The 121,790-nt window shown below is 41.4% G+C and overlaps 1 protein-coding gene across 1 annotated transcript; it reads right to left on the minus strand.

Moving 5' to 3' along the window:
- Positions 1-14,683: 14,683 nt before the first annotated feature.
- On the minus strand, positions 14,684-116,673 carry slc45a2 (solute carrier family 45 member 2). The gene is made up of 7 exons (XM_061876586.1): positions 115,904-116,673; positions 106,289-106,465; positions 64,014-64,366; positions 47,991-48,134; positions 45,230-45,353; positions 24,368-24,573; positions 14,684-14,966 (listed from the first exon to the last, which is right to left on the minus strand). The coding sequence occupies exons 1-7, from the start codon at positions 116,373-116,375 to the stop codon at positions 14,745-14,747; spliced, it is 1,698 nt and encodes a 565-aa protein (XP_061732570.1). The 5' UTR covers positions 116,376-116,673; the 3' UTR covers positions 14,684-14,744.
- Between the last annotated feature and the right edge of the window lie 5,117 nt (positions 116,674-121,790).

Raw genomic sequence — 121,790 nt, forward strand, 5'->3', positions numbered from 1 at the left:
CCAATTTGCTCAATTTACCTTTAATAAATAAATACATCTATATATATAAAAAAGGGGTATTTCTGTCTGTCATTCCGTCTTACATTTTCTTTCCTTTTACGGAAGGTTTTTTGTAGAGAATAAATGACGAAAAAAAACACTTAATTGAACGATTTAAAAGAGGAGAAAACACGAAAAAAATGAAAATACAATTTTGAAACATAGTTTATCTTCAATTTAGACTCTTTAAAATTAAAAATTCAACCGAAAAAATTAAGAGAAAAACTATCTAATACGAATCTTTTTGAAAAAATTATAAAAAAAAAAGAATTTATGGAACATCATTAGTACTTTTTCCTGATCAAGATTAATTTTAGAATTTTGATGACATGTTTTAAATAGGTTAAAATCCAATCTGCACTTTCTTAGAATATATCACAAATTGGACCAAACTATATGTCTAACAAAGACAAATCATTATTTCTTCTAGATTTTCCAGACCCAAAATTTTAAAAGAAATTTAAAAAACTTTGAAATAAGATTCAAATTTGATACTACAGAGTTTCTAGATTTGCCAGAATAATATTTTTGAATTTTAATCAGAATAAGTTTGAAGAACTATTTCACAAATATTCTTCGTCAAAAAAACAAAAGCTAAAATTAACAATTAAATCAAAATGTATTTATTATTCTTTACAATAAAGAAATACATTTACTTGAACATTGATTTAAATTGTCAGGAAAGAAGAGGAAGGAATTTAAAAGGTAAAAAGGTATACGTGTTTAAAAATCCTAAAATCATTTTTAAGGTTGTATTTTTTCTCTAAAATTGTCTTTCTGAAAGTTATAAGAAGCAAAGTAAAACAATTAATGATTGTTTTTTAAATTTAAGTCTTTAAAATATTTTCTTGGATTTTCAAATTCCATTTGAGTTTTGTCTCTTAGAATTAAAAATGTCAAGCAAAGCGAGACCAGCTTGCTAGTAAATAAATACAATTTAAAAAGTAGAGGCAGTTCACTGGTAAGTGCTGTATTTGAACTATTTTTAGAACAGGCCAGCGGGCTACTCGTCTGGTCCTTATGGGCTACCTGGTGCCCGCGGGCACCGCGTTGGTGACCCCTGGCCTAGCACTACAGCCCGACGACCAAGAACCGGCTACTCACCCACAGCCAAGATGAAGTCCTGCTACATCGAGCCTCGCTGTGGAGTAACAGCAAGCCTGCCGTGGTCCAACCTTCGGAGCTTCGGCCGAGGAAAAGGGGAAGGCGTGGAGGCATCCGGAGCCGGGTAAGAAGAAGACGTCCCTATAAACCTCCTCTGCCCACCATCATCGTGTCCGACGTGGAATACAATGATTTGCAAATCATTTTCAACAAAGACAACATATTTGATGTTCAAACTGCTAAAGATTTTTTTTTTTGCAAATAATCATTAACTTTAGAATTTGATGCCAACAACACGTGACAAAGAAGTTGGGAAATGTTGCAATACATACTGATAAAGTTGAGGAATGCTCATCAAACACTTATTTGACCCCAGACTGTTGAACGACTGAAGCTCTACAACAAACAAGAATGGGAAAGAATTCCACTTTCAAAGCTTCAACAATTAGTTTCTTCAGCTCCCAAACGTTTATTGAGTGTTGTTAAAAGAATAGGTAATGTAACACAGTGGTGAACATGCCCTTTCCCAACTACTTTGGCACGTGTTGCAGCCATGAATTACTAAGTTAATTATTATTTGCAGAAAAAAAATAAAGTTTATGAGTTTGAACATCAAACATCTTATCTTTGTAGCGCAGTCAACTGAATATGAGTTGGAAATGATTTGCAAATCATTGTATTCCGTTTAGATTTACATCTAACACAATTTCCCAACTCATATGGAAACGGGTTTTGTACGATCACTCTGTAAGAAGATGGATCTACTACATGCAAAGTGCCGTTTTGAAAGGGCCTTCAGAGACATCTGTACCATCGCTCTCAGTGTGACCTGGCTGGACGAGTCGGTTCCAGACTCTGAGGGGAGCCTGGACACTTTCACCATCGTCAGGTCCGACAGGACAAAGCACTCGGGGGAGATAGAAGGGACATCAACGACAGGTGGTGTAACAACATCAAAAGTGCACCGTAAAGTGTACACACCCAACCTGGGGTTGTTGACCCTGTCCCTTCGTCCCTTCTATCTCCCCACTGTTGTGGTCAGCTTGTCTTTTATTAGTACGTAAACAAACAAAGGCTCCTAATTAGTCTGCTGACGTATGCAGTAACATATTGTGTCGTTTATCTACCTATTATTTTGTCAACATTATTAAGGACAAGTGGTAGGAAATTCATCATTAATCTACTTGTTCATTTACCGTTAATATCTGCTTACTTTCTCTTTTAACATGTTCTGTCTGCACTTCTGTGAAAATGTAATAATCACTTCTTCTTCTGTTGCTTGATACTTTACATTAGTTTTGGATGATACTACAAATTTAGGTATCAATCCAATACCAAATTGTTACAGGATCATACATCGGCATACTTGCAAACCTTAAGACCTCTGAATTCGGCAGCTCGGGGGGAGTATATTTATAGCTAGAATTTACTGACATTCAAGTATTTCTTTCTTATACATATATATATATATATATATAAAATAAATACTTGAGTTTCAGTGTTCATTTATTTACACATATACACAAACATAACACTCCTCTACTCATTGTTGTATTTGAAAGTGCAATGCTTCGCAGCCAGTAGCACAGCCTTTGAAGGAGCATAGTTATGGGCAGCATCTCTGAAATTTAAATCTCAGGAAAGGAGTGAGTTTAGGGTTGAATTGTATATCCTTGTTCTATTCTCTGTCACTATCTTTCAAACCATGCTGAACACCCTCTCTGATGATGCATTGCTGTGTTGGCATGCACTAAAGGGCCCTCATCAAATGCACCAGAGTCTGGAATCTTCCATCTCTCCCTGCAAGCGTATTTCTTCTTACTCGTCGTCGCCATGTCTCTTCTTCGTGTTTCTGCTTCGTTTGTGTTATGTTTTTGGACATTACTACTTGCCGTAGTTTTGAAGCTTTGCATGATGGGAATCCGGATGTTGTGTGTCAGTGTATTAACGTGCCGGCTGGAATAAACACACGCTGAGAAATAGCTCCGTGCCTGCCAACTTTATGGGTTATAGATATGGATAATGGAGACATATATAATAGTCTCCTTCTTGTTGTGTGTGTAGTTGTGCACTCTCCGAAAGCCGTAGATGTTAAAACGTGACTGGGCCGGCACGCTGTTTATATGGCGGACGTGACGACAGGCTGTCCTCACTCAGGTCCGGCTGGAAATCGTGAGAAATTCGTGAGAAAGGTTGTCTCGGGAGATTTTCGGGAGAGGCACTGATAATCTGGAGTCTCCCAGAAAAATCGGGAGGGTTGACAAGTATGCATTATAGTGTAGTTCTCTTTATAGCTTTGTGTCTCCTCTTTGTGAGCGATTTTTCTTTTGGTGCAGTTAATCGTAGATTGTTTTTGATAGATTTTTCTATACCCTGTTTTTTCCACCCTCGGAAGTGATTTTTCGTTTGTTTTTTGCCCTGTGCTACGTTTCCTTTTTTGCTCTAGTGTGTCAAGTCTAGAGTTTTTAGCCATTTGTTTATTGACTCCATCTTAGACTGACGTCCTCTTTTGTGGGGCTGTCCGGGCGGAGTTTCTTAAATGCCTCAAGTATTCTGCATTTAGAGTTAGTGTTGCATGTATTTTCAATTTACGTTCAGGGATGATCCATCCATCCATCCATTTTCTACCGCTTATTCCCTTTCGGGGTCGCTGGCGCCTATCTCAGCTACAATCGGGCGGAAGGCAGGGTATACCCTGGACAAGTCGCCACCTCATCGCAGGGCCAACACAGATAGACAGACAACATTCACACTCACATTCACACACTAGGGCCAATTTATTGTTGCCAATCAACCTATCCCCAGGTGCATGTCTTTGTTCAGGGATGAGAAGGGGTTAAAAAAAAATTAATAATTGTGAAGGTGTGCGCACGCAGCAGCATCCGTGGGGGAGGGGCAGAGACAGAGAGAGCGAGAGAGTTATGATAAACGCGCATGCGTTGCCAGGCTGTGCTTTTTACCCATAGATTTAACAGATTAAATTTTTTAGTATCTGTAGCAGGGGTGTCAAAAGTGTGCCCCGGAGGCCATTTGTAGCCAGCAGCTAATGTTCTAAAGGCCCACGGCACATTCTAAAAATACTATTAAAATAAACATAACAAAAGTGAAATAAAAAAGCTTAAAGGTGAAATGTAATTTAGAAAAAGTTGCAATGTTGACTAATACGACAAAGCTGTTTTTTCTTCTTTCAAACTGTCATTGCTCAAAACATATTTAATCAAAATCAATGTTGTTATGAATTATTGACTTATCCAAGGTTCCAATTACGTCACATCAAATATTCCATCCATCCATCCATCATCCATCATCTTCCGCTTATCCGAGGTCGGGTCGCGGGGGCAACAGCCTAAGCAGGGAAACCCAGACTTCCCTCTCCCCAGCCACTTCGTCTAGCTCTTCCCGGGGGATCCCGAGGCGTTCCCAGGCCAGCCGGGAGACATAGTCTTCCCAACGTGTCCTGGGTCTTCCCCGTGGCCTCCTACCGGTTGGACGTGCCCTAAACACCTCCCTGGGGAGGCGTTCGGGTGGCATCCTGACCAGATGCCCGAACCACCTCATCTGGCTCCTCTTGATGTGAAGGAGCAGCGGCTTTACTTTGAGCTCCTCCCGGATGGCAGAGCTTCTCACCCTATCTCTAAGGGAGAGCCCCGCCACACGGCGGAGGAAACTCATTTTGGCCGCTTGTACCCGTGATCTTATCCTTTCGGTCATGACCCAAAGCTCATGACCATATGTGAGGATGGGAACGTAGATCGACCGGTAAATTGAGAGCTTTGCCTTCCGGCTCAGCTCCTTCTTCACCACAACGGATCGGTACAACGTCCGCATTACTGAAGACGCCGCACCGATCCACCTGTCGATCTCACGATCCACTCTTCCCTCACTCGTGAACAAGACCCCTAGCTACTTGAACTCCTCCACTTGGGGCAGGGTCTCCTCCCCAACCCGGAGATGGCATTCCACCCTTTTCCGGGCGGGAACCATGGACTCGGACTTTGAAGTGCTGATTCTCATTCCGGTCGCTTCACACTCGGCTGCGAACCGATCCAGCGAGAGCTGAAGATCCCGGTCAGATGAAGCCATCAGGACCACATCATCTGCAAAAAGCAGAGACCTAATCCTGCGGTTACCAAACCGGAACCCCTCAACGCCTTGACTGCGCCTAGAAATTCTGTCCATAAAAGTTATAAACAGAATCGGTGACAAAGGACAGCCTTGGCGGAGTCCAACCCTCGCTGGAAATGTGTTCGACTTAATGCCGGCAATGCGGACCAAGCTCTGGCACTGATCGTACAGGGAACGGACCGCCACAATAAGGCATTCCGATACCCCATACTCTCTGAGCACTCCCCACAGGACTTCCCGAGGGACACGGTCGAATGCCTTCTCCAAGTCCACAAAGCACATGTAGACTGGTTGGGCAAACTCCCATGCACCCTCAAGAACCCTGCCGAGAGTATAGAGCTGGTCCACAGTTCCACGACCAGGACGAAAACCACACTGTTCCTCCTGAATCCGAGGTTCGACTATCCGGCGTAGCCTCCTCTCCAGTACACCTGAATAAACCTTACCGGGAAGGCTGAGGAGTGTGATCCCACGATAGTTGGAACACACCCTCCGGTCCCCCTTCTTAAAGAGAAGAACCACCACCCCGGTCTGCCAATCCAGAGGTACCGCCCCCGATGTCCACGCGATGCTGCAAAGTCTTGTCAACCAAGACAGCCCCACAGCATCCAGAGCCTTAAGGAACTCCGGGCGGGTCTCGTCCACCCCTGGGGCCTTGCCACCAAGGAGCTTTTTAACTACCTCAGCGACCTCAGCCCCAGAAATAGGAGAGTCCACCACAGATTCCCCAGGCACTGCTTCCTCATAGGAAGACGTGTTGGTGGGATTGAGGAGGTCTTCGAAGTATTCCTTCCACCTATCCACAACATCCACAGTTGAGGTCAGCAGAACACCACCTGCACCATACACGGTGTTGATAGTGCACTGCTTCCCCTTCCTGAGGCGGCGGACGGTGGTCCAGAAATGCTTCGAAGCCGTCCGGAAGTCGTTTTCCATGGCTTCCCCGAACTCCTCCCATGTCCGAGTTTTTGCCTCCGCGACCGCTGAAGCTGCACACCGCTTGGCCTGTCGGTACCTGTCCACTGCCTCCGGAGTCCTATGAGCCAAAAGGACCCGATAGGACTCCTTCTTCAGCTTGACGGCATCCCTCACCGCTGGTGTCCACCAAGGGGTTTTAGGATTGCCGCCCCGACAGGCACCAACTACCTTGCGGCCACAGCTCCGATCTGCCGCCTCGACAATAGAGGTGCGGAACATGGTCCACTCGGACTCAATGTCCAGCACCTCCCTCGTGACATGTTCAAAGTTCTTCCGGAGGTGGGAATTGAAACTTTGTCTGACAGGAGACTCTGCCAGACGTTCCCAGCAGACCCTCACAATGCGTTTGGGCCTCCCAGGTCTGTCCGGCATCCTCCCCCACCATCGCAGCCAACTCACCGCCAGGTGGTGATCGGTAGAAAGCTCCGCCCCTCTCTTCACCCGAGTGTCCAAAACATAAGGCCACAAATCCGATGACACAACTACAAAGTCGATCATGGAACTGCGGCCTAGGGTGTCCTGGTGCCAAGTGCACATATGGACACCCTTATGTTTGAACATGGTGTTTGTTATGGACAAACTGTGACGAGCACAAAAGTCCAATAACAAAACACCACTCGGGTTCAGATCCGGGTGGCCATTCTTCCCAATCACGCCTCTCCAGGTTTCACTGTCGTTGCCAACGTGAGCGTTGAAGTCCCCCAGTAGGACAAGGGAATCACCCGGGGGAGCACTTTCCAGTACTCCCTCGAGTGTTCCCAAAAAGGGTGGGTACTCTGAACTGCCGTTTGGTGCATAAGCACAAACAACAGTCAGGACCCGTCCCCCCACCCGAAGGCGGAGGGAGGCTACCCTTTCGTCCACCGGGTTGAACTCCAACGTACAGGCTTTGAGCCGGGGAGAAACAAGAATTGCCACCCCAGCCCGTCGCCTCTCACTGCCGGCAACGCCAGAGTGGAAGAGGGTCCAATCCCTCTCGAGAGAAGTGGTTCCAGAGCCCTTGCTGTGCGTCGAAGTGAGTCCGACTATATCCAGCCGGAATTTCTCGACTTCGCGCACTAGCTCAGGCTCTTTACCCCCCAGTGACGTGACGTTCCACGTCCCAAGAGCTAGCTTCTGTAGCCAAGGATCGGACCGCCAAGTGAAGTGAAGTGAATTGTGAATTATATTTATATAGCGCTTTTCTCAAGTGACTCAAAGCGCTTTACATGGTGAAACCCAATATCTAAGTTACATTTAAACCAGTGTGGGTGGCACTGGGAGCAGGTGGGTAAAGTGTCTTGCCCAAGGACACAACGGCAGTGACTAGGATGGCGGAAGCGGGAATCGAACCTGCAACCCTCAAGTTGCTGGCACGGCCACTCTACCAACCGAGCTATAAGTGCCCTGCCTTCGGCTGACGCCCAGCTCACATTGCACCCGACCTCTATGGCCCCTGCTATGGGTGGTGAGCCCATTGGAGGGGTGACCCACGTTGCCTCTTCGGGCTGTGCCCGGCCGGGTCCCATGGGATAAGGCCCGGCCACCAGGCGCTCGCCATCGTGCCCCACTTCCGGGCCTGGCTCCAGAGGGGGGCCCCGGTGACCCGCGTCCGGGCGAGGGAAATCTGGGTCCATGTTTTTTCTTCTTCATAAAGGTCTTCGAGCTGCTCTTTGTCTGATCCCTCACCTAGAACCTGTTTGCCTTTTGAGACCCTACCAGGGGGCTTTATGCCCCCGGACAACATAGCTCCTAGGATCATTGGGACACGCAAACTCCTCTACCACGATAAGGTTGCAGCTCAGAGAGGAGATCAAATATTCCACTTTGAAAAATATTTTGCATATTTTATGTGTTTGCCATTAAAAACAGTCTTGTGACAAAATAGGGCGGAAAACAAACAAAAAAAACAACATAAAAAAATAAAATATTTTGAAATGAGGAATAGATTATCAACATTTCATGACCGAAGCAAAACACTTTTTTCACTTTTATACTGAAATAAATACACATACAACTTATTAAATAAAAACATTGAAAAAACTTCCAGCAGCGGTAAGGTTTGGATCCATGAAGGAAAGAAGAAAATGAATTAGTGTTTATAACTAAATACATTTACATATGCAAACACATATGTCTTCTTTTTATATTATTTATTTTAATGAATTAAGTAACATTTATGACAATCTTTTTCCAAAACACAATATATAATGTGAGATATAACAGGACAATGCATACGTTTATCATTTGTTTTCAAAACGCTTACAAAAAATTGGCACCCAAAAAATTTATTGTGGGAACCCATTTTTATGACTTAATGGGGTCCATGGGACCCCATTAAGTCAACACTGCTGTCAACAAAGGATAAAAAATGCTTTATTTAAATAAATATATTATTAATAAAGCAAGTTCGAGAATCATTGGCAAATTTTCACCAAGTCCCGGCCAATAAGTCCTCTTTTTGGGATTTCACAATATGGTCAGCCTACTCTATCTGAAGAAGGATCTCAGAAACTGATGAATAAAAAGCCTGCGTCAATTATTTCCCGTCTGCAACTAAGTCCCTTGTTTTTGCCAAGGTCTAACACATATTTTGCGAGAATAAAGACGTGTTGTCAGGCGATGTCAAACGGTGCGTCGTGGAAAACGCAGGTGGTTGTCGTGATTTTAGGATGCAGACGAACGAGGTAACATTAAAAAAAATATATATTTATTGATAAATGAACAAAAAGCGAGAGCAACGGGAAAGTACTATGAAACGGGAAAGTACTATGAAAAAAAACAAAACCAACTCCTGAAACCCAGCAAAACACTCACAGGAATTATCCGTTGGGCCACCGTGTTCAATGGAGAAGTCTGATGTACAAAATTTGCGGGCAGCATACCCCTTCCCCTTCGAGCTGTCCTGGATGAACTGAAATGTTTTTTTCCAATAATTTTGGAACTTGCAAGCGTACTTCTTCTTCTTACTCGTCGTCGCCGTGTCTCTTCTTCCTTCTTCTGCTTCGTGTCTGTTATGTTTTTGGACATTACTACTTGCCGTAGTTTTGAAGCAATGCACGATGGGAATCCAGGTGTTTTGTGTCAGTGTATTAACGTGCCGGCTGGAATAAACACACGCTGAGAAATAGCTCCGTGCCTGCCTACTTTATGGGTTTTAGATAACGGAGACATATATAATAGTCTCCTTTTCAGGTTGTAGAGGACGCTAAAGGCAGTGCCTTTAAGGCACACCCCCCAATATTGTTGTCCAGGTGGAAATCGGGAGAAATTTGAGAGAGTGGTTGCACCGGGAGATTTTCGGGAGGGGGACTGAAATTCGGGAGTCTCTCGGGAAAATCGGGAGGGTTGGCAAGTATGGTGAAGCAGCCACGGGAAAACACTAACAAAACCAGAAAGGCCGTCAAAAATAAAGCACAGGACAGGAACCAAAGCACCAAATACCGAAGAACACTAACAAAACAAAATAAAACTGTGTAACCAGCCGTGACACGCAAGTGGTATTCAAGTCATAATTTTCAGAGAATAAAGTCATATTTAAATTGAAGTTGTAATTTTTTGAGAAATAAGTCGTATTTTATATGATAGTCATAATATTTGCAGGATACCATTAGATTAGAGCAGGGCTCGGGAACCTTTTTGGCTGAGAGAGCCATAAAAGCCAAATATTTTCAAATGTATTTCCGTGAGAGCCATATCATATTTTTTAACACTGAATACAACTAAATGCGTGTATTTTTTTAAGTAAAATCAACATTTTTAGAGTATAATTAGTCTCTAATTATTTTTAATAACATTTTTATTTCTTGAACAGGTGCAGTAGAAAAAGGATGGATGGATTAAAATGCATGAGAATGTTTTGTATTTTGAACGTTATTTTTAACATTGTGATTACTAGCGGAATTATTCATTAAAGCAATGTCAGCTAAGATTTATCTGAGAGCCAGATGCAGTCATCATAAAAGACACATCTGGCTCTAGAGCCATAGGTTTCCTACCCCTGCATTAGAGTGTCAATTTTATTGTGAACAAAGCCGTTCTTTCACATTAAAGTCGTAATTTTCTGGAAATAAAGTCGTATTTTTACATTTAAGTAGCACTTTTGTGAGAATAAAGTCTGATTTTACATGCAAGTCCTAATTTTTGGAGAAAGAAGTTATAATTTACATTCAAATCGTAACTTGCGGGAATAAAGCATTTTTTTTTGTTTCACATTAAAGTCGTAATTTTATGGGAATAAAGTTGGAGTTTAGATAAAAGTCGCACTACTCTAAAAGCAAAGGTGTTTTTTGTTTTGTTTTTACATCAGAGTCGTATTTTACAATAAAGTTGTCATTTTGCGAGAATAAAATCTTATTTCACAGCCAAGTTGTAACTTTCTAGAATAAAGCCTTTTTTTGCATCTACGTCATACTTTTCTGACAATAATGTCTTATTTTACATTAAAGTGGCACTTTTGCGAGAATAAAGTCTGATTTTATATGCAACTCCTAATTTTTGGAGAAAAAAGTCATATTTCAATATAATAAAATAACATAATAATTCACAGCATAACTTGCGGGAATCAAGATGTTTTTTGTTTTACATCAAAATCTTAATTTTATGGGAATAAAATAAAATTTTACATTAAAGTGGCACTTCTCATTAAAGTTGTACTTTTGCAAGAATAATTTCTTATTTTTGATCCAAGTTATAACTTTCTAGAATAAAGCCTTTTCTTGCATCTACGTCGGAATTTTCTGGCAATAAAGTTGTATTTTACATTAAAGTCAGACTTTTGCGAGGATAAAGTCCTATTTCACATGCAAGTCCTAATCAGGTGGAAAAAAGGCATATTTTATACTCAAGCGGTAACTTTCGAGAATAAAACTTTTTTTTTTTACATTAAAGTCGTAATTTCTGGGGAATAAAGTTGTATTTCACATTATAGAGGCATTTTTGTGAGACAGAAGTCAGATTTTACATGCAAGTCCTAATTTTCGGAGAAAAAAGTCGTAATTCAAAATAATAATGTAATATATTAATTCAAGGTGTAATTTGCAGGAATTAAGATGTTTTTTGTTTGACATTAAAGTTGTAATTTTTATGGGAATAAAATCATAGTTTAAATTAAGGTGGCACTTCTCTAAAAAGCAAAGCTGTTTTTTTTTTACATCAAAGTCATATATTAACAGTAAAGTTGTAATTTTGCGAGAATAATTTCTTATTTTTGATCCAAGTTGTAACTTTCTAGAATAAAGCCTTTTTTTGCATCTACGTCGGAAGTTTCGTATTTTAAATTAAAGTCAGACTTTTGCGAGAATAAAGTCCTGTTTTACATGCAAGTCCTAATCATCTAGAAAAAAGGCATATTTATACTCAAGCGGTAACTTTCGAGAATAAAGCATTTTTTTTTTTACATTAAACTCGTAATTTCTGGGGAATAAAGTCGTATTTCACATTAAAGTGGTACTATTGTGAGAATAAAGTCTGATTTTACATGCAAGTCCTAATTTTCAAAGAAAAAAGTCGTACTTCAATATAATTCAAGGCGTAACTTGCGGGAATTAGGATGTTTTTGTGTGACATGATTAAAGTTGTACTTTTAAGGGAATACAATCATAGTTTACATTAAAGAGGCACTTCTTTAAAAAACAAAGCTGTTTTTTTTTTTTTACATCAAAGTTGTATATTAACATTAAAGTTGTAATTTTGCGAGAATAATTTCTTATTTTTGATCCAAGTTGTAACTTTCTGGGGGAAAAAAAGCCTTCTTTTGCATGTACGTTGTAATTTTCTGGCAATAAAGTCGTATTTTACATTAGAGTCAGACTCTTGCAAAAATAAAGTCCTATTTTACATGAAAGTCCTAATTTTCAAGGGAAAAAAGGCATATTTTATAAATTGTAACTTTCTAGAATAAAGCCTTCTTTTGGACTGAACTCTCGCGGCTGAGTTGGATCCATTATGGATTGAACTTTCACAGTATCATGTTAGACCCGCTCGACATCCATTGCTTTCGTCCTCTCCAAGGTTCTCATACTCATCATTGTCACCGACGTCCCACTGGGTGTGAGTTTTCATTGCCCTTATGTGGGCCTACCGAGGATGTCGTAGTGGTTTGTGCAGCCCTTTGAGACACTAGTGATTTAGGGCTATATAAGTAAACATTGATTGATTTTGCATCTACGTCGTAATTTTCTGGCAAATAAAGTCGTGTTTTACATTAAAGTCAGACTTTTGCAAGAATTAAGTCCTATTTTACATGCAAGTCCAAATTATCTGGAAAAAAGGCGTATTTTATACTCAAGCGGTAACTTTTGAGAATAAAGCATTTTTTTTTTTTACATTAAAGTCGTCATGTCTGAGGAATAAAGTTGTATTCCACATTAAAGTAGCACTTTTGTGAGATTAAAGTCTGATTTTAAATGTAAGTCCTAATTTTCGGAGAAAAAAGTTGTACTTCAAAACAACAATATAATAATTCAAGGCGTAACTTGCGGTATTTAAGATGTTTTTTGTTTGACATGATTAAAGTTCTAATTTTATGGGAATAAAATCATAGTTTACATTAAAGTGGCACTTCTCTAAAAAACAAAGCTGTTTTTTACATCAAAAAGCTGTAATTTAAAGCTGTAGTTTTGCGAGAATAATTTCTTATTTTTGATCCAAGTTTTAACTTTCTGGAATAAAGCCTTTTTTTGCATGTACGTTGTACTTTTCTGGCAATAAAGTTGTTTTTTACATTTGTGAGACTTTTGCGAGAATAAAGTCCTATTTTACATGTGAGTCCTAATTATTGGGAAAAGGGGCATACTTTATACTCAAGCGGTAACTTTCAAGAATAAAGCATTTTTTTTACATTAAAGTCGTAATTTCTGGGGAATAAAGTCGTATTTCACATTAAAGTAGCACTTTTGTGAGAATAAAATCACATTTTACATGCAATTCCTAATTTTTGGAGAAAAAAGTCGTAACTTGCGGGAATAAAGACGTTTTTTGTTTTACATTAAAGTCCTAATTTCATGGGAATAAAGTCATAGTTTAAATTCAAGTGGCACTTCTCCTAAAACAAAACTGTTTTTATTTTTGTATTTTTTGACATCAAAGGTACAAAATGTGGCTGTTAGACTTTTGACAAGGACAATAAAGTTTGATCATATTATGCCTATACTGGCTCACCTGCATTTGCTTCCTGTGCACTTGAGATGCGACTAAGTTTTTACTACTTGCGTATAAAATACTAAACAGTCTAGCTCCATCCTATCTTGCAGATTGTGTTGTACCATATGTCCCGGCCTGAAATATGCGCTCTTAGAACTCCGACTAATTAGTGATTCTCAGAGCCCCAAAAATTTGTCTGGTAACAGTTAAGAGTTGCAACCTCAGTAAAAATTTAAGTCCCACCTTAAAACTAATTTATATGTCAATCCTTTACATAGACCCATTTTTAGACCAGTTGATCTGCCTCTCTCTTTTTTGCTCTGCTCCGGCCACGGATCAGTTTCTGCAGAGTAGGCGTTAGCGGTCCCTTCCAAAGTTTCTCGTAGTTCCTTCCTATTGGGTTGAGATTTTTCTTTCCCAGATGTGGGAATCTGATCCAAGGATGTCATTGTGGTTTGTGCAGCCCTTTGAGACATTTGTGATTAAGGGCTATATGAACAGTTTTTGATTGATTTGTTAGGTTTTGTGGCAGAATCCGAGTTAAAACAGCAATGCTTTTATTTTCAAGCTTACTTTGTCCTAAACAGGAAGTCACTGTGTGCAGCTGTGTAACTAGACAGTAGTTATCTTGCTGTTACTACCGTATTTCCTTGAATTGCCCGATTGTAGCTGAGATAGGCGCCAGCGCCCCCCGCGACCCCGAAAGGGAATAAGCAGATGGATGGATGGATGCCGCAGCGCTTATAGTATGGGCCTGCCTTGAATTACTGCCGGGTCAAACTCGCTTCCCAAAATAATTAGCGCATGCTTAGTATTACCGCCTGGTCAAACTCGTGACGTCACGAGTGACTTCCCCTATCATCATTTTCAAAATGGAGGAGGCTGATTTCAATATTGGTAATTTGAAATCGCATAAAGGGAAGAAGGTTAAGAGCTATTCAGTAGGATTTAAGGTCAAAGCTTACATCACACTCACATTTTTACTGCATGCCTTTGGTAAGTGCCGGAGTGAGAAAAAGTTTTAAAATCATTAACGCATGCTTACTTTTACCGCATGCCTATGGTAAGCGCAGGAGTGAGAAGAGGTTTTAAATTACTTAGCGCCCCGGCGGCAATTCAAGGAAATACGGTATGTAGAATGGAACAACACTACAACACTGTCGACATAAGCGGGCCAAACTTCGATAGAAATTACCCCTTTGGATCTCAAAGTTTATGTCGACAAAAGCCGTCGACCACGTATGCCGACATCGACCTAATAGGACACTTTTTAATAATACATACAAAAAGTTAAAAGTAGACTCGTAGGCGCCTCAAAGGATATAATAAAGACTCTCTTTATTTACGAATATTACAAATATTTGTGCAAGGAGCGTTCATTCCATATATCTTACAAAGAGGGCGATGAAGGCGCAGCCCAGCAGGGACACGGTGGAGGCGGACAGCACCACGACCACCACGCTACCCGCCGCGTTGACCAGGGCACCCAGGCCCGCGCCCACCAAGATCTGGGCCAGCTGCACCATGCAGGTGAGCGCGGCGCAGTCCACCCCCGTTCCTCGCGGAGTTTCGCCGCCTCCACGCCGCTCCATTTCCTCCTGATGGCGGGAAAAAAAATAAATCAGCGGAAAAGGTTTTCCAGAATATCCGCGAAGGGGAAAAAAACAATCAGTTCAGCTCTGGAAAATGTCGACGGGTGCTAAGGTTGCTGTAATACATCTCCAAACACTTCAGACGACCTCCTCTGATTAAGTGTGATGAAATATTGAGCGTCCATGGCGAAAGGTTGAGAGCATCAATTCAAGTCATGCTTTTATTGGTCTGAGGGGACGGTGGTTTGGGTGTGTTTTAATAGGGCAACTTATCAACACTGTCTTCTCTAAGTTCTAATCATTGTCCGAGCAGCATTACAAATCAACATTTAGCAGTGGGAAACTACAAAACCCAAAATCAGTGAAGTTGGCACATTGTGTAAATCGTAAATAAAAACAGAATACAATGATTTGCTAATCCTTTTCATCTTACAATCAATTGAATAGACTGCAAAGACAAGATACTTAATGTTCGAACTAAGAAACTTGGTTTTTTTTGCAAAAAATCATTAACTTAGTATTTAATGGCAGCAACACATTGTAAAAAAGTTGGCACAGGGGCATTTTTTACCACTGTGTTACATGAGCTTTCCTTTTAGCAACACTCATTTTGGGAACTGAGGAGACCAATTTTTGAAGCTTTTCAGGTGGAATTTCTTCCCATTCTTTCTTGATGTACAGCTTAAGTTGTTCAACAGTCCGGGGTCTCCATTGTGGTATTTTAAGCTTCATAATGTGACGCTTGGCGGGCATCGTGATGCGAGTGGTGCTCGGACACAGAGTACAGGTAAGAAATAATGATTTATTGGAACTAAAAACAGACTAGGAACAAAAACACTATTGCTAAGGAAGAAAAGGCAAACAAAGAGCTACTAGCATGTGAGCAAGAGAAACAAACAGAATACTTGTTCGAGACAAAACGCTAGCTAGGAAACAAAAAAGGCTAAGCACGGAAGCAAGCATGTCAGAAAACAGGTAGCCGAGTCGTCACTAGTGAAACACAAACTGTATGTACACCAAGCAACGGGGAGAGAACGAGTGAACGGAAAAGGCAGGCTTAAATAGAATCTCTGATCAAAAGCAGTCGTGCGAACAGGGCAGGTGAAAAATCAAATTGCCATGGTGACGAAAATAAACAAGGAAGTGCCACCAGGAAACTTAAGGCAAACGTTAGCAGAACATAATAACAAAAGGACTCAAAACCTGAACATAACATGATCAGGGCAGCGGATCATAACACATAATGCGCCACACATTTTCAATGGGAGACAGGTCTGGACTATGGGCAGGCCAGTCTAGTACCCGCACTCTTTTAATCCGAAGCCACGCTGTTATAACACGTGGCTTGGCATTGTCTTGCTGAAATAAGAAGGTATAATATTGTTGATAATGATAATGTTGCTGGGATGGCAATATATGTTGCTCCAAAACCTGTATGCACCTGTCAGCATTAATGGTGCCTTCACAGATGTGTAAGTTACCCATGCCTTGGGCACTAATACACCCCCATACCATCACAGATGCTGGCTTTTGAACTTTGCGCCTGTAACCATCCGGATGGTTCTTTTCCTCTTTGGTTTGGAGGACACAACGTCCACAGTTTCCAAAAACAATTTGAAATGTGGACTCGTCAGACCACAGAACACTTTTCCACTTTGCGTCAGTCCATCTTAGATGAGCTCGGGCCCAGCGAAGTCGACGGCGTTTCTGGGTGTTGTTGATAAATGGCTTTCGCTTTGCATAGTAGAGTTTTAACTTGCACTTACAGATGTAGTGATAAACTGTAGTTACTGACATTTTTTTTTTGAAGTGTTCCTGAGCTCGTGTGGTGATATCCTTCACACACTGATGTCGGTTTTTGATGGAGTACCGCCTGAGGAATCAAAGGTCTGTGATATTATCGCTTACGTGCAGTGATTTCTCCAGATTCTCTGAACCTTCTGATGATTCTACGGACCATGGATGGTAAAATCCCTAAGTTCCTTGCAATAGCTCGTTGAGGAATGTTGTTCTAAAACTGTTCGACAATTTGCCTACAAAGTGGTGACCCTCACCCCATCCTTGTTTGTGAATTACTTAGCATTTCATGGAAACTGTTTTTATACCCAATCATGGCACCCACCTGTTCCCAATTAGCTTGCACACCTGTGGGATTTTCCAAATAAGTGTTCGATGAGCATTCCTCAACTTTATCAGTATTTATTGCCACCTTTCCCAACTTCTTTGTCACGCGTTGCTGGCATCAAATTCTAAAGTTAATGATTATTTGCCCCAAAAAAATGTTTATCAGTTTTAAAACATCAAATATGTTGTCTTTATAGCATATTTAACTGAATATGGGTTGAAAATGATTTGCAAATCATTGTATTCCATTTATATTTACATCTAACACAATTTCTCATATGGAAACGGGGTTTGTAGATTACATTATGGCTTCAAAGGCATGGGTAACTTACACATCTGTGAAGGCACCATTAATGCTGAATGGTCCATACAGGTTTTGGAGCAACATATGTTGTCATCTAAGCAATGTTATCATGGACGCCCCTGCTTATTTCAGCAAAACAATGCGTGTTACAACAGCGTGGCTTTGTAGAAAAAGTGTGCGCGTACTTTCCTGGCCCTGGACTGTTGAACAACTTAAGCTGTACATCAAGCAAGAATGGTAAAGAATTCCACTTTCAAAGCTTCGACAAATAGTTTCCTCGGTTTCCAAATGTTTATTGAGTGTTGTTAAAAGAAAAGGTGATGTAACACAGTGGTGAACATGCCCTTTCCCAACTACTTTGGCACGTGTTGCAGCCATGAAATTCTAAGTTAATTATTATTTGCAAAGAATAATCAATTTTATGAGTTTGAACATCAAATATGTTGTCTTTATAGCGTATTAAATTGAATATGAGTTGAAAAGGATTTGCATATCATTGTATTCCGTTTATATTTACATCTAACACAATTTCCCAACTCATATGGAAACGAAGTTTGTATTTATATGCTTTCTGATAATGACCCCTACTTCACATGTAAACGGCATACACTAGTTCTCGCAGCGAATGTAAACACCGTAAACCTAACAATTGGAAAACTGACTTCCGAGGGAAAACTGAACAGCAGGGGACCAAAATTGTTTGGAAATATCCCATGTAACCGCAGTCATTGTCGTCTCCAAAGTGTCTGGCGGAGTGCGACGATAAAAACATCCAGATGTGCATTTGTTTATTCCTGCGTGGTCCCAGTCAATTTTGTATCCTATTTTTCATGTGTGAGCAAACGCCAAAATTCCTCGCGCATTCAGTGGCGCACATGTGAGCGACGGCAGACGTGCACACTGTTATGCGTTTATCTTTTTATTCGGTTGTGTGCGCGGCCTAGATTTGCCGTGCGCAGAAGACGCGTGAGCAGTGTGCAATTGCACAGGCGCGTACCTTAGAGGGAACGTTGGTCCCAGTGCTCCTGTACGGATCTGAAACCTAGACTCTTATCTAGAGAGACTACTCGCTGCTTTGATGCACACAGGATCTTCTTCTGGGACATCCTTTGTTCGTGGTGTTTCCACCATGTCATAAATAATGCAGTTTACGAAAAAGTCGGCTGTCACACTGCTACTTCCACTTAAATAAAGAGAGCAAGGCTGCGATTCCTCGAACATGTTGCAAAAATCCAGTAGAGGGGTTAGTGCGTCTGTGAAGGTCCTGAGTAGTTCTGGGTTCAATCTCGGGCTCGGGATCTTTCTGTGTGGAGTTTGCATGTCCTCCCCGTTAATGCGTGGGTTCCGTCCGGGTACTCTGGCTTCCTCCCACTTCCAAAGACATGCACCTTTGGATAGGTTGATTGGCAACACTAAATGGTCCCTAGTGTGTGAATGTGAGTGTTAATGTTGTCTGTCTATCTGTGTTGGCCCTGCGATGAGGTGGCGACTTGTCCAGGGTGTACACCGCCTTCCGCCCGAATGCAGCTGAGATAGGCACCAGCGCCCCCCGCGACCGCGAGGGAATAAGCGGTAGAAAATGGATGGAGTTCCAGTCAAGTAGGCTTCCATGGTGTGTGCGAGCCCACCACCCAGTGACTGGCGCCGGCTACATGGCCCCCCTCGGCGGACCTGGACATCCCAGATGACATCAACCAGGCCCCTGTTGAACCTTATTGCTCTCGCCCAGGACCCCACTGCCTTTATACCAGGCCTGGGCAATTATTTTGACTCCGGGGCCACATTTAGAAAATAAAATGTGTCTGTGGGTCGGTATATTTATTTTTAGGAACACTAATACAAAACCTCACAATAATGTCTGATTGAATGCTATAAACGTTATGAAAGACCGCCTTAAAAAACATAATGGAGTTTTACATTTTCTATGAACGATAAAACACTGAATATTGACAAAATATGAACGTCACACCCCCTTTCGATCGACATATTTTACAATCAAGGGAAACGCAATAAAAATGCAACAAACAGTGAAATATGAACGTGAAGGGTACAAAATAAACCCACCTACAATCTGATATAGCTGATATATCACTAAACTTTAGAACTTTGTTGTGAAAATCTCCTTCAGCGTCTGTGGAAACGCTTCCCGACCACACTGCTTGGTGCCTTGTCTGAGCTGCTCTGACGTAAATGACAATAGCAACTAATTAGATTACCGTAGTAACTGGTATATCATATATAAGCGCAGATTCCAACCATTGAAATACTTTGTATAGTTGAAGACTTCGGATCATTAGAAAAGATCACTGCACATCATAACGGCAACTACACTTTACATCTTAAAGATCTAAAAAACATATTTGGGAATGTCCGGCGGGCCAAATTGAAAAGCTTAACTGGCTGCATGTGGCCCCCGGGCCTTAATTTGCCCAGGTCTGGTTTAGACGGCTGGTCGCCCCAGTCACTTAGTGACCAAGCGAGGCCTCTTCTTCTTCCTCTTCCTCCTTCTTCTTCTTCTTTTTCTTCCTGTTTATCCTCTTCTTTCCCTTTTTTAACCTACTCAGTGGCCTACTGGTTAGAGTGTCCGCCTTGATATTGGGAGGTTGTGAGTTCAAACCCCGGCCGAGTCATACCAAAGACTATAAAAAAAAATGGGACCCATTATTTCCCTGCTCGGCACTCAGCATCAAGGGTTGGAATTGGGGGTTAAATCACCAAAAATGATTCCTGGGCACGGCCACCACTGCTGCTCACGGCTCCCCTCACCTCACAGGGGGTGATCAAGGGGATGGGTCAAACGCAGAGGACAAATTTCACCACGCTTAGTGTGTGTGTGACAATCATTGGAACTTTAACTTAACTTTTTTTTTTCCTTCTGTACTGGTAAGTAGGAATGGGTATTCAGTGCTGTACGATTATAGCTTTTTTTCACTTGTAGCATCGGTGTTACTAAATGAAAAAAAAAAATTGTAGCGCAGACAATTTTTTGTGGCACAAAAAAAATGTATTAGCAATATGAAATGTCTTAGATATCCTAATTTCATTATTAACACTCAACGTACACATGTGCACTCATACATATTGACGTGATGCCATTACAAGGTCTACTGTAACGCTCAATTAAACACAGAGAATCAGAAATACACAAAACAGGTACCAACAAGTAAGAAAAGTAGTTTTTACATAATAAGATCCGAACTTTAGAGTTGTTTTGAGATGGTAAAAAAAGAAAAAGCCTTGAAAATAATATTTAAACGTCAAATATAATCTCAAGTCTTCTTTTTAAAAAACATTTAGCTATGCTGAATTATTCAGCTAATAAAAATGTAGATGAACACAATATAAGATAAAGTGTCCTGGTTTAAGAGGACATGTTTGAACGTCAGCAGCAAGATGAAAATAATTGACCTTTAACAATGGTGTTTTGAAAGTTAAACATTAATATAGGACAGTGGTTCTCAAATGGAGGTACGCGTACCCCTAGGGGTACTTAAAGGTATGCCAAGGGGAACGTCATATTTTTAAAAAATATTCTAAAAATAGCAACAATTCAAAAAACCTTTATAAATATATTTATTGAATAATACTTCAAAAAAATATGAATGTAAGTTCCTAAACTGTGAAAAGAAATGCAACGATGCAATTTTCAGGGTTGACAGCTAGATTTTTTGTGGACATGTTCCATCAATATTGATATTAAAGATTTCTTTTTTTGTGAAAAAATGTTTAGTATTAAGTTCATGAATCCGAATGGATCTCTATTACAATCCCCAAAGAGGGCACTTTAAGTTGATGATTACTTCTATGTGTAGAAATCTTTATTTATAATTGAATCACTTGTTTATTTTTCAACAAGTTTTTAGTTATTTTTATCTTTTTTTCCAAATAGTTCAAGAAAGACCACTACAAATGAGCAATATTTTTGCACTGTTATACAATTTAATAAATCAGAAACTGATGACACAGTGCTGTATTTTACTTCTTTATCTCTTTTTTTCAACCAAAAATGCTTTGCTCTGATTAGGGGGTACTTGAATTAAAAAAATGTTTACATGGGGTACATCACTGAAAAAAGGTTGAAAAGCACTGTTATAGGACATACACACAGAAATGTTAGCCAGGAACACCAACCTGCTGACTGCTTCATGATGCTGTGTGACACAGCTGTGTTCTGATAATTACTGTTAATAAGTCATTAATTATAGTTATTCATTACTTTACAAAAAAAAAAGGGATTGAATAACTAACATAATTACTATTTTATAAATGCAATTAATTACTAGGCTAAGTAATTAATACGTTACTTGATAAAAATCCTTTATTTTGCATAATAAAGTTGAAATGAGTGCTATTTGAGAAAATTGCGTGTGTGTGCCCTTTAAAGAGTGTTAAAATGTTGCCTCGTGATGTCAGCGAATCCAAGCTCAGTAGCTTGAGATGTTTTTGTTAGCTTAGCAGGCAAGCAGTGGCAGTTTGTCGACTCTGACAGCCATACTTGCCAACCTTGAGACCTCCGAATTCGGGAGATGGGGGTGGGTGGGCTGGGTTGGGGGTGTGGGGGTGCAGGGTTTAGTGGTAGCGGGGTGTATAATGTAGACTCCTGGAAGAATTAGTGCTGCAAGGGGTTCTGGGTATTTTTTCTGTTGTGTTTATGTTGTGTTACGGTGCGGATGTTCTCCCAAAATGTGTTTGTCATTCTTGTTTGGTGTGGGTTCACAGTGGGGCGCATTTGAAACAGTGTTAAAGTTGTTTATACGGCCACCCTCAGTGTGACCTGTATGGCTGTTGACCAAGTATGCGTTGCATTCACTTATGTGTGGGTAAAAGCCACATGTATAATGTGACTGGGCCGGCATGCTGTTTGTATGGAGGAAAAGCGGACGTGACGACAGGCTGTAGAGGACGCTAAAGGCAGGAGAATTTCGGGAAAGTGGTTGCCCTGGGAGATTTTCGGGAGGGTCACTGAAATTCGGGAGTTGGTTGGCCAGTATGATGATAGCTGCTCTTTTGAATCTTTTCCTGGTTTGTGTTACCTCTGCTTAGTAATTAAATTTTATGTGCTTCCATGACTTCAATTGCTTGGGTGGCAAGTTTGTCACTTCATTTATTGATTTGTTGTTTAAGATTCCTTCGACCTTGTAGATACTAGCGCGCAGCGCAGTTTGTGTCAAGTTTAAAGTGGTGAAAAAATGTTTTGTTACCGACCAGTTCCTCCAACTTTTTTCCATGTTAGGTAGGCTGAGTCAGCCTGAGTATGTGAAGTAGAAGGAGCGTAGCTCCTGTCCGTGCATGGCGCAGGAGGAATGGATATGCACACAGCTCTCAGCGCGCACAGAGCGATCTGTACTTCTGCGTTCATCACTTGTCCATTTGGTTATGGGTTTTTTCAGGTTATACAGGTGAGCGAACATTTTACTCTAGTTTGATCAAAGTTGGGATGAATTTATTTTTGGAAAAAAAAGGCGATGAAAGGGTTGAAATCCCTGTTCCCACATGTGTGACAGTTTGTTTGTTTTTGTTTCAAGTCGTACGACCTATTTAAAGTCATATTCGCGAGTAATTTTGTCGCAACGTACAGCACTGGTACCAATTTTGGTACTTTTTTAGGCACCAGATGTATTACATCGGTACAACCGGGTATCGATTTACGTAAAATCAAACCAGCCCATATTTCGATACGTTTGTTGCACGTACGGTTGATAGCTCAGACCCTAAGTGGGAAAACAAGCACTTTAGCGGCACTCAGAGCGGACTCAGTCAATTTTTCATGCCAACAAAGTAGGTATGCCTGACAGAAAACACTCGTACAGTAAGGCTCCACTTTTGAAAATGTGATTGCTCGATGCTAGAGTCGATGGTAGAGCGGCCGTACCAGCAACTTGAGGGTTGCAGGTTCAATCCCCGCTTCCGCCATCCTAGTCACTGCTGTTGTGTCCTTGGGCAAGACACTTTATCCACCTGCTCCCAGTGCCACCCACACTGGTTTAAATGTAAAATTTAGATATTGGGTTTCACTTTGTAAAGCGCTTTGAGTCACTAGAGAAAAAAGCACTATATAAATATAATTCACTTCACTTCACTTCACTAAATTTTTTCCTAAAAATGTGGTAACGACAACTACAAGTAAAATGCATGTTAGAATCAAAGAGCATGTGTGTTACGAATCCAATACTTGCAGTACAATCACTTTTCAGGGTTCAACAAAAGACTAGGCGTTCAGCATGACGGCAAAGACTACTCCCTGACGAGGCAACATACTAACCTATACACTACTGCCATTTAAAGTTTTGGAATTGCAACTGCATGCAAAGTGTGCTGTATAATAGATTCAAATGAGAGTTAGAAGTGTAATAAGAATACAATGTATGGACAGCACCTGTATCATACTACATTTTTTACATTTATTACATATGAACACACACAAAAGTACTGAAAATGATTGATTCTTGTATAGATTAAAATTTAATCATTCTGATAAGTAATTATGCTTATTTTTAAGAAAATTTCCCTTTTTTCGAATGCAAATGTTGACAGTTTATTTAATTTGGTGTAAAAATGTGAAATAAAAATCTGTAAAAGTTAATGTAATTATTGTTATTCATTCCTTTTACAAGCATGTAGACCAATGGGTCCCAAACTTTTTTCACCAAGTACCACCTAAGAAAAACATTGGCTCACCAAGTATCACCATTAAAGTACAGTGGCATAACAGGCCAAAGTGTTCATTAAAAGCAAGGCAGAGGTTTTATATAACAAATATATATTCCATATGTCGACCACTGTAGCATATAGGAAAATAAAACACTGTACTTTAATCAAATGATTCTTGGTCATAACATTAGATGGCGCCAGAGTACAACAGTTTGAGAATCCCTGATGTAGGCAATAATAGCAATGAATATTGCTAACGTAGCAATAATTATTGTGCGGACTGGCGCCCCTTAACAGATGTGACACATCCAAAAAAAGTCGAGCGTACCTTTTCCTCACGCTGATACTCAGCAATGAGGTTGAAGGGGATGGTGTACAGCGTGCTGGACATGACGCCGAAGACGCTGCATAGGATTAGCGTGGTGACGACGTTGGGGAAGAGTCCGATCAGGCTGGTGCCCATGCCGAACACGAAGTAGCCGGCAAAGTAGAGGCCCTTCAGGCCCATGTACGGCAGCAGGTAGCCCTGCATGTCTGAAAAACAATCAGTGCTCGGTTATGTTATCGATTTGTTTGGAAACAGACATAGCTCCAAATTGAACAAACAAGAGGGTGTGGAATGTCCGCCAGAGAGTAAGAATCAATAAGTGGCTACAAGATTGCTAAAAGAAGTAAAAGAATAAAAGAGTTTTCACTTCTGGGTGTCCAAAACAGAAACAATAAGGAACTTAATTCTCACCTCACACATAGTTTTGTGTTTTAGGTGTGATATCCAATCAGAATTGTTTTTCTTTCTGAGAGCTAAAGGATGACAATGGCTTGACCCATGTCTTGGGCACTAATGCACCCCCATTTCATCACGGATGCTGGCTTTTCAACTTTGCGTCCATAACAGTCTGGATGGTTCGCGTCCCCTTGTCGAATATTTCCCCAAAAAATTTGAAGTGTGGACTCGTCAGACCACAGAACACTTTTCCACTTTGCATCAGTCCATCTTAGATGATCTCTGGCCCAGAGAAGCCGGCGGTGTTTCTGGATGTTGTTGATAAATGGCTTTCGCTTTGGATAGTGGAGCTTTAGCACTTACAGATTTAGCGACAAACTATATTTAGTGACAGTGGTTTTCTGAAGTGTTCCTGAGCCCATGTGTAGAGATTGATGTCGGTTTTTGATACAGCGCCGTCTGAGGGATCGAAGGTCACGGTCATTCAATGTTGGTGTCCGTCCATCCCGCTTACGTGGAGTGATTTTCTGAAACTTTTGATGATATTATGGACCGTAGATGTTGAAATCCCTAAATTTCTTGCAATTGCACTTTGAGAAACATTGTTCTTAAGCTGTTTGACTACTGGCTCACGCAGTTGTGGACAAAAGGGTGTACCTCGCCCCATCCTTTCTTGTGAAAGACTGAGCATTTTTTGCGAAGCTGTTTTTATACCCAATCATGGCACCCACCTGTTCCCAATTAGCCTGCACACCTGTGGGATGTTCCAAATAAGTGTTTGATGAGCATTCCTCAACTTTTTCAATATTTATTGCCACCTTTCCCAACTTCTTTGTCACGTGTTGCTGGCATCAATTTCTAAAGTTAATGATTATTTGCAAAACAAAAAATATTTATCAGTTTGAACATCAAATATGTTGTCTTTATAGCATATTCAAGTGAATATAGGTTGAAACACATACACTTACACACGCGCACACACATGCTATGATTGTAGTGCAAATACTAAGAATAGCTACTGAATGAAGTTACCCACCAATGACAACTTACCTACTCAAGTATTTATTTGGATGGCTATGTTTTTCTTTTACTTGAGTCATATTGCCAAGACTGCGTGAAAGGGGTACTGCACTTTTTTGGAAATTGTGTCTTATCGTTCACAATTATTATGAAAGACATGACGAGAGATGGCTTTTTTTTTCTGAATCTTGCAAACAAAAGTAAATAAAAGTCTGCTAAAAGCTCAGCCAATGGGAGCTCCTCTTTTTTCACCCATAAAATCCAATAGATAACCATTCAAAAACTGCCAACAATACTCTATTTGCATTTCGTGGTTTGAATTTTAACCAAGTATTTGTGATATTGTTATTATAAGCGCTAACGCTGACAAACTATTTATAGCGACGTCGTGATCACTACCGCGTGTCCCTATGTTTACATCATTGCTTTCTCGTTTTCTTGCTCCCTGGAAGTTTTTGTGGATCATAAATCATGCCTCTCACCTGGACTGAAGAAGCCTGAGTAGGTATTCCAACAAGTTAGTAAACTTTAACAGCAATTTAGGACTCAGAAATGGCCAAAACGTCAGGAATAGACGATTGTCCCGTTTCTTCATGAGGATTATAAGATGTTCTTAACCTAAATGGGAATATATGTACATCTTAGCAGTCAGTATTTTAATAACAGCAGATATTGTACAGTAAGTGATGTCTTATTATTGTTTTTTGACTCTTATAATGTCTACAGTAAGAAATAATCAGTGATGAAGAGAAAAAATACGTTTTTCTAATATAATACTAAAAATAATCTAAATTTCTAAATATTAAATATTATAAATGTTACTATATTACATATATACTTACATCATGTATATAAAACCTCAATGGAGATGTTTCGATGTTTTTTTTAAGGTTTTTATTGGTGGAATTGCAAGCCTTCCAAAGGCTCTAATGTAAGCAAACTTTTGATCGCATTTATTTAATATTTAGAATGCAAAAAAACATTTAAATACATCCATTGTTATGTTTCTCATAAGGATTGTGAATGATAGGTAAAACAACCAAAAAAGTAAGGGTCCCCTTAAATCTAAGGGTGGCCCAGGTATACAGGTTTTCTTTTTTTTTTAAATCAGTTAAAAGATTATTTGAAAGTATGCAATATGAACTAAGAATTGACAAATTTATATCATTAGTGCACAAATCTACTCTTTACGTTACTTTAAGGTGAGATACCTATAGTTCGCCCAGGTCCAATATATCCTGACGTCAGACCTCACACATTTCTAAGCGCGTGCCCTGCATTTTACACTTTTCAGTTTGACTCGGCATATCTCTTTGCTCTTCAGTGTTGCAGAACTTGTTCAATTGCAGCACAGCTGAATAGAAGCATCACATTGAAATCTTCAATGAGAGCGAGAGAAAAAAGATCGTTTTACTTTCAGACAATCATGTGAAGAGGACCACAACAAAATCAAACTATGTACATGGAAAACCAAGAGGATCCGTCTACTTTTTAAAAAGGGAACCAGCAATAACCACACAGTACATTCAAGTAAGGATGTGCATATGGTTCAGGGAGGATTACATTCTATGTAAAATAACTGCAACGTTGAGAAATTACTACGCAAATCATTGTTTTCTGTTTATATTTACATCGAGCACAATTTCCCAACTCATATGGAAAAAGGGGTTTGTATATTTTGTGGCTTTGGTCCGACCTGAGCTGCTCCACCATTAACGCAGCTCATGTGCTATGAGCAGGGCCCCGTCAATTAGTGAATTTTTACCCCCAAACATGTTCCTATTTGCCTCCAGCTCTGTTACTGATAGGAATATAATAGAAAATTGGCCCCAATATGCATTAGTGGTTCTGGTGATGCACAGCATTAATGTTCATCTTGTAAGGAGGAAGGTGCGGGAGTCAAATTGTCGTTTAAAGTACAAACCCTGTTTCCATATGAGTTGGGAAATTGTGTTAGATGTAAATATAAACAGAATACAATGATTTGCAAATCATTTTTAACCCATATTCAGTTGAATATGCTACCAAGAAAACATATTTGATGTTCAAACTGATAAACTTTTTTTTATTTTTTTTTGTTGCAAATAATCATTAACTTTAGAATTTGATGACAGCAACACTTGAGAAAGAAGATGCGAAAGGTGGCAATAAATACTGATGAAGTTGAGGAATGCTCATCAAACACTTATTTGGAACATCCCACAGCGGTGCAGGCTAACTGGGAACAGGTGGGTGCCATGATTGGGTATAAAAACAGCTTCCGTAAAAAAGGATCAGTCTAACACAAGAAAGGATGGGGCGAGGTACACCCCTTTGTCCACAACTGCATGAGAAAATAGTCAAAAAGTTTAGGAAACAATGTTTCTCAAAGTGCAATTGCAAGAAATTTAGGGATTTCAACATCTACGGTCCATAATATTATCAAAAGGTTCAGAGAATCTGGAGAAATCATTCCACGTAAGCGGCATGGCCGGAAACCAACATTGAATGACCGTGACCTTTGATCCCTCAGACGGCACTGTATCAAAAATCAACATCAATCTCTAAATGATATCACCACATGGGCTCAGGAACACTTCAGAAAACCACTGTCACTAAATACGTTCGTCGCTACATCTGTAAGTGCAAGTTAAAGCTCTACTATGCAAAGTGAAAGCCATTTATCAACAACATCCAGAAACTTCGCCGGCTTCTCTGGGTCCGAGATCATCTCAGATGGAGTGATGCAAAGTGGAAAAGTCTTCTGTGGTCTGACGAGTCCGCATTTCAAATTGTTTTTGGAAATATCCGACACCGTGTCATCCGGACCAAAGGGAAAGCGAACCATCCAGACTGTTATCGACGCAAAGTTCAAAAGCCAGCATTTGTGATGGTATGGGGGTGCATTAGTGCCCAAGGCATGGGTAACTTACAAACCTGTGAAGGCGTCATTAATGCTGAAAGGTACATACAGGTTTTGGAACAACATATGCTGCCATCTAAGCGCCGTCTTTTTCATGGACGCCCCTGCTTATTTCAGCAAAACATTCAGCACGTGTTACAACAGCGTGGCTTTGTAAAAAAAAGAGTGCGGGTACTTTTCTGGCCCGCCTGCAGTCCAGACCTGTCTCACATCGAAAATGTGTGGCGCATTATGAAGCGTAAAATACGACAGTGTAGACCCCTACATAAAACAAGAATAAGAAAGAATTCCACTTTCAAAGCTTCAACAATTAGTTTCTTCAGTTCTCAAACGTTTATTGAGTGTTGTTAAAAGAAAAGGTGATGTAACACAGTGGTGAACATGCCCTTTCCCAACTACTTTGTTACGTGTTGCAGCCATTAAATTCTAAGTTAATTATTATTTGCAAAAAAAAAAAAGTTAATGAGTTTGAACATCAAATATCTTGTCTTTGTAGTGCATTCAATTGAATATGGGTTGAAAAGGATTTGCAAAAATCATTGTATTCCGTTTCTTTTTACATCTAACACAATTTCCCAACTCATATGGAAACGGGGTTTGTACCAGTTGAGTGGAAAAACAAGTTGCCTCTATGTCAAAGCTATTCTTACATATATCTAATTTATCAAACCAAAAGACTTTGAAAGTTTGCAAATAAATCGATATGATCAAAATGTTATCAATCTCACAGAGATTCATTCCCGAGCCATTTTGAGAGATAATGACGAAGCTAGCTATGTGATCGTATGATGTTGTGTGATGAACCTAAGATCCCTTCCCCATCCACAACAATGCTAATCAAGCAGACTTTGTGAGAGTCAACAATGTTTACTTTGGGAAAATTATGATATAATATAATTAGGGCTGGGCAACGATTCAAATTTTTAATCGAAGTTAATCGCACTATTTCTCCGATTAATCACGATTAACTGCATTGTATACGCAAAGCCCAATAATGAATTCAAAAGTAGTGTGTAGTGCACCTTTATTGGAATATTCTCCCACATGAACAAAAGCGCCAAAACATTTGTTGTGCAAACACAATTTAAATCAGTCCTTGTTAAACAGTAGCAGTTAAATAGCATATTTAATGAAAATCAACTCAAAAAATGTAAATACAAACATTTAAGCTTATTGCCACTGCCAGGGTATTTAAGTTATCCTGTTTGTTATGGAAAATAAATATAATCTACATACAAATCTCTGAGCCACAATCATAACATCTGAACAGGCAATTTCTGAGGTAACAGCAGAAACATTTTTTTTTATCAGGGATCTTATGTTTAAAAAACCTATATTATAGGTAGTGGGCTGTTTTAGGGAATTTTTGATCAAATTATCCGTAGTAGCAATATTAATAATTTTGTGTTTATTCTGCGTAGTGCACTTAAAATAATTATGACCATATCTAGGAATTGATATGATGGGAATTTTCCGATTGTTTGCTTGGTGCTTTGATAAACTGAACGCATATACATGGTACTATTTGTGATGTTATGAGCCAGGGAAAAAAAGAACTACCCTACCCAGCATGCAACAGGAGTGACGAGCATGCCCGGTAGCCCGGTATAGGTTGTGTCGCCATGACGGCATCTTGTATGTTGTGATATGCACGCTCTGAAAGCAAACGTTAAGAACTCAGCCAACACTCCTCGTCTGCATTATTGATAAATAGACAGACAACACATACTCCGCTGGTTCACAGGCCGCTGGATGTAGCCGGCAAAGTATTCCCATGCTAGCTAGCCGGTCTAGCAAGCACGCGTCATTCAGTCCAAAACGGCCCGATCTATCCACATTCAGAATTGTCTGGCGGTCGTAAGTGATCCCGGAGTGACCACGCTGTAAGCCAGCCATGAAATTTGCAGAATTGTCCGGTATTTTTGCCAAATGTTCCATCTTTACCAAGAGCCCCTCGACGCCGAAATACATCCGGGAGATGCCATCTTGTTAAGAAAAGGCGTTAACAAAATAAAAGCATGTAAACAACATACGCAAATGTGCGATAAAATAATTGTCGGCGTTAATAGATTGATGAGTTAACGCGTAATTAACGCATTAATTTGCCCACCCCTAAATATAATAGAATGGACTTTATTGTCATTGCGCACATTGTCTGCTACTTCTGGTACAGGCAAAGCTTTTTTATCAGCGACCAAAAGTTGCGAAATTTATCGTCAATGTTCTCTACTAAATCCTTTCATCAAAAATATGGCAATATCGCGAAATGATCAAGTATGACACATAGAATGTACCTGCTATCCCCGTTTAAATAAGAAAATCTCATTTCAGTTGGCGATAAAGTTTGCAACTTTTGGTCGCTAATAAAAAAGCCGTGCCTTTACCGGAAGTAGCAGACGATGTGCGCATGATGTCACCGGTGTGAGGAAAGCCCCCAGAGGTGTGTATTTCGGGCACTTTCGACCGGGAGGCGTCAACGGGGAAGACCCAGAAAACGTTGGGAAGACTATGTCTCCCGGCTGGCCTGGGAACGCCTCGGGATCCTCCGGGAAGAGCTGGACCAAGTGGCTGGGGAGATGGAAGTCTGGGCTTCTTTGCTTAGGCTGCTGCCCCCGTGACCCGACTTCGGATAAGCAGAAGAAGATGTACACTCATTTTGTTCATTGAAAATTTCAAATACATGAAAAAAAGAAATAAATGTTGTCCTTTGTCAATTAACATAATTAAATCAATTTATAAACAATAAAAACTAATTAATAAATAGTTTTAATAATTGAATAGTGAAATATCAAACAACTAGATGAGGCAATTCCTGAAGAAATTGCGTGTGAATGCTCCAATGCTGAAGTTGAACTGAAATGCTGATAGAATGTAGTATGAATGTGAGAATAGTTTGAATCTTAAAGAGTTTGAATTTCCAGGAAAACTGGAATTTGGTTTGGAACTTAGGGAAGTTTTAGTTTGAATGTACAGGTTGAGTGGAATGTGTTGATGTTGGAATGGTTTGAATAGGTTGAAAATGTGGTAATGGCTGAAGTTTGAAGAATGGCAAATTGATTTCGAATGGGGAAAATGTATTCGATAAACTGGGAATTCTAGGAAATCTGTGAATTATTTTTTTTTTTTAGAATTGTTACAAAGGCTGAATATATTGAAGTTGAAACGGTTTGAATTAGGGGAAAAATTTAGGAGTTTTGGAAATTTGAAAAATGTTCCATTCATTTCAATGGGAATTTCTTAAAAATGTGGCAATTCCAGGAAAGTAGGGATTTTTTTTTTTTAAATGGTGAAAAAAAAAACTTTGAATATGTTGGTGATGGAATTTTTCAAAACGGTTGAGAAATGTTGAAGTAACAATTTGAGAATTTGTTTTAAGGATTTCTTGGAATTTTGGGAAAACCGGGAATTTTTCCAGTTCAATAAACGACTTAGTTTTTTGTCTGGATTAAGTGGAATGTTTTGACAGTGGAATGGTTAAAGCGGGTTGAAAAATGTGGAAAGAGTATTCGACAGAAAAAGGGTGAAAATAGGGTTCGGAAAACTGGGACTTCCAGGAATTTTTTGGAAAATTGGAAAAATGATAGTTTGAATATCCAGGATGTGTCAGGCTTGTCCCTGACAGTTTGGCTATGTCTTAGTTTTTCCTCTGCGTTTATCTTTGTTTCCTGTCTTTAGTTCCTGTCAGCACTCTTATTTTGGTTATTTTTTGATTGTCTCCCTGAGTGCTTTTTCCCCTCAGCTGTGGCTGATTGGGACCGGGCCACACCTGGTGTCAATCAACCAGCTCCTATTTAGACCAGCTTTGTCCTCCACTCTGCGCTGGATTATTGTCATTAATACTTGTCGCTCTTACCGGTTGATTGTTGTTACCTTTTGTCGTTGTCAGTGCGGTAAACTGTTCCTGTTAGTTCCTATAGCTATTTACAGTTTACTGTCTCCTAGTTCCTTGTTTTGTCTTTTCCTGTTAGCCGTTAGCTATATCCAGTTTTTCTGTCTCCTAGTTCTTGGTTTGTGTTTTTACATTTATTTTTGAAGATTAAATCATGTATTCCTACTAGGTTCGTCACCTACAACATGTGACAGGATGAGTGGAATATGTTGAAGGTGGAATAGTTTGAATTGTTTGGAAAATGTGTAAATGGTGGAAGTTAAAAAAAAATGGCCAAGTAATTTAAAATGGGGAAAAATGGCCCGGAAAACCTGGAATTCTGGGAATTTTTGGAATTTGTCAAGGGAAAGCCCGACATTCCCGAATAGGCTGAACAGTTTGAAATTGCAACGGTTTGAATCGGATGAAAAATGCGGAAGGTAGAGCCCGCCAAAAAAATAAATAGGTGAATTTTGGTGTAGAAAACTAAGTGTTCACACATATGGATTTGAACCCATTTATTTAATTCAGTAACGTGGTTTTGAGGGAACAAACGACTCCGGACCTAATTGATCAGCAAGGGAAAAGAAAAAGGGTGGTGCAGGAGCATGTGTTAGATAATTATGGATCAACAAGGGACTTGACTGCGTAGCTTTCACATACAAAATCTCCTTTATGTGGATGTGAGAATGGATGTTTTAATGATGTTATGCCTGAAAGAAAGGTGTGGATCATTAGCTTGATCCCAATCCCTTCTGGTAAAAGAACTAAAGATTCTACCCCTACCACTATCTTTAAATATTAGCAGTCCAGCCTCTGTTTGACATCCAAAGGATGTGATAGCTTGCTCGAGGGAGTGCGTTGTCCTCAGTGGGAGCGCCTAATGAACTTGCATTGACATTCCTAAATCAAAAGTGCGGTTTATCCATCTCCCCGCACAGCATGAATGTGCCAATTATGTCAGAGTAAAGCACTTTGTCTCAAATACAGGGGGAGGGGGTGCATGTGAGGAAGTCATATGCACACATATCCCCACCCCAGGCCTTTGCATCTGCTCTGCTCCTTAGGTGCGACGGACGCGCCAGAAGGCAGCACAGCTCCGTCATCCGAGTTGTTTCTATGTCGTAACTAGTGTGTATGTGCTTATCATGTGCTAACAGGTTTTTTTTTTCTGACCCCAGATTTAACCTTCGTCCCCCCACCCCGTGTTTATCGTACAAACCCCACTTCCATATGAGTTGGGAAATAGTGTTATATGTAAATATAAACAGAATACAATGATTTGTGTCACGGCTCGGACACACACAAGTGCGCAATCTGTCGGGAGCCGCGCTGCGCGCGTCATCCGGCGCGCCTCTGACCGCGCACGTCACTCAAGCCGCGGCAGGCAGCTGCGCTCCATCTGTAATCAACGCAGCCGGCACTAATGAAAGAGAGGACTACAAGAACCCCCGCCACCAGTGATCCTTTGCCAGAACGTAGCAACTGTACCCTCCCTGTGTGCGTTCCCGAGCCACGCTGTGTGTCGTGTGCTTTTTGGATTCCCCTTGTCTTCCTCTGGCTTCCTGGTTTTCGATCCCTTGCTCGCACCCGGACAAACGACGACTCTCTCCTGCCTCTCGACCACGCTTCCGCCTTGGACTTCCCTACCTGCCTTGCCCGCGCCTGACAGCTCAGCTCCTCTCAACACGCACCTCCAACACTTGCGGTAAATAACACCTCCCGTTAAATTCCACACATAGTCTTGCACCCATTTCATCTTTGTTACATACACATCAGATTTGACATACACACACATTATATATATATATATATATATATATATATATATATATATATATTTATATAATAATATATAATATAGTTTTGTATAATATATTATATCAAATAATATATTATATAAATTATATTGAAATATTATTGTATAGATATATATTATATTATATATATATATACATACAGCATTAGATATATCCTTGTTAAAATAAAGACGCCCCAGGCTATAAGCTTTTCCCAGTCTCTGTGCCGTCTCCTTCTCCCTGAAACCTTCACAGTACGTTCTGGCCATGTCAGAACCAGACGGCACAGGAAGAGGTCGCCCCACTTCCTCTCCCCAACACACCACTACCCCTGATCTTCCCACCATGCACACTATCCTCCAGCAGCACCACTCTCGTTTTGATGACTTGGAGACCCAGCTTAATGCTGCCTTTGCCACCCTGCTGTCAAGGCTGGACACCATTGAGCCAAGAACCCCCCCTCCACCTGCGCCGGGTACGGGTGCCTCCGCGGCTGTGACAACATGGGACACCTTCCTGACCCGAGAACTCAAGATTGCCATCCCAAAAACATTTTAGGGAGATTTTGAACTCTGCCGGGGATTTTTGGTTCAGTGTGAGCTTATATTTCAGCACCAGCCCTCCCGCTACTCCTCTGATGGGGCCAAGATTGCCTTCCTGTTCTCCCTCCTGTCAGGCAGAGCACTGCGATGGGCCACAGCGGCGATTAACCAAAGCAGCGGACTCGGAACTGACTACTCTGCCTTCCGCTCAGAGTTCCGGGCTGTGTTTAACCACCCAGTGGACGGGGGGGATGCCGCCTCCCGCCTCCACTCCATTCAGCAGGGCTCCCGCTCTGTGGCCGAATACACCCTGGAGTTTCGCACCCTCGCAGCTGACAGCGGGTGGGGGGATAAGGCACTCCAGAGCGCGTTCCGACGCGGGCTCAGTGACGCAGTAAAGGACGGACTTTTAAGGGCCCGCCCGACGTCTTACCGGGCCTTAATTGACCTCGCTCTCCAGATGGACCAGAGACTTATCGAGCGAGCTGCTGAGCGAGCGCACAGCAGCCCAAGTCCAAGTCCCCGAACCAGACCGCACGCTGCCATGTGGCCACCACTACCTGCCCTTGGGGGCACCAGCACGGACGATCCCATGCAACCAGGCAAATCCCGCCTAGCAGCCGAAGAACGGGAGAGGCGCTTCCAGCAACACCTCTGTCTCTACTGCGGGGTGGCAGGTCATGTGATCAGGAACTGCCCGATACGGCCAAAAGACAAGGCTCACTAGTCAGGGGAATCCTAGTGAGCCATACGTCCGTTCCCCGCAAGCGGAGGAATCCTGGCATCCTCTTCCCAGCGACCTTGTCATGGAACTCCAAGAACCTAACTATCGGGGCCTACCTGGATTCTGGAGCGGACGACAGCCTATTGGATCGGGAGTTCGCTCGACAGGCGGGTATACAGCTCTTACCGCTTGAGACCCCCTTACCGGCTCAAGCCCTGGACGGACACCCCCTTGGTCCCATAACCCACAGGACGGAACCCCTCTCACTTACCCTCTCTGGGAACCACACTGAGACCATTAGCCTCTGGGTTTTGGATGCTCCCATTGCCCCCATAGTCCTTGGTCGCTCTTGGCTGTGCCCTACCCGAAAACAAGGCGATGCAGGAATACATTTCTGACTCTCTTGCTTCCGGCATCATCACCCCCTCTAAGTCCCCGGTGGCGGAAGGATTCTTCTTTGTGGGCAAGAAGGATGGATCTCTACGCCCGTGTATTGACTACCGTCAACTAAATAATATCACAATCAAGAACAAATACCCTCTCCACTCCTGAGCTCTTCCTTTGAGCCCCTCGCTCCCGCCACAGTTTTTAGTAAATTGGATCTCCGCAACGCGTACCACCTGGTACGCATCAGGAAGGGGGATGAATGGAAGACAGCTTTCAACACACACCTGGGGCACTTCGAATACAGGGTGATGCCCTTCGGCCTGACGAATGCCCCGGCGGTTTTTCAGGCCCTGGTAAACGATGTACTGCGAGACATGCTCAACCAGTTTGTTGTAGTGTACCTTGATGACATTCTAATTTTTTCAAAATCCCTACAGGAACACAAACACCATGTCCGACTGGTTCTGCAGCGCCTACTAGAGAACCATCTGTTCGTCAAGGCCGAGAAGTGTGAGTTCCACAAATCCTCAGTTAACTTTCTCGGTCATATTGTTCAAGAAGGACACATCAAGGCGGACCCCAAAAAGGTTGAGGCGGTAACACAGTGGCCACAGCCCTCCACAAGGACGGAATTGAGACGTTTTCTGGGCTTCGCAGGATTCTACCGCCGCTTCATAAAGGACTTCAGTAAGGTGGCCGCCCCTCTCCATTCCCTCACTTCCACCCTCATCCCATTTCAATGGACCAAAGAAGCCAATGTGTCTTTCCAAAGGCTGAAGAGGAGCTTCACCTCTGCACCGGTACTCGTCCACTCCGATCCCGATTATCCATTTGTCGTCGAGGTGGACGCATCAGATTCAGGCATCGGGGCGGTACTCTCCCAGCGTGCCCAAGGGAATAATGTCTTACATCCATGTGCATTTTTTTCCAGAAGACTCACACCATCGGCGCGCAACTATGACGCAGGTAATCGGGAACTGCTGGCACTACACGACGCTCTTTCTGAGTGGAGACACTGGCTGGAGGGGGCAAAGCATCCATTCCTGGTACTCACCGATCATCGCAACCTCATCCACATTCGATCTGCCAAGAGACTTAATGACCGTCAGGCACGTTGGACACATTTTTTTAGTAGATTTGACTACACGCTCTCTTATAGACCAGGCTCCCGCAACACAAAGGCTGATGCCCTCTCCAGACAGTTCTCGGAGGAGACCATGAACACACCCTCAGCCGAACCCATTCTCCCCCCTGCCCGGGTGGTGGGGATGATCACCTGGGAGATTGAGGCACTGGTAAGAGCGGCACTTCTCAAAAACCCAGGTCCGGGTGGTTGACCCCCTTACAGACTGTTTGTTCAACCTGACCTTTGTTCCAAAGTACTAGACTGGGGTCACTCCAGTGTCTTTGCTTGCCACCCGGGGGGTCCACCGCTCTCTATCTTTCATCCAACGCTCATTCTGGTGGCCATCTATGGAGACTGACACCAGAAAGTTCATCGCTGATTGTTCCACGTGCGCTCGCAACAAGGCTTCCCAGAGCCCTCCGGCGGGACTCTTACGCCCCCTACCTATTCCTGGTCGACCCTGGTCTCATATTGCTCTGGACTTTGTGACCGGATTCCCCGCTTCTCAAGGTAACACCATTATCGGAACCATAATCGGTAGATTCTCCAAGGCTGCACATTTTGTCCCACTCCCCAAGCTTCCCTCCACAGCTGAGACTGCCGACCTGCTCATCCAACACGTGGTCAAACTCCACGGCATTCCCCAGGACATACTCTCTGACCGTGGCCCCCAGTTCATCTCCCGCGTGTGGCAGTCTTTCTGCAAAGGAATTGGTGCTACAGTCAGCCTCACCTCTGGATATCACCCACAGAGTAACGGACAAGCAGAGAGAGCCAACCAGGGGTTAGAGACAATGCTCCGCTGTTTTTCCGCCCGCCAACCCTCTCAATGGAGCAGATACTTACCCTGGGTGGAGTACGCCTTCAATTCCATGACCAGTTCCGCCACAGGTATGTCCCCTTTCGAGTGCTCTCTAGGCTACCAACCACCAATGTTTTCTCAGCAAGAGGTCGAGGCAGCGGTACCCTCCACTCGGGCCCACACCTTAAACGCTGCCGAAAGGTCTGGAAGACTGCCTGGACTGCCTTAGTGAAGACATCGGACAGGATGCGCCGCACCGCATCCCGGCACCGTCCTATCAGCTCGGGCAGCAGGTGATGTTAAGGGCCAAAGACCTCCACCTCAAGGTACGGTCCTTTAAATTGGCGCCCCGCTACGTGGGACCTTTCCCCATCAATGCCATAGTCAACCCTGCTGCCGTTCGTCTCTCTCTCCCATCTTCCATGAAGATCCACCCAGTTTTTCACGTGTCCCAAATCAAGCCTGTGTCCATCAGCCTTCTCTCACACCCCACCCCTCCCCCCCTCCTCCCAGGGTTCTCAAGAGCGGTGATCAGGTGTGGACAGTGAAGGAGATTCTCAGGGTTCGTCGACAGGGTAGGGGGTTGGTCTACCTGGTCGACTGGGAAGGCTTTGGACCGGAGGACCGATCCTGGGTGCCAGCCTCCTACCTCGCGGACCCCTCTCTCCTTGAGGATTTTTACCGTGCCAATCCGGACGCACCCCGTAGCTCGTCGGGAGTCTCGCATAAGGTGGGGGATCCTGTCACGGCTCGGACACACACAAGAGCGCAATCTGTCGGGAGCCGACAGATTGCAAATCATTTTCAACCATTATTATATTGAATATGCTACAAAAACAAAATAGTTGATGTTCAAACGGATTAACATTTGTTTGTTGTTGCAAATAATCATTAACTTTAGAATTTGATGCCAGCAACATGTGACAAAGAAGTTGGGAAAGGTGGCAATAAATACTGATATAGTTGAGGAATGCTCATCATGTCATCATCATGTAACACAGTGGTGAACATGCCCTTTCCCAACTACTTTGGCACATGTTGCAGCCATGAAATTCTGAGTAAATTATTATTTAAAAAAACAAAACAAAGTTTATGAATTTGAATTTCAAATATCTTGTCTTTGTAGCATATTCCACTAAATATGCGTTGAAAAGCATTATCAAATCATTGTATTCCGTTAACATTTACATCTAACACAATTTCCCAAGGCTTCACGGTGGAAGAGGGGTTAGTGCGTCTGCCTCACAATACGAAGGTCCTGCAGTCCTGGGTTCAATCCCGGGCTCGGGATCTTTCTGTGTGGAGTTTGCATGTTCTCCCCGTGACTGCGTGGGTTCCCTCCGGGTACTCTGGCTTCCTCCCACCTCCAAAGACATGCACCTGGGGATAGGTTGATTGGCAACACTAAATTGGCTTTAGTGTGTGAATGTGAGTGTGAATGTTGTCTGTCTTGGCAACACTAAATTGGCTTTAGTGTGTGAATGTGAGTGTGAATGTTGTCTGTCTATCTGTGTTGGCCCTGCGATGAGGTGGCGACTTGTCCAGGGTGTACCCCGCCTTCCGCCTGATTGTAGCTGAGATAAGTGCCAGCTCCCCCCACGACCCCAAAAGGGAATAAGCGGTAGAAAATGGATGAATGGACAATTTCCCAACTCATATGGAAACCGGGTTTGTATTTTCCAGACTTCTAAAGCGCACTTAAAATCCTTTTTTTTTTTCTGAAAAAGTGCGCCTTATAACCTGGTGCGCCTAATATACAGAATATTTCTGTTTTTGCTTACTGACCTTGAAGCTATTTTATTTGGTACATACTGAAATTATAAGTGTGACCAGAAGATGGCAGTCACACATAAGAGATATGTGTAGACTGCAATATGACCCAAGTAAATGACACCGACATTTTTCATGTGCCATTGAAAATATAGAACATTACACACACGGCACTCAAAAATCTATCAACATGTTTTTAGTAGGACTTTGGTAAGCTATGAAGCCGCACCGCTTGATGGATTGTACTGTGCTTAAACATACTAGTATTATTATGGTGTGTGTATAAGGTAAGGCATTATCTGGCGTTTCATTTCGCAAAATAATGCAAAAGTGACTATTCTTATCTTCTGGTACCTGCTGATCTGTATTTGGGATCTGCATAAGTCCTAAAAAATTGTAATCCGTGGCGACACCATAGTCGATAACCTTCTTCTTTTTCTCTATCTTCTTGCTAAGTGACTTTTTTAATATAAAGTAGTGTAAAGTTCCAACTTATACCTGTCAGTAAACTCGCCATGAAAGCGCTAAAACATGTGTAGTGAGTTTACATTATTCACCCAAGGGACTCTAGTTATTAGAGAGTTCCGGTCGGACGGTTTTTCACGGGACACATTTCCTCTGTTGTTATTGCGCTAGTGAGCCACGGGTGAGGAGATACTGCTCCGTTATTGATTGAAGTAAAGTCCGAATGTCATTAAAGCGGTTAGCTCCATCTTTTGACACTTCTTCCACTTCTGTCCTTGCACGCTACACCGCTACAACAAAGATGATGGGAAGAAGACGCTGCTGAAGGTGAGCAACATTGAAACTTTTATTAGTATATTGCACAGTACACTACATATTCCGTACAATTGACCACTAAATGGTAACACCCGAATAAGTTTTTCAACTTGTTTTTGAGTCGGGTCCACGTTAATCAATTCATGGTAAATAAGACTGCCCACAAAACGGCGCATCTTGAAGCGACTGCCAGAAAGCGGCTTGAAGATGATTTTGACCAAAGAACCACCATTACATGTTATGTAGACTACTGTTTTTCAACCTTTTTTGAGGCAAGGCACATTTTTTTCATTAAGAAATACAGAGGCACACAAACAGCAAAAAACTATTTCAAAATTAAACTCCACTAGGTCGTCGTGCCTTATATTGAGTTTGTTGTTGTTTCCTGTGTGCAGTGCTTTAGTTTTTTTCTTGCGCTGTTATTTTAGTGGCCCTTCCTGTTTTTGTTGGTGTTTTCCTATAGCAGTTTCATGTCTTCTGTTGAGCACTATTCCCCGCACCTGCTGTGTGTTAGCAAACAAGGCTATTTCTGTTGTTCCTATCCTTCTTTATGTGGACATTTTTGATTGTCATATCATGTTCAGATGTACTTTATGGACGCCGTAAGTTTTTGCTGTCGTCCATTATTTTGTTTCTGTTTTCTTTGTAGCCAGTTCAGTTTTACTTTCGCTTTGCATAGCCATTGCCATTTCCTTTCCTATTCCCTTTTGTCCATTTTTGGTTTAAGCATTACATACCTTTTTACCTGCACGCTGCCTCCTGCTGTGGTCTGCACATTGGGATCACAACAAACCATCCTCGTCTCACCCGACACATTCCGACTTTTACAAAGCAATTACCTGCTGCAACCTACTGACATGGGATATTAAGTGGCTACCCTGCCGAGTTCTACACAGCACAGACACTAAGCAACGGGACATTATTTGCAGATTATACTTATTGATTTTCAAAAAATATTCATATGACCAATTAGGTGAAGTTGCATAATTTCCCACGGCACATCAGACAATATCTCAGACTAGTGTGCCGTGGCACAGTGGTTGAAATACACGGATGTAGACCACAAGGAATGTTTTCAATTCCGAAAAAAAAAATAACAATATGACTCCTTTAATCCGCCCTATAATACGGTGCGCCTTATAAATGAAAAAAGACCCTATGGTCCGGAAAATATGGTATTTACAAAACAGAACGATTTGATTCGATTTAGTGTATGAATGATTCAATTCTATAGTTAACGTTTGTTGATGGACACGTTCTTTTTATATCCCAGAAAGGAACAAAAGCAATCCTTCCTGTTTATACGCTCTTTCTCAGGTTAGAGGGTAAACAGTTAGGACCTAGGCACCAAGCGCCCAGACTATCAATCATCCATCCATCCATTTTCCTACCGCTTATTCCCTTTCGGGGTCACGGGGGGCGCTGGCGCCTATCTCAGCTACAATCGGGCGGAAGGCAGGGTACACCCTGGACAAGTCGCCACCTCATCGCAGGGCCAACACAGATAGACAGACAACATTCACACTCACATTCACACACTAGGGCCAATTTAGTGTTGCCAATCAACCTATCCCCAGGTGCATGTCTTTGGAAGTGGGAGGAAGCCGGAGTACCCGGAGGGAACCCACGCATTCACGGGGAGAACATGCAAACTCCAAATCAATGTTTATTTATATAGCCCTAAATCACAAATGTCTCAAAGGGCTGCACAAGCCACAACGGATCAGGGCCCACATCAGGGCAAGGAAAAACTCACAACCCAGTGGGACGTCGATGGACTACAAGTGGGTCTGACCTGATATTGTGAAAGTCCATTCCTTAGTGGCTCTAACATAATAGTGAGAGTCCAGTCCATAGTGGATCTAACATAATAGTGAGAGTCCAGTCCATAGTGGATCTAACATAATAGTGGGAGTCCAGTCCATAGTGGGGCCAGCAGGAGACCATCCCGACTAGAATTGTCCAAGCGAAGTCTATGAACATGAACTAACAATAACTGCTCGGATGAGTCTTCTAAGACAACTGTTCAGTTGAATGCCATGAGAATATTAATAATAACCTGACTTCCAGGAAAAGGATGGTAAATTACGTGTGTCGTGGAGTTTAAAGGTCAGAAAAGAGAGTGGGACACAGAGGTTAAGCTCTTTCTGCGAGAACGTTGTATTTTGTGAAATAAAGAAAGACACACTGGGAAACTGTGTGATCCTCCATTCCTTGGGATCTTAGAGTCCACGGTCTTGACGATACGTAGCTTACGGTTAATTGGCCGGCATGTTACGATGTGGTCGCATGTTTTTGCGTGGGTTGTTTTCCTAAGATGCAGATGGAACTTCGGATGCAGTTATTGGCCATAAATCGTTCAAAATACAAAAATACAGTGTGTCCACAGCACGGGGAGCTAATGGAATAGCTAACAAGGAAACAAATGGCTAAGCGTAGCAAAGCAAACAAGACAGCCAGACAGTGTGTGGCGATAAACAGGAATAAGTAGCTCTCTGATTAGTGCCCAGGAGCAGATGGGTGTTCCTAACACTAATCAGAGGATGGTGGAACTAATCAGCACCAATGGTAACCAAAACACAAACCCAGGGGTGCTGAAAAGAGAACTGAGGTAGTAAAACTAATAGAACAAATCCTGATCCGGGCAACGGATCGTCACACGGCAGCTGTTACTCCTGAATCGTTTTAGACATAAGCTGTCTCCTGATTGCTAGTCTAGCTCGACACCCGGTCCATGTGTCTACTTTATTATCATCCTCAGTTATGTAAGTAAATTAACAAGCATGAGACTCTTCTAATGACAGCCCTGGCTCTTGTGTTGTTTTAAAGACAAAAACCGTCAACTGATTTCTCGTTCAGCGCAAGAACCGGTTTAGGTGTTTACACTCAATTTACCTAAGGATTCACAGCTGAATCTTATCAATTGATAGGCTGTAACCAACGTAGCCGGACCGGCCACTTCTCGAACCAAATATCTGGTCGCATCGATTTATCGTTAACAATACTACTTCCTTCAAGTTGGTCAACACTGCTAATAGTTTAAATAAGGATTTTTTATTTTTTTTTTTCAGGCAAATTGATGAATTTTAAATATTTTCTGTAACAATGTTAATGAAGTTATTCTTTGTTGTAAGTAGTGTTGTCCCGATACCAATATCCGTGAATTATATTTGTATAGCGCTTTTTCCTCAAGTGACTCAAAGCGCTTTACATAGTGAAACTCAATATCTAAGTTACATTTAAAGCAGTGTGGGTGGCACTGGGAGAAGGTGGGTAAAGTGTCTTGCCCAAGGACACAACGGCATTGACTAGGAAAGCGGAACCGGGGATCGAACCTGCAACCCTCAAGTTGCTGGCACGGCCAACCGAGCTATACCGGTATCAAAATTATTTAGATACTTTGATACTTTTCTAAAGAAAGGGGACCACAAAAAAATGGCATTGTTGGCTTTATTTTATCAACAAATCTTAGAGTACATTAAACATTTGTTTCTTATTGCAAGTTTGTCCTTAAATAAAATAGTGAACATTCAAGACAACTTGTCTTTTAGTAAGCAAACAAAGGCTCCTAGTTTAGTCTGCTGACGTATGCAGTAACATATTGTGTCATTTTATATTTTATTATTTTGTCAAAATTATTAAGGACAAGTGGTAGAAATTAGATTATTACTCTACTTGTTTATTTACTGTTAATATCAGCTCACTCTCTCTTTTAACATGTTCTATCACCACGTCTGTTAAAATGTAATAATCACTTATTCTTCTGTTGTTTGATACTTTACATTAGTTTTGGATGATACCACAAATTTGGGTATCAATCCGATACCAAGTAGTTACAGGATCATACATTTGTCATATTCAAAGTCCTCATGTGTCCAGGGACATATTTCCGGAGTTTTTGAACATAATATAAATAAATAAAAAACGAAAGAAGATGTGATGCCAAAACATATCGCCGTAATCGTAGTAGTATTGACTAGATACATTCCTGTACTTGGTATCATTACGGTGGATGTCAAGTGTAGATCCACCAATGGCGTTTGTTTACATTTTGACGCCGGTGAGCTACGGTGTGTAGTGAAGCATGTTTAGCTATTCCTTGTCCTGCAGGGAGGATACTTGTAAGAAACATACTTTATTTGTCGCCATGGAAGCGAGGATTAGTGATTTAGAAGTAGCTAAAGCACTGCCAACCGCGGCTGGACTTTTGCCACGAGCTAGACATGTCTTAAAACACCTCTTCCTGAGGGCGTTTTAGTGTTATAACTTCACCTTTATCGTTAGTTTTTACGCTAAAATGCGTCCTCTCTCCCCTTATTCTGTCTGCACACTATGTCTGCATGTAAGTACTCTGTGATTGTGCGCTGCCGAACATGCTCGTCTGCTCGTAAACCCCCAATGTCATAACGTGACTAGGAAGGGGGTGCAAGTGAACCGGCACTTTTCGGAGGCGGTATAGCACAGAATATGATTCTTTAGTATCGCGATACTATACAAATATCGGTATACCGTACAACCCCTAGTTGTAAGTTAATGTATATTTATTTATTTTTTCTTTTCTTTAATGTAAATAAGGACACAATGTTATGCAGAGGTGTACTATCAACAGTTGTATAGAATGTATAGGTTGCAAAATGTTTTCATCTTCCCGTGGGGGGGGGTGTGGAGAGCGTAACAGAAAGTCATTGAGAAACAAAGGAGTAAAGACATCCACGCTATGAAGTGATTTCCTCCATGAGAACTTACATGAGAAAAACGAGGAGGACACTGCATTGATGCACAAACCCCAGCAGCCCACTTCTACGCCTCGCTCATACGTGGCGTAGGCTGTGGAATTGTGCTCAGCGTAAGGGTTCCCCTTATAGACAATCTAGGAAAAAAGAAGAAGATTATTATGATTCATGGATTAGGGAAGATGACATTGTGGAGGCAAAATGGAGGCAACTGCGAGGCATGCACACATAACGTTTCACAGAAGACGCCTGGTGGGCAAAGTGTCCTCATGGCGCTTGATAGCGCACCGAACATTCAGCATCATAGTCAAAAATAGAGATGTCCGATAATATCGGATTGCTGATATTATTGGCCGATAAATGCTTTAAAATGTAATATCGGAAATCATCCGTATCGGTTTCTAAAAGTAAAATGTATGACTTTTTAAAATGCCGCTGTGTACACGGATGTAGGGAGAAGTACAGAGCGCCAATAAACCTTAAAGGCACTGCCTTTGCCTGCCAGCTCTATCACCTAATATCTACGGTTTTTCACACACACAAGTGAATGCCTAGTATACTTCGTCAATAGCCATACAGGTCACACTGAGTATGGCCGTATAAACAATTAACACTATTAAAAATATGTGCCACACTGTGAACCCACACCAAACAAGAATGACAAACACATTTCGGGAGAACATCCACACCGTAACACAACATAAACACAACAGAACAAATACCCAGAACCCCTTGCAGCACTAACTCTCCCGGGCCGGTATGATATACACTCCCGCAACCCCTTTCCCTCCCAACTCTCTCACCTCAACCTCTCCTCATGCTCTCTCAGGGAGAGCATGTCCCAAATTCCAAGCTGCTGTTTTGAGGCATGTTAAAAAAAAAATAATGCACGTTGTGACCTCAAAAATAAATATGGCAGTGCCGTGTTGGCATTTTTTTCCATATTTTGAGTTGATTTATTTTGGAAAACCTTGTTACATTGTTTAATGCATCCAGTGGGGCATCACAACAAAATTAGGCATACTAATGTGTTAATTCCACGACTGTTTATATCCGTATCGGTTGTTATCGGAATCGGTAATTAAGGGTTGAACAATATTGGAATATCGGATATCGGCAAAAATGTTTATTAATAACAATTCCAACATAACAGTTATTAGAAATCCCTCATTGACATCATCATTACAGCCATTTATACAAAATAGAAAATAATATTTTTGTATTTTTGAATGATTTATGAAAATCAATCAATCTTTATTTATATAGCCCTAAATCACCAGTGTCTCAAAGGGCTCCACAAGCCATAACAACATCCTCGGTTCAGATCCCACATCAGGGCAAGGAAACAATGAGAAACCTTGGAGAGACAGATTACGCATGTATTGAAACTGATGGTTGGAGTATGAAAATATTGAAGAAGAAACAAACTATTGAGCGAATAGCTATTGACGCTATTCATAGCCATAGCATGGCCAATAGCTGCGTTAGCATCGCCGGTAAAATGTGCGGACCAAACGATCAGGACGTTGGCATCTTGTGACACTGGTGCAACTTAAATCCGTCGATTGGTAAGTGTTTTTTTCGCATTAAATGTGGGTGGAAGGAAACGTAATATAGTTGCAAATGCATCTGCAGGTTATCCATACATCTCTGTTCCAGGTCTGCTTTAGCACCGCCGGTAAATAGCATGTTAGCATCGATTAGCTGGCAGTCAACATCAACAAAACTCACCTTTGTGATTTCGTTGACTTTATAGTTGCAAATGCATCTGCAGGTTATCCATACATCTCTGCTTTAACACCCCCAGTAAATGGCATGTTAGCATCGATTAGCGTAGCATGTTAGCATCGATTAGCTGGCAGTCACGCCGCGACCAAATATGTCTGATTAGCACATAAGTCAACAACATCAACAAAACTCACCTTTGTGATTTAGTTGACTTTATCATTGCAAATGCATCTGTAGGTTATCCATACATCTCTGTGCCATGTCTGTCATCGCCGGTACAATGTGGAGACACTGCGGCACATTCAATGGGGGTCTGGCGGCAGACACTTTCGCATCTTTGGGCCAGTGGTGCAACTTGAATCCCTCCCTGTTAGTGTTGTTACACACTCCGACAACACACCGACGAGGCATGATGTCTCCAAGGTTCCAAAAAATAGTCGAAAATAACAGAGCTGAGACCCGGTGTTTGCAATGTGTTGAAAATGAAAATGGCGGCTGTATTACCTCGGTGACGTCACGTTCTGACGTCATCGCAAAAAGACCGATAAACAGAAAGGCGTTTAATTCCCCAAAATTCACCCATTTAGAGTTCGGAAATCGGTTAAAAAAATATATGGTCTTTTTTCTGCAACATCAAGGTATATATTGACGCTTACATAGGTCTGGTGATAATGTTCCCCTTTAAAGAGATTTCAAAGAAAACTGTTAAATAAAGCCTGTGTCAATTGTCCCCCTTCTGCACCTGAGTCCTCATTCTCGCCAAGGTTTAACAAAACCGTTTTTGACAGGCAGCGTGAAAGGGTGAAAAGCCATCACCAGCTGTAATTTCATGCTAATTCCACCCCTGAAAAATGTTTCCCATGGCTCAATCAATATGTCACGTTTCGAATGACCCGACATTCTGCTGTTTTGTTGCATATAGAAAACTAAAACGTTTTTAAACTTGATAAGGCTTGATTGCACCGCAGGGTCTTAGTTGGCCACTGGCAAACGTTTTTTTTGCTGATTACTCCGTCTGTGCCTTTGATCAACATGCAAGTCCTCACCTGTCCCATGAAGTCGGTGAAAAAAAGCATATTGCAGAGAAACGCCGTCCATCCCAGCAGGTGACTGATGCACAGGCAGCGGTAGTGGTTTGGCATGCTGATCACGGTTTTCACCAGGGTTTTAACAGTCATCCTGCCACGTGCCTAATGGTACACACAGAAGAGACACACTGGGTCAGTGTGTCAATCACTCCTAAATATCCACGTGGGGCAATAATTGCTGTGATGGGGGAAAACCCCCCTGCTAGTTGATAATAATAAAAGTGTGTTCACAGTCGGAAAAGTTGTATTGTACAACAGTGGTTCTCAAACAGGGGTACGCGCACCCACCCCTAGGGGTACTTGAAGGTAAGCCAAGGGGTATGTGAGATTTTGTTTTAAATATTCTAAAAATAGCAACAATTCAAAAATCCTTTATAAATATACCGTATTTCCTTGAATTGCCGCAGGGCATATAGTATGCGCCTGCCTTGAATTACTGCTGGGTCAAACTCACTTCCCAAAATAATTAGCGCATGCTTAGTATTACCGCCTGGTCAAACTTGTGACGTCACAAGTGACACTTCCCCTGTCATAATTTTTAAAATGGAGGAGGTTGATTTCAATACCGGTAATTTGAAATCGCATAAAGGGAAGAAGATTAAGAGCTATTCAGTAGGATTTAAGGTCTGAGCTTATATCCCACTCAAAATTTTACTGCATACCTTTGGTAAGTGCCGGAGTGAGAAGAGGTTTTAAAATAATTAGCGCATGCTTATACTCTTACCGCATGCTTTTGGTAAGCGCAGGAGTGAGAAGAGGTTTTAAATTAATTAGCTCCCCGCCGGCAATTCAAGGAAATACTGTATTAATTGAATAATACTTCAACAAAATATGAATATAAGTTCATAACTGTGAAAAGAAATGCAACAATGAAATATTCAGTATAGACAGGTAGATTTTTTGTGGACATGTTCCATAAATATTGATGTAAAATATTACTTTTTTTGTGAAGAAATGTTTAGAATTAAGTTCATGACTCCAGATGGATCTCTATTACAATCCCCAAAGAGGGCACTTTAAGTTGATGATTACTCCTATGTGTAGAAATCTTTATTTATAATTGAATCCCTTATTTATTTTTCAACAAGTTTTTGGTTATTTTTATATCTTTTTTTTTCAAATAGTTCAAGAAAGACCACCACAAATGAGCAATATTTTGCACTGTTATACAATTTAATAAATCAGAAACTGATGACATAGTGCTGTATTTTACTTCTTTATCTCTTTTTTTCAAACAAAAATGCTTTGCTCTGATTAGGGGGTACTTGAGTGAAAAAAATGTACACAGGGGGTACATCACTGAAAAAAGGTTGAGAACCACTGTTGTACAAGAATTTAAAGTATTATAAAGGGATGGTACATGCTGAAAAACACTGCAGATTGCGCAATCAGTGTATGTCATGGATATTGCATATTAATATCCTCACATATTTGTCCTTAATAATGAAAAATGTCAGCTGCTGATGATATACAGTAGATTGATATATCTAACCCAGGCGTGTCAAACTCATTTTTATTGAGGGCCACATCGCACTTGAGGGCCACATGTTTCAGTGAATACGTATGAATATTATGTTTAATCGTCTTATGATGTTAAAATAAAATTGCAGATACTTTTATTTACCTACAAAATAATGGATAACTAGCTTTTAATGATAATTCAGGGTGACGAACAAATAATTAAGTATTTATTTTTGCCGAACAAAAATATGTTTGTAATATGTGTTGTTTGTGTAATGTGTGTTTGTTAATAGTAATCGGATCATATTGAAGTTAAAAGACATGAATGTGCATGCAGTACATTAATGCTTCTGTCAATTCTAAAAGAACGAATACAAAAAAAAATGGGTGAAGTGCTCTGTTGATTGTATTTCTGAGCTTTTTCAGACCACATAAAACGTTTTGGCGGGCCCAGATCTGGCCCCCGGGCCTTGAGTTTCATACCTGTGATCAACACAGTGTACACTGTATGTTTAACTTTTCAAGGAGTTGCAAGAAGACTTTTAAAGCCTGAAATGTACTCAGTACTATATTTACCCGGCCTATAGGCCGATACCATATCCCTAAGCTTTGAACCCTGCGGCTTATAAAACGGTGCGGCTAATTAATGGATTTTTTTTTTCTAACGGCCATAATGTTTTGTATTCAACAAATAGGTTTCAACTCTGACAGAGACGCTGAAAAGGTGTGTTATTGTTTGTGCTATGTCACCATCTTTTGGACGAATTCGCTCATTGCAGGTGCTGCGGGATGCAAATGTACTTCCTGTTTTGTACCTTGAACTGGAAGTATACCCCATTTTGTCTACTGTTCGTTTATAGCGTTTCTACTCAAAAGCATTATTCAGTCATCACTCCAAGCAATGTTTGTAAGTTACATCAACATACATTAAGTTATCTATCAGTTTGTTCGATTAATTAATTAATCGTTAAAAACATACTTTGTAGTCTCAATGTGCATTTTAAGTAAAATACATTGAATAAACCACAGTTTTTCCACTTTTTAAAAAATAATTAAATGCACATTGTTAACATTGAAATGTAACTTTTAACATATGTGCAATAGATAAATAAATAATTGCAGCGTCCGCGCTGAAGCTATATTTGCGTATCCGTGCGTTCTGGATTTCTCACTAAACAATCAATAGAAGCAACAAAATATTAACCAAAGCTTTTTTTTTTCTATTCAAATTAATAGTTGCAGCCTATTATACCTACTATGTCAGTAGCAAGATTGAAAGCAGTAAAAGGCCTTACTGCATGCTTTGAATGGGAAAAGTAGTGCCATCTGGTGGACAAATATAAATAAATATGTGAAAACCAGTTGTCCAATTAGAAATGTTAACATAAATGATGGCATTAATTGATGTTTATGTTTGTGTAGGATCAAAAATAGCTTCACAAAGGGGACATGAGTTGTTTTTGTGTCGCTTTGTCCATTCTGGGTTTATTTAAGGAAAAGAGATGCCAATTTCTGCCATTTAAAAAAATAAACATGCTCTAAATTAACCTACATAGATTTTTGTTTTAACATAAAATATTTACCCATGAGTAGTCCATCCAGCTGTATAATCACTCGCCATACAGCAGGGGTAGGGAACCTATGGCTCTAGAGCCAGATGTGGCTCTTTTGATGAATTCATCTGGCTCTCAGATAAATCTTAGCTGACATTGCTTAACACAGGGATGTCCAAAGTGCGGCCCGAGGGTCATTTTTTAACGGCCCCACGACACATTTTAAGAATACAATTAAAAAAAAATTAAAAACATAAAAAGTGGTATAAAAGAGCAAACAGGGGAAATGTAACAAGAAATTGTTGCAATGCTGCCACGCAGGCTGTTTCTTTCTTTAAAAAATAATAATGAATCAAAATCAATGTCATTTTGAATTATTGACCTGTTCAAAGCTTCGATTACATCACATTAAATAGTCCACTCGGAGATATTTTTTGGGGAAAATGTTGCATATTTTGTGTTTTACCATATAAAAAACTGAACTGTTTTTTTTTTTTGTTTTTTTTAAAGAAGGGCCTAAAACAAACAAACAAAACAAAAACAACAATAAAACTTAAAATTGACGGATATATCTGAAGTTGATCTCGAGATTATTGTGCTAAAAGTAAACGGTAATTAAAATGTATAATTTATTTTTTAACACTTTAATAAGTAGGACACTTCTGGATCCCTAAATATTTTAGTGTGATTTGTTTTTAAGTGTCATTGCTCAAAAAATAATAATAAATCAAAATCCAAAATTAAGGCTCCAATTATTATATAATCTCAAATACCCCACCTAAAAAGGTATTGGGTGAAAATTTTGCATATTTTGTGTTTTTTCCATTTTTTTTTTTTCTAATGTTGATCTAGAGATTTAAAACTTGCATAATAATAAAAATTATAATACTGAATAATGACACATTTTTCATGTTTTTTTTTACCAAAACCCTTTGGGGTCCCCGGAATCATAACTGAGTGGAGGCCTAAATGTATATTTTTTTATACATATATTGTATTGGTTTTTAAAATAAAAATTATGAAACTGGCCCCGCTTGCTCTGATTTTTCAGCGTTCGGCCCTCAGTGGAAAAAGTTTGGACACCCCTGGCTTAACACGATAATTATGAATAATTCCGCTAGTAATCACAGTGCTAAAAATACCGTTCAAAATATAAAACATTCTCATGCATTTTATCTATCCATCCGTTTTCTACCAGACTTGTTCAAGAAGACGCATTAATGGTAAGAAGTATTTGATTTATTATTGGTTAACTTCAGAATAAGAATGTTATTAAAAATAATAGGAAATTTATTATACTCTAAACATGTTGGTCTTACTTAAAAATGCACACATTTAGTGGTATTCAGTGTAAAAAAATATTATATGGCTCTCATGGAAATACATTTTAAAATATTTGGTTTTCATGGCTCTCTCAGGCAAAAAGGTTCCCGACCCCTGCCATACAGCAATAGATGATATCTGCCTATTAACAGACTGCTTCTATGTTACCTACTTCTCTTTGTTTATAATGCATATTTTCTGCTGCATCTACTCTCTATTTATGCTGCCCTTTTTTATCTGCTGCAGCTTTTACATGTACTGTATTATTGTACCTGGTAATTGAGATTTGTTATATACTTTATATATTACCGTATTTTTCGGATTATAAATGACAATTTATACTCTGGAGCGATTTATGTGTGAAATTATCTGATTCTGATTCTGATTAACACATTACTGTAAAATATCAAATCATATTCGAGGAAGAAGATTTCATCGGATTTAGCGTTTAAGAGTGAGGGATTGTCTTACCATAATATGTTACGTTAACATTTTTTTTTGTTTTTCCCAAGATGGCGCTGCTGTAGTGGCTGCTGTAGGCAGGATCTCTGTGCTCTTGTGTCATCCTTTTGTGTTTCCCTCTTGTTTTCATGTGTTGTTATGTTTTTTTGCCTTTTGGTCCGGGACCCTTTGGGACTGTGTGACAAGTGGTGGCACTTTCGTGACCTCTGTGGTGGTTTTTTGTGGACTTCTGGATCTGCCTCCCGGGAGCCTTTTGGCCATGGAGACCAGCTGCTGGGTGTCTGCCACACCGAAGTCGGTTTGGAGGGGCTGGAGGAGATGTGGATGAGGGGACAGGGCTGCAGAGCTAGCACTGAGCGCCGGGACGGAGAGGCTTCGCGGTGTCTTGGCTGGGTGAGCAGGTGTCGGACACTTCAGTCACCTTGGACGTATCCTCGCTCATCCATGCGGACTGGACACTGACCGAGAGTGGAGTCGGCTGTCTTGGTTGCTTTGTTGGGTCTGCTCCTGTCTCTGGCCATGCTCCCTCCACCCTAGCGGACGATGGCGTGGAACACCGCAGAGGCCACCACAGTGGATATGTTTATTTTACTTTTTATTCATAGCTGAATGTAGAAGTGTCTGGTTGTATCTGCTGCTTTAATGTCTTTAATGTCCTCTGTGTTCTTTGTTGTTTGATGTTTCCCTCTTACACACATGTAAGAGGGATGTGTTCTTTGGCTATGAGTTGTTTTTTTTCCCCTTGGCCTCAGTCTGCACCCCCTCTCCAGGGCCCAGGCTTAGACTGATATTTTTATTTTATTTTAATCTTCTATTTTTTTCTCCCTTTCCCCCCCACCTTGTTTACCTGTATCTCACCTTTTTTGTAAGGGGCGCTGGAAGCCGGCAGACCCGTCAGCGATCCTTTTCTGTCTCCCTGTAATGTTTGTCTGATCTTGAATGGGATTGTGCTGAAAATTTTAATTTTCATGAAGGAACTCTCCTGACGGAATAAATAAAGTACTATCTATCTATCTATCTATCCTTCTCAGTTGGTTATTTACGAGTCAGATAACGTACACTTATTCAGCCTATTCTTCACTATTCTTTATTTATTTTAAATTGCCTTTCAAATGTCTATTCTTGGTGTTGGGTTTTATCAAATAAATTTCCCCCCAAAATGCGACTTATATTCCAGTGCGACGTATATACAGAGGTGGGTAGTAACGCGCTACATTTACTCCGTTAGATCTACTTGAGTAACTTTTGGGATAAATTGTACTTCAAAGAGTAGTTTTTATGCAACATACTTTTACTTGAGTATATTTTTAGAGAAGAAACGCTACTTTTACTTCGCTCCATTTATCTACATTCAGCTCGCTACTCGCTACTTTTTTTATCGATCTATTAATGTTTGTTTTGGTTTTTCACAGTAGGATCCACGCATGCCTAGGTTTCACCAATCAAATGCAGTCACTGGTGACGTTGGACCAATCAAACAGAGCCAGGCGGTCACATGACCGTCACACGTAAAACCCGACTTACACAAGTTGAAAAACTTATTGGGGTGTTACCATTTAGTGGTCGATTGTACGAAATATGTACTGTACTGTGCAATGTACTAATAAAAGTTTCAATCAATCAATCACAAGTGTAAAGGAAAAAATACACTTTTTATTTCAACCGTACTTCCCGTCGAAAGCCTAAAGACTGATCGCACAGTTCCTGTCTTCACAATAAAAGTGCCGCTCCATCGCGCCTGCACTAACAAAATAAGAGTCTCGGAAAGTCAGAGCAAAAAAGCTAGCAAGATACGGAGTTTGCCGCAAAATGTATTTCTTGTAAAGTGTATAAAAACGAATATGGAAGCTGGACAAATAAGATGCCAAAAACCAACGACTTTCATGTGGTATTAGACAGAAAAGAAGAACTTTTTTCTCCTCCATTTGAAAACATGGACGTTATCAGCACTATACTGTCTGATTCCAATCAATGCAAGTCATCACAATCAGGTAATACACCAACTTATATTCTTGTCTTCATGAAAGATAGGAATCTCTGTTAAACATAATACAAATAGCTCCTTGATCAGTTTCCCAGGAAGAGGGTCAAGTAAACATGTTGTTTGTTTTATTCCATTTACACGTTGTAACAATTCCTCTAATGTTATTTCCTCAAAACGAGAGAAACTATTTTGGAGGGCAGTATCCGCCGTATATACCATCGTGTCAGTGTTACTATAACCCCGTTGTAGCTGGGACGCATTGTCTTTAATCTCCTTTCTAATGCGCATCCTTTATTCAAATGCAGCCGCATTTAAATAAAGGATGCGAGACTACTGGTCTGGGTAAGGAGTCAGTTAAATTAGAACAAGTTTTTTCTGCTTTGAGTGTTTCAGAGTTGGACATGTGTTTTACTGAGGTGGCTAACTATGATGCGTGCAGTTTATCAAAGCAACAAACAAACAATCGGAAAATCCCCGTTACTGAGGTGGCTATCCATGATGCGTGCAGTTTATCAAAGCAACAATCAAACAATCGGAAAATTCCCGTCGTATCAATTCCTAGATATGGTCGTAATTATACTGAATGCACTGGGCATAATAAACACAACATTATTAATATTGCTACTACGGATAATTTGATCAAAAATTCCCCAAAACAGCCGACTACCTATGATATAGGTTTTTTAAACATAAGATCATTGTCTCCCAAAACGTTGTTAGTTAATGATATTATCAGAGACAACAATCTTAACGTCATCGGTCTCAGCGAAACCTGGCTTAAACCAAACGACTTTTTTGCGCTAAATGAGGCATGTCCTCCTAACTTTACACATGCGCATATTGCCCGTCCGCTTAAAAGGGGGGGGGGGGGGGTCGCACTAATATACAACGAAAACTTTAACCTTAGTCCTAACTTAAATAATAAATATAAACCGTTTGAGGTGCTTACTATGAAGTCTGTCACACCGCTGCCTCTACACCTGGCTGTTATCTACCGCCCCCCAGGGCCCTATTCAGACTTTATCAATGAATTCTCAGAGTTCGTTGCTGATCTAGTGACACACGCCGATAATATAATCATAATGGGGGACTTTAATATCCATATGAATACCCCATCAGACCCACCGTGCGTAGCGGTCCAGACTATAATTGATAGCTGTGGTCTCACACAAATAATAAATGAACCCACGCATCGCAACGGTAATACGATAGACCTAGTGCTTGTCAGGGGTATCACAGTTTCCAAAGTTACGATACTCCCGTACACTAAAGTATTGTCCGATCATTACCTTATAAAATTCGAGGTTCAGACGCATGTTCGTCAAACTAATAATAATAATAACTGCTATAGCAGCCGCAACATTAATACGGCCACAACGACAACTCTTGCTGACCTACTGCCCTCGGTAATGGCACCATTCCCAAAGTATGTGGGCTCTATTGATAACCTCACTAACAACTTTAACGATGCCCTGCGCGAAACCATTGATAACATAGCACCACTAAAGTTAAAAAAGGCTCCAAAAAAGCGCACCCCGTGGTTTACAGAAGAAACTAGAGCTCAGAAATTATTATGCAGAAAGCTGGAACGCAAATGGCGCACGACTAAACTTGAGGTGCACCATCAAGCATGGAGTGATGGTTTAATAACTTATAAACGCATGCTTACCTTAGCTAAAGCTAAATATTACTCAAATCTCATCCACCGTAATAAAAACGATCCTAAATTTTTGTTTAGTACGGTAGCATCGCTAACCCAACAAGGGACTCCTTCCAGTAGCTCCACCCACTCAGCTGATGACTTTATGCAATTCTTTAGTAAGAAAATTGAAGTCATTAGAAAGGAGATTAAAGACAATGCGTCCCAGCTACAACGGGGTTATAGTAACACTGACACGACTGTATATACGGCGGATACTGCCCTCCAAAATAGTTTCTCTCGTTTTGAGGAAATAGCATTAGAGGAATTGTTACAACGTGTAAATGGAATAAAACAAACAACATGTTTACTTGACCCTCTTCCTGGGAAACTGATCAAGGAGCTCTTTGTATTATTAGGTCCATCAGTGCTAAATATTATAAACTTATCACTTTCCTCGGGCACTGTTCCCCTAGCATTCAAAAAAGCGGTTATTCATCCTCTTCTTAAAAGACCTAACCTCGATCCTGACCTCATGGTAAACTACCGACCGGTGTCTCACCTTCCCTTTATTTCAAAAATCCTCGAAAAAATTGTTGCGGAGCAGTTAAATGAACACTTAGCGTCTAACAACCACCGACCGGTGTCTCACTTCCCTTTATTTCAAAAATCCTCGAAAAAATTGTTGCGGAGCAGTTAAATGAACACTTAGCGTCTAACAATCTATGTGAAACCATTCAATCCGGTTTCAGGGCAAATCACTCCACGGAGACAGCCCTCGCAAAAATGACTAATGATCTATTGCTAACGATGGATTCTGATGCGTCATCTATGTTGCTGCTCCTCGATCTTAGCGCTGCTTTCGATACTGTCGATCATAATATTTTATTAGGACGTATCAAAACACGAATTGGTATGTCCGACTTAGCCCTGTCTTGGTTTAACTCTTATCTTACTGATAGGATGCAGTGTGTCTCCCATAACAATGTGACCTCGGACTACGTTAAGGTAACGTGTGGAGTTCCCCAGGGTTCGGTCCTTGGCCCTGCACTCTTCAGCATCTACATGCTGCCGCTAGGTGACATCATACGCAAATACGGTGTTGGCTTTCACTGTTATGCTGATGACACCCAACTCTACATGCCCCTAAAGCTGACCAACATGCCGGATTGTAGTCAGCTGGAGGCGTGTCTTAATGAAATTAAACAATGGATGTCCGCTAACTTTTTGCAACTCAACGCCAAAAAAAACGGAAATGCTGATTATCGGTCCTGCTAGACACCGAACTCTATTTAATATTACAACTCTAACATTTGACAACCAAACAATTAAACAAGGCGACACGGTAAAGAATCTGGGTATTATCTTCGACCAAACTCTCTCCTTTGAGTCACACATTAAAAGCGTTACTAAAACGGCCTTCTTTCATCTCCGTAATATCGCTAAAATTCGCTCCATTCTGTCCACTAAAGACGCTGAGATCATTATCCATGCGTTTGTTACGTCTCGCCTCGACTACTGTAACGTATTATTTTCGGGTCTCCCCATATCTAGCATTAAAAGATTACAGTTGGTACAAAATGCGGCTGCTAGACTTTTGACAAGAACAAGAAAGTTTGATCACATTACGCCTGTACTGGCTCACCTGCACTGGCTTCCTGTGCACTTAAGATGTGACTTTAAGGTTTTACTACTTACGTATAAAATACTACACGGTCTAGCTCCATCCTATCTTGCCGATTGTATTGTACCATATGTCCCGGCAAGAAATCTGCGTTCAAAGGACTCCGGCTTGTTAGTGATTCCCAAAGCCCAAAAAAAGTCTGCGGGCTGTAGAGCTTTTTCATTTCGGGCTCCAGTACTCTGGAATGCCCTCCCGGTAACAGTTCGAGATGCCACCTCAGTAGAAGCATTTAAGTCTCACCTTAAAACTCATTTGTATACTCTAGCCTTTAAATAGACTCCCTTTTTAGACCAGTTGATCTGCCGTTTCTTTTCTTTTTCTTCTATGTCCCACTCTCCTTTGTGGAGGGAGTCCGGTCCGATCCGGTGGCCATGTACTGCTCGCCTGTGTATCGGCTGGGGACATCTCTGCGCTGCTGATCCGCCTCTGCTTGGGATGGTTTCCTGCTGGCTCCGCTGTGAACAGGACTCTCGCTGCTGTGTTGGATCCACTTTGGACTGGACTCTCGCGACTGTGTTGGATCCATTATGGATTGAACTTTCACAGTATCATGTTAGACCCGCTCGACATCCATTGCTTTCCTCCTCTCCAAGGTTCTCATAGTCATTATTGTCACCGATGTCCCACTGGGTGTGAGTTTTCCTTGCCCTTAAGTGGGCCTACCGAGGATGTCGTAGTGGTTTGTGCAGCCCTTTGAGACACTAGTGATTTAGGGCTATATAAGTAAACATTGATTGATTGATGTATATTCATTAAAACACCTTTAACATGTGAACAAAAAAGGCAATATATATATATATATATATATATATATATATATATATATATATATATATATATATATATACTGTATATATATATATATATATATATATATATATATATATATATATAAGGCACATTGAGACACAATAACTTAACAGCACCATTGGCTCAGTAGGCATTCAGTGATTGATTGATTGAAACTTGTATTAGTAGATTTCACAGTTCAGTGCATATTCCGTACAATTGACCACTAAATGGTAACACCCCAATAAGTTTTTCAACGTTAATCAATTACTTAATAAATGACCAAGTTGAGGTGATCTACCTCTTATATACATATACATACACACACATATCATATATACACACACACACATATCATACATATATATATATATATATATATGTATGATATATATATATATATATATATATATATATATATGTATGATATATATATATATATATATATATATATGTATGATACATATCATATATACACACACACACATATCATACATATATATATATATATATATGTATGTATGATATATATATATATATATATATATATATATGTATGATGTATATATATATATATATATATGTATGATATGTGTGTGTGTGTATATATGATATGTGTGTGTATGTATATGTATATAACAGGTAGATCACCTCAACTTGGTCATTTATTAAGTAATTGATTAACGTTGAAAAACTTATTGGGGTGTTACCATTTAGTGGTCAATTGTACGGAATATGCACTGAACTGTGAAATCTACTAATACAAGTTTCAATCAATCAATCACTGAATGCCTACTGAGCCAATGGTGCTGTTAAGTTATTGTGGCTCAATGTGCCTTAGTTTTTTTTTATTTTAATGTACTATTATTTAATATATAATATTGTTTTAGTTGCTTAAGAGATATTCCTGGCTCTGAATTTGCTCGTTGCTATTTTTATGTTTTTGTGCATTATTTGTTGCTGTAATCATCAGTTCCTCAGTACTTGAGTAGTTTTTTCACAACATACTTTTTACTTTTACTCAAGTAAATATTTTGGTGACTACTCCTTAATTTTACTTGAGTAATAAATCTCTAAAGTAACAGTACTCTTACTTGAGTACAATTTCTGGCTACTCTACCCACCTCTCCGTATATATGTTTTTTCGGCCGGTGCGACTCATACTCCGGAGCGACTTATAAACCGAAAATTACGGTATATGTTTTTTTCCTTCTTTATTATGCATTTTCGGCCGGTGCAACTCATAATCCAAAAAATATGGTATATACAAATATATAATATATCAGTATATATTATATGCTGCATATATAATATGTAACTATTACATATGTTATATATTATATTGCTACTTTGGTACTTTTTTTTCTACTTAATACTTGCATTATATTTCCCATCCTTGCCCTTTGCATCTTTCAAAACTGAGCTGCTGTGTGAAATAATTTCCCTTGTGGAACAATAAAGTTTGTCTTAGTTTAAGTGTAAGTTAAGTGTCCACAATATCATTAAACATACTTTAGAGTTACAAACCTTATATTCAAATGAGGGCGCACAGTACAGTGCAGGGGTGGTTTCAGTGCATCAAATGTTAAAGAACAAAATAATAAAGTATAGATTATAAAGCACAGAGCTCTCATATGACATTAATAATACTGTTATAAAATCAAGGCATCCTAACAGCCATTGCATAAAATGTGATATTCTCTACAAAGACCTTTGAAGGCCAGCTGAACAAAGACACTTGGAGTCAAATCAAAAGCTGTAAACTTCGAAGGTGTTGATGCCAAGTTGACATCGGCCAAACTTTAAAGCGCTCATAAAAATTCATCCATGCTCCAACTCTGGGGCGATGAATATTTGTATGACAAAATGGACAAACTGTGGTAGTATTTATTGACTTAGACTTAGACAAACTTTATTGATCCACAAAGGAAATAGTTGCACACATTAACTCAGTTACAACGGATGGAAAGGGTAAAGATGGAAAGGATAATGCAGGTATTGAGTAGACTAAAAATGTACCATAGTAGCAATTTAAAATATAACATATACTTAATATTTATATATATATATATATATATATATATATATATATATATATATATATATATATATATATATATACATACATACAGTATCTAATACAGTGGTTCTCAAATGGGGGTACGTGTACCCCTGGGGGTACTTGAAGGTATGCTAAGGGGTACGTGAGATTTTTTTAAAACATTCTAAAAATAGCAACAATTCAAAAATCCTTTATAAATATATTTATTGAATAATACTTCAACAAAATATGAATGTACGTAAGTTCATAAACTGTAAAAAAAATAAAAATACAACAATATTCAGTGTTGACAGCTAGATTTTTTGTGGACATGTTCCATAAATATTGATTTTAAAGATTTCTTGAAGAAATGTTTAGAATGAAGTTCATGAATCCAGATGGATCTCTATTACAATCCCCAAAGAGGGCACTTTAAGTTGATGATTACTCCTATGTGCAGAAATCTTTATTTATAATTGAATCACTTGTTTATTTTTCAAAAAGTTTTTAGTTATTTTTACATATTTTTTTCCAAATAGTTCAAGAAAGACCACTACAAATGAGCAATATTTTGCACTGTTATACAATTTAATAAATCAGAAACTGATGACATAGTGCTGTATTTTACTTCTTTATCTCGTTTTTTCGACCAAAAATGCTTTGCTCTGATTAGGGGGTACTTGAATTAAAAAAAAATGCACATCACTGACAAAAGGTTGAGAACCACTGATATACTACATACTGATATATTATATCATTATATTATATTTTTGTGTAATATATACAATATACACATAGTTTATTTAGCAACGTTTGCCTTAAAATTTGTGTCAAATATGCTTGAGAAATAAAGAAAAAACAGGAATGTGGCGAGGGAGGACTGTTGCTGCTAGGTGCACAGTCTAACTCCAATCTGGAGAAGACTTGGTTTAACAATCCAACACCAGATCCTGCATACACACAGCCAATTTGATTCAATTTAAAAATGATTTCACAAAGAGATCAGGGTATTTGCACCACTTCTCCAAAAAAGTTCCATTGGTTCTTAAAGTAAGAACACAACTGAATTTTCCCTGATTAATTATTACGGCCTCCAAATAATGGGTGAGTCAAAATTTTAATCCTACTTTGTAGGCTACATGGTAGAAAATGGAAGTGTTAATGTGTATTTTGTTACGTTATGGCTTGGTGTTGTTGGTTGTGAACCCATGATGCAGAGACGGGAGGCGAAGGGCAGGTGAAATGCATTCATTAAGAAAAATAGAGGAATAGTGCTGCAGGGAAAGGTGCAAAGAAAAGCAAATAGCACCGTGACCCAGAAGACAGGGCTTGCATTAAAAGCATCCTGATTGTGCTACCAGGAACAGGTGATGGAGCAAGTGCTCAGGCAACAAACAGAAGATGGAAACAAAAATAAGAGCGCTGGACAGGAAATAAAACCACGTACAAGAATCTAATAATAATTGTAATGAAAGATTGTGACATGTTTGTCGGGACTTGATCAAAAATAGGAGTGGAGAACAATCCGGCAGGCTTTTATTTTGAAAGTTTGCTTTTCACCTCCTGAGTCAGGGCAACACAGCAACGGCTATACCCTGACAACGAGGCGAAGAGGTTTTACGAAAAGTGAACAAACCAAAAATCACTCTGAAAGGAAGAAAATAAAAATATCAGTCTCCAACCATACTTAGCTGTCAGGCTTGCCACTGACGGTTTGTTCGTGTTTTAGTTTCTCCTCTGTGTGTTTAGTATTTCCTGTCCTTAGTTCCTGTCAGCACTCTTATTTTGGTTCAGCTTCCTGTTTGTCTGAGTGCTTTGTTTCCCCTCAGCTGTGGCTGATTGGCACCTGGCCAGACCTGATGTCAATCAGCCAGCTCCTATTTTACCTGCTTTGTTCCTCCAGTCAGTGCTAAATTATTGTATTGCATGTCGCTTCTGTATTGTCGTTCCTGGCGTTTCGTTGCAGCGTAGCGGTAAGCTATATTTGGTCGCGTTGTGTAGCTTACTGTTTTTTGTTCCCTGCTTCCAGTTTTTGTTTGTTCATAGCCTAGTTTGTTATCCGCCCACGTGCGTGCTTTTTGTTTTTACCCTTTGTTTGGTTTTGTACTAGTATTTTGTATTAAAACCATGTTTCCTTATTCGATGCCTGCCTTCTTCTCTGCATCTTGGGGTTTGTCAACAACAAACAGTGACACTTAGCGAGGAATATAACTATGAAATTTAACAATAACAAAAAAGAAAAACAGAAAAAAAATGGGCTATAAAACGTCTATGTTGTTTCTGATACAGAAAAATAGTTAATCAAAATTTGCTCAAAAATGGGGAAAAGAAGGAACTGCAATAACAAACTGAACTCATCAAGTTAAGATTAGAGCTGGCCCTTCGGTATTATACAGCAGCGGTGCCGCTGTAACACCGCATTCACCGCTAATACTCATACTTGCCAACCCTCCCGATTTTCCCGGGAGACACCGGAAGTTCAGTGCCCCTCCCGAAAATCTCCTGGCAACCATTCTCCCGAATTTATCCCGATTTCCACCCAGACAACAACATTGGGGGCGTGCCTTAAAGCCACTGCCTTCAGCGTCCCCAACAAGTTGTCGTCACGGCCGCTTTTCCTCCATACAAACTGCATGCCAGCCCAGTCACACATATAATATAAGCACCTTTTCAAACACATAAGTGAATTACTGAAGACGCCGCACCAATCCGCCTGTCGATCTCACGATCCACTCTTCCCTCACTCGTAAACAAGACTCCTAGGTACTTGAAGTCCTCCACTTGGAGTAGGGTCTCCTGCCCAACCCGAAGATGGCACTCCACGCTTTTCCGGGCGAGAACCATGGACTCGGACTTGGAGATACTGATTCTCAATCCGGTCGCTTCATACTCGACTGCGAACCGATCCAGTGAACCGATCCAAAGTTGTTCTATGTGGCTATAATTACTCAATCTTATATCAATAGTATCAATCAATCATATAGCCCTTAATCACAAGTGTCTCAAAGGACTGCAGAAGCCACAAAAACTAAGTAGATATGTTACCTCCTTGTCTGTCTGCTTGGCAGTAGAAGTCAGCGTGCTGGCCTCCTCAAGGGCAGAGAAGGACCTCTGCCGGATGTCGGGGACCACAGACGAAGGAGCTTCTTTGGACAGCGTTCCGTAGCCGTTGTGTTGGGACCCGAGCTGACGAAGGGCGCTGAAAGCCGAAGGGCCGTGGTCATCGGCGGGAGGCAGCGGTTGCTCGGGAATACTGAAGAGGTGCACGGTGAGGAAGACGGTCCAGGTTAGTGCAGAAAAGAAGAAGATGACCTGGAACTCGCTGCCCAGCATCTGACCCAGTGCGGAATGACCCCAGTCCATCGCTCCCACTAGGTAGCCAAATGCTCCGCCCAGACCTGGAACATAACAGGATGTTTTTTTTTTATATAATCAATACTGACTAGATTGCTGTGCATCTCACACCTGGAATGAAATACCAAATACAATACGTGAACTCCAGAACCCTGACCTCTTTCACCATACATCTCAAACAGCAAACGTATGTATTTGTTGAGTATTAGCCACCTATTGGAAAAATTGTGTGTGAATTATCAAAAAACTTTCAGCTCTCTTTTATTTCATTGAGTAGTTGAGAGCTGTCCTTGTTCGACCAAGCAAGGTCTTGGAAGATTCCGCTGTGTACGTTGGAATGACACAGGAGGGGTTATCCATTGTCCTCAAAGACCTAACAAAGCTGAATCCAGGACGGGCCCACGCCCGAGGCATCATCTTCTTTTGTCTTCAATGTGACCGAAAACAATGACTGTTTTGACATGTGTTGTTGCGTAAACATTGAATATCTAAATAAAAGAGGAGACGTAAACCCTTTTCGTCAGAGCTTGGTGCAGGAACTGTGTGAGGTGTACAGAGGCCATGTCTCTCCTCAGATCTGAGTCCATTTTTAACGCTGTCTCTGTTTGATTCCTTGCCTTATTGTCTTGTTTAATAGATGTCAACACTGTTTGAACCTGACACCACCTGTTGGGGTACCTTTTACTACCTTGACCTTTTCAGACTAATTGTTCAAAACCAGTGGTTCTTAACCTTGTAGGAGGTACCAAACCTAAATGGCAAATGGAAATGGGTTGTACTTGTATAGCGCTTTTCTACCTTCAAGGTACTCAAAGCGCTTTGACATTACTTCCACATTTACCCATTCACACACACATTCACACACTGATGGAGGGAGCTGTCATGCCAGGCGCTAACCAGCACCCATCAGGAGCAAGGGGGAAGTGTCTTGCTCAAGGACACAACGGCTGGACGAGGTTGGTACTAGGTGGGGATTGAACCAGGGACCCTCGGGCCACTCTCCCACTGCGCCATGCCGTCCTCACCAGTTTCATATCACTGAACCCTTCTTCAGTGAAAAATACATTTATTTATTTTTTCAAATTGAAGACAATGTTATATGTTTTTTTTTTACTGGAGCACAAAATGAACCGTGCATGAACATCACCTTGTTCAAAGAACAAAACCAACACAGTGCATGAACTCACAACAAATTACACACCTGCAAACCAGTGTGACTTCTGCTGTTGCCGTATCCATAATACAGAACTTTTTATTTACACACGTGAGCACGTTTTTCTTTGTTAAAGTCTGATTTATTTCCAAATAAATCATTTGTTCTTACCTTCACGGTGTGGCCGAAGCTCGTCTGCAATCCTGGGAGAACGAACTCCGCACCACGATGCGACCCGGTCGTTACATAAACTCTGTACTCTGTATTGGGTGATCAATTAATCAGTCAGGGGTTGGAGCAGTAACTGTCATGATCCGTGGTCCTGATCATGTTTTTGTTATGTTCTGTTAGTTTTGGACTCTTTTAGTTCCTGTTTGACACCTAAATGCTAGTGGTAAATGGGTTGTACTTTTATAGCGCTTTTCTACCTTCAAGGTACTCAAAGCGCTTTGACGCTACTTCTCCCGTCCAAAGGCAAAACCTAGTAACTCACTTCTAGCTGATTTTGAGAAAACAAAGGAAAACCAATCTATCTTGATGCTGTCTTACAAAGATCTACAAAGTCATCAAACGTATAGATGTTTTCTTGAGCTTTCTTTTTCTTGCCGATTGAGCCATGGATTGAATCTGCTCTCATGAACGTGTGCCCTTTCTCCAGATATTTTATCACAATCTCGGATGGGCCCCAATCTGCATTTGCACATTGGGCAAGAGCCGTGTACAGCGTCCAGTTTTTATTTTGACCTCCATAGTTATCTGCCCAAAAGAGTATGCAAGGGGAAGAATCAAGAACAACACATTTAATGAAGGTGCTTGCAACGTCCTGGGCCAATCTTCCAAATATCCCCTCGTGCCATAATATCACATAATCAGGTTAACCGTAGGCCCCCATTTGTGCAAATGTCTCATTAAAGACAATAAGGCGACTGACAAAGAAGCTCAGATTAGTCCCTTGAGATACTAGGTTTTTCTGTTGTATCTACGCGGTTATGTGTTAGTTGCTAGGTCCTGCCATGCGCGTAAAAGCTTACTTACGGAACAAATTACAATATCGCATACACTAATGTAAAGCATATCACCTAGGAACTCCAAAATTATTATCAGCTCAGTTTTGACCAAAATTGAGTTACTGGGTTTTGCCTTTGGACAGGAGACTTCCACATTCACCCATTCAAGCACACATTCACACACTGATGGAGGGAGCTGCCATGCAAGGCGCTAACCAGCACCCATCAGGAGCAAGGGTGAAGTGTCTTGCTCAGGACACAACGGACGTGACGAGGTTGGTACTAGGTGGGGATTGAACCAGGGACCCTCGGTTTGCGCACGGCCACCCTCCCAACTGCGCCACGCCGTCCCACCTGAGTTTGGTTTGGTTGCCACGGCTACTTAGGATTTTCAACTGCCGCTGGTGTTCGGTACGCTCACCTGGCTCTAATCAAGAGACATTATTTAAGCCTGCCTTTGCCAGTCAGTCATCCTGGCGTCATTGTTTGCCTCATGCCTTGCCAAATAAGTCTTGCTAGTTTCATGCCACAGTTCCCTATGTGTTCCAGGCCATAGTTTATGCTAAGTCTTTGCTTCATGCTAAGTGTTTGCTTCATGCTCTCGTCATGTCTCTTGTCTTCTAGTCCATGCTAAGTATTTAGCTTCAAGTGCGATTGGTACCTTGTTCCTTCGCCTTGTTTTCCGTTTTTTGTACCTCTTTGAGTTTTGTTCAAGATTAAATCATGTTCCTACCTGCAAGTCCTGTCCGGAGTGATCTGTTTGTGATTGCGCAGTACAGTACAAATTCCGTACAATTGACCACAAATTGGTAACACCCGAATAAGTTTTTAAACTTGTTTAAGTCGGGGTCCACGTAAATCAATTCATGGTAATGAATTGATTAACGTGGACATGATATCAAACGAGACAGCACAACTCTTTAAGGTTTACATACAGGAAAAATAACATTTATATCATGTGCTGTCATCTGTGTCAGTAAAAAAATTCACATTTAAGCCTACAAAAATTCCCCTTCCAACTAAAAAAAAAAATGTTGCGGTAAGTTGTGTGACGCTTGTGTGGCATTGTAATGCCGGATTGGTTCTTCCGGGGATGCGTCGAAGCGATGAACACAACAAGGTAAGTTATAAATGGATTTATTAAATAATAAAAGGCTAGGAACAAAAACACTGCTGTAAAGAGAAGGCAAACCAAAAACAGAAAAACAATTCCTCAGCATGTGAGCTGGAATAAACAAATGGCTTAGCGTAAAAGCTAGCGAGAATATACATACAAAGATGAAGGTCGAGAGTCGTCACTGTTGCGCGTGGGCAAATTAGGATCCGAGGAAGACTGAACAGAAAAGGCTGGCTTATAAAGGAGGGTGATTAGCTGAAGCAGGTGTGCGGTACGAGTGTAGCAGGTGAACTAATGAGTAACCAGAGTGATGGGCAAAACAGGAAATAAACGGGTCAGACTGAGAATGAAACAAAAATGGAAATAACAAACATGTGAAGATCTGAGCAGCAGATCGCAACAGTATTCCCCCCCAACAAAAGACAGATACCAGATGTCTCAAAAACACAAACAAAAACTTGAACCCCCTCCCCAAAACCAGAAAGTCCACAAACGAAGGGAGGGCGGAGGGAGGCCACGGTGGAGGGTCGCCAGATCGCATGTCCCCGAATCCACCGAGGACACATCATGTGGCGGCGGCGGGTGGAACGCTGCTGCCGAACAAGTTTTGGCGGGCGACCTCGAAAAGGCCACATTAGTGGCCGCCTCGCAGGATGAGGTGCCCGGCGAGGCGGACGACCCGGGCACGGCCACATCCGTGGCCGACATGGAGGAGGGAGTGTCTGGCGAGGAGGATGACCTCGCAGAGGCCACGCCCGTGGTCGACGTGGTGGACGACGCCTCAGCACCGAAATCCCAGCAGGCTTGGAAGCAGCAGACGAGGGTGCGGGGACTGCAGCCAAAGCAGGCCCGAGTGCAGCTGGCGAGGATGATGCGGGTGCTGCAGCCGCAGGAGTCGTCGGAGGCGGCCTGGGAGCCGCAGGAGTCGTCGGAGGCGGCCTGGGAGCCGCAGGAGTCGTCGGAGGCGGCCTGGGAGCCGCAGGAGTCGTCGGAGGCGGCCTGGGAGCCGCAGGAGTCGTCGGAGGCGGCCTGGGAGCCGCAGGAGTCGTCGGAGGCGGCCTGGGAGCCGCAGGAGTCGTGACTGGTGTGAGCTCCAGCCTCATCGTCGGCAGTGCTTGGCGGCGTGGAGCTGGTACCGGCGCTTGTCGAGGAGCTGGCACTGGAGTGGGCTCCAGCCCTGTCGACACAGGTGAAGGTTCCAGCCCCGTCGTCGACGCTGGTGTGGGCTCCAGCCCCGTCGTCGACGCTGGTGTGGGCTCCAGCCCCGTCGTCGGCGGTGCTTGGCGGCGCGGAGCTGGTACCGGCGCTTGGCGGCGTGGAGCTGGTACCGGCGCTTGGCGGCGTGGAGCTGGTACTGGAGTAGGCTCCAGCTCTGGAGCTGGTACTGGAGTGGGCTCCAGGCTAAAGTCTGTAACTGGTATGAGAACCAGTTCTGGGTCGGAGGCTGGTGTGAGAACCAGGTGGGAGTCTAGTGCTGGCTTGAGAACCAGGCTAGAAACATTTTCTGGTGTGAAAACCAGGCGAGAGTCTAATTCTGGCTTGAAAACCAGGCGAGAGTCATGTGCTGGTGTGAGAACCAGACTGGGAGCAGTGCAGAACACCGGTGGTGGAGGACGTGCTGGAGGTAATGACCTCGCGAGTCCGAACACCGGTGGAGGAGGTCTACAAGGCCGTTGAGACTTGGCCGGGGGAAAAACAGGTGGAGGAGGTCTACAAGGCCGTTGAGATTTGGCCGGGGGAAAATCAGGTAGAGGAGGTCTACAAGGCCGTTGAGACTTGGCCGGGGGAAAAACAGGTGGAGGAGGTCTACAAGGCCGTTGAGACTTGGCCAGGGGAAAAACAGGTGGAGGAGGTCTACAAGGCCGTTGAGATTTGGCCGGGGGAAAAACAGGTGGAGGAGGTCTACATGGTGGCTGTGGTTTAGAGGGTAGTATCTGTGCTACCTCCGTAGCACAGCTATAGGTCATAGCCCCTTCCTCCAGACGGGGATCCCAGACCCGTTCCCTATGGTCAGGGACTGACCTTAAGGGAGGGTGGTGGGAGGCTTGGAGGCGGGCCGACTCCTCCCCTTTAATTTGTCCAGAATTTCCTTTAGAAAAGGGAGGAAACACCTTGGACTTGGCCGAAGAATGAGGTTTTAAAGGAGGTGTAGGAGAAAAACTAGGTGACTGAGGTTGACTAGAATAATAAGAAAAAATATCCTGATAATTCTGTATCTTGTCATGAATGTTATTGATATTCAAAAAAGGTTGGGAATGAGAATTACTGTCCACAATATAAAAATCTTCTGAAAAAATGTCATCAACAGAGGCCGGTGTTGCGTCACCGGTGGGCGTTCCCCAATTGACGTCATCGCTTGTGTCAGAAAAAGTGTCATGGCAGCTTAAGGAATGATTTGAAAAAAAACAAGCAGGATTACCGGTAATGACGGGTGAATCCTGGACGGGGTGAAACTTGCTGTGTCCATGGGGAGGAATAAGTGGTGCTGGAACATTACTGCCGTGCGGGGGACCTCTCCACTGGACCCCCCGCCTCTTCGGGGCAGCGCGAACGGCTTCGGAGGGGACTTCAGGCCCACAGTCAAGTCTTTCCTGCTCCCAAGCCACGAGCTCCAACCACAAACCCAAGTCGAAGGGTTCCTCCCGTGGTTTCGACGCGGAAAAACATTTTGATGCTCGGATCCTACTGTGACGCTTGTGTGGCATTGTAATGCCGGATTGGTTCTTCCGGGGATGCGTCGAAGCGATGAACACAACAAGGTAAGTTATAAATGGATTTATTAAATAATAAAAGGCTAGGAACAAAAACACTGCTGTAAAGAGAAGGCAAACCAAAAACAGAAAAACAATTCCTCAGCATGTGAGCTGGAATAAACAAATGGCTTAGCGTAAAAGCTAGCGAGAATATACATACAAAGATGAAGGTCGAGAGTCGTCACTGTTGCGCGTGGGCAAATTAGGATCCGAGGAAGACTGAACAGAAAAGGCTGGCTTATAAAGGAGGGTGATTAGCTGAAGCAGGTGTGCGGTACGAGTGTAGCAGGTGAACTAATGAGTAACCAGAGTGATGGGCAAAACAGGAAATAAACGGGTCAGACTGAGAATGAAACAAAAATGGAAATAACAAACATGTGAAGATCTGAGCAGCAGATCGCAACAAGTTGTAGATGTTTTTTATTTTGACATTACATTACAGTAACTTTATGCTAACATTAGCCCTTTTAGAACATAAGTGACTGTAAAATGTCTGTCTTTTGTGGTACATTCTGTAGTAGAGTCTGTCATGCACACACACCCATACACTTGCACACACATGCTATGATTGTAGTGCAAATACTAAGAATAGCTATTGAATGAAGTTACCCACCAATGAAAACTTACCTACTCAAGTATTTATTTGGATGGCTACGTTTTTCTTTTACTTGAGTCATATTACCAAGACTGCGTTAAAGGGGAACTGCAATTTTTTGGGAGTTTTGTCTTTTCGTTCACAATCATTATTAAAGACATGACTACAGATGGATTTTTTTTATGAATCCTAACTTGTAAACAAAAGTCAATAAAAGTCTGCTTACAGCTGAGCCAATGGGAGCTCCTCTATTTTCACCCTTAGAATCCAATCAATAACCATTCAAAAACTTCCAACAATACTCTATTTACATTTCGGGATTTGAATATTAACCAAGTATTTGTGATATTGTTATTATAAGCGCTAATGCTGACAAACTATTCATAGCGACGTCGTGATCACTACCGCGTGTCCCTATGTTTACATCATTGCTTTCTCGTTTTCTTGCTCCCTGGAAATTTTTGTGGATCATAAATCATGCCTCTCACCTGGACTGAAAAAGCCTTAGAAGGTATTCCAACAAGTTAGTACACTTAGACAGCCATTTAGGACTCAGAAATGGCCAAAACGTCAGGAATAGATGCTTGTTCCGTTTTTTCATGAGGATTATAAGACGTTCTTCACCTAAATGGGAATATATGTACATTTTAGCAGTCAGCGTCTTAATAACAGCAGATATTGTACAGTAAGTGATGTCTTCTTATTGTTAGCTGTCATAAAATCTACAGTGAGTAATAATCACTAATGAAGAAAAAAAAGACGTTCTTCCTAATGCTAAAAATAACCAAAATTTGTAAATATTAAATATTTTAAATGTTACTACATTACATATCTACTTACATCATGTATATAAAACCTCAAAGGAGATGTTTCGAGGGTTTTTTAAGGGTTTTATTGGCGGAATTGCAAGCGTTCTAAAGGCTCCAATGTAAGCAAACTTTTGATTGCATTTATTTAATATTGAGAATGCAAAAAAAAATAAAACATCCATCGTTATGTTTCTCACAAGGATTGTGCATGATAGGTACAATTTCCCAAAGAAGCAAATTCCCCCTAAAATGTAAGGGTGGCCCAGGTATACAGTTGTTGTTTTTTTTAAATCAGTAAAAAGATTATTTAAAAATATGCAATATGAACTAAGAGTTGACAAAATTATATCATTAGTGCACAAATCTACTCTTTACGTTACTTTAAGGTGAGATACCTATAGTTCGCCCAGGCCCAATACATCCTGACGTCAGACCTCACACATTTCTAAGCGTGTGCCCTGCATTTTACACTTTTAAGTTTGACTCGGCATATCTCTTTGCTCTTCAGTGTTGCAGAACTTCTTCAATTGCAGCACAGCTGAATAGAATCATCACATTGAAATCTTCAATGAGAGCGAGAGAAAAAACGATCGGTTTACTGTCGACAGGCTTTCAGGCAATAATGTGAAGAGGACCACAACAAAATCAAACTGTGTCCATGGAAAACAGAGAATCTGTCTACTTTTTAAAAAGGGAACCAGCAACCACACAGTACGTTCAAGTAAGGATGTGCATATGGTTCAGGGAGGATTACATTCTATGTAAAAAAAACTGCAACATTAACCCTTGTGTAATGTTCATATTGTTGTTACCCAGACAGCGTTTGTGGGTCTGATGGACCACAAAATGCAACGGGTCCATCAGACCCACAAACGTTGGCTGAGTAACAATATGAAAATTTCTCTGCCAGTTTCTTCTTTTGTGTTCCTGCACCTGCGGTTCCCACACAAGGTTGCAACATGGTTTGTCAACACTGTCTGCTCACATTTTCTCGCACAATTGACCCTCTGATGTTCTGCGTACCTACAGTCTGTCCTCCTCCAGTCTAGGCCTGCTGTGTGTGTGTGTGTGTGTGTGTGTGTGTGTGTGTGTGTGTGTGTGTGTGTGTGTGTGTGTGTGTGTGTGTGTGTGTGTGTGAACATAAATTTCCACACTTCTAATGGTGCCGGGTCCAGTGGACCCAGACATCTTATATGTAATAGAAATGTATAGGGGGGGGTGTATGGTGTTTGGTCATTAAATAAGTATTCTGATATATGTTCCTCACAGAAAATGAGCCTAAGTCAGTGAGTCTCAGTTTGAAAAATGAATTAATTGTATAACTTTTCTTTTAATAACAAATGAAAACGGGTCCCACAGACCCTAACACCACACAAGGGTTAAGAAATCTGTTTTAGCTTTTCGGCAGCTAAAAAGGGGGCTTTATTTCTCAAAGTACAAGCAGACAAGCAAGATATAATAATATAATTTACACATCTCCCCTTACACTGTAATTTATGCAAAATTACACAGAAGTAAATCCAGCAAATAAACAGTTTTTTTAACTGTATTTTACAGTACACATTAGGGCTGCAAACCTTTGGGTGTCCCACGATTCGATTCAATATCGATTCCTGGGGTCGCGATTTTATTATATATCGATTTTTTCGATTCAACACAATTCTCGATTAAAAACGATATTTTTCCGATTCAAAAGGACTCTGTATTAATCAATACATAGGATTTCAGCAGGATCCACCCCAGTATGCTGACATGCTAGCAGAGTAGTATATTTAAAAAAAAAAAAAGCTTTTATAATTAGAAAGGACAATGTTTTATCAACTGATTGCAACAATGTAAATTTGTTTTAACTATTAAACAAACCAAAAATATGACTTATTGTACACAAGTAAATTTACTGTTGGTCTAGAGCAGGGATATTAAACAAAGTTTGTATGGGTGCCACATTTACAAAAAGTTCAGTACCTATTAAAAATGTTTTTAAATAAATAAATGTAGCACCCCTACTGTAGGATAGCAGGTTAGTACAACAATTAAGATTACTAGGTTCTTTGCCGTATAATTGAGAGACTCGAAATAAGACGTTTTGTACTTAGTGGACCACAGAACTGCTGCTGGCAAATTTATTGCACAATAACAAACAACAACACATGAACAGTGTGCTTTTTGTATTGAAAATACCCCAAAAATAAAATAAAAATAGAGCTCTGTTTCAAAAATCAAAATAGGAAAAAATTGAAGAAATGTCCCTTTTAAATTTGATTTCTACCCGGGTAGTACTGAATTGAACACTCTTTATATCCCTTTGTTGGGAATCCTTAGTTCTTTTGTAATCCGTTATTCCATATCGATTCGGTTCGATACTTGCGACTCTGATGGTAGATCAGTTCAGTAATAGGTCACTGCAGAGTGTGGAGACCGATGTAGCTGGCCACACCACATCCAAACGCTCCCTCTCCGCAGACTCTCACTCACTGGGACTGGCTCGCCATCAAACTCAAGTCCAGCTTGGAACCAGACTTCAGGATCACACAAAAAACCAATCTGTACATAGCAATACAGAATGTAATCAATTAGAATACTCTTTTTACTCTTAGTCCTCTTCCATATGGTACCATATTAACTTCAATTTTAAATCAATAAACACAGTTACTCATACATATGAATACTGGTCGGTTCACACTGTACTCCATATAAGTCTGTAAGACTTTAACAGCAGCATCAAATCATGAAAACTATAGTAGCTTCACTTCTTACTTAAGAATTCAATGAATGAAATGAGTTACATCCATTTAAGGATTTTTACCTTTATATCTTTAAATTACGAACCGTGAAATATAACTTTTTAAACCATCACATAATAAAACAAATGATTATTTAACTGAAATCATATTTTGGTCATCATGTATTATAATGAGTATCATTTTAACTGCATCAATTGAATAAATGAGATGTATCAACAGTTCCCCTTTGAGCAGCATGACAAGGCTGTTTTAGCAGAATTGGAATGAATGCAGCTCCTCTGCTCACTGCATGAGGCTGAACACAGTTACATTAAATAAACCTCTCTTTTACACAAAACAAAAATACAATAAAGTTATTCAACTGCAACATGCTAACATGTCACAAGGCATTATCTCAAGACATCATATTACTCCAATTGGTTTTGTACATCTTAATTATGTGTCTTGTTATCAGATTCCTCTCTTTAGCATTAACAGTGTGGCTAGGCTAACAGGTTTGCTAACAGCAATGTACTGTAGGCCTCACTCACAAATCACCACTTACTGGAGTTCTCAGCAGCACAAAGCACAGCAATCCAACGCCCACTGAAACCCGGCTATCTTATGCTGCTTTTCCAACACTCGGTCACAGAAGTAACAAGTATTTTTAACTTTTAAACTTTGTCTTTGAAATACAATGATGACTCGTGTCTTCACTCGGTGACGTTCAGTGAAGAAGTGATTTTGACACATCATAAATTAACATTTTAAGTGACCAAAGTGACTAAGTGACTTTTGGCACACCATAAATTAGAAATAAATAATAGGAGAATATATTAGTGACACTATATTTCCATATGGGTTACATAAAGAATTGATTAAATTAAATATATTAAAAAAATGTCTAATTCTCTTATTTTGTATATTCCACAGAACCTGCATCCACTACAGTGTACATTTGATTTTGGTCTATTTATTTTGTCAAAGTTACAGAAGCTCTACTGTTTTTAAGAATCTGCGACAAAAATGTGAGTTTCTCACAAGTCTTTTGAACTGAACTTGCAGGCCACCAGCTGAATAGCCCAAATGATGAATAACAGAGAACGTAAAAGGAAACCTTGAGGAAAACAGAGTATTATTAAAGATACACAAATCCAGGGTTTCCCTTAATGTAAAAAAATGTGGCACACCGTCCGGCAAAATCATCGTCGCCACAGCTTGAAAATAAGTTGTTTTTGGTATTTTTACGAGAAACCAAATTAGAGTAATTTAATGCATGCCCAGAAGAAGTCAAACAAAGTTGGACGCTATTTTTACTTTTATTACCAATCTTATAACAACCGGCTCAATTCCAACAGAAAGTTCAGTACCTATTAAAAAAAAAATAGAAATAAATAAATAATTAATTAAATTAAATATATAAAAAAAATGTCTTAGTCTCTTATTTTGTATATTCCACAGAACCTGCATCCACTACAGTGCACATTTGATTTTGGTCTATTTATTTTGTCAGAGTTGAGAAAAACAGAGTATTATTAAAGAAGTTGAACAAATACCTTAGTTACACAAATCCAGGGTTTCCCTTGCAAGCTTGCCCTAGGACACAACGGCAGTGACTAGGATGGCGGAAGCGGGGATCGAACCTGTAACAATAAAATTACTGGCATCGCCACTCTACCAGCCGAGCTATAAAGGTTGATCAAAATCTTTTTTTAAGCTCCTGTGCATGCGTCTTGGTTATTTCACGGATGCGTAACAAATCCTTCTCATTCTACGCCAATCTCCTTCAAGGTACAGATGGCGTGTTTCGAATCATGGGAAAAATGAACATAAAATCAAAACCACACAAATATAAAACGTAACCAGCAGGTTGTAACAGTATGAATAGAATTATATAGCCCATTATTTGAGCATTATTGACTAGTAATGCACTGAAAATTTGGAGTCCATAAAAAGACTTTGATCAACCTGTATAGCTCGGCTGGTAGAGTGTCGATGCCAGCAACTTGAGGGTTCCAGGTTCGATCCCCGCTTCCGCCATCCTAGTCACTGGTGTTGCGTCCTTGGGCAAGACACTTTACCCACCTGCTCCCAGTGCCACCCACACTGGTTTTAAATGTAACTTAGATATTGGATTTCACTATATAAAGCGCTTTGAGTCACTAGAGAAAAAGTGCTACATAAATATAATTCACTAATTCACACACACTAATCGAAAAAAGAGCTGCTGATACCGGATGGTGTGATGAAGTAAACAAGACGCAGGCGATTGTTGGGAGTGCAGTCAGCTTGTCTTCCAAGTGGACACAACTTCAATACATCCCACATACACACGCAGAAAACGATCTGAAAAAAAGTGTAAATATTAATAAGACAGTCTAACTAAATCAGCAGAGCGAAGTAAGTGTGACGTCATGCTCGCTTTTCGTCGGGGACATTGAGGGACAGAAATAAAGTCTCTAAACTGGTGTACAGACTATAAAAAAAAGACAAAAATTACAAAATGCCTCAACAAAGTACATAGTACAATCAGCAGCAACAATTGAAGACATAGCAAAACGATATAATACACAAGTATATGTTAATGCTAGTAATAAAAAATTCACACAGATTTGTTTTTAAATGTATTTAAACCTTCATTATGCCAATTTTACAATGTCATCCTGACCACGCCCCTAACCACACCCTTAAACCATTAGTATATTTAGCCATCAGGAGGAAACCTTGAAATTACATTGCTAAAAAAAAAGCCTGCCAAAAAGTAAAGGACTTAATGGTCTCAAATACCTAGGAGTCTTGTTCACGAGTGAGGGAAGAGTGGATCGTGCTGTATTTTACTTCTTTGTCTCTTTTTTTCAACCAAAAATGCTTTGCTCTGATTAGGGGGTAGTTGAATAACGGTCCATAATAACTACCAGTTAGTTCCAACACTGGTAGTAACATACTACATTTATTTATATTGGTAATTTTTGGATACATTGCACTTGTCAGAGTAGTTTTAATGCTAAATACTTCTTACTTTTACTTAAGTATTTGTGCAGAACAAACGCTGCTTTTACTCTATTACCAACGTGTCCGGGGTTTTCCCCGTGGCCTCCTACCGGTCAGACGTTCTCCTAAACACATCCCTAGGGAGGCGTTCGGGTGGCATCCTGACCAGATGCCCGAACCACCTCATCTGACTCCTGTCCATGTGGAGGAGCAGCGGCTTTACTTTGACTTCCTCCCGGATGACAGAGCTTCTCATCCTATCTCTAAGGGAGAGCCCCGCCACCCGGCGGAGGAAACTCATTTCGGCCGCTTGTACCCGTGATCTTGTCCTTTCGGTCATAACCCAAAACTCATCACCATAGGTGAGGATGGGAACGTAGATCGACCGGTAAATTGAGAGCTTTGCAAATGGCACGGAAAACATGTTCCACGTACCGGGACACAGTGAGTACTAGAGATGCGCGGTTTGCGGTCTCATCCGCGGAGTCCGCGGATAAACCGCGGGTCGGGCAGTTGACATGACGAAAAAATAGATTTTAATTAGATCCGGGCGGATGGCGGTTAAACCATCCAGAAATATTTGATATGCATGGTTCTGTGATCAGTATCCTTTACTATTCAAAGAGCCATTTAAGACCCGTGTCATAAAGCGAAGAAGACAATAAGAGATGCTAATATTCTCTTGAACGACTGCCGGTAGTCACCCAGATAATAAGTATTAGGGCGTGCTATTAAGCCATTGGCTTTGTCGCCTACTACAACATGTACGATCTGCTTGTCAGTCCAGCATCATGTGTGTGGCTTCCGAGGCAACACGCACAGGACTGCAGGGCATACTGGGTGACACAGAGTACACTAATGGCTGTGATATAAACAATTTTAACACTCTTAGTAATATGCGCCACGCTGTGAAGTCACACCAATTAAGAACGAAAAACACATTTCGGGAGAACATCCTCACAGTAACACAACATAAACGCAACACAACAAATACACATAATCCTTTGTATTCATGACACATCCTGACTATTTTATACACCCCGCTAGCAGCAAACCCTGCCAACCCCCTTCCTCACGGATACAAAGGATTATGGGTATTTGTTGTGTTGCGTTTATGTTGTGTTACTGTGAGGATGCTCTCCCGAAATGTGTTTGTCAATCTTGTTGGGTGTGGCTTAACAGTGAGGCGCATATTAGTAAGTGTTAAAGTTGTTTATATCACAACCATCAGTGTACTCTGTATCACCCAGTATGCCTTTCAATCTTGAACGTGTAGTGGCGGAAGCTGCACACCACATGATGCTGGACCAACAATCTGTTCGTACAAGTTGTTGAAGGTGTCTAAGGCAATGGCTTCACACCTCGCCCATATACTTGTAATCAGGATGAACGCTATTGGATAGTCGCGGGAACGTTAGCGGCTCCAATTGTCATCATTACTCAGTGAAACAGGTTTAAATAGCTCTGTGAGTGGTAATGGCGGACAACCTCTGATGTATTTCAGCGGGTGGTTGGCGGGCGGGTACGGTCCTGATAAAATGTTGGTTTGGGTGGACGGCGGGTGGATGACGACTTTGGTAATGCGGATGATATAATTGCCTATCCGCGCATTTCTAGTGAGTACATAAACATGGAAAGCGAGCTAAAGAAAACACTCCAAACTCTGCCTCTGCTCATCATTCAGCAGTGAAGGTACACACACTCTGTCTCTCTTATATACTCTTTCATTCTAGACTTCTAGAATGTTTGATTATCACATCACTCTAAATGTATAGAGTATAAAGTTCACAAACAAAGAGGGATCTTAGTGGCCCAGGACAATCTTTCCTTATCTCTAAACTAAAACTGGGGAAATGTGTAGAGCAGTGGTGTCGAACTCAAACACAGAGTGGGCCAAAATTTTAAACTGAACAAAGACGCGGGCCAAGGTGGAACAAATTAACCTTTTAATAGGGACCCCGACAAGTTTTGCATTGAATATTGAACAAGCAAGGCTTATATAACTTTATAGTGACATGCAAAATCGAGTTTCAAATAATAATAATAAAAACATTTCAATAATTATTGCTCAGTTTGCTACACTGATTTGCTTTACTACTGAATATGGAACAAGCAACGCTTATATAACTTAATAGTGCAAATCAACTTTCAAAAAACAAACGAAAAAACATCAATGGCATATTAAATAAAAAAAAATAAAAAAAGTAATGCCTCTTTTCTATTTGCAGCCTTCTGAGGTAAATATCAACACACATTTTTTCCACAGGCTAATACATTTGGGGTTGTTGGTAGTGGGGGGTTTATATTGTAGCATCCCGGAAGAGTTATTGCAGCAAGGGGTTCTGGGTATTTGTTCTGTTGTGTTTATGTTGTGTTACGGTGCGGATGTTCTCCCAAAATGTGTTTGTCATTCTTGTTTGGTGTGGGTTCACAGAGTGGCGCATATTTTTAACAGTGTTAAAGTTGTTTATACGGCCAGCCTCAGTGCGACAAGTATGGCTGTTGACCAAGTATGCGTTGCGTTCACATACCTCTGTGTAGAAGCCGCATATGTTATGTGACTGGGCCGGCACAGGCTAATAATACATTTGAAAATAAAATAACAAGAGTTAATGAATCAAACATTCAAGCCTTGAAGTTGCAAGAGAAAGTGCATGAATAAAACAATTATTGCTCAGTTTGCTACACTGATTTGTTTTAACACTGAATATGGAACAAGCAATGCTCATATAACTTTGTAGTGCAAAATCAACTTTCACAAAACAAACAAAAAAACATCAATGGTATATTACCGGTAAAAAACATTTAAAATAAAATAATTGAATGCCTCTGTTCTATTTGCAGCCTTCTGAGGTAAATATCAACATAAACTTTTTCCACAAGCTAATAAATTTGAAAATAAAATAACAATGAGGTGGTGTGTGTGTGTGTGGGGGGGGGGGGGGGGGGGGGTCGGTTAGCATCCCGGAAGAGTTAGTGCTGCAAGGGCTTCTGGGCACTTGTTTTTTGTGTTTATGTTGTGCAACGGTGCAGATGTTATCCCGAAATGTGTTTGTCATTCTTGTTTGTTGTGGGTTCACAGTTTGGCGCATATTTGTAACAGTGTTAAAGTTGTTTATACGGCCACCCTCAGTGCGACAAGTATGGCTGTTGACCAAGTATGCGTTGCATTCACATTCCTCTGTTTGGAAGCCGCTTATATTATGTGACTGGGCCGGCAAGCTGTTTGTATGGAGGAAAAGCGGACGTGACGACAGGTTGTAGAGGGCGCTAAATGCAGTGCCTTTAAGGCACGCCCCCAATATTGTTGTCTGGGTGGAAATCGGGAGCGACACTGAAATTCGGGAGTCTCCCGGAAAATGGGAGGGTTGGCACGTATGAGTATTAGCGGTGAGTGCGGTGTTACAGCGACACCGCCCCTGTATAATACCGGCGGGCCAGCTCTAATGTTAATTTGATATTGCCTCAAGGGCCAAATTAAATTACACGGCGGGCCAAATTTGGCCCGCGGGCCAGAGTTTGACACCCGTGGTGTAGAGCAGGGGTCGAGAACCTTTTTGGCTGAGAGAGCCATGAAAGCCAAATATTATCAAATGTATTTCTGTGAGAGCCATATAATATTTTTTAACACTGAATATAACTAAATGCGTGCATTTTTAAGTAAGACCTACATTTTTAGAGTATAATAAGTCTGTTATTCTTTTTAATAACATTGTTATTATGAGGCTAACCAATAATAAATAAAATACTTCTTATTTTGACTTCTTGAACTGTTGGGGTACAAAACAGATCGATGGATTAAAATGCATGAGAATTTTTTATATTTTCAATGTTGTTTTTAACACTTTAACAAGTACCATTAATTGATTTATGTGGACCCCTTATTCGGGTGTTAGCATTTAGTGGTCAATTTTACGGAATATGTACTGTAGTGTGCAATCGACTAATAAAAGTTTGAATCAATCAATCAAAACTGTGATTACCAGCTGAATTATTCATTACTTATCGTGTTAAGCAATCTCAGCTAAGATTTATCTGAGAGGCAGAAGCAGTCATCAAAAGAGCCACATCTGGCTCGAGAGCCATAGGTTCCCTACCCCTGGTGTAGAGTGTTCTGGGCTTCAGTACAGTGTTGATCTCCTGAAGACATGATTTTATTTCCGAATTCCTTGAGAGAAAAAAAATGCCTGATTAGGCTATGTGTGTGTCATGTCTTTATTGGGTGAAGCCAGGTTCACATCTATGTTGTTATTATGCTGTTTGTTACCTATGTACAGTATGCTATGTTGTAGCTATTTAAAATAGTTTTGTCAATTTGTTCTAGCCTGAAATAAATTGGCCCCTTTAAAACATATATTTGTGTTTGTGTGTTGCACGTAGACCACATTGCTTAGCAGAGTTCAGTGATGCAAATGCATGCCAAGTTAATCAACAGATTGTATTATTCTCCAGTGCAATAAGAGTACCAAAATGAAGGCTAAAAGGGAATTAATGGGAGCCTTAAAAGAAAAAGAATTTTTTTTTTTGTAACTGAATAGTTACTTTTTCACAGTAAAACATTACTTTTTGGTGTAAGTAACTTAGTTACTTTTGAAGAAAGTAACTAGTAGCTGTAACTAGTTGCTGGATTTCAGTAACCAACCCAACACTGGTTACTACACCTTTGATGTTTCCCAATGACCAGTACGACGAACATGAATTATAAGACACGTCTACGGCCTTGACTACCTTTAATGCGATACTTTTTCCACATAAAACACTTTTTAACGCTTCTAAGAATATTTATTTTACAACCAAGGGCTCATAACTAGCATATTTTTTCAGGGAAAAAAAAATATTAAAACTTCCCTCCAAGGCAGGCACACGTCAATACCTCGCTCAGTTTGCTGACTCCCGCCTTCGGCCTCACCCCCGCATTCCACGCGAGGAAAGAAGAAAGAGTCATGTGCCCGCCCGGCCTCCGAGGCTCGCTCAGCCCAGACCCATGACTGCAGCACATGACTCGCTCAGGGCGGCTGGATTACTACCGGCCTCTCAGCCGCTTTGTTCACGCCAAGCGACTTCGACCGACAGCTGAGCGAACCCTGTAGAAACCATACCTTTTTTTTTTTATGTTGCATACTCCAGCATTTATATAGCTCGGTTTGTTTTAAAAGTAATTTACACAAGATATTTTGGTTTAATGGGAGCTACAGGATGCTAATCAAGCTTGTTTCCGATGCTGTTTTGTATTAGCGATGTGACTCTTACGATTCTCGCAATTTATTATTTGGTGTAAAGAATGATAATAAACTTTTCAAAACAGGTTGCAGTGTCATGATTTTGGGTTATTTTCCTGTGTTGAGTGTTTCTCCCTGTCTCGTGCGATTGTTTTTGTTCCACCTTCTGTTTTGGTTGTCTTGACATGATTTCCTCTTAGTTTCTAAACGCTGTTCTCCACACCTGTTCTTGATTAGCACACGTCTTTTTACCCATTGAAATCAGAAAGGACGCGCATAGGGACGGTGTGGCGTAGTGGTAGAGTGGCCGTGCGCAACCTGAGGGTCCCTGGTTCAATCCCCACTTAGTACCAACCTCGTCACGTCCGTTGTGTCCTGAGCAAGACACTTCACCCTTGCTCCTGATGGGTGTTGGTTAGCGCCTTGCTTGGCAGCTCCCTCCATCAGTGTGTGAATGTGTGTGTGAATGGGTGAATGTGGAAGTAGTGTCAAAGCGCTTTGAGTACCTGAAAGGTAGAAAAGCGCCATACAAGTACAACCCATTTATTTATCATTTATCTTAGTTTCTGAGCACTGTTCTCCACACCTGCTCTTGATTAGCACTTTTTGTGTCTTATTACGCATTGAAATCAGAATGAACGCACATTTCCGGAAGTACGCTGATTTAAAAAAATAAAAAATAACGCCCCTGCCTTCTGCGGGTCAAAACTCGGACTTGCTTGTTTTTATGGTAACACTTTAGTATGGGGAACACATATGCACCATTAATTAATTAGTTGCTTATTAACATGCAAATTAGTAACAAATTGGCTCTTAAAGGCCTACTGAAATGAAATTTTCTTATTTAAACGGGGATAGCAGGTCCATTCTATGTGTCATACTTGATCATTTTGCGATATTGCCATATATTTGCTAAAAGGATTTAGTAGAGAACATCGACAATAAAGTTTGCAACTTTTGGTGCTAACAGAAAAGCCCTGCCTTTACCGGAAGTCACAGACGATGACGTCACATGTTGATGGCTCCTCACATATTCACATTGTTTTTAATGGGAGTCTCCAACAAAAAGAGCTAATCGGACCGGGAAAACGCCAATTTCCTCATTAATTTGAGCGAGGATGAAAGATTTGCGTTTGAAGATATTGATAGCGACGGACTAGGAAAAAAAACAAGTTAAAAAAGAAAAAAACGCGATTGCATTGGGACGAATTCCGATGTTTTTAGACACATTTACTAGGATAATTCTGGTAAATCCCTTATCTTTCTTTTGTGTTGCTAGTGTTTTAGTGAGTTTAACAGTACTTGATATTTGTAGGTGTGTGTCCGCGGGTGTCTTGACGCCAGTGTCTCAGGGAAGTCGACGGCAGCTTTGTGGACGGCGCAAGCTCAGCTGATCTCTGGTAAGAAGCGACTTTTTACCACAATTTTTCTCACCGAAAACTGCTGGTTGACATTCGGTCGGGATCCATGTTCGCTTGACCGCTGTTATCCATAGTAAAGTTTCACCTCCGGGAATTTTAAACAAGGAATCACCGTGTGTTTGTGTGGCTAAAGGCTAAAGCTTCCCAACTCCATCTTTCTACTGTGACTTCTCCATTATTAATTGAACAAATTGCAAAAGATTCAGCAACACAGACCTCCAAAATACTGTGTAATTATGCCGTTAAAGCAGATGACTTTTAGCTGTGTGTGTGCGTAGCGCTAATATTTCCTAACAGTCCGTGACGTCACGCGTACACGTCATCATTACGCGACGTTTTCAAGAAAAAACTCCCGGGAAATTTAAAATTGCAATTTAGTAAACTAAAAAGGCCGTATTGGCATGTGTTGCAATGTTAATATTTCATCATTGATATATAAACTATCAGACTGCGTGGTCGGTAGTAGTGGGTTTCAGTAGACCTTTAATTAGTCATTAAGTACTTATCAATCGATCAATCAATGTTTATTTATATATCCCTAAATCACAAGTGTCTCAAAGGGCGGCACAAGCCACAACGACATCCGCGGATCAGCGCCTACATAAGGGCAAGGATAAACTCACAACCCAGTAGGATGTCGATGAGAATGACAATGAGAAACATTGGAGAGGATCGCCCACCCCACCTCTAGGGGAGACCAGTGCAATGGACGTCGACATAATATTGTCAGTAATTAGCCGCATAACATTGTCAATAATAAGCCGCTGCTCTTCCACTTCGAGAGAAGCCAGATGAGGTGGTTTGGGCATCAACTCAGGATACCACCCTAACGCCTCCCTCGGGAGGTGTTTGGGGCACGTCTGACCAACTGGATGAAGTGGCTGGGGAGAGGGAAGTCTGGACTTCACTGCTTAGGCTGCTGCCCCCGTGACCCCAAAAGGGAATACACAGTAGAAAATGGATGGATGGATGGAATTTACACAAGATATTTTAGTTTAATGGGAGCTACAGGATGCTAATCAGTCTTGGTTCTGATGTGTTTTGTATTAGCGATGTGAATCTTACGATTCTCGCAATTTATTATTTGGTATAAAGAATGATAATAAACTTTTCAAAACAGGTTGCAGTGTCATGGTTTTGAGTTATTTTCCTGTGTTGAGTGTTTCTCCCTGTCTATTGCGCATGTTTTTGTTCCACCTTCTGTTTTGGTTGTGTCTTGAAGTGATTTCTTCTTAGTTTCTGAGCGCTGTTCTCCACACCTGTTCTTGATTAGCACCCGTCTTTTTACCCATTGAAATCAGAAAGGATGCTCATTTCCGAAAGGCCGCTGATTTTTATGATTTTTTTTTTTACCGACCCTGCCTTCTCCGGCCGTCAAAACTCCGGTTTGTTTGTTTTTATGGTAACACTTTAGTATGGGGAACACCTTTTCACCATTAATTAATAAGTTGATTATTAACATGCAAATTAGTAACATATTAGCTCATAATTAGTCATTAGATACTAATAAATTCCTTATTTGGCATGGGCTTATTATACAACCAGTAAGCCATTAACTAAGAGTCTTCCCTCAATAACCTCAGAATTATTGCTTATTAGTGTACTGACCACATGTCCTCTTTTCCCCGGACATATCCTCTTTTGTGGGATTGTCTGGTGTGTCCGAGCGGGGTTTCTTAAATGCCTTAAATGTCCGGCGTTTTGTGTCAAGGTTGCGTGTATTTTTTCTGTCCGTACAGGGTTAAGAGAGATTAAAAACAAAACAAATCGTGAAGGTGTGCCCATTCAGCAACATTCGTGAAGGATGGGCAGAGATAGAGAGAGCGAGGTAGTGGATTGATTGTCGATCAAGGCATACTTGATTAACCGCCATACAGGTCACACTAAGGGTGGCCGTACAAACAACTTTAACACTGTTCTAAATATGCGCCACACTGTGAACCCACACCAAACAAGAATGACAAACACATTTCGGGAGAACATCTGCACTGTAACACAACAGAAAAAATACCTAGAATCCCTTGCAGCACTAACTCTTCCGGGACACTACAATATCGACCCCCCCCCCCCCCCCCCCCCTCCTTTATTATGTCCGGAAAATGACTGTTTGCCTTTCCTGTGGTATCGTGAGATTCTGTGAGTTTTATAGGAAGGAGCGTTGTTAGATTTTTGTTTGGAAGATGCACACACTTGTAACTGTTATTTCTTCCTGCACATCACAAATATTCATAACGTGTTTGTAAGCTCTGCCATCCGGGAAGAGCTCAAAGTAAAGCCGCTGCTCCTCCACATGGAGAGGAGTCAGATAAGGTGGTTCGGGCATCTGGTCAGGAGGCCACCTGAGTGCTTCCCTACGGAGGTGTTTAGGGCACGTCCGACCGGTAGGAGGCCAAGGGTAAGACGCAGGACACGTTGGGAAGACCATGTCTCCCGGCTGGCCAGGGAACGCCTCGGGATCCCCCGGGAAGAGCTGAACAAAGTGGCTGGGGGATGGAAGGTCTGGGCTTCCCTGCTTAGGCTGCTGCCCCCGCGACCCGACTTTGGATAAGCGGAAGAAAATGGATGGATGGATAGTTGGATTATGTTTTTAATGAATTAAATAACGTTTATGACAACCTTTTTCCAAGACAATATAGAATGTGAGACATAACAGGATAATGCATACATTTATCATTTGTTTTCAAAACGGTTACAAAAAACTGTGACCCTAAAAATTTACTATTCTCATTTTTATGACTTGATGGGGTCCCTGGGACCCCATTTTGAAAATTCCTAGCGCCAACACTAATTAGTGATCAGGGGACTTACTGGCCTCTGATCGCTAATCTGGAGGTTTGATCTGTCGGGGTATATATATATATATATATATATATATATATATATACATATATATATATACTGTACATATATATATATACACACATATACATATACACATACAAATACATACTGTACATACAGTACATATACATATATATTGTACATGTACATATATATATATATTTATATACACATACATACATAGACATACATATATACATACATATATACATGCATATACATATACACTATATATATATAGATAGATATATATATATATATACACACATATACACTATATACATATATACTATATACATATACGCTATATATATATATAAATATATACATGTAAACACACACTATACATACATACATACATACATTTAATAAATGAAATACATTCTCGAAAATTATAAATCGATTTAGAATCTGAATAACTACGAATGGCAATTCCAATGTAATTAGATTTTTTTTTGCTTCATTCTAAGCAAGATCCAATTATCGTGGTTGTCACTTGCGTCATCAGTGTTTTATAGACAGTAACAGCTGTGTTTTGAGTCTTTTTTTAATAAATACTAAATATGTACTGCTTTGCAAGTTGTACACTGACTTCTCTACAGTATATCCAACTTTCATTTGTTTAGTGCTGTTCCTTGAGAAGATTCAAGTATTGTTTCTGGGAGGAATTTTGGCACTGGTATTGGCTCATATATGTGGGATCATATGTAAACAATTTGAACTCTGCCTAGCAACAAACAGCAATACCGTATGTTACATGTGAGATTGCTAAATGGAAATATATATTGTTAAGCAACGGGAAGGGGAGCAGGGCCTGAAATTGAATCCTATAAGATGTCAGAAGCCCCCTGGCGGGATTTGCTAAAAAAAAAAAAATGTATTTGCCCAGATGAGGGGAGCTTAATGCATGAATGAGCATATTTACTGGAGAAAATTGCTGATGTTTATTGGAGATATAAAATGACCCAGCAAGGTTGCCATATTGGGAATAAGATGGCAGGGATCTAATCTGTTGTTGAGGTTGAGTAATAAGTACATTAAGAGGGGCTCCCGGGGAGACCATAGCGCCTGTGACCAGCACGTGATAAGTAGTGCACGCTCGCTGTGGGCAAAAGGGGCGGGGTGGAGTTTCCAAGCGTTTTGTTGATATTTTCTCCCATTTCCTACGGTGATCTTCCATTGTGCAAATCCTATCAGTACATTTTGGCCACACTTCACTGGGACTTTTCCAAGCTGTTTTGCTGTTGAAATATGCGTTTAAAATATATATGCCAACAAGTCACTCTGACTTCATTTCTCTTCAAGGCATACTTGCCAACCCTCCCGGGTTTTACGGGAGACTCCTGAAATTCAGCGCCACTGCCGAAAACCTCCCGGGACAAGTTTTCTCCTGAAAATCTCCCGAAATTCAGGCAAAGCTGGAAGCCACGCCTTTTCCAGCTCAATGCGGATCTAAAGACATGTACAAAGAGCGTGTCTGTGACGTTATAACTGTAGAATGATCGAGCGCGAGTTCTTGGTTTCTTATGTGGGTTTATTGTTAGGCAGTTTCATTATCGTCCTCCCAGCGCGGTAAAACAACAGACAACAGCAGTCCGAATTCGTCTACCTAAAGCAGTTCGTTTGCCAAACAGCAATGTTGTGACACTCTTAAACAGGACAATACTGCTATCTAGTGTACATGCATATGGTTAGAAAAACAAGGATGGAATATTCAGCCCTTAACTCAACAATGAGTAGATGAGTGTTATGTGTGTGTAAATGTGTAAATAAATGAACACTGAAATTCAAGTATTTTATATATATATATATATATATATATATATATATATATATAGCTAGAATTAATTGAAAATCAAGTATTTCTTATATATATATAAACACCATCAAAGCCCTCTCAGGAGCAGCAGAGACAACCAGTCGGTGGCTGTAGGTGAAGAGGAGAGACACCATCTGGGGATCTAGTAGGACCTACATCACATAATCGTTAAAAGCAGAGGGGGCTTACCTGGGACACCAGGTGTTGCTGACGAGCCCTCTGGAGGTGTTGTGGGCCTATCATTGAAATGCCGGTGAAGGAGGGTGCCCACCTGATGACCCCAATGAAGCTGACAACCATTCCCCTTCCTCCTCTCTGCCCCCCATCTTGCAATCCCACCCAACCAGTTCCAACACCACAACCGTTCTGAAGCAGCTCTGAAGGAGGTAGCCTATCATTTCCACTCTACTCAGGTTATTTTGTATCATGGGATTGTTGTATCCAGTTCTAAAATTGAACTGATCATCTGGATCTTCCCAGTGACTGCTGTGAAAGAGCAGCTGGCAACCAGGGAAAGACCTGGTGACCGCCTGGAAAGACAGCTGACAGGAGGGAAAGACCCCATCGGGCCTGACACAGGCTAGTCCCCTGTGGAAGGAGGGACTTGGCACTAGTAGTGTACAAGCCCTGCCCTTTTCTGGCTACGAAACGCTCAAAAGAGAAAATACCCCTAGAGTCAGCGAGAGCGGAGAAGGATGATGACTCACCGGCAGGCTACACGGCAACTGAACCCGAAACGGCAAAGACGATGAGAACGATGATTAACAAGATACCTGTGCCCATAACACCTACTCCAGGATTTGAGCTCCGGAATTGCAGGTGTGGCTGGACCAAGGTAACATCCTATGCAGGCCTAAGAAGACACCAAGGCCTGAAAAAGTGTTTGATGCCAGAGCAAAAGGAACCTTGCATTGACCGCTACTTCTTACAAAGCAAGTCAAGTAAGTCGAATGAAGCCCAGCAGCAGAACCAAAACCAAAGTCTGCAGGACATCAATCTCCTTGCTTAGGCTGGGGATGAGGAACAAAGCATAGTGGTGCCCGACCTGTCACAGCCTGCAACGGAGACTAAGATGCAAGGACGAAAGCCAAAAATCATGTGGCCAAAATCCTGTGAGAAAAGAGAGTGTGAGACAATTGACACAGACATCAGCAAACTCCTCGGACAACTAAAGGGAACTGCAATCAGAAAGCTGGAGAGAATGTGAGACCTAATTTACAGCTATGGTGTGAAGCGGTATGGAACAGCAGAGAGAACGAAAAGGACAGTTACACCAACAAAGTCCAGGAGACAGCAGGAGATTGAACGGTTAGTCAGGGAAAGAAGACAGCTGATAAAACAATGGAAAAGATCCCCAGAAGAGGAAAAAGAGGGAATTAACCTTCTACAGGCAGAAATTAATAACAGACTGTCAACCTCGAGAAGAGCTGAGAACCTGAGAAGGAGGCGTAAAATGAAGGAGAGAACTAGATCAAACTTCTTCAAAGACCCCTTCAAGTTTGCAAAAAGCCTTTTTACAAAGGACAAATGTGGCAAACTCACAACATCAAAGAAAGACCTTGAAGCTTACCTCAAACAGAACCACACTGATACCCAGCGGAGCGGACCAAAAACTCTCCCACCTGAACACCAACTGGACACTAACCCTCCCAAGTGGAGTGAGGTGGAGAGAATTGTACGACGAGCTAGAGTGGCATCCTCTCCTTGGCCGAATGGAATTCCATACCGATTTTATAGGAAAACTCCGGAGGTTTTACACTTTCTATGGATACTGATGAAGGTGTTGTGGCAGAAAAAAGTAATTCCAACTGCATGGCGGAGGGCCAGGAGGCATCCTGATCCCCAAGGAAAAGGACTCTGTGGACATCAGCGAGTTTCGCCGAATCAGCCTTCTCAATGTTGAAGGAAAAATCTTCTTCAGTGTAGTGGCTCACAGGCTGTCCAGCTACCTGGAAAAGAACCAATACATTGATACTTTGGTGCAAAAAGCAGGGATTCCAGGCTTATCGGGGTGCCTGGAGCACACGAACATGGTATGGAGTAAAATTCAAGCTGCCAAGAAGGTTGGAAGAGACTTCCATGTTGTGTTCTTGGACCTAGCAAATGCCTTTGAGTCAGTTCCTCATGATCTCCTCTGGGTGGCATTCAACTATTTCAGTCTCCCGGATTCCATAACTGGTCTTGTCAAAGCCTATTTCCAGGAGCTACAGCTATGCCTGACAACTGGTGAGTCTACCACAGCATGGCAGCGACTCGAAATAGGAAAATGGCAGGGTGTACCATCTCACCTCTTGCTTTTACAATGGCTATGGAGGTCATCATCTAAGCCTCTAGGTGGGTGGTAGGAGGTCAAAAGATTAAATCAGGTCTTCATCTTCCCCCCATCAGAGCCTAAATGGATGATATGACCATCCTCACCACAACCAAGGCGAGTGCTAGGCGGCTGCTGAACAAGCTGCAAGAAAACATCCGGTGGGCCCGGATGGAAATAAAACCAAGCAAGTCCAGAAGAATCTCGGTGGTGAGGGGGAAGCTGATGGATCATCGATTCTGTGTGGGTGGGGAGGCTATACCAATAGTGTCTGAGAAGCCTGCCAAGAGTCTTGGACGTTGGTATCATGCCACCCTCAAAGACAAGGGGCAGGTGGACCAGCTCAAGCAGGATACTATAACTGGCTTTGAAAACATCGATAAGACCATGCTCCCTGGTCGGTTGAAGCTGTGGTGCCTCCAATTTTGGTTACTACCCAGGCTTGTGTGGCCTCTGACCATCTATGACATACCAACCACAAAGGTAGAAAAGTTGGAGAGGATGGTTAGCGCATTTGCTAGGAAGTGTCTGGGTCTTCCCAAATGCTTCAGTAACATCGGACTGTATGGAAGAGGTGTTCTGGAGCTTCCTGTTTCCAGCCTAGTAGAGGAGTTTAAGTGTGCAAAGGTAAGGCTGGAAATGACGCTAACAGAGTCTCGTGATCCATGCGTTGCCCAAACAGCTCCTACCTTGGTGACCGGAAGGAAATGGACTACAGCGGCAGCTACTCTGCAAGCAAAGGAGGATCTTAGGCACAGAGACATCATTGGCCTCGTGCAGCAGGGGAAAGGAGGCCTTGGCCTTGGTGAGAGCAGACCGTTGTGGCATACGGCTGCTCCAGCTCAGCGACGACGGCTGGTTGTTGAGGAGATAGGTCGGCATGAGCAGGCAGCAAGATGTGCAAAGGCTATCTCACAAGTCAAGCAAGGACAGTGGATGAGCTGGGAAGGAGTCGAGAGGAGAAAGCTCTCATGGAGGGAGCTGTTCGGCATGGAGGCAGTTCACATCAGCTTCATCTTACGCTCCACTTATGATGTCCTTCCCTGCCCCTCCAACCTCAAACAGTGGTACGGAGAGGACACCACATGCCCCCTCTGTCCATCTCCAGCTAACCTCAAACACATTCTCGTTGGCTGCAAGACAAGTCTGTCACAAGGGCGCTACACCTGGCGGTACGGCCAGGTTCTGAAGTGTCTAGCAGCCACGTTAGAGGCCATAAGAGCGAAGATCAATGCCCTGCCCCCGCCAAAGGTACATCCTACAGCCACAAGAGAGTTCATCCGATAAGGTGCAGAGTCCACCAAAGGCCATATACCAGACATAGGCCAGCTTGGAAGGGCTCGTGACTGGAAAATGGCGGTGGATCTTGATCAAAAGCTCTGCTTTCCTTCAGAGATAGCCAGATCAAACTTCAGACCAGACTTTGTGCTCTGGTCATCCTCACTGCATATTGCGTATAACAGAACTCACGGTTCCTTGGGAGGCTGCTGTGGAGGAGGCATTCGAATGCAAAAGCCTCAAGTACACCGAACTGGCAGCTGACGCTGAACAGAATGGATGGAAAGCCAAGGTCTGCCCAGTGGAAGTTAACTGCAGAGGTTTTGTGGGTCGGACAACAATCAGGCTGCTTAAGGACATCTTAGTTCGAGGCCAAACCCTGCGAAACACCATCAAAGCCCTCTCAGGAGCAACAGAGACAGCCAGTCGGTGGCTGTGGGTGAAGAGGAGAGACACCATCTGGGGATCTAGTAAGACCTACATCACATGGTTAAAAGCAGAGGGGGCTCACCTGGGACGCCAGGTGTTGCTGATGAGCCCTCTGGAGGTGTTGTGGGCCTATCATTGAAACGCCGGTGAAGGAGGGTGCCCACCTGATGACCCCAATGAAGCTGACAACCATTACCCTTCCTCCTCTCTGTCCCCCATCTTGCAGTTCCACCCAACCAGTTCCAACACCACAACCGTTCTGAAGCAGCTCTGAAGGAGGTAGCCTATTATTTCCACTCTACTCAGGTTATTTTGTATCATGGGATTGTTCTATCTAGTCTTAAAATTGAACTTAAATATATATATATATATATATATATATATATATATATATATATATATATATATATGTCTTGATTGGATTATCCAGAGAATAGTGCTCGATACCGTAGTAGAGCGCAATATGTAGGTTGTACAACTTCACCCTCACCTATGAACCCACTCCAGGAAACCAACCAAAAAAGAGCAGAAAACGAAACAACATCATCTGGTACAATCCGCCATTCAGCAAAGACGTCTCAACCAACATCGGCCGCAAGTTCCTCACTCTGATCGACAAACACTTCCCCAAAGGCAACACCCTAAGAAAAATATTGAACAAGAACAACATTAAATTGAGCTACAGCTGTATGAATAACATGCAACAAATCATTTCAAACCACAACAAAGCAATTGCAAAAGGACTGCCTACCCCCAGACTAAACGACTCTGAAACCAATAATGAATGTAACTGTCGCAAGAAACCTGATTGCCCTCTCAACGGAAGGTGCTTACAGACATCAGTCGTTTACCAAACAAAGGTAATACGCAAGGACATTAACACATCCGACACGTACGTAGGATTAACCGAAGGAGCGTTCAAAACAAGATGGAATAATCACAACGCCTCCTTTAGAAACCAGACTTTGCAGAATTCTACAGAACTCAGCAAACACATTTGGAACCTCAAAGACAATAATGTTGAATATTCAATAACATGGCAAATTCTTGCATCCAGCTCACCTTACAACAGTGGTAATAAAAGATGCAACCTATGCTTAAAAGAGAAACTGTTTATTATATATCATCCAGATTTATCATCCCTCAACAAGCGCAGTGAAATCATTTCAACATGCCGCCACAAACGGAAACACCTCCTAGGTAACACATGAGCCAATCACCACACCCTACGCCTGCTTGTACCCACTCACTCTGTGCTCTATATAAACCATTGTATGTGAATGCTTCCATTAAAATCTCCTGTTGATTGAGGGAACCCCTCATGAAACAGATCTGTAGAGATGTAGTCTTGTGATTTTTTTCCCACACCTACATATATATATATATATATATATATATATATATATATATATATATATATATATACATATATACATGAAATACTTGACTTAGTGAATCTATGAATCTAGCGGTAAATATACTCCTCAACTCTTAACCACGCCCCACCCCGTCCCGAACCACGCCCCCTGCCCCAACCTTGACCACGCCCCTCACCTCCCGAAATCGGAGGTCTCAAGGTTGGCAAGTATGCTTCAAGGTGCTTCCGGTGGGATAATTAATGTAAACAAGCCGCAGGTGAGGAGGGCAGCGCTCAGAAAGATAGTAAAGCTGCTGAAGACAGAACAAACAACACACGAGGTGAAACCTAAAACAAAAGGAAAAAAAAAAAAAAAAAAATTAAAGAATGGCCTGACCTGAAGGTCATAACAGCACCCACACTTGAGGGACGGATTCGAGACGTCCTAGAAACCCCCCAAAACAAGTCCAAAGTCTTGAGAGGGTGGAGTTGGCGGCGGGTCGGATGTCCGCTGATGAGCAGGTAAACGTGAGCAACAGCCGTGTTCCAACAGCTGTAAAGGTCCATACTCCAGTCCTGGGTATTGCTGCTAATGGCACAGAGAGCGTTTATGGAACGGCCAGAATCTTGGCCGGTAAGGTGGCGGACTGCAGGCGCCATACAGGCACCTTTGCCGCAAGCGAGGAGAGCAAGTGCCAGACGGACGCTTGTGCGGCAAGCAAGCTGGAAGTTGCAAAGTCCGCGACGCTGAAGACATCTGGAGACCCACTGGAGCAGCAGGTGGCTGGGCTGGAGGTCGAGCTGACGGAAGTCATCAGAAGACCGACTGGAGAGGATGTTGGTGGCGTGTCAGGAGACCCACTGGAGAGGATTTTTGCATCGGCTGGACCAAGCTCGGCTTTTCTTTTTTTATTTCCCCCCACTTGTTTACCTGTAGCTCACCTTTTTTGTAAGGGGCGCCGGAAGTTGGCAGACCCGTCAGCAATCCTGTTCTATCTCCGGGTAATGTTTGTCTGATCTTGAAAGGGATTGTGCTGAAAATTTTAATATCCCCTCGGGGATTAATAAAGTATGTCTCATTCTGATTCTGATTCTGATTTGCTACTAGGACGAGCTCGGCTAGAAACTGATGAAGATGGTAGCTTCGGCTAACCCACTACCAGAAATGATAGTTCCTCCATCAGCACCACTCGTCCATCCATGCAGGGCTTTACGGTGCCCCGTCGATTGTGGCACTGGAGCAGGAAGAGGAGCTAGAGCCTCAGTCGATAGCACCCCCACTGGTGGAGACACAGGTGGCGATCTTAGTAGGAAGAACTGTGCTTCCCCAGGTGCAAGGCTAACAGTATAAGCCCCTCCGTCCCCTTAAGAAAGTGGATTCAAGGCGTTTGTAGTAGAGGGAGAAGTGTTTGACCCGCGATCTCAGCGTGAGCAGAAGCAAAAGGCGGGTGGGCTTTAGCAAGTTGGGCTGCTGAAACGGGAAGTACCAGAGCTTGAGGATAGGTGAGGTGGGAGGAGCTTGAACCTTGGGGTGGGTCTTGAGCCCTGGGGGCGGGGCTCGACTGTATCCTTTTATGATGTTGTTCCTGTTGTTTAAAATTGAATTGTTTTATTTTACCTATGTTTTGTACGGGATCTTTCTGTGTAGAGTTTGCATGTTCTCCCCGTGACTGCGTGGGTTCCCTCCGGGTATTCCGGTTTCCTCCCACTTCCAAAAACATGCACCTGGGGATAGGTTGATTGGCAACACTAAATGGTCCCTAGTGTGTGAATGTGAGTGTGGATGTTGTCTGTCTATCTGTGTTTGCCCTGCGACGAGGTGGCGACTTGTCCAGGGTGTATCCTGCCTTCCACCCGAATGCAGCTGAGATAGGCTCCAGCACCCCCCGCGACCCCGAAAGGGATAAGCGGTAGAAAAATGGATGGATGGATGTTTTATACAGCGCTTTGTGATTTTATCTTTGAAAAGCGCTTTATAAATAAAATGTACTTACTTACTTACTCAACAGGCAGAAGACAGGCAGCCGCAGGCAACTTGCAGGTTGTTAGAATAATTATGTATATATTATCAATCCAATCCACTTTATTTACATAGCACATTTAAACAACAATAACGTTTCCAAAGTGCTGCACAGCCATGTTAAAAACAATATTAAAAAACAATATTATGCTCCACCAATGACTGAATAAAAACAATAAATAAATAAATATAAAACCAATATAAAAACAATATAAAAATAAATATGATTATCACACAACTCTTATGCTTAAGGGCTGTTGCTATAGTTATTATCAATTGTGCTGAAATTGTACTTTTTCTATCTGAGCATAGCCAGTCTCGTATCAGTGTTTTTACCAAAAGATGTCATTAGTGTTTGAACATGACACAGATTAAAGAGTGTTTAGCATCCAAATATCCAAGAATGCAACAGGCATACACACAAAACAAGCACTGGGAAACTGCATGAAAAAAAATTGCAAACAACCGTGAAATGCAAAACCAGAAGTCATAAATGCTACTAACCATGAAAGTTTCTCCAACAAACAAGAGACCAAACCTTTGCAAAAATCCCAAAACCAACAAAGAAGGGAGACAGGTTTAAATAGCCTTTTAACACCAGGTGAGACCATCAATGCAGAGAAAAAGAGTAAATCGACTGAACACTGAACACAAACAAAAGAGGAAGTGGAAACAAAAAAAGAGCAGAAGATAGAAAGTGAAGTAAAAAAAAAAAGGAAAAACACCCAAAAGCTAAACAACGAATGGACTGACCTACAGGCTGTAACAATATGTGTGCTTAAAATGGCAAAGCGTCAAATTATAAGGTGAATGCATTTTGGCAAAAGTGTGCGTGCAATTTTAGATGTTTTTTTTGGGGGGGGGTTGTGACGTCACATTGAGCTGGATGTCCTTATTTGGACAATAAGCACTCCTCTCCCACTGCTTCAGGCTATGAGGAAACATGAAGAACGGTGGGAAAGGTCAAATAAAGTGTATTTATCATATCCTCTTGCACAAGCATAATAACAGCGGTGTGCACAATACAGTGAGGTAAATTCTGCTAAAAGCAGCTTTTTTATGCAATAAGTCTGATCTATTGGCGAGTGTGCAGGTGTGCCTAATGATATGACCGGCGAATCAATGTAAAGCTTTTGAAGTTTATTTTCCACTATGTCTGGAAAAAAACAAACTTTGTTGCCTTTAGATGTATATTTAAAATGTGTTTTTTTTTTAAAAAACAACAACATTTGACGACTCCACAAACAGGCAATTAACAGACAAACTCACAAAACAAGTTAAAAAGCGACTTTGGAGCAAAATGTACGCAACATCGAAAAAATGTTGAAACATCCATCCATCCATCCATTTTCTACCGCTTATTCCCTTTTGGGGTCGCGGGGGGCGCTGGCGCCTATCTTAGCTACAATCGGGCGGAAGGCGGGGTACACCCTGGACAAGTCGCCACCTCATCGCAGGGCAATGTTGAAACAAGCTTCTCCAAAGCTTGTTTCATGCACCACAGGCTGGGTTTTAAATGTAAAAAAAAATATATTAATTCAACATAATGATACATTTTATTATTTATTCATCTAACTATATTTTCAATATTTAATTAATTATTGATTTTTCTTCATAATTTAATTAATTATCCATCCATCCTTTTTGTACCGCTATGTCATAATGTGTTTATTATCTATTATCATTTTTTTAATATTCCATATTTGTCTAATTATTTCTTCTTCTTTTTTTTCATTCATGGATTGGGGTTTGCACCTAATGAATTTATTTTATTTGTCAAAGTGTGCTGTCAAAGTTAGTGAGAGGATCCTGATTGGTTACTTGGCAATACTTGAGGGTTGGAATTGGGGGTTAAATCACTAAAATTATTCCGGGCGCAGCTATCGCTGCTCCTCACTGCTCCCCTCACCTCACAGGGGGGGATCAAGGGGCTGGGTCAAATGCAGAGGACAATCATTGATACTTTAACTTAAAGAGCTACTGAAACCCACTACTACCGACCACGCAGTCTGATAGTTTACATATCAATAATGAAATATTAACATTGCAACACATGCCAATGCGGCCAGGTTAGTTTACTAAATTGCAATTTTAAATTTCGCGCAAAGTATCCTGTTGAAAACGTCGCGGTATAATGACGCGTATGATGACGCGTGCGTTTGATGTCTCGGGTTGTAGCAGACATTTTGATCCAGCACCGATCACAGCTATAAGTGGTCTGCTTTAATCGCATAATTACACAGTATTCTGGACATCTGTGTTGCTGAATCTTTTGCAATTTGTTCAATTAATAATGGAGACTTCAAAGAAGAAATATGTACGTGGGAAGCGATGAATTGCGGCCGCCTTTAGCAACACAAACACAGCCGGTGTTTCCTTGTTTACATTCGGCTCTTAGCGTAGACATGAGTGGAGAGTTTGCATCGTTCCTCCTGCAGTTGTGGACTCTCTTGCCTCCTCCAATCGGCCGCCACCGACCGTCGGATGCTTACTCCGTGGAGGGGAAAAAAAGGAAAAATCTCAGCCTGGCTGCCTTGCCTCGTCGAGAAACGTGGCTTCCCTTGGAGACACTGGCGGTCACCACACCCGTGGCCACACCCCTCCGACTTTCAGGTATGACTATATAATTTCACTAAAACACTAGTAACACAATAAGAAGATAAGGGATTTTCCAGAATTATCCTAGTAAATGTGTCTAATAACATCTGAATCGCTCCCACTGTTGTGATCCGGCTTCCGGATCACACATCTCTAGTATGTTTAGTCCCTTTTTGTATTTTTCTATTATGTTTTGATCATGTTATGGACTCTGCCGATCCCTTTGCTAGCGCACTTCCTTGTTTACTTTCATCATCATGGCTACCTAATTACGCCTCCCGCACGCACTCCGGTCACACACCTGTTTGTAATTATGTTCTTTGTATTTAAGCCCATCTACTACCTTAGTTCTGCCTGGCTGTTTCGTTTGCTCACGCAACAAGTTATGATTGTTATTCCTCATTGTTTTCACTATGCTAAGTTTTAGCTTAGCTTTCCGCGCGCTCGGCTCGCGCTGCTTACTGAATTTTGAACACTACCCTTGCTACAAGTAGCATTTAGCTTTCCGTGCGGTGGCACACCTTTTCTTTTCCTTTGTCAAGTGTTTTGTTGTGTTTAATTATTAAATCTAGTTCCTCTAGTTCCTACCTTCACTCCTGCTTGCTCCCGTCTTTGGCATCTTGGAGCCGACACCTCCGCGCAACGCAATGCGCCCACCAAAACGTAACATCCACTGCCCTCGTTTTTTTTTTTTTTTTCTAGTCCTTCACTCTCACTTTCCTCATCCACAAATCTTTCATCCTCGCTCAAATTAATGGGGAAATCGTCGCTTTCTCGGTCTGAATCGCTCTTGCTGCTGGTGGCCATGATTGTAAACAATGTGAGGATGTGAGGAGCTCCACAAGCCGTGACGTCACGCGCTAACGTCTGCTACTTCCGGTAGAGGCAAGGCTTTTTTCATTAGCTACCAAAAGTTGCGAGCTTTATCGTCGATGTTCTCTACTAAATCCTTTCAGCAAAAATATGGCAATATCGCGAAATGATCAAGTATGACACATAGAATGGACCTGCTATCCCGGTCTGAGTAAGAAAATCAAATTTCAGTAGGCCTTTAAATTTGATGAAATGCCGGTCGCTACATTGGTCTGAAAGTCCGGAAATAACTCCGACAACTTCAACAAATTAATTTAGTTTAACCGCTACACGCTTTGAGTTAGCACATCTTGCTTACACATAGGTCTAAAATATTGACCACCAACTCCAGAAAAAGTATATCCTCTTTAGCCGCCATGTATTGAAAGACTTCCAAAGTTCCAGGCTTCAGACTAAAGCAATCATTGAACTACATTCCTGTTAGCCCCGCCCACTGACTTTAACGGCGGAGCTTCCATCCATTCCTACCACTAATCCCTTTCGGAGGGTTGCAGAGCCTATCTCAGCTACAATCGGGCGGAAGGCGCTGTACACCCTGGACAAGTCGTCATCTCATCACAGGGCCAACACAGATAGACAGACAAAATTCACACTCACATTCACACACTAGGGACCATTTAGTGTTACCAATCAACCTATCACCAGGTGCATGTCTTTGGAAGTGGGAGGAAGCCGGAGTACCCGGAGGGAACCCACGCATTCACGGGGAGAACATGCAAACTCCACACAGAAAGATCCAGAGCGCAGGATCGAACCCAGGACCTTCGTATTGTGATGCAGACGCACTAACCCCTCTTTCACCGTCCTGAGTTAATGAATTTATTTTATTTGTCAAAGTGTGCTGTCAAAGTACAAGCGGAGCTTGACGGATAAAATACATTAATGAGGGGCTGACACTCAGGTCCATGATACATCAAATAAATCATTAAATCATTATTTGAATCATGAATTAATTAATTAAATAATTAAATCATAAAATCAACAATTATTAAATAATACAATATTTAAAAAGTAATTAAATATTGAAATAATGAAACCCAATAATTTTATTTTTACAGCAACTGTACTATTACATTAAATAAATCTGTGACATATTTAGTAACACGTGTGTATTTGATTACAATTACAATTATTTAATAAACAATTAAGTAATTATTTAAATAATTATTTATTTTTTTAGTTTTGTCCCAGTTGAACCTCCAAAGACCTTACCTTTGGTTTCCAGAAGGGTGCACACAAATTAAATGTAGCATTATAAAAGGTCCTTGTCCTTTTCTCGGAAAGAAAATGAAGCTTGAAATTATTTGTTGGAAAAAGGAGAAGCCAAATAGTCTCATTTCGTTTCCTGGAAAGCAGGGGTGCCAAGTGTCCTCAGTTAATGGCGAGAAACCTATTTTGTTACAATGAACACCTCGGCAGTGTTCATGGTGCCTCTGCAGTTTGATCTTTAGCTGTTTTACAACATTGGCTCTGATGCTGTTGTGTTGTGCAATATACTTGATAAAAAGGTGTTTTTTCATTGTAAAGGGGAGGAAAAGAAAAACTTACAATCAGGCCTTTTCAGCATGCTTTATTGGGGCTACGGGGCCCAGTACTACAGTATAGTTTGCTGATGTACAGTTGTCAAATATGGTCAATGAAGTATCATCATTTGGAAAATGGAAAATGTTCCTGTATTGATCCAATTATTTGACTGCATTTTTCACCTTGAAAAAGGATTGTGTCATATTCAGGGTTTAAGCAAGTCAGAGCTTTTCTTCCAGTCACTCACACCCATTAACAACCTAGAGATAAGCAGTTGTGACACAAACAGTTGCTGGGGGAGGGAAAGTGTTTGTTAGGGAACAACAACAACAGTCATACTATTTTGAAGATAATGCCATCCATCCATCCATCCATCCATCTTCTTCCGCTTATCCGAGGTCGGGCCGCGGGGGCAGCAGCCTAAGCAGGGAAGCCCCAGGCCAGCCGGGAGACATAGTCTTCCCAACGTGTCCTGGGTCTTCCCCGTAGCCTCCAACCAGTTGGACGTGCCCTAAACACCTCCCTAGGGAAGCGTTTGGGTGGCATCCTGACCAGATGCCCGAACCACCTCATCTGACTCGTCTTGATGTGGAGGAGCAGCGGCTTTACTTTGAGCTCCTCCCGGATGACAGAGCTTCTCATCCTATCTCTAAGGGAGAGCCCCGCCACACGGCGGAGGAAACTCATTTCGGCCGCTTGTACCCGTGATCTTATCCTTTCGGTCATAACCCAAAGCTCATGACCATAGGTGAGGATGGGAACGTAGATCGACCGGTAAATTGAGAGCTTTGCCTTCCGGCTCAGCCCCTTCGTCACCACAACGGATCGGTGCAATGTCCGCATTACTGAAGACGCCGCACTGGTGAAGAAGACTCCTAGGTACTTGAACTACTCCACTTGGGGCAGGGTCTCCTCCCCAACCCGAAGATGGCATTCCACCCTTTTCCGGGCGAACGATAATAGTGACTAACAAATTAGAGTAATAAACAAAGGGCAATATGTTTTTTCATGCAACAGGAATTTATTATTTTAGTAGATGTATTTGTATGAAGAATGTCATGACCTGGGGGGGTCGCAGCTTACTGCGAAGATTGTTCTCCCGGGATGCAAACGGATTTCTCCGGACAAGGTCAGGAGGTAGGAACATATTTATTAATCGAAATACAAAAAGGTACAAAAACGGGAACCAACCCGAAAGCAAGATTGCCTGTCGCACGCGGAAGCTAAGGCAAAAAACTTAGGACATGAAACCATAGACATGAACCTCATGAAACTGTGGCATGAAATAACTTAGACTTACTTGGCAAGGCATGAATCGAACAAACAGCATGAACTATGGCAGTGGTTCTCAAATGGGGGTACGCGTACCCCTGGGGGTACTTAGGTATGCCAAGGGGTACGTGAGATTTTTTTAGAATATTCTAAAAATAGCAACAATTCAAAAATACTTCATAAATTTATTTATTGAATAATACTTCAACAAAATATGAACGTAAGTTCATAAACTGTGAAAAAAAATACAACAATGCAGTATTCATTGTTGACAGCTGGATTTTTTTGTGGACATAAATATTGATGTTAAAGATTTCTTTTTTTGTGGAGAAATGTTTAGAATTAAGTTCATGAATCCAGATGGATCTCTATTACAATCCCCAAAGAGGGAACTTTAAGTTGATGATTACTTCTATGTGTAGAAATCTTTATTTATAATTGAATCACTTGTTTATTTTTCAACAAGTTTTTAGTTATTTGTATATCTTTTTTTCCAAATAGTTCAAGAAAGACCACTACAAATGAGCAATATTTTGCACTGTTATACAATTTAATAAATCAGAAACTGATGACATAGTGCTGTATTTTACTTCTTTATCTCTTTTTTTCAACCAAAAATGCTTTGCTCTGATTAGGGGGTACTTGAATTAAAAACATGTTCACAGGGGGTACATCGCTGAAAAAATGTTGAGAACCACTGAACTATGGTATTGCATGAAATTACTAGTAATGACGCCAGGCCGACTGACTGGGAAAGGCGGTTTAAATAGTCTCTTGATTAGAAACAGGTGTGCGGTCCAAACATCAGAGGCAGGTGAAAATAATAAGTCGCCATGGAGACCAAAACAAACAGGGGTGCACAAAAACAAGAACTAATGGAGTCTTAAAACTAACAGAAAATAACAAAAACATAATCCAGACCACAGATCATGACAAAGAACGCACAAGTTTGCAGTGACCTCTTTGTTAAAGGTTTGTTTGATATAGTTTTAATATAGTTTACATATTTGGTATTTCCCATTGAAGTACTATCTTGATATTATTATCTTTTTTTTTTTTTAATTTAAACAAACCGAAACATGAAAATCAGGGTCAATGATACTTTGTCAGGAAAGGTACTTCTACCTGTCCACTCTTGTTTATTTTGTACACTAATGTGTCGGAGCACCGTATTTTTCTGAGTATAAATTGCTCCGGAGTATAAGTCGCACCTGCCGAAATGCATAATAAAGAAGGAAAAAAACATATATAAGTTGCACTGGAGTATAAGTCGCAATTTTTGGTGAAATTTATTTGATAAAACCCAATACCAAGAATAGACATTTGAAAGGCAATTTAAAATAAATAAAGAATAGTGAACAACAGGCTGAATTAATGTACCGTATATGAGGCATCAATAACCAACTGAGAAGGTGCCTGGTATGTTAACCTAACATATTATGGTAAGAGTCATTCAAATAACTATGACATACAGAACATGCTATACGTTTACCAAACAATCTGTCACTCCTAATTGCAAAATCCCATGAAATCTTATACGTCTAGTCTCTTACGTGAATGAGCTAAATAATATGATTTGATATTTTACGGTAATGTGTTAATAATTTCACACATAAGTCGCTCCTGAGTATAAGTCCCACCCCCGGCCAAACTATGAAAAAACCTGCGACTTATAGTCAGAAAAATACGGTACATATGACAACAAGACAAACATCAAATATGGTGATGATTCAGTAATTGTTAGTTTGTTAAATGGATATGCACTTACGGGTGTCAGTTGTCAGGTGCAAGTAGTCGTTTGTTTACATCAGGGCTCTCAGACACGTTGTCAGCGGGCCAATTCCGGCCCATGAGACGTTATTTTGTGGCCCTCACCTTAATTTGAAAGTTTAATGTTAGTGCGGCCCGCGGTCAGCGGGCCAATTCCGGCCCATGAGACGTTATTTTGCGGCCCTCACTTTAATTTGAAAGTTTAATGTTAGTGCGCCCCGCGAGTTTTATATGAATGGCGCTTGCCAGCGTTGTGTTATTTGGGTCCAAAATGGCTCTTTTAACGTTCTGAGTTGCCTACCCCTGCATTAGTGGAAAAGTGGCAAATGAGTGAAAGCGACAGAGATGTTGCCATAAAGATGAGGGTTTTCTTACATGCCTGGCTGCAGTCACACCGCGACATCTGTCCGTCCGTAATAACTGTCCCCGATAACCTGGACCAATTTAAACCGTTATTTGTTTTTTTTATTGTTTAATTTGCATTGCCTCACACAATGAACACTACATATATTTCTATATGACGCCGGATAACACTCCGGGAGCCGTCACTTTTTAGCGCTCGCTATCCCGGTACTTTCTGGCTATTATCCACCGACCGCCGTGTTGCTGTAGGGAGGAAAAGCGTAACGACACACATTGCAGAAATAACATTATTGTCCGTGCGTGGGCTGAATACAAATATATTCCACAACCCCAAACATGTCTTTCTCAAAGCCTGCAGTAAAGAGAAAGGTTAGTGATGAGCAAAGACAATTCCATGAAAAGTGGGAGATGCAATATTTCTTTGTTGAGCACAGGCACCCCGATGTGTCTTATTTGCACAGAGAAAGTTGCGGTACACAAGGAATACAATTTGAAACGTCATCATACAACTAGACATGCTGAGGAGTATGCAACTTTTGTTTCAAGAAATCTTTTCTTGCAGCCCAGCCTCAACCAGACTGCGTCCGGTGGCCCCCAGGTAATGTGAGTTTGAGACCTCTGGTTTACATGGAGGCGACCTCGCAAGACACAAAGATGAATCTTGAAATATGACCTTACCGAAGAAAACACAATGCATATTTATCTGGAAAAATTTCCTCGACCCAGTGACGTACAAATAAGTTGTAGTCCTCCATGCTTTTCCGAGTTTTCATCTGTATTGTCATGTGGAACGACGTCTGGAGCACAATATAGTTCGATATGTCTGGGAACTCCACCAACGGACAATCCTTGAGATAACTCAACAGGGGTATTTGATAAGTATGGGGATAGAGTCCATTGCAGAGCTGGATTTTTTTGCACATATTCATTTTTTGTAGGAAGATCGAGGCCCCCTTGCGTACTCAAGGCCTTGCGCGCTGATTACCAGATCATAAACCAATAAAATTGGCCATGATTGGATTGATACTTTTTACGGAGCATTTTGAGTGGGCGAAAAGTACAGCAAGGCGGCAAAATTCATGGCACAGTTATCAAAACGCCCCAAAGGATAGGTGTGAGCTTGACGCCCTCTTTAATTGTCACCATCCATCCATTTTCTACCGCTTGTCCCTTTTTATGGGTTGCGGGGGGCGCTGGAGCCTATCTCAGCTACAATCGGGCGGAAGGCGGTGTACACCCAGGACAAGTCACTACCTCATCGCAGGGCCAACACAGATTGACAGACAACATTCACACTCACATTCACACACTAGGGACCATTTAGTGTTGCCAATCAACCTATCCCCAGGTGCAAGTCTTTGGAAGTGGGAGGAAGCCGGAGTACTTGCAGGTAAACAATGCATTATCATACCTGTCAAGGCCCCACCACTCATTAACTGCCGAAACAGAGCGAAAGCACGCTTGAAGAAAAATAAAGATCCTTGCACACAATCATTATCGCGCCTTGTTTGACCCACCAAACAGCTAAACACAGTGGAGGTTGAAAATTGCCTTCCACTCCCACTCATTATGCAATGTGAAAAAGAATGTGTGTGCGTGTCTGTGTGTGTGTGTGTGTGTGTGTTTGCAGAAAGCCTACCATTAAAAAAGTTGGACGAGCGAAGCCTCATCAAAGAACAAAAAAAGTAATGACTGTATAAATAGATAAAACAGGAAGAATGACCTGTGAGCAGAGCGTGGTAGTACAGCCCTCGTTCCTTGTCTTGGTAGGAGCACACGTCGAACAGGTAGGCCTTAATGGGTCCCTCGATGAAGTCGGCGGAAAAGTCGAACAGAACCACGCCGGCCATCACCACCACAATGGCCCACGTGGACCTCAGCGACCTGTTGCTGACCAGCGCTGTAAAACATACAGGCAGACAAAAATCATTATATGCCCGGGTCAAATAGACTCCAACATTGATAAGCCGCAGAACCATTGATTATAAATCCAACACAGTGGTATGTCAACTTAAGATGACCTCCAATTAAGAGTGTTTTGAGATAAGCACAGTCTCTTGGCTGATTGTTGAGCTTTAAGTTGCAAGCAAAAATTGGCAAAAAATCTGCAAAGCAGTAATCAGAGCAAAGGGTGGCTTTTTTGCAGAAACTAGAATGTAAAACATGTTTTTCAGTTATTTCACCTTTTTTTTTTTATTAAGTACATAACTCCACATGTGTTCATGTGTTCATTCATAGTTTAGATGCCTTCAGTGACAATCTACAATGTAAATAGTCATGAAAATAAAGAAAAACACATTGAATGAGAAGGTGTGTCCAAACTTATAATTTCCCATAAGAAACAATATGTATGTTTATATATATATATATATATATATATGTATGTATGTATGTATGTGTGGGAAAAATCACAAGACTACTTCATCTCTACAGAACTGTTTCATGAGGGGTTCCCTCAATTGTCAGGATATTTTGGTTGAAAAAAATAATAATAAAATAAAAAATTCCTGACGATTGAGGGAACCCCTCTTGAAACAGTTCTGTAGAGATGAAGTAGTCTTGTGATTTTTCCCACACATACATATAAGACATAAATATATATCTATATATATATATATATATATAACAACATTCCTATAAGAAACAATATACATTTTATTGCATTTGGATCATTCCAGACACATGATGGTCCCTGCAGAGCACACCGTCAATGTGCTGAAAATAGTTTCTGTGTTACATATTATAGTTCAACAAAATGAATGTGGGGAGCACATAATGCCAGTAGTACATGCAAAAACCTCATTTAAATGAAGCGGCCTGCACCACTTTTCAATTGCACACACAAGCTGTGTCCCATTCAAGGTCTGCATCCTTTGCAGTGCACATTTGTGAAATGCTGACATCATCGCGGTGTGTGAACGCTGTCCCTATTCAAAAAAGTTCTAAGTGTCTTTCAAATCAAATGTGTCCTTTTCTCCCGTTAGTAGAAAAGTCTCATCCGATACACTTCGCAGCCTTTCCTCTGCCGAGATCCTTTGTGTAGCCGCATTTTTCGGAGTATAAGTCGCTGCGGAGTATAAGTCGCACCTGCCGAAAATGCATAATAAAGAAGGAAAAAAAACATATATACGTCGCACTGGAGTATAAGTCGCATTTTTGGGAGAAATTTATTTGATAAAACCCAACACCAAGAATAGACATTTGAAAGCCGATTTAAAATAAAGAATAGTGAACAACAGGCTGAATAAGTGTACGTTATATGAGGCATAAATAACCAACTGAGAGGGTGCCAGGTATGTTAACCTAACATATTATGGTAAGAGTCATTCAAATAACTATAACATATAGAACATGCTATACGTTTACCAAACAATCTGTCACCTTGGAAGAATGTAGCCCCCGAATAGAGACATAGCTACAGTCTTAGGAGATCACACACAACTCGTCCACTAATAGTACAAGCATTTTAATAGTTGGTACATGTGGTCTAGTGTATGGTATTTGTATCTTAGTACAAAACCCAAAACAAGTGGAGTTGGCACCTTGTGTAATTTGTAAATGAAAACAGAATACAATGATTTGCAAATTGTTTTCAACTTATATTCAATTGAATAGACTGCAAAGACAAGATACTTAACATTCGAACTGAGAAACGGAATTTGATGCCTTCAACATGTTTCAAAAAAGCTGGCACAAGTGGCAAAAAAAATGAGAAAGTTGAGGAATGCTCATCAAACACTTATTTGGAACATCCAACAGGTGAACAGGCTAATTGGGAACAGGCGGGTGCCATGATTGGGTATAACATTACCTTCCATGAAATGCTCAGTCATTCACCAACAAAGATGGGGTGAGGGTCACCACGTCGTGAAAAAATGCGTGAGCAAATTGTCCAACAGTTTAAGAACAACATTTCTCAACCAGATATTGCAAGGAATTTAAGGATTTCACCATCTATGGTCCGTAATATCATCAACAGGTTCAGAGAATCTGGAGAAATCACTCCACGTAAGCGTAATAAACCTTGAATGCTCGAGAACTTTGATCCCTCAGCCGGTAATGCAGCAAAAACCGAAATCAGTGTGTAAAGGATATCACCACAAGGAATGCTTCAGAAAACTACTATCGCTATATCTGTAAGTGCAAGTTAAAACTCTACTATGCAAAGCCAAAGCCATTTATCAACAACATCCAGAAACACTGCCGGCTTCGCTGGGCCCAAGCTCATCTACAAACCCTGTTTCCATGTGAGTTGGGAAATGTTGTTAGATGTAAATATTAACGGAATACAATGATTTGCAAAACATTTTCAACCCATATTCAGTTGAATATGCTACAAAGACAACATATTTGATGTTCAAACTGATCAACTTTTTTTTTTTTGCAAATAATCATTAACTTTAGAATTTGATGGCAGCAACACGTGACAAAGAAGTTGGGAAAGGTGGTAATAAATACTGATAAAGTTGAGTAAAGCTTATCAAACACTTATTTGGAACATCCCACAGGTGTGCAGGATAATTGGGAACAGGTGGGTGCCATGATTGGGTATAAAAACAGCTTCCCAAAAAATGCTCAGTCTTTCACAAGAAAGGATGGGGCGAGGTACACTCCTTTGTCCACAACTGCGTGAGCAAATAGTCAAACAGTTTAAGAACAATGTTTCTCAAAGGACTATTGCAAGAAATTTAGGGATTTCAACATCTACGGTCCATAATATCATCAAAAGGTTCAGAGAATCTGGAGAAGTCACTCCACGTAAGGAACACTTAAAAAAACCACTGTCACTAAATACAGTTTGTCGCTACAACTGTAAGTGCAAGTTAAAGCTCTACTATGCAAAGCAAAAGCCATTTATCAACAACATCCAGAAATGCCGCCGGCTTCTCTGGGCCCATCTAAGATAGAGTGATGCAAAGTGGAAAAGTGTTCTGTGGTCTGACGAGTCCACATTTTTAAAAAAATTTCGAGACTGTGGACATCCAAGCAACATCTTTTTCATGGATGCCCTTGCTTATTTCAGCAAGACAATGCCAAGCCACGTGTTACAACAGCGTGGCTTGTTAGTAAAAGATTGCGGGTATTAGACTGGCCTGCCTGTAGTCCAGAAAGTTTCCCATTGAACATTTCCAAAAGTTCCAACATTAAATATCTTGTCTTTTCAGTTTATTCAATTGAATATAAGTTAAAAATTATGTGCAAATCATTGTGTTTGTTTTTTATTTACCATTCACACAACATGCCAACTTCACTGGTTTTGGGTTTTGTAGATCAAGCCCTAAAACAGGGGTGTGAAACGTACGGCCCGCGGGCCAGATCAGGCCCGCAAACAGGTTTTATCCGGCCCCCGGCATGAGTTTGCTAAGTATACAAATTAACCTGAAATTTTTGAATGAAAGAAACAGCTCTTCTACATGTGTCTACTGAATGTTGCAATAGCAATTCTTTGTATCTCTGTAGATCAGGTGTCGGCAACCTGTGGCTCCGGAACCGCATGTGGCCCTTGATCAGTCTGACGTGGCTCAGCTGCATACTTGCCGACCACCCCCCATTTTTCGGGGAAGTTTTCCAGATTTCAGTGACTCTTCTAGAAATCTCCCCAGGATAACATTCTCAGATTTTCACCCGGACAACAATATTGAGGGCGTGCCGTGTTGGCAATGCCTTAAACGTCCTCTCAACCATGTCGTCGCGTCCGCTTTAATACTATGCTATCTGAGTGCCGGCCCGCCACATCTAGTGGCGTGCAAACGATTGCAAGGCATACTTGTTCAACAGCCATACAGGTTACACTGAGGGTTGTGATATAAACAAATTTAACACTCTCACTAATGTGCGCCACACTGTGAACCCACACCAGACAAGAATGACAAACACATTTCGGGGGAACATCCGCACTGTAACACAACATAAACACAACAGAAGAAATACCCAGAATCCCATGCATCCCTAACTCTTCCTCCTTGCTTCGGTTGAGGTGGGTGGGATTTGGTGGTGCTATTTGTCATGCCTGAGAATCTGGTTTCATGTTTGATCATGTTTTGTTTTGTTTTCTGGACTCTTGTTCCATTTTGCACTTTCTGGTTTGTTTGTTTCCATGCCAACCCATTAGTTTCCACTTGGTCCCCCTAGTCACGCCCCGATCCTCAGCCCCTGACACCCGTTACTAATTACCACAGCCAGTATTTAAGGATTTTCTTTCTGTCCATCAGTCTGGGAACTTTGCATTTGTTTGCCTTCATGCCTTCATGCCTTCACGCACACCCGCTACCCTTGCTGCATCTCCTCCATGCCCTCGTCCATAGATCCATGTCATGTAAGTTGTTGTATATAGTTCATAGTTTAATGCTTTTGAGCTAAGTCTTTTTGTTTATGTCCATAGTTCATTCATGCCATCGTGTAAGTGTTTTTGTGTTCCTGTTTGTATTTTTGTAGCCAAGTTTTGTACCTCCTTGAGAGCGCCCTTAGTTTGATTATTTTTTATTATAGTGTTTAAATAAACAAATATGTACTTACACTCTCGTCTGGCTCGTGCCAATCATCCTTTGCGTGGAAGAAGCAAAACAAATCCAAGTCCATGTGTGACACTGTTAACCGCAACATGTAAGTGTGAAAAAACAACAACACTATGATTTGTACATTTTCAGAATGTGCTTCTTCTATTTTTAAACACAGAAAACAATTTGAAGGTGTCTTTATTTTTAAGTTATCGTGCAGGGATTTTACCAGTCCGGCCCACTTGGGAGTAGATTTTTCTCCATGTGGCCCCCGATCTAAAATGAGTTTGACACCCCTGCTCTAAAACAATTGAGAAACATTTATTGGCTTGCAGGTGAGACCAACTGTCAATTATCATTTTATCTGAGGAAATGTTGACTTTGCCTCATTGTGAAAACCCCAAATCTAAACAAGCCACGAAACCAAAACTACAAGAGGACCGAACATTCAGCCAACGCTTGCAGGCAAATTGGAGCTTTGAGGCATAGATTAGCATACAAACGTGCAACACATCCACAAACCCTCACACAGGATGATTACGGCAACTAAGAGTCTGCAGTGATCATTAAACCAAATTAGCCTTGCATAAATAACAGGGTGCCTCCGCTGCCACCTTCCAATGTGGTTATGCGTGTGAGTGTCAGTGTTTGTTGTTGACGAACCCCAAGGTGCAGAGAAGGAGGCAGGCATTTTTTTAAGTAAACATGATTTAATTAAAATACTAAGACAAAACCAAACAAAGGGTACAAATAAAAAGCACGCACGTGGGCAGATAACAAACTAAGAGAGCTAGCATGGGAGCTAGAAAACAAAAAGGAACTTAGCATGGAAGCTAGCGGGTAGCAAACAGAAAAACTGGAAACAGCTAATGGCTAACAAGAACAGCTTACCGCTACGACGACAAGGACAAAATGTAGCACGACAGGTAGTAGCTGTAACGATGCCAGACACGACAGGTAGCAACGACCCAAGAGCGAAATGTGGCATGACAATATAATAATCCAGCACTGACTGGAGGACAAAAACAGACTCAAATGGAAGCGGGCTGATTGACAACGGGTGTGGCCAGGTGCCAATCAGCCACAGCTGAGGGAAAAAAGCGCACAGGGAGAAACACAGTAAACCGACAAAATAAGAGCGCTGACAGGAACTAAAAACAGGAAATACTAAACACAGAGGAAACAAAGACAAATGCAGAGGGAAAAAACTAAAACACAAACAAACTGTCAGGGGAAAGCCTGACAGTAAGGCCTGGTTGAATGGCGTCTTAAATAGGCTTCCAGGGAAAATACCTTTACATGGAGGATTTGCTTTGAATATGATTAGAAAATCAAAATGTGTCGATAATTGATGATTACAAACGGGTGCCAATGTCCTGCAGCGCGCTCCAACCCTGCACAAAACAAGGACAGCAAGAATGACTCATTATCACTACGACACCCCATCAGGGTCTTACAAACCTGCAGCCAGAAATAGCCATGAATCACTTTCATACGGCGACATTGTTTTTTGTATAACGCGTTCGTGGCGTTTCCTGCCAAAACACGAGGACCCAGCTGTGCCGCTTTGTTGTGTAGCACGCTTTCAACCACTCCCCCGTCCTCTACAGCAGGGGTGTCAAACTCAAATACAGAGTGGGCCAAAATTTTAAACGGAACAATGCCGCGGGCCAAGGTTGAACAAATTAACCTTTTAATAGGGACCCAAACAAGTTTTGCATTAAATAATTAACAAGCAAGGCTTATATAACTTTAGTGACATGCAAAATCCAGTTTCAAATAATAATAATAATAATAATTAAAAAAAATATCAATGGCAAATTAAATACAATTTTAATAAAAAATGTATTGCCTTTTTTTCTATTTGCAATCTTCTGGGGTAAATATAAAAAAAATTCCACAGGTTAATAATACATTTGAAAATAAGATAACAATAATGAATGAACCAAACATTCAAGCCTTGAAGTAGCATGAGAAAATGCATGAATAAAACGTTAATTATTGGTCAGTTTGCTGGAAGTTTCCCGGAAGAGTTAGTGCTGCAAGGGATCCTGGGTATTTGTTTTATTGTGTTACGTTGCGGATGTTCACCCGTAATGTGTTTGTTATTTTTGTTTGGTGTGGGTTCACAGTGCTAAAGTTGTTTATACGGCCACCCTCAGTGTGACCTGTATGGCTGTTGACCAAGTATGCCTTGCATTCACTTGTGTGTGTTTGTGTGTGTGTAAAAGCCACACATATTATGTGACACGCTGTTAGTGTGGAGGAAAAGCGGACGTGATGACAGGTTGTAGAGAACGCTAAAGGCAGTGCCGTAAATGCACGCCCCCAATATAGTTGTCCAGGTGGAAATCGGTAGAAATTCGGGAGAATGGTTGCCCCGAGAGATTTTCGGGAGGGGCACTGAAATTCGGGAGTCTACCGGGAAAATTAGGAGGGTTGGCAAGTATGATTATTAGCGGTAAATGCGGTGTTACAGCAGCACCGACACTGTATAACACCGGTGGGTCAGCTCTAATGCTAAATTAATATTGCCTCAAGGGCAAAATTAAATTACACGGCGGGCCACATTTGGCCCGCGGGCCATAGTTTGACACCCATGCTCTACAGCACATGAGTATATTTACGTACACCCTCACCTCGTCACACAACTTTGCGGCTTCTTGTCGTATTTGTCAATAAAGGCGTACCAGGAGGTGCGTTGGATGCCGCAGGTGTACCTAATGCAGTGTCCTAAGCGCTGTGACTGCAATAACAGGCGAGGATCCCGCTCATGTGGTTTGTTGTTAGTCTTGAATCAACTCATTATTCCCTGATGCCAGTCAACGATACTGTTCGCGGTGGTTCACGAGATGTGGCCCCGAGTCTGGCAAAGCTTTTTTCTTGTTTTGTGTGATGTGGTAAAGTTAAGATTCAGCTACAAATACAACTGTGTGTGAGGAAAAGGCACTCAGAGTGCGCTACATTTATCCCGTTACGTTTACTCAAGTAACTTTTTAGATAAATTATACTTGTCTGAGGAGTTTTTATTGCAACGTACGTTTTATTTTTGTGAAGAAGAAACGCTGCTTTTACTCGGTTGCGTTGAGTTTCATTCCGATCATTACAATTAGTTTTAATCTATTGATTAAGGCTTGCAAATTGACATTGGACTCCATTTCATCAATCAATCAGAGCCTGGCAGTCACATGACTGTGTTTGGTCAATCCAATGAAAGCACTAGTCTAGCCAATTGTCAGAATGTTCTCAAAGAAGACACTTTAAAGTACCATCCATCCATTTTCCTCCGCTTATCTGAGGTCGGGTCACGGGGGCAGCAACCTAAGCAAAAAAGCCCAGACTTCCTTCTCCCCAGTCACTTCGTCCAGCTCCTCCAGGAGGATCCCGAGGAGTTCCCAGGCCAGCCGGGAGACATAGTCTTCCCAACGTGTCCTGGGTCTTCCCAATGGCCTCCTACCGGTCGGACGTGCCCGAAACACCTCCCTAGGGAAGCGTTCGGGTGGCATCCTAACCAGATGCCCGAACCACCTCATCTGGCTCCTCTCCATGTGGAGGAGCAGCGGCTTTACTTTGAGCTCCTCCCAGATGGCAGAGCTTCTCACCCTATCTCTAAGGGAGAGCCCCGCCACACGGCGGAGGAAACTCATTTTGGCCGCTTGTACCCGTAATCTTGTCTTTTCGGTCATGACCCAAAGCTCATGACCATAGGTGAGGATGGGAACGTGGATCGACCGGTATTGAGAGCGTTGCCTTCCGGCTCAGCTCCTTCTTCACCACAACAGTTCGATACAGCGTCCGCATTACTGAAGACGCCGCACTGATCCGCCTGTCGATCTCACAATCCACTCTTCCACCACTCATAAATAAGACTGCAAGGTACTTGAACTCCTCCACTTGGGGCAGGGTCTCCTTCCCAACCCGGAGATGGTACTCCACCCTTTTCCGGGAGAGAACCATGGACTCGGACTTGGAGGTGCTGATTCTCATCCCAGTCACTTCACAGTCGGTTGTGAACCAATCCATTGAGAGCTGAAGATCCTGGCCAGATGAAGCCATCAGGACCACATCATCTGCAAAAAGCAGAGACCTAATGCCGCGGCCAACAAACCGGATCTCCTCAACGCCCTGACTGCGCCTCGAAATTCAGTCCATAAAAAGTATGAACAGAATCGGTGACAAAGGGCAGCCTTGGCAGAGTCCAACCCTCACTGGAAACGTACGGACCAAGCACTGACGAGTTGAGTTTATACCAAAAAGTTCTATTTTGGTTTCATCTGACTATATGACATTCTCCCAATCCTCTGCTGTATCATCCATGTATCCATTTTGGTATAAACTCAACTCGTCGTGTCTGGAGGAAGAAGAATACTGAGTTGCATCCCAAGAACACCAGACCTACTGTGAAGCATGGGGGTGGAAAGATCATGCTTTGGGGCTGTTTTTCTGCTAAGGGGACAGGACGATTGATCCGTGTTGAGGAAAGAATGAATGGGGCCAAGTATCGTGAGATTTTGAGCCAAAACCTCCTTCCATCAGTGAGAGATTTGAATGGTTGAACAAATACCTATTTTCCACCATATTTTACAAATAAATTATTAAAAATTCGTACAATGTGAATTCCTGGATTTTTTTTTCACATTCTGTCTCTCACAGTTGAAGTGTACCTATGATGAAAATTACAGACCTCTGTCATCATTTTAAGTGGGAGAACTAAATACTTTTTTGCCCCACTGTAACTCACACAGTGTGTTGTACAAGTAAGTACATATTATCAAGTTCTCAATAGTAATTAAGTTCAAGGGGGTCAGGTTGGAATAATAATTGAGAAGCTGTGGTCTAACCTGAGATGGCAAGATCTCCGTTAAGGAACAGGGTGAACCCAACCAGCATAAGTATGCCCAGAGTCAGGATGTAAGGCCTCCGCCGCCCCCACGGCGAGCGGCAGTAGTCGCTGGCCGATCCGATGATAGGCTGGAGCAGGAAGCCCAGGATGGGACTTATCAGCCACACAAGGCTGTACAAGCTGCTGGGCAGGCCGACACTCAGCAGCACGGGCGTAGCGAAGGCGGCCTCCACGGCGTAGCAGAATTCCCTTCCGAACATGATCGAGCTGTGGAGGACGAGGCGTCCCCGCGAGCGCCTGGGGGGCTCCACGGCCCCGAAGACGGCGTTCTCGACGCTATCCATTAAGTCATCCTTGGAACTAGTGTAGTCTGTTGAATCCGAGTGCAAAGTTGTGCCGCTGTGCTTGGTGGGCTCCGGGATTCGGCAAGGCTGGGGCCTCGCGGACTGGTCCTCGGACAATAGAGTCATGTTTGGAAGGAAAAGGGGGCTACAACGCGGTAGACAGGAAGAATTTTTCTTAGGGCGGCCAGGGGATGGACGGAATTTCTATGCAGCCGGTTCTTGCATTGGTCCTCGGCCCTCACCTCACTGCATAGCCGCAGCTTTAGCGCTCATGTGAGTCCTCGCCGGCTGGTCTGGGAAGAGCTGCGTCCGGCTCAAAGAAGGGAAAGAGAGGACGAAGGAGGGAGGGGTTGTATTTATAAGATTAACAAATGCCTTTTTTCTCCCCCTTAGTGGTCCAAGTGAGACCTGAGGGCTGCTCATGGGAATGTTCCTGGCTGTACAGGCACGTGTGTGTGTGTGTGTGTGTGTGTGTGTGTGTGTGTGTGTGTGTGTGTGTGTGTGTGTGTGTGTGTGTGTGTGTGTGCGTGCGTGCGTGCGTGCGTGCGTGTGTGTGTGCATAAATAATACTCGCTGGTACTTTTGAATATCTCCCTAATTCAGAGGTCTCAAGGTTGACAAGTATGATTGCAATCCAACTGTATTTGTTAAGCATTGAAAAATTAACCAGTGGAACAAATTGCTGTACAGCATGACAGGCACAGAACTGAATAAAATCTATAAGATACATCTAAGAACATAATTCAAATAAAATTGAGACATTAAATGTGGATAAAAAGAATATTATTATTTAAAGCTAAAACTTGAATCTAAATATAAATGTATCATCTGTGTACATTTTTGGAAATCTAAATCTAATGTTAAAATCTAAATTTTAAGTGAAAATTGTCAGAGGTATTTGTTGACGAACCCCATGATGCAGAGAAGGAGGCAGGCATTGAATGGGAAAACATGATTTAATTTAAATAGAACAAGAACAAACAAAAAGCGCGCACATGGGCGGAATAACAAACTAAGGGTCTTTAGCATAGAAGCTAGCAAGAAACAAAAAAAGGACCTAGCGTGGAAGCTAGCGGGTAGCAAACAGGAAAAACTGGAAATGGCTAATGCTAACAGAAACAGCTTACCGCTACGACAACCAGGACAAAATGTAGCACGACAGGTAGTAGCTGTAACAAAACGACACGACAGGTAGCACGACAAGAGTGACACGTGGCAACGACAATACAATGATCCGGCAAATGACACAAGACAAAGCAGGGACAAATAGGAGCGGGCTGATTGGCAACAGGTGTGGCCAGGTGCCAAACAGCCGCAGCTGAGGAGGAACACAGCACTCAGGGAACAAGACAGGAAGCTGACAAAATAAGAGCACTAGACAGGAACTAAAGACAAGAGATACTAAACACAGAGGAAACAGACAAATAAAGAGGATAAAACTAAAACATAGACAAACTGTTAGGGGAAAGCCTGACAAAAATGTTGAATCTAAATCTAAATGTTGAATCAAAACATTAAATGTTAAATTGAAATGTTAGCTACAAATCTAAATGTTGAATCTGAATCTAAATATCAAATGTTGAATCTAAGTATAAATGTTAAAGGCCTACTGAAATGAGATGTTCTTATTCAAACGGGGATAGCAGGTCCATTCAATGTGTCATACTTAATCATTTCGCGATATCGCCATATTTTTGCTGAAAGGATTTAGTAGAGAACATCCACGATAAAGTTTGCAACTTTCGGTGCTAAGAGAAAAGCCCTGCCTTTACCGGAAGTTGCAGACGACGACGTCACATGTTGATGGCTCCTCACATATTCACATTGTTTTTAATGGGGCCTCCAACAAAAAGTGCTATTCGGACCGAGAAAACGACAATTTCCCCATTAATTTGAGCAAGGATGAAAGATTTGTGTTTAAGGCTATTGATAGCGACGGACGAGAAAAAAAAAAAAAGTTAAAAAACCAACAAACGCGATTGCATTGGGACGGATTCCGATGTTTTTAGACACGTTTACTAGGATAATTCTGGGAAATCCCTTATCTTTCTATTGTGTTGCTAGTGTTTTAGTGAGTTAAATAGTACCTGATAGTCGGAAGGGTGTGTCCACGGGTGTCTTGATGCCAATGTCTCAGGGGAGTCGACGGCAGCTATGGACGGCACAAGCTCAGCTTTTCTCCGGTAAGAACTGACTTTTTAACCACAATTTTCTCACTTTCTCTTGGCTTGATCCATAGGAAAGTTTCACCTCCAGGAATTTTAAACAAGGAATCACCATCTGTTTGTGTGGCTAAAGGCTAAAGCTTCCCAACTCCATCTTTCTACTGTGACTTCTCCATTATTAATTGAACAAATTGCAAAAGATTCAGCAACACAAATGTCCCAAAAAACTGTGTAATCATGCCGTTAAAGCAGACGACTTTTAGCTGTGTGTGTGCGTAGCGCTCATACTTCCTAAAAACCCGTGACGTCTTGTGTACACGTCATCATTACACGACGTTTCGAAGACGAAACTCCCGGGAAATTTAAAATTGCAATTTAGTAAACTAAAAAGGCCATATTGGCATGTGTTGTAATGTTAATACTTCATCATATAAACTATAAGACTGCGTGGTGGGTAGTAGTGGGTTTCAGTATGCCTTAAATCCAAATATTAAATTTAAAAAAATTACCACAATATACATGTAAAATGTTAATTATGAATGGTAAACCTAAATCTAATAATAGGTGATAATTCTAAATGTTACGTCTCAATGTTAAATGTCATCATTATCATCATAATCATTATGGTAAATCAAAATGATGAATCTAAATTTTAAATCAAAATGTCCCACCAAAATTTCACATTTATATTTAAAATTATTATTTATCTATGATTACATTGTTTGTTTGTGTTATATTGTATACCGGTAATATATTTCATATTATTATGTATACTAAATGTATTACATTTAACTATTACCAATGATAATAACATGTCTACAAGGCTCCACCTTTGGCTACTGACACATGCAGTATTGCGTCATTCCCGGTTTTAGATTTCGGTTTGATTTTGAAGTGTATTTCTGGTCTTGTCATCCTCGCCCCGACAGAAGGATCAAAACAGATGTCGGAGACGCTTTACTGAACCAAAAGTTTCTTAATTACAAGCGAGCGTCATTATTCAGGGCTGCAGCGCCTGGAGGAGAAAGTCAAAAAGATATGCAGAAGCCTAAACATCAGTTTTATATTATTCCTTCCTGTGTGTGTGTGTGTGTGTGTGTGTGTGTGTGTGTGTGCGAAGTCAGGAGAGCACATCCTGACCATAAAAAAAGAGATATTCGTGTGTAAGTGTCTGGAAAACAACTGCTTTGTTTTCCAGCTCAGTGGCCTTGTGGTTACAGTGTCCGCCCTGAGACTGGGAGGTTGTGAGTTCAAACCCTGGCCGAGTCATACCAAAGACAACAAAAACATGGGACCCATTACCTCCCTGTTTGGCACTCAGCATCAAGGGTTGGAATTGGGGGTTGAATCACCAAATGATTCCCGAGCATGGCGCACGCTGCTGCTCACTGCTCCCCTCACCTCCCAGGGGGTGAACATGTCAAATACAGAGGACACATTTCACCAAACCCAGTGTGCGTGTGTGACAATCGTTGAAACGTTAACTTTGTCATAACTTATATGTTGGCGTTGAGCTAGACAGGCAGTCTCGACACAAGGATACGGCTTTCACGTTTGCATTCCGAAGTCCCAATTAGAGCCTTTTTTCCTACGAGAATTGATCCAATCCACCTGCGAATATAAAACTAAGGGGCCTTATCTTATTATGTGCTCAAATTGAAATACCACTATTTAATTAAACTTGGTGGTTTGCCTTCTCCGAGCTGGATGTAAATCTTCACCATAAGTAAAACATGATATGAGTTAATTAATTTACTTAAATTGAATTTTTGTGCCTTCTAAACACACGGAATGTTCATTCACTTTGCCTCGAGGCGCCATAAAACTGCAGCTGTGGTCTATCTACTCATTATTATCGATGGCTGAACGCGTTGCCAGCCATCGGCCAAACTACTTATTATTGTCTTCCCTGACTTATTTCTTACTTGCTAATTTCCTCTTCTTAGCGGGTTACTTTCTGCTGTAAAACAGTTTCTGATAGCATTCTGTTGAGGTGTACAAAGCCTAGTGGGTAGCGGGGGGTGCATATTGTAGCGTCCAGAAGAGTTAATGCTGCAAGGGCTTCAGGGTATTTGTTCTGTTGTGTTTATGTTGTGTTACGGTACGGATGTTCTCCCGAAATGTGTATGTCATTCTTGTTTAGTGTGGGTTCAAAGTGTGGCGCATATTTATAACAGTGTTAAAGTTGTTTACACGGCCACCCTCAGTGTGACCTGTATGGCTGTTGACCAAGTATGCCTTGCATTCACTTGTGTTAGAAAAGCTGTAAATATTATGTGACTCATCCGGCACGCAAAGGAAGTGCCTTTAAGGTTTATTGCTGCTCTGTACTTCTCCCTACGTCCATGTACACAGCGGCGTTTTAAAAAGTCATACATTTTACTTTTTGATACCGATCATGTTGAAACCGATACTGATAATTTCCGATATTACATTTTAAAGCATTTATCGGCCGATAATATCGGCAGTCCGATACTATCGGACATCCCTAGTCAAGATTTACATCCAACTTGGAGAAGGCGAACCATCAATTTTAATTAGATAGTGGTATATCAGTTTAAGCACATAATAATATAGGGCCCCTTAGTTGAATATTTGCATGTGTATTGGATCACTTCTTGTAGGAAAAGGGTCTCTAATTGGGACTTCGGAATGCAAAAGTGATAGCCGTATCCTTGTGAAGAGTGTTGCTTCAGACCAGTCTTCCTCTCAGGGAATCAAAGTCGCTGGTCAATTCCAAATTCTTTCGGATGACATATATGTTGAGTAAGAAGGACCATCAAAACAGAACAGGAATAAAATCAAGTTTTAATAAAGACCAGTCTTACAGCGACATCTAGAAGCGGTCTGAAAATCAAACGGAAAGATACAGCTGATTTGGTATGAAAACAACACCCACCCACCTACAAAGGAATACAGCTTTATTGTTTTAAACAGATAAGGTAAAAAACAGAGTACATCATACTCCCAATACACATTCCAACGCCTGCAAGGTAAAGCACAAATGTTAAAGACTAGCACAAAGGCTATAAACTATAAACATGAAAGAAAACACTTGCACTGTGACATGAATAACAAAAACTTACTCTGACTGAGACAAGGGAATGAAAAAACAGTATGGCTTGGCATGAAGGCAGTTGAGTAATATGAAGTTGCCAGGCTGACTACCTGGTAACTGTGGCTTAAATAATAGCTATGATAATTGTTAACAGGTGTGAGAACTGAGGACAGGGGCGTGACTTGAAGACAAGGTGGAAACTAGTAAGTGCAGGAACAAGAACTGAATGTCCAAAAAACCAACCGAACATGACCAAAACAAAACATGAACTCATGGGCGTGACACAAACACAGCAATCTGTTGCATCCACTGCAGTTC

This window comes from Nerophis ophidion, linkage group LG17 (assembly GCF_033978795.1).
Source record: "Nerophis ophidion isolate RoL-2023_Sa linkage group LG17, RoL_Noph_v1.0, whole genome shotgun sequence".
In the NCBI taxonomy this organism is placed as follows: domain Eukaryota; kingdom Metazoa; phylum Chordata; class Actinopteri; order Syngnathiformes; family Syngnathidae; genus Nerophis; species Nerophis ophidion.

Excerpts from the sequence above, each read along its gene's own strand:
- slc45a2 (XM_061876586.1), bottom strand. The coding sequence starts at position 116,375 with ATGACTCTATTGTCCGAGGACCAGTCCGCGAGGCCCCAGCCTTGCCGA. Across the intron at positions 48,135-64,013 it reads CCAAGCAGACAGACAAGGAG|GCACGTGGCAGGATGACTGT; the intron begins GTAACATATCTA and ends GTGTACCATTAG. Across the intron at positions 45,354-47,990 it reads TCACCGACTTCATGGGACAG|ATTGTCTATAAGGGGAACCC; the intron begins GTGAGGACTTGC and ends CTTTTTTCCTAG.